Source organism: Pogona vitticeps, chromosome 4 (genome assembly GCF_051106095.1).
Source record: "Pogona vitticeps strain Pit_001003342236 chromosome 4, PviZW2.1, whole genome shotgun sequence".
NCBI classification, from domain to species: Eukaryota; Metazoa; Chordata; class Lepidosauria; order Squamata; family Agamidae; genus Pogona; species Pogona vitticeps.
Genome location: NC_135786.1, coordinates 105,526,299 through 105,670,477, shown reverse-complemented (window position 1 = coordinate 105,670,477; position 144,179 = coordinate 105,526,299).

Genomic DNA, 144,179 nt, shown 5'->3' with positions numbered 1-144,179 from the left:
AAAGTATATCTTGTCTTTGGGTTACACGTCCTCCAAGTATCTATAATATTTATTTCTTCCACCAGTTGTAAAAAGTTTCTTGAGACTGTTCCTCTCTCTTTTTTGTTAGTCTGTTTGTGTCTAGTTCTTTGTCTAAAACAGCATTAAAATAGCCTATCACACAGTAATAGTCATAGTATTTATTTATTAGTTCTAACTGCAGTTGTTTAAAAAACATTTCTTAAGTTCCATTTGACATGTAAATATTAACAATTAGTATTTTCCTTTATTCTCTTTGGATTTCCACCATTAATATCCTTCCATTGTCTGAGGCAAAAAAAAATTCTTTTGGTTCCAGTTCTTTCTTTATGTACATAGCTACATCTTTCTTCTTTTTATTTATGTCCAAAGCTACAAGCAATTTTCCTAGCCTTGAACGTTCCAGCAATTTCTGGTCTACTCTTTTCATATGGGTTTCCTGAATGCAAATTACATCAGCTTTCTGTTCCTGCAATTGTAGAAAGATCTTTTTCCATTTTAGCGGTGAGTTCAGGCCATTTATATTGACTGAAAAAAATCTTCATTTGTTTTCTAGTCATCTTGTTGTTGATTACTACCTTTCTATTTTCTTTTTGTAATGGCTCTAGTATGTCTTGGCTCAGCTACTTCCTGTTCTCCTAGCTCTGGATCTGATTCTGATTTTGATTAGTGATCTGATTTCTCTTGAGGTCTTGCTTCTGGTTTCCCCTCCTTCTTTCCTTCTCCTTGTATTTTCAGATTTTTCTCATTTTTTTCCATATAGTATTGCACTTTCATTGGTGATGTTATATTATATCTGTGTGTGTCAATTCAAAAAAAATAAACCTTCTGGTGTCAGCCATCTGTATGAAATTCCATTTTGTTGCAGTAATGATGCAAGAGTGGAATATTGCTTCCTTCTTTGTTTCATTTGCCAGGGAATTTGTTTTAAGACGTTTATTTAGTCTTCTATTATCAATTGTTTATCTTGTGAGACTCTTAAAACCTTGTCTCTAATTGATTTCTTTGTAAATCTCACATGAATTTCTCTAGGTAGCTTATTCCTTCAGCTGTATGCTGTATTCACCCTGTAAGTTGGTTCCAAAAAAAGATGGAAGTCAGTTGCTTCCATCCCTATTTCTGTAGCCAAGGCTTTACTCATAAGTATCTCTAAGTCCTCCCCTTCCTTTTCTGACACAATTTGAAATCTGAGCATCTTTGCTGCTCACTCCATCTCTAGCATTAGTAATTTGTCATCATTTTGGTTTTGATTCTTCTGTACTGCCCCTAGGGTTTCTTCAGTTTGGTTCACTCTAATCTCTGTGCTTCTCACTTTTTCCTCAAAATCTTGTGTTTTTGATTTCACTTCAGTTATGTGTTGTTTGGCTCCTAATAATTCAGTTTTCATCTAATCCACTATTTGGTTGAGATGTTCATTTATTTGTTGACCATTTCAGTCTTTTCCTTAACAATATCTCAATACTCTTAAAGGTTGAGATGTTCATTTATTTGTTGGCCATTTCAGCCTTTTCCTTAACAATATCTCAATACTCTTAGAGGTTGTGTGAGTTTTATTATACCCTTTACCAAGAAAGAAAAAGCCAAGCCTTAAATAGACCACTTACTTTTTCAAAATTTCCCTTATTTAACCCATAAACAAAACCCACAACCAACCACCTCTCCTAGGATCTTCCTCCAATCTTTACCCAGGTATTTTATTATCTGAGCTTTTAGCCCAGCAATGTAAACAACAACCATATCAAAAATGTTCCTTCTTCTCCAAAAACAAAAACAAAAACCTAGCAATGAAATTATATCTCTCCATCTCTTTTGCCAGAGTCCCATGCAATCCCGCGAAGAAAGTCCAAATTGACAACAATTATAGGAATTAAAACCTCAATATTTGCATAGTTCCATCCTAGATGCAATTTTCCATAGTCACAAACAAGATGTCAACATGCAGCTAGGAAAAATATCCAGCTGTCCCACCTCTGTATTTGTACAATCTTAATCTCAGTATGATATTCCAAAATCTCACAGGCTTCCCATGTATCAAATCCAGTATAATGTATATGTCCTGAGACTGTCACTCAGCTTTTCTCCAGAAGATGTCCATATACTCCACTATATACTCTTCCACCATAAATCCAACGAACAACTCCAGTCCTGATTTTCCAAGTTCCACAGTGTATCCTCAATTACTGTATCTTCCCAGTATCTTCTCACAGTATATAAAATAGCCCTTTACAAACGTAGCCTCTTAGGGGGAGGGGGTCTCCCTCGGCTTCTCCCCTCTCGAGGTATTTATACAGTTCCCAAGTTTTCATAGCACTATTGAAAAGTCTAGTAGCATGGCATTATTATTATTATTTTAGTATGTTTTCAGAATGCTTTTCTTATTGATAATAATTCAAGACCTGTCAGTTGTTATTTAATTCACTGGATTTTTTTTCAGGATCAGTTTTTTTCTTCTCTCACTCTCTCATTTTGGCCTTGGCCAGCCTGCATTCCAAAAATAGTTTCACTTTCGAGGCAGCAGGCTGGTAAGCTCACTCGCCGCTTTTTCCCTTCCTTTCGGCCAAATATTTTCACTCTTATGTTTCTCTTTCCACTGTCAGAGCTATTCATAGATCAAAGGCTTCTACATATCTTATTGTTGTAAATTTTTAGCGCCATATTTGTTTGTTCTCCTCTCCTCCTGGGGGGGGGGGCTGTATTCTCACAGCTCACTGCCAAAGATGGCTCCTGCATCCAATCTGTGCTCAGGTGGTTTCTTCAGAGATAAGAAATACGAGGTTGCTGCCCACCTTCCCTCACTTCCGTTGTTCACCAACTACTTCAGAGAGACTGCTCCTAGTCTCCCCTTCAATCCCTCATATTCTGAAGGACCCCCAGACTGGGCAGTTCCAGCTTTTACTGGGAGTTGTTCCCAGGAGCTGCTGGCTGCACCACAACAAGCTCTGCCTTCTGTAAAACCACTCCTTAAATGTCTCACTTACTTTGAAAGCCCTCTATGAGTTGGTTCTGACTTGACAGCATATAACAACAAAATCAAAGGCAGTGTATTTTCACCACTTTCCAATACAAAGAAGCAATCTTATTGTCCAATTGCTTAGCTATCTAAAAGATGTTATGTCACATCTTTACAACCTAACATTTTAAATTGTGTATAGTAGAATTAATGATGCCTTTAAGGGCTTTTTTTTAAAAAAAAATATTCTGTTGTTTCATGGTGTTACCGTGATCTTTTTACTATTGTGCTAAGTACCACTGTAGCGTTCTCCATTTATTAGATCTATGGTTCTTGTTGTATTATGTAATGGTTTATGAATATTCATATTGCTGAGAGGTGGAGCCAAGAGAGATGCTATAAGAGGCGGAGTCAGAGAGTCAGAGAGTAGATTAAGTAAGATGGAGTCAGTTAGATAAATGTAAGAATCAGGCAGGAGAGAAAAGCCAGACTGAGTAATAGAGTGTGTAGTTTGGGAAATTTAGATGTGATTAGCTACTGAAGATATTTATGAATCTCTGTAATCAATAAACTAAAGTTTTATTTAAAAGAACTTGAAGTTGACCTGAATCTTTCTGAAATAAATGGTGATTTAGAGATGACTTGATGGCAGCAAGTGGAAAAGAAGAGAGTGTTTTGCCTTTGTGTGCTCTGGGACGTGAAGGTCAAGCAAGGGGCACGAGGGTGGATGCCACAACCACCTTGGGGAAAAATTTGGTCACAGAAGGGTATATTAAAAATAACTAATAATTAAAAGTCCCTTTGCAGGAACAAGGCAAGGGAGTGTTAGATGCCAGTCAATAAACTTTCATCTGATAGATGACACTTGGGCCATGGAAGTAAACTCCTCTGTCTGCAAGAAGGGATGGCAGCAAAAGTAAGCCAATTTTTCCCTGAGGACTCAGTCACACAATCAACCAAATGTTCACAACTGCTGAAGCGTTATACATTATATATTAGACCTATTATGGCAATTTAAGGCCACCAGATATCTAAGCAATCAACCAATGCAAAAGTCTACTCTTGTCAGAGAAAATACATCTCCACACACTCACATCCTCCTCGAATACTCCCATACAACCATTTACACAAAATAATGTCTCTCCAGATTGAGAAAGTGGCCAATTCAGATTGGTGTTTCTAGATTTCCTGAGATGATGTGAAATTAGCATGCTGTCATGTGAAATTATTATTCCAAATTGATAAAAAGACCATAGGCAACATCTTACAAAACCATTACACAATATGAGAGGATAGGAAGCTATTTCAATGTGAATCCATGGTGACCTTGCAATGATGACATAATGATGCCATTTAAAAAAAGCAGATATAAACAGAAAGAAAGAAAAAAGTTCTCTTCACGTGTTCAGCTGAATGGAATAAAAACAATTTCTTTTATACTCTGTCACACAGTGATTTATAGAGAAGCATTATAGGGAGTGAAGAAAAGAGAATAGTTTCCCATTTTAAAGAGGATGTAAGTTTGAAATCAAGTCCTGGGAAGACAGAGGATTGTGAGTAATGGATTAACACTCCAATGTGGACAGGGATGCAGAAGCAACGTTTAAGATGAATGCAAGTTAAGGAGAAAGACTGTTCTGGAAAAGAGTGTTTCTGCTCTTTGAGCAGAAATCGCTTTCAGATGTAGCAAAAAAGAAGAAAAGAAAAAGAAACACAATTCCAGTAGATTAGATCAAGATGTAATTGGAAGGAGAGCTGTAGATATTTTCACTTCATTTTAATAGCAGTACAGAACCCCCCCACCCCACCCCACCCAAGATAGAATGGTTAGTAGCAAAGAAGTAATGCTTTAGCTAAATGTTGCTAAGCTGAAAGATCTAGTAAAGTTAAATTGGATAAGGCCAAACTTTATAAAAAATAAAAAAAAATAGCAAATCAAACAAATTCCATTCTGTTATCTATTTTCCAAAAAGAAAAATATTGCTTCTGTTTAACTTCCTTCCAATTAGTTTTCAGTTATTATTTTCCTCACCCATATAGTAGTACTTTTGCTTAATTTTCTTCTCATTCTTTACATTAACAGTTCTTTTAAAAATAGGTTGCTACATACAGTAGTTATATATCTATAAGTGAAAAAGTGGTTCTTGTGTTTGTTATAATAACCTTCTATTAATTTCAGATAATTTTATTTTTCCATCTTTCTTCTAATTATTTCCTTATGCCACCCCATTGGCATAAGAGTGCTGTCCTCTGAAGATGCTGGCCACAGAGACTGGTGAAACGTTAGGAAGAACAAGCTTCAGAACACGGCTAAAGAGCCCGGAAAACCCACAACAACCATTAGATCCCGGCTGTGAAAGCCTTTGTGAATGTTCTCAAGTTTCCTGTCTTGATTTTCCCTTTATCATATTTAACAAGTAATTATCTGGTTTTAGTTCTACTTGAATATTATGGTTCTTAGTTATTATATGATCAATTTCTTTCCAAAACTTTATTACCTTGCAACTCCACCACATGTGGTATAATGATCCCTTTTCCGATTGACATCTCCAGCACTTATTTTTATTAGATTTAGTTATTTTTGTTAATTTCTCAGGTGTCATGTACCATCTGTACAGCATCTTCATGTAGCTTTCTTTCAGATCAGTACTTGTAATTAATTTTTGGTTTTCATTCCACGCTGTATTCCAGTCATCCAATGGTAATGATCTTCCTGTATCCTGCAAATTTTAAAGGTTCTGTCAATGTTTTCAGTCAGTGCTAAGGAGAGTTGCATCAGAAAAAAAGATAAAGAATCCCATCTATCATTTTATTCCTCTCCCCTATGTCTTTTGAGCTTTGGAGAGAATGAAACAGCTACATGAAACTGGGGGGAAACTCTCACCCAAAGAAAACACTTCTCCTGCTTTCAACCTCTTCCTTCTCATTTTCTTACCTTTCTCTTTATTAGTTTAATAGCTCTCAATCATGAGTTTGAACAACTCAAAATCTATTTTCCTGGAATAGATGGGGAGCCTTTGTGTGATACTCAGTATAGAACACAAGGTGACCACCATGTGGATGCTGAGAAGACCATCACACTTTTGCAAACTATTCTTCTTACTTGTTGGTTTAAAATCTTTTAAACTTGGACTATAACTTTAAATAAATAATGAATGCCGCTAGGCATTCATTCATTTAAATTCTATACTGTGCACAAGGAACAGGACACTACCTTCAATGTTCATTGGGGTTTACTACCAGGAAAAATCTGGTATTTTCCATCTCAGACTGCCTCTGAAATTTTCCCCTAAAGAGAAATCAGAAGGGAATTAATTGAAGGGAATGAATGGTGTTTTTTTTTTGTTTTTTTTTTTGTTCTTGGGGCAAAATATCTAGGAATTTTCATGGAAAACTTTATAATCTATGATACAGCTAGGGAAATGTTTCAAAAATGGTTCTGTATACCCTTAGCCTCCCAGTTTCACTCAAAGTGTCATTAGAAGCAAATATTCAAGCTCACTTCCAGGCAAAACATTTGAGGGATTTTATGAGCAGTTGCAGTTCAAAAGGGTTTGACAAGTCTGATAACATTTTCCCACATAACTGTATATGCTCTAAGAAATAGACCAAGTCCTGGTTGAGGCTGTAGATTTTCCCTCCATTGCGAACTAGAATTTGCTTGTCTGATTTACAGTAAGTAGAATCACCATGACCATCAGCTGATAATATCTGAACGAGAAACTAGTGAGCATGAAGAGGTTTGCCCCATCAAATCAATTCTGACTAAAGTCAGCCCTTTGCAGGATTTTCTAGTTGCGGAGAACTCAGAAGTGGTTTACCATTCTCTTCTTCTGGGGCCACTCTGAGACTGGGTAGCTTGCCAAAGGCTACACAGGCTGGCCCAGTGTGAAACTGAACTCCCAACATCTGACTCCACAGCCAGGTATTCACTACACTGAACTATTCAACTAAATAATGAGCATTACAGGTATAGAGATACTGGAAAAAAATAGTTTCCAAGTGCAATTATATCCAAATTATTATGTCAGTTATATCTCAGAAGTCACATTTCTAAGTGTATTGTCAGCATCCAATATGTAGCGTGTTAGCCACAAATATTATAAATTTTCATGTGTGGCGCTTAAATTTGAGGAAAGAACACTTCTGTGTGATTTAATTAGTCAATTACAAGTTGTTCATTTCATAGTTACCTGCTTGAAACTCAATCAATAACTAACATTTTTAAAAAAAACATGTTTATGATTGTGTACTGATATCCTGGAATGCATCGAGTGTTTTGAGGTTTATTGCATTGATTATTACTGGGCACATAATGAGTCAGAGAGTAATCTGTGGGAAAGTTAATAAATGGGACTATACTAATCAACTATTAAGTCTCACATAGAGAGAGATAGAATATCACTTTGAGTTATGTCGCACAATGCCATTTCCTGTTTTATATCTTAACAACTTTGATGGATACCGTAGGAGTTATAATTGCAAGCTTTCTCCTGCCAAAGGATAAAGCTAAGCAACACTCCTGAAATGAAACAACAGGTTTTTCAGCTAAACTAGCATGGCACTGTATAATCAGCCTGTTGGGCATTTAAATAGCATTGAATACCGCAGTCAGATACATCTTGTACACATTATAAATCCATTTATGTAAGCAAAAAGCAAACAGCAGGCAACCCTATCTGCAATTCATTATTTTATTTTATTTTTCATTGCAAAATTTTAAAAAAACAAAACACAACACAACAGAGCTCGCCAGGGAATATCACAAGAAAATAATACATTTAAAACCCTGGAGGGTAAATATAAAAGTATTTAAAATATCATTTTAAGAATGTAGAAAAAGTTTACATTGACTACAAAAATGCTAATCAATTGTCAGCATCTGAAACTACAAGTGCGGAAAAGTTAACAAAACTCACCAGCATGCTGTGGAACAAATAATTGAAATTATGTTACTGGATAGACACAATTTAGAGTCCCTCTCTACCTAACTGATGCAGAATAAGATGATAGAACTCTAGGATTCACATCTTCAAACTTCAGGCAGGGAGACTGTATTTTTGAATGTTGACACATTTCTTTCTTTTTTAAAAACTGCCCGAATTTAGCAGATACATGTCTCAGGAGAAGAAGGTTCATAAGAAAGAGAGGTTTAACATGGCATTCTGTCCTGGATTTACTACATCACAAAATAGTTAAATGGTTGATGTTGCACCATCTGAAGCAGCACAATCTAAGCATACCTGTACCTCACTCTATGAAGTTGTTCAGTTCAGTTTACTAACTCTCTTTATGAACTTCATGGGAAAAGAGGAGTATTTTTGTTTGGATCTGGGTCTAAATGTGGAAATCCAGATACTGTGAGATTTGCTGGATATAATCAAAAGTCTTTTGTCTGCCCAGTCCAGAAAAATTGAGATGCATATATATAAATAATGTGTGTATCTCATTATTTCTGGGCTGGGCAGACAAACGACTTTGATTATATCTAGCAAATCTCACAGTATCTGGACTATATATATAAGGGTTAAACTAGGGCCACAACTTTATTAATTTATTAAACTTAAACTTCCCCTTTTCACAATGGGGCCTGCCATAGTGCAAAACAGGTCTGGAACCAGCGTCAATCCTAACTGACTAGTCCAGATCTTTTCCTAGTGAGTTCCTACACTGAAAGGGCAGTGTCTTACAGCACAGCACCCTCTTGGCCATCTGCATTGGTACAGTGGGCCCTCGACTTACGAACGGCCCCAGTTACGAATGTTTTGGGTTACGAACCCAATCTCAAAGAAAACAGCAGGCCCTATTTACAAATGTGTGTTCAAGTTACGAACCCAATCTCATAGAAAACAGTGGCCCCTACTTACGAACTTGTGTTCGAGTTATGAACAAAAAAAATGGTGCGGGAGGCAGGGAAAGCGCAAAATTTGAACTTTCAGTTAATCGTTGGCCAGTGAAAAGGGTGCTTATCTGCTTCCTCACTCTTCCCAGTATTTACAGAGTGGATAGAGAGACAGTCTTCAGACTGCCTGGTACTGCCTGGTAGTGGTACAGTGCTGTACGGACAGTACAGTATGGTATTCTATTTATTTATTTTTTTGATTTTTAAACTTTTTTTGGATTTTTGGATTTTTTATTTTTTTATTTTTGACATTTTTTTTTAAAGCAGAGACTGCCTGTTCTGGGTGAGTACACTATGTTTTTACTTTACTGTACAGGGTTTTTTTTGCAGCTTGTTGGTGGGAGGGCTAGGGCTAGGTGGGGGGGTTTTCTGAGCTCTGATGGGTCTTGCTGGGTAGATTTTTTCAGTTTTAAAATGTCTGCATGCTTGCTGGAATCTTTCCTTGCTCTCTCTCTGTGTGTGTGTGTGTGTGTGTGTGTGTGTGTGTGTGTGTGTGTGTGTGTGTGTGTGTGTGTGTGTGTGTGTGTGTGTGTGTGTGTGTGTGTGTGTGTGTGTGTGTGTGTGTGTGTGTGTGTGTGTGTGTGTGTGTGTGTGTGTGTGTGTGTGTGTGTGTGTGTGTGTTCTGAATCTGTCTGGTTAAAATGTGGACCCAGAGGGCATTTTTGCAATGGAGGCATGGGTCTTCCTGGGTAGATTTTAGAGTTAAAATGCCTTCTGTGTGTGGTTAAAATGTGGATCTACTGTGGACCTACTCTCTTTGTGCTGAAGAATTCTGCTGGGAAGAAAGCTTGCTTGCAAGCAGGGTAAAAATGGAGTTCAGAGCCATGTATCTCTTTGTGCTGAGGAGTTTTTTTCAAGGTGTTCTGTTGTCTGAAAGGTACTTGTTCCCTCTCTCCTTTACTGCCCCTTCCCCCCCCCAAAAAAGGTGCTTGTCTTAGCTTGTCTTGGCTGAAAATGTGCTTTTCAAGGTGTTCTGTTGAAAAGGTGTCTGTTCCCTCCTTCCCTCCCTCTTTTCTTTCCTTTTTTAAAAACCTAAGTCATCTTAAATTCAAAGGAAAAAAGAAAAAAAAGAAAAGAAATCTGCCCCTAGTGATAGGAATGGATTAAGCAGCTTTGCATTAGTTCCTATGGGAACTAATGATTTGAGTTACAAACTGCTGCTCGATTTAAGAACCAAAAACAGCCAGAATGGATTAAATGGTTTTCAGTGCATTCCTATGGGAAAATTGGCTTCGATTTATGAACTTTTCGAGTTACAAACGGACTTCTGGAATGGATTAAGTTCGTAAGTTGAGGGCCCACTGTATACCCGAAGGCTGGCCACCATCTGATCCTTGGGATCCTCAGTGCACAGCATCCCCTGTGATCCCCTGTTTTTCCCTCCCTTCAGCTAAACCTCTTTTAGTGGAATTCTGAGATAAGGGGTGCCTTGCGCCCACTGGGTGTCTCCCCTGGAAATCTCATGATCCTATCCTGCTTTGCACTACCCGCCACTGTGACCTTATTAACAGTGAGCGTCTACTATTACCAAATCCCAAGAATGCCCCTGGAAGCAAGAATGGGATGGGTGAAAAAACACCTGTACCTCAAGGCCAATGTGGGTGCAGGTCAAAAATTCCCACCTAGTCCTGAAGCAGCCAGCTACTCTCATTCTTGCCACATAGGGTTAGCCGGTGGGTTGCTTAAACAGCAGGGAAGAGGACTGTGCAGGAATGGACAGCCTTCTTAAAGGCTTGCCTTAGCTCTGCCTGCCCATCCTCTCCTGTTGCTCTCTGCTGTGTCTCAGGTGGACAGGTGGGCAAAGAAGCCCCACCCTGGCAGTGCCACACAGGAGAGACCTTCAAAGATAACAAAGAGCATTCTGGAAAGTTTTCCACTGGTCAGAGCTTGGAGGGAGCAGAAAGAGAAATCCAAAGAGAGAGGGAGATAGAGGGAGAGTTGCACATGAAGCTCAATGAACTTTTTATCCACCAGTCAGGATAAGATGCATTTCTTTTTTCAGGACCACCCCTATTCTTAGGTATACTGCGGCAGCTGGCTTAGATTAGGAATGTGCACAGCAAAATTTCTGCACTTCTTTCAATTTGGGTCGGGGTGCCTCTTTAATTTTCATCTTTTAGTTGTACCAGTTCTTTCATTTCATCTGAAAGAGAAAGCCTCCTTTAAGTTTCCCATTTGGGTTCCTACATGTGTTTTCTGGCATTGCAGAAGCCCCAAAGAACCATCAAAAACTACTTAAAAATAAAGTCAAGGTAACAGAGACTCGATCTACTCCAAAGCAGGCAATAATATCTGAAAAAGAGAAATCATCATCATCAGACTAGTTTATGTTATCAGATTCAAACAACAGTATGAGTTCTCTTCCACCCACCCAGAGCATCAGATACTCTGAGCCTGGGCAGAATAATAGGGGGAGAAAGCTCAAAAGTGAGCTACTTATATATTTCCCTGCATCATTTAAAGCACTCTCTTTACTTAATTTAATTACAGTATGCAAGCTACACATTGCCTCAATGAGCTGGGTACTCAATTTACTAACCTCAGAAGGACAAAAAGCTGAGTCAGCTATGAGTTGGCTACTTGAACCCATCAGGATCAAACTCAAGTCATGAGCTCAGTCTTCACTACAGTACTGCAATTTAACCACTGCACCATGAGGTTCGACTGAAAGAAGGCAAGGAAGCAACCAGGCAGAGTCTGGTGGCTTCGTACATAGAGACACCCAGTCATCAAAGCAACCAAAGGCAACACAAACCAACAAGAAAAAATGTCCCAAGCTATGCTCAACTGAGCACAATAAACGTTCACACAGCCTAGTGGCACACTGGCACAGTTGCAAAGTGACACCCTCTTGCCCTACCCACAGAAGCAAACAAAATAATCCCTCCCCAAAAAAGTACAGTATCTAACTATAACCTTTACAAAATAAAACACAGAAAATTAATCAAAAATGATTTTAAAAGATCAATCAATCAATCAATTACAAGATAAATCAAACAGAGAAAGCACCCTCACCCACCCCAAATTGGAAAATAAGAAACACGTACAAAAATTAAGAAAAGCAAACAGGCAAATAAAAACATACGACTGAAGTTCCACCATCAGCAACAGTATTAGAATATAGAGAAATGTATCTCCCCAACCCTTCTGTTTGTTCTTTGAGTCCAGCAGGCAGCATCAGAGAGGTCAGGGAACAGCAAAAATAATCCAAGGAAAGAAAGGATAAAAAAAAAAAAAACAAAGTTTGGAGAGAGAGAGAGAAACCAATGAAACAAGAGGGGAAAATTCAAAGAAATGGGGGGACATTAAAAAAAAAGGTTAGGAAAGGATCCAAGACCAAGGCACAGCAAACAGATGTGCAGCAAACCAAGATGGAGGGCATCAGGAACTCAATACCCTGTAATCCCACAAGGAACAACTGAAGCAAAGAGTACTCCACACTGCCTACCTTCAAACATTCTGATTGGCTGGCTGCTGACAGCCCTTGTGATGAGGTTGGACAAAATATTTCTTAAGCAGTTTGACATCCAAAGCAAAGCAAAGTGTGCTGCTTTTCTCTGCTCCATAGTGCTTAAAGCACTCTCTGGGAAGTTTAGACTTTAATTATGCAGGCTACATATTGCACGCACACACACACACACACTGCCCCCAGCAAGCAGGGTACTCAATATATTGACCTTGGGTGATCAAAGACAAAGGACAAAAGAACATCAAAAGAGGAAACACACACACAAAAAAAACTTTCATGTACCCCTCTTTCATAAACACAGATCATTCCTATTTCAGATGTTCTTTTCTGACAATCACAAAAATAATATGAATTACATGAAACAGAGCCTCTTTCGTGTTTGCTCTCTTTTGTTCAAATACAAAGAGTCCATCCCTATCTCAGAGGCTACAGATGTTGGGAATTGGCTTCAGGATGTTGGACAGAGGTGAGTGTGCCATGTAACCAGCCCTGCATTTCCTCAGCAAGGATATCATAGAGCCCACTGTCCCATGGCCAGTGCTGATGTAGGATTCAGTTATTGGTCAAATCACCTTTTGGATATGGAAGAGAGGCTATCATGTTCTTTTCCCCAGGCAGCAAAGTGATCTGAACATCTCTGTCTCTTTGTACGGCATATTCACTTTATGAACTACATGCTCCATAGCGTAGTTAATTTTTATTGAGGTCCTAAGGATGGTAGGAATTAGTGATATCCATAGGATTGTAGGCCTTTTACTATGTAAAGCACTTAGTCTTCTGATCAAACCTTGGCATTGTACCCCAAGGACAGGGTCTCAAGGCCCCAGTGGCCCATGATTTCCCCTGTGTAAAATTAGTATTTATGCACATCATGCCAAAGTATAAAATATTTATTTATTTATTTATTTATTTATTTATTTATTTATTTATTTATTTATTTATTTATTTATTGCATTTGTATGTTCCAAGATGGTATAGATCAAAAGGAAAAAAAATAAGAGTCACTTAATATATATATTTGGGACTTGAAATTATGTGGAACTAAAACAGAGGGAACAAAAGGAAATTAAAAAGGTTGAAAGTAAGCCGCCTTGGCCTCTGTTGCACAGCCTTCATCAAGCCAGTAGTGGTATTGGAAGAGAGAAGAAATAACAGGATGTTCACAATTTTTTTGTGTCATGACTGACCAAAAATTAAAGCCTCCTGTTTTACCAAATAATGTGTTTTTACAATATTTCTGTATAAGAGTGCTCTCAGAGAACCATTTTGTTTTGTAGATATTGCTGGGGAAAATCACCACCTTCGGGAAAGCAAGAACAAATAAAAAAAATGCAGATGAATATAATACCTATAACACTTCCAGCAGAGAATAAATGGAAAATGTAAATATTCCAATGGAAATGGCATTTATTGCTATGCAGCTGCAGAAGACAAAAATGGAAGCTTCATTTAAGCAGCTGTTGTATTGCCACACAATAAATTTAAGGCACAGTGCAGGACAGTCCTTTCTATTTATTTTGAATCTACACCCATCATCAACTGTGACTGTTATAAGATTTTCTACTAATACCTTATTGTTCATAGCCAGTTGCTCAGTAGGAATGAGGGTATATCCTTGGCTGAACTTGTTACGCCCAGACAACCTATCAATGCTATCTTTTGGTGGCCCAGTCCCGTAATCGAGTGTTGATTGCTCTTCTGAAATTTCCGTTTTTATGACTTAAAAAAAAGAATAACTAGAGTATTATTTTGCAGGGCATGGCTGGATTTGCATTAGGAGAACATTGTCGGCAACAAAGTTCCAAACAAATAATTAAAATAGAGTTTCATCTTTTGTGTATTCTCCAAAAGACTTAACAAACAGTAAACTTCTTGTACCATATTCTTTGTGGCACACTGTACACAGTTTATACATACTCATAAATGAATGCATAATATATGAAGAGTAAAAACAATGCAGTTCATGGAAACCAGAGCAAAACTAGCAACAAAACAAAATAAAAGACAACTGTGATCTGTAACAGGAATGGGCAATCTCCACATGTCCATCCCTGTACTTCTGAGGGGGAAGCACCCCAGTCTATGATCCCCACACCCCAAATATGTTTTATGAGAAGAATGATAGAGTTCATGGAAAAAAACCCTTTCAGCCCTTTGCTGTCCAACTTCCTTTTAAGTTGTGCAGTGGAGGGCTAGAGTAATGGAAATAACTCTCACCATGGCAGAGTTGCCCCCACACTCCCTTAAGGGATGAAGGGGGCATTCTGAGCTGATTTTTTTAAAAAAAGAACAAATTTCTATGATATAAATAAACAAAGAAATCAATATAACACCTTAGATTCAATGATACTTGGCTGTTTGTGATGAGACCCAGTCATAAGGAAAGTTGTCATTTAAGCTTTTCTTTCAGAGACAGATCCTGTGTACTAGAAGATGTTATTCACAAATCTGCCCTCAAAGTTTTCTTCAGGAAACATACTTAATAATCATAGCTGTCTACACAAACAAGTCCTACCAGGGGGTTAGAAAACCACATGTCTCACCTTAGATTTTCCACTTGCTTAAAAGGCACACATAGAGACTTCAGGCTTTCAAAAGATGATAGGATTGAGGGTAAAATTTTAGCATCAGTGAAAGAAGAGCCATTATAAAAAGGCTGCCAAAAAGAAAAGATGAAAAAAGTCCCCACCATTACTTTCTATGAGGGAGGTGACACAAATCTCATCAGCCATAACAATAGAGTGGGTACAGCTACCATATAATTTCCCTATTTAGTTTCTCTGCCAGCATGAGTGATAAACCAATTGACATCCTGTCATCCTGAACAGGTTCCTGGAAGGCATGGAACAGATGGAAGAATAGATGGAGAACAACACAGCAAACCCTCTCAGAAACACAATGCTGTTGAAATAATTTAACCTTGAACGTACCTGTGACTGAACTTCAGTTTTACCTTGAATATGTCCTTTAGCTCTTCTGAATTTCATTTTTGCCCTCAGAAATCACCCACCCACCCAAAAAAACCCAATTTTTAAAAAATTAAATGTTGATTTCTAACCATTTCTACTTTTTTATTTTTATTTTTATTTTCCTGTATTCTCTGTAGCCTCTGGAGGGTCCTGGTGCAGAAGACAGGCCCTTGAACCTGCCTAAGCTGTTCATCCCTATTATTTCTAATGGTAAGGTTAGCCCTCATATTTTAAAAAGGAAGAAGTATAAACACCTTCCGTGCACAAAAACCTGGGTTCGCTTAATAACAAGGGCCTCAAATTGGAGACCTGTGATGGACCTTTGTCCACCCTCAATCAGAAGAGGGGATGTGTTGAATGGGCAATAGACCAGCTGCCTTAAGACAAGGCAGCTTCACATTTTTATATATTCATCAATAGAATTTCTCAGTGCTCTGCTCTCAAAGGAAATTCATTATCAGCATTAGCTACTGATAAAAACTAAATAATTTGGTGCTATTTGGATTTTCTAGGTACAGGTTGTTCCACAACCATTTACCATTACTTTCTTCCAGAGGTACCCTGGTACTGTGCAGCTGGCCAAGGGCTACACAGGCTTGCTCTTCTCCCAAGGCCACAGTGGCAGATCAAACTCCTGGCCTCCGACTCTACATTCAGCTTCTCAACTCTGTGACCTATTCAGCTAAATATACTTATGATAAGTGTTTATTCTTTCTTATTGTACTTTTGTTTGAGTCGTTTTGTTCATTATATTCTTTTTCCATATCACGCAGAATCTACACGTAGCTGTACTGAACATCTACTACAATGAAGCTACTGTAGTTTTTCACCTGCTCACTTTCACCCTTTTTGGTGCTTCCATTTTTTTTATGGAGCTTTGGCTAATTAATTAAATTAATTTCCCACATCCTGCTGGAGATGAGCACTCCACTAATTTGCTTCCTTCTGCTTTGGAATAACAACTGAGAATTTGCTGTTTATCCTGGGACTGTTTGTAAGCTAAAGAATAATTAATATTATTGCAGTTGTTCTGCAAAACATGGTGGGATCAGCTTCATTACCAACTTCATAATTACACCAAAGAACCTTCATGCAGGGATGTTTTCACGGTGGGACAGTTTGCATTGTTATGGATTTATTAATTTATTCCTCATTTTATTTTCAAGGCAAAGCATTAAACCTATTGAACCATAAGCCTTAGGTGAATAGATTGCTTTCTGCTAGCAGTATTTACTGCTCAAGTAAATTAGGTGTACATAATAACCAGCTGTCGACCTCCAGATGTAATACAGCCAAGCTGTGTAAATTCTCTTCCTCTCTGACATGATGGCTTCCCTTTGTGATGAACATGGTGGGCCACTGTAAATAACATTGTACTGTGTAACCTAGTTTCAGGCCAGCTTTGTTTTTATTTTATGTTTTTTTATCATTAAATGAAAACATATTTTAGAAGCACAGGGTGACAGAAGTAAATGTGCTGATGATCTGCTTTCCAAGATTTTGCAAAAGTATTCAGCTGGAAATAAGTCATTTGAAGCACACTGAGATTTTTTTGAGGAAAGGGGTTAACACAGTAAGGAGAAATGTATCACTTTTTAATGTAAGAATTGCCTTGCAGACCAACAACTGTCTACTCTTCCATCCACTTTCAGACACCTAGATTAAAAAATATGCAATTACCTCAAATATTGAGTCAGAGCAAAAAAGCAGAAATCTTTCTCAGCTATGTTTACCGAAGATGTTCTTAACTAGAATTGCTAAGAATTGAACTCAAGTCTTTTACTTGTGAAAGATGTGCCAGACCACTGAGTTGGGGTGCCTGTCCTGTGGAAAAATAAAGGAAAAGATGAAGCCACAGGCCCTTACCATAATATTTATTCCTACTGGCACCCAAAGAGATAAGCTGCCGATGAATATCTCAGGGCTCGGTCATATTGATAATAAGAACCACTGTTGAATCCGGGTTTGCTTTTTAAAAAATCAGTTTAAAAAACCCCAGCTACACAGCACACACAGAAGCATGGATTTTTAAAATTGTTTTAATATTTTTTTTTTGCCCAGGAATCAGTTTTTTAAAAAATCAGAAGCAAGGTATTTTACTGGGCCATCAAGAGATTGTTTATTTTAACATAGATGTAAAATTATTTCATTATTCATTGGTTTGGCATATGCAAATGCCTCTGTTTGTATAAATTGCATCAGTTGCCTCATGCTGACTGCCTTCCACAGGCAGCTGCTGATTCTGCTGTGGGCTTAATTTTTTTAAAAAAAAGTTCTAAGTGGGAAAGCGATAGTCTGACATGAGAGTGGAAATTTATGATCCGGCAAAGAGAGAAAGTGAGAAAGCACTCCATCTTTCTTCACAAAGTGAAACTGACCAGAGAAATTTATAGTATCAGGAGCTTCTTTGCTTGCTAAGCAGGAAGGAAAGCTTTCTCTCTCTCTCTCTCTCTCTCTCTCTCTCGCTGACGACTCATAAATTCCAACTGTCATGGTGGACTATCACTGTCCCACTTGGGAAAAAAATATAAAAACTTAAAAACAAGTCCACAGGAGAAGCAGTGAGTGGCTGTTAGAGGCAGCCAGCATGAAGGTGGGCGGGCACAAGACCAAGAATCAAATGCAACAATTCTAAACAGATTATAACATTGAAAACATGTCTGCAGACATGCTATTTAAAGAAATGATTTCAAATCTCATGTGTAGTTTCCCAAAGTGATTTTAAACCCTTACTTTATATCTGAATAATAATTTTCAAAATGAACTTGCACAGTGGTACAAAAACCACATGACTGTAAATTGATTTAAATCAGGTTGTTGAACTTGGTAAACATCAGCAGCGTGCATTCAGCTATCATAGCTTTTTTTGTCTAATGGCTACTACCTATTGCCTAGTCCCTTTCCAAAATGATCCAAGTTAGCAATCACCCTCTGTTGCTGAACTTCAGTGTTAACTATATCCTCACCATAGTGTGATGGCAAAACTAATAGATGAGCATTTTTCCCATCATCTTAAAATGGGTCTGTCAACCTTTGAAAATATTTGGAAAGTCAGTTTTAAGAAGAGTAAATATCAAAACATGCTGAAAGTATCCATAACTGGGCAGCGGTAGGATAGTGGCCTGTGTGCCTGAGCATCCTACAACTGCTGCTCTGTTTATTAATGGCTACCATGTGCCATTGCATTTGCTCTTCATACTATCTTTTCAAACTCTGGACTAGCTTTTGATATCTCAAAAAAGTTGAAGCTCTAGGGCTTATTAAAGGCACTGACATATCAAAATGGAAACTATTGAAATTCCAGTAACTTTTCCCTTTCACTACCTTCAAGGCTAGAGTGAAGTTCTTATAGTTGTGGGGAATTTACGAGGTCTCTTCTTTCTTTGTTTTCCCCCCTGAGAAGGGGAAATCATACAAACTGGACTTCATGATATTCATTACTGAAGCAAGAGCCTGATTAACTCCTTTGCTTTCAAGTGTACATGGAGTGAGGAAAAAACACACCAGTTCTACACTATGCTCTTTCAATATTATCTCAGAAGGAGCACATGAAATAAACTCTGGAGTTACACAGTTTTTGATAACTATAATTTAGCTCTTATTCACTGTCTTCATTCTTCCAAAAATTCCATCCATTCATTTCTTACACTGGGTCATGGTATCTCCCCTCCCTGTTCTCTCACACATTCCCCCCATCCATCCTCTCTCATCACTTATACAGGGCTTCCCAAAGGTGCTTCTTATTATCTATAACTAATTCAGAGATGAACTGCCTGAATACTGAACAAGCAGAAGATGGCTCTGCATGTCATTCATATTCTTACATCATTCCACTTGTTTATATCTTAGTACCATACCAGATCATTTTCTCATTTTTAAAAAAAAAACATCATGAATGATATGCTACAATCTTGGCTTGCCTTTAGGCCTTATCACCCCAGTGCTTCAACTAGATGAACAAATATAAGTTTCTTTGGTTTTGGTACTACTTTTTAAAAAATTCCTCATTAAGTGCTAGTAGAAAGCCAAGAAAATGTATTTTTCTTGAACAGAATCTTCTACTGTAAGTGGAAGAAAGCTACTTTATGAAATTCTTTATGAAATTCCAGAAGTATTGTTGGAATTCTTTTTTCTTGCATATACTTGGATGTTTCTTCTATAAAGGAACCTCAGTTTTATTCTTTGACTTTGGGCACTTCTTCATGGCAATTCAAATCCCAGTTCCTCCCAACCTCCCTTGATGGAGGGTTTCTTTAGAAATCCAGGGTTCTTAGCAATCTGTCCCACATCAATAAGACATGAATGACATTCATGGTATAGCTTGATTAAAAACTTTTTTTCCATATAGATTCTGGCTAGTAATGTGCTTCCCTTGAAACTCACCATGAGACGATAACAAATGTTCCGATTTTTCTAAACAGATGTCACAAATATTTCGTGTTCTCCAGATAAAGAACTACTTATAAACTTGGCCACCTGAGTCCAGATGTTAATTTCCTCAAATAATTTAAAATACATGAAATGTTTTTTTTTTTTCAATTGCTTTCTTTCCTTAGAAAATTCAAGTGAATACTAATATTGGAAACTGTTTTCAGACCTCACATATTTTGAAAAGATCCTATTGTGCCATGTTTGAATCACCAGGATTGCTCTGAGGATTGCTATGTTGCTAAGATACTTAGGAAGTCTTAACATTAATTGTTCTAGTTGTGTGACAAAACCTGAATTGGCTAAGGTGGAACAGGACCTTGGTAAGAATGTTCATGGTGCTCTTCACCATGCACTCAAAGATACTAATCTTTTCTGATTATTTTTGAGTGGAAATTTAATTAAAAAAAACAGCCATCAACTCATTTTTCAATATCATTTTTAATGATACGTTGTCCATAGACATTTTATTAGAAAGGGGCTCGAATGAGGTTTTGTGTGCCAAGCTGTTGATGAGGAGCAAAACATCAACAATGAATGGAAGTGTGTGACCACTTCCTGTAATCATTTTATTGGGTAGAAAAATATGTGGTACACTAGCAGCCACTACACATACCAATAGTGTGGCCAGTTAATTGGCACCTTGTACGGAGCATCTGCCTTAGAGACAACAACATCTGTTGAATTTTTTCCTCAATTGTATTATATGGCAGTCACCCACTGCTCTGCTCAGCTGATGCTAATGTTTTACTCTTCATTTCCTGACTAGGATAGACTTAGCACTGCAGAGCAAATTATAGCAGTATTAAATTGTAGGGGTTGCCAATCAGTATGATATTAACTGCCAGTTTCCATCTTAAACTACATTATTATTATTTTTTCCAGTGAATGAATGCCTTTTTCCTAATTGAAAATGATTTTACAAAGGTGGGGTCTGGTAGTCAACAAGTTACAGAGTCGAAACTATTAGCTGAAGCTATTAACCTTTATTTCCAAAGTATTCAAACCTTAGCATTTTATGGCCATTTCAGCTGGAAACAGATAAAAAATTGGAAGCACACTATTTAGTTGTAGTGTGTGGTAAATTATTAGATTACTCTTTTTTTTGTCAAAGCTCATTTATATTTATTAAAATTACCACAGAAGATAATTTAGATTAATCTTCTAAGACAATAGAGACACATATCAACCTTTGTGAAAGTGGAATCACTTTTCACATGGAGCTCCATGTCAGTTTCAGGCATAAAAATTGTATTACCTGCCTCCTCTTCTTCCTTTGTCTGTGAGGGTTATAGAATCTGTAGCAAAAAAAAAAAAGGTACGTTTTCTGTACTATGGTTAAAAGTAATATATACTAGGTCTAATTCTACAATTTTTATTTATAAAAGGAAATATTATTTCTTTGCTTATTTTTTGCAGGGTTAAGAAAATGAAAAATGAAAAGGTCCTTGAAATGGGTATCATTCTGGTTCTGGGAATAACAATTAGTGAATTCGCAGAAACTGAAACATCAGCAGTGCTTCTTCTTTAGTTGTTAAGTCGTGTTAAGTCGTGTCTGACTCTTTGTGACCCTGTGGACTAGAGCACAGCAGGCCCTCCTGTCTTCCACTGCTTCCCGGAGTTAGGTCAAATTCATGCTGGTTGCTTCACAGACACTGTCCAGCCATCTCATCCTCTGTCGTCCCCTTCTCCTCTTGCCTTCATATTTTCCCAACATCAGGGCCTTTTCCAGGGAGTCTTCTCTTTTCATGAGATAGCCAAAGTACTGGAGCGTCAGTTTCAGGATCTGTCCTTCCAGTGAGCACTCGGGATCGATTTCCTTCAAAATGGATGTTTGTTCTCTTTTCATTCCAGGGGACTCTCAAGAGTCTCTTCCAGCACCACAATTCAAAAGCATCAATTCTTCGGCAGTCAGCCTTCTTCAGGGTCCAGTTCTCACTTCCATACATCGCTAATGGAAAAACCATAGCCTTGACTATGCGGACCTTTGACGGCAAGGTAATGTCTCTGTTTTTTAAGATGCTGTCTAGGTTTTGTCATGGCTTTCCTCCCAAGAAGCAGGTGTTTTTTTAATTTCGTGGCTGCTTTCACCATCTGCAATGATCATGGAGCTCAAGAAAGTAAAATCTGTCACTGATTCCATATCTTCCCCTTCTATTTGCCATGAGATGATGGGACCAATGGCAATGACCTTAGTTTTTTTAATGTTGACCTTCAGACCATTTTTTGCACTCTCCTCTTTCACCCTCAAGAAGTTCTTTAATTAATCTTCACTTTCGCCATCAGAGTGGTATCAGTTGCATATCGGAGGTTGTTGATATTTCTTCTGGCAATCTTAATTCCGGCTTGGGATTCCTCCAGTCCTGCCTTTCGCATAATGTATTCTGCATAAAAGTTAAATAAGCAGGGAGACAATATTAGATCTAGGCATCCTTTAGTCTCTAGAGACTATGGTATCATGGAGGACTTGGAACAGCATCTAGTGTGGCTGAGAAGGCCAATTCGAGAGTGACAATCCCTTCCACACTTAGGACAAGTACAATCTGTACCCCATCTCGGTCCCTGATTTTGCTGCTTTTGTGACTGCCTCTTTGCCTCAGCCTGCTGGGCGAGGGTCTCTTCAAATTGGGAGAGGCCGTGATGCATCACCTGCTTCCAGGCTGAACGCTCAGATGTCAGCGTTTCCCATCTGTTGACGTCTATTCCTAAGGCATTCAGATCCCACTTGCAGATCTCCTTGTATCGCAGCTGTGGTCTCCCTCTGGGGAGATTTCCCTGCACTAATTCTCCATACAGGAGATCTTTTGGAATCTGATCATCAGCCATTCTCACAACATGCCCAAGCCAATGTAGACGTCGCTGTTTCAGTAATGTATACATGCTAAAAATTTTAGCTCATTCTAGGACTACTCTGTTTGGAACTTTGTCCTACCAGGTGACAAATAAGGTGGTCAAGCACTCCCATTTTGTTAAGAACTTGCCATAGTTTGCTGTGGTCCACACAGTGAAAGGCTTTTGTGTAGTCAATGAAGCAGAAGTAGATGTTTTTCTGAAACTCTCTGGCTTTCTCCATAATCCAGCGCATGTTAGCAATTTGGTCTCTAGTTCCTCTGCCACTTCGAAATTCAGCTTGTACTTCTGGGAGTTCTTGGTCCACATACTGCTGAAGCCTACCTTGGAGGATTTTGAACATAACCTTGCTAGCGTGTGAAATGAGTGCAATTGTACAGTAGTTGGAGTATTCTTTGCCACTGCCCTTTTTTGGGATTGGGATGTAGACTGATCTTTTCCAATCCTCTGGCCACTGCTGGCATATTGAGTGTAGCACCTTAACAGCGTCATCTTTTAAGATTTTAAATAGTTCAACTGGAATACCATCACCTCCACTGGCCTTGTTGTTAGCCATGCTTTCTAAGGCCCACTTGACTTCACTCTCCAGGATGTCTGGCTCAAGGTCAGCAACCACACTATCTGGGTTGTCTGGGACTTCCAGATCTTTCTGGTATAATTCCTCTGTGTATTCTTGCCACCTCTTCTTGATGTCTTCTGCTTCTGTGAGGTCCCTACCATTTTTGTCCTTTATCATGTTCATCTTTGCATAAAATATTCCTTTAATATCACCAATTTTCTTGAACAGATCTCTGTTTTTTCCCTTTCTATTCTTTTCCTCCATATCTTTGCACTGTTCATTTAAGAAGGCCCTCTTGTCTCTCCTTGCTATTCTTTGGAAGTCTGCATTCAATTTCCTGTAACTTTCCCCATCTCCCTTGCATTTTGTTTCCCTTCTCTGCTGTTTCTAAGGCCTCGTTGGACAGCCACTTTGCTTTCTTGCATTTCCTTTTCTTCGGGATGGTTTTTGTTGCTGCCTGTAGCGTTCTCTATTTATTAGGTCTATGGTGCGTGTTATATTATGTAATGGTTTATGTTTGTTATGTAATAATGGTTCATGCATATTCATGTTGCTGAGAGGCGGAATCAAGAGAGATGCCATAAGAGGCGGAGTCAGAGAGTCAGAGAGTTAGATTAAGGTAGATTGAGTTAGTAAGAGAAATGTAAGTTTAACAGTGTAGTTTGGGAAATTCTGAGGTGTGATTAGTTACTGAAGATATTCATGAATCAATCTCTGTAATCAATAAACCAAAGTTTTATTTAAAGGAACCTGAAGTGTGGACCTGAATCTTTCTGAAGTACTGGTGATTTAGAGATCGCCTGGTTTCAGCAGTGAAAAGAAGAGAGTGTTTACCTTCATGTGCTCTGAGGCTTGAAGGTCAAGCAAAAGGGGCACGAGGGTGGACACCACACTGCCTCCTGTACAATGTCATGAGCCTCCATCCACAGTGCTTCAGGCATTTTTTTATCAGTTAACCACTTCTTGCCCAAGAGCAAAGTGTTCCCATGCTGCATGCTTCATAATACAAATGCAGATTCCAGCCCCATTTAGCACACCTTACTCAACCCATGGATGGTGTCAAATGAAATGAAATAAGTATGAAATGATACAACATGAAATGATATTTATTTTTTGCTTCATTTCATATTTCACTTTTCTTCAAAGTTGCTGAAGGCAGCACCCAACCTTGTGAGGACAGCTCCCATTTACAATTTTTGGGGCAAAATCGTCTAGTAGTCCACACAGGATTGTGAAGATAAATGTTAATTCCCAAGACCAGTCAGTGAATCAGCAACAGAGGTGTGATGGCACTTCTGTTGAAAAGAGTTTCTTTCTCTCTTGCCTCATGTTGCATGCACTACAGATACACACCCCATCCCCCCACCCTAGGCACACTTCTGCCCCCATTCTACCCTATGGGACATGGCCCCAAGCATGAGGGTAGTTTGGTCAAAATACTCAATATCACTAGCAGTTAGGGTAGGCAGCTTGCCACTGTTTTCCATATATATCTCTGATACCTCAATGATAAGATGAAGGGTTTGTGTTTTATTTTCAATACATGCAAATTAGAGAGTGGTTGGGGCAATGCAAATACAGTATCAAGTTATTGGGTTGTGGTTTCTTTCTTTAGAGGATATGCATAGATCTCCATTGTAATGCCAAACCTCCACACTTGGCCTTGGCTGCCCTGTTTTTCCAGCTGTCCTCCCCAACTACCCATGATGCAATGGACTGAGAAAATTTTCCTATTATATTGGTACAATGGTATCAAATAAAATGAAATAAAGTAAAATGAAATGGCATTTAATTTTTTGTATTCGCAAAGGCTTTCACGGCCAGGATCTAATGGTTGTTGTGGGTTTTTCAGGATCTTTGCCCGTGTTCTGAAGGTTGTTCTTCCTAACGTTTCACCAGTCTCTGTGGCCAGCATCTTCAGAGGACAGCACTGGCGAAACGTTAGAAAGAACAACCTTCAGAACACGGCCAAAGAGCCCGAAAAACCCACAACAACCATTTAATTTTTTGTTCAATTTATATTTCATTTTTCTTTTAAGTCACTGAAGGCAGCACCCAGAGTTCTCATAACACGTTTGTGAGGTAATGAAATCTCTAATTAACAACTTTAATGGTGAATTCATCTGGTAGACACAGAAACTCATTGTAAGCATGAATCCAAAACAGCCTGTTTGGCTGGGAAGGGGTAAAAAAAAAAAATTCATCCTGAGGGTCAGCAAATTGGATCCTGATTAACACGTTCAATTGTTCAATTTGACTCAGAGGTGAAGATGATTTTTGTTCTTTTTAATGATAAAGGCAGGATAAAAATATTTTAAATAAATAAAATAAATAAATTTCCTTAGTTCCAAGATAGAAGGGGCAGCGCAAAATAACATGAGATACTGCTTATATCCCATCAGAATTACAAGGGTATTTGCATTGGGAGTACGGAATCTTTTTAAACTCCCGCTCTTGTACTGCTGATGGCAAAGCATTTAGTTGGGCAAGGGCAAAAGCTCTACGCTGATTTTGTATTAAAAGTAAATAGAAATAATTAGCTCAATTGGCTTAAAAGGTAATAATGCAGAATCAATTAATTTATTGTTGGAAGTTGCACCTAAATCATGCTTCTCTCAAACTCCGTAATATGTTGTCTGAGGACTCGATTAGCTGCAGTGTTTCCCACATGAATAAGGCATTCCTCAGGGAAGCTTTATGTTTTAAGCTTGATAGGTAGAGCTTTCTTCCAAACTGACTGATAGCTGATACCTAGCCAAACCCTAGTTTAAACTTTCAGGTATTCTACCTCCAGTCACAAAGCTGCATTAGGAACCCAGCGGGGTAATTGAAGAACCGGTCTCAAAAATCTTGATTGTACTACTTCCAAGGAGGTGAAAGAGGAGTAAGGACCCAGTTGTGCACCATAAAGGAGTTAAGAGATTTGGCCTGAAACGGTCTTAAAGCAGCAGGAATATTATGCCCCTGCCCCCTATAATTGTTCCCTTATATAGCTTCTGTAGATTTTAAGTACCTAGATTTAATCTTCAACATTTGGCAACCCAGAATTCTTAACTTATTGGCAACTGTCAAGTTCCCTAAGCACAGTTATTAAAGCAATCCTTTGTGTCAAAATAGCAATCCCTGCATAAATCATAATTAAACTCTACTTAATTTTCCCCATCTGATAGAATTGTAGGGCAGGGAAATCAAAGCATAAACGTCCATTCATTATCAATTCCATGTCTTATCATTTTCTGCCTGTGTATTTTGCCAAATTCCTATTACCCTTTACACACATTTTTTGTTGATTCAAGCTCAGCAGCAGATTGATAATTAACCTATTGATGTTATAGATTCAGCTGCACATTCACCCCTGAGTAGTACATTTCCTGTTCCATCATGTCTTCTAGGGCTTCTGTATTTATCAGTTTCTAATTCAGAGAAGCATAACCAGACTGTATAAACAGACACCAGACTTCTCGTTGAAGGTGAGGACTTTTTGATATATATAAATAGGCATACCAGTTGGTCTGGGAGACAGTCCCAAACACAACTAATTTACTGTTAGACTGCCAAAACCTAATCTGAAGACCTGCCAGTGATACTCTTTGCCAAAAATAAATAGTTCATAAGCACCAATAAAGGGAAAATTTATCAAGAAACAAATATTCCATATTAAATAAAACATCCAGTTCTGAAATTTCTCTGGAGAGTCTCTTTAAATATTATTTGATATGTCTGTGGTCAAGAGTTTTACAGCTGCTACCAGCAACAGCATCCCTGGGTAGCTGCAATGTCCTTAGTTATTTGAGAGGGCCCATTACTCATGCTTGCCCTAGGACTCTTGATTTTTCTTGGCCAGACTCTCCAGATAATGCCAAGTGGTTCAAACTAGCCATTCTTTTAATTTCCAGTCACATTCCTGATCTATCGCTATGAAAAATGCTTATGTGTCATCAAGCTGGCTCTGCTTATGGAGATCCTATGAATGTGTGACCTCCAACATGTCCTATCATTTACAATTCTGCTCAGCTCTTGCAAACGCAAGCCTCTTGTTTCTTTAACGGAATCAATCTACTTCATATTATTTAGTCTTCCTCTTTTTCTGCTGCCTTAAACATTTCTTAACATTATTTTTTTTTCCTGCACACAAAGTTAAGGGGGAGATATCCCTGTGCTAAACCTTGAAGCCTTCTGAACTAGGCCTTTTCTCTAGGTGTCTGTAGGTGTGGGTCTGCCAGGTGGAACTCCTAGAATGGAGAATTATGGGATTTGTAGTTCCAAAAATCCAATTTATTTAAATCACAGCAGATAATCGGGGAATAAGATCCACAAAATGAAGGCACAATACAAAACAAATCAAGGGGAAATCAATGAATTTCAGATACACTACAATGCAATTGTGAAATGAAAAGTGGAAAGCAGAACAACCTGTATTAAAGTATCAGATGAAATTATAATTATGCACAATCAGTCACAATTAGTCCTTTATCAAACATTATATTTGTCCCTAATTTTCCACCAGCCCTTTAGTTGAAGCTTGCTATGTTCCAACTGTTTAGCAGTCTTTGGCCTAAAGCTTGAGAAAGAAATATATATATAATCATAAAATGATGAAGTTGGAAGGGGCCTATAAGACCATCATGTCCAAATTCCTGCTCAATGCAGGAATACAAATCAAAGGATATCTGCCAGGTGGTTGTCTAAATTTCTCCTGAATGTCTCCAGTGTTGGAACACTCGCCACCCTTGGGGTAACTGATTCCACTGCTGTACTGCTCTAACAGTTAGGAAGTTTTTCCTTGTATTCAACTGAAATATTGCTTACTGTAACTTGAGCCCATTGTTGTGCACCCTGGACTCTGGAATGATTGAGAAGAGATCCTGCCCCTTCTGTGTATGATAGCCTTTCAAGTACAGTGGTGCCTCGCATAGCGATGTTAATTGGTTCCAAAAAAAACATCGCTATGTGAAACCATCGCTATGCGAAACACCATTTCCCATAGGAATGCATTGGAAACCGGTTAATCCGTTCCAATTGGAACGGATTGCCATCGTTAAGCGAAAAAACCCATAGGAAACATCGCTAAGCGAAACAATGTATCCTCCATTGGAATGTATTGAAGCTGACTCAATACATTTTAATGGCTTTGCGAAGTCAATTTTTGCAATTTTAAATGTGTCATACAAGGGTCAAAAATGGCTTTAAATACTTGGATTAGCTTCTAAAACGGATGCAAAAGTTAATTTGGCTTTGATCTGACTTTTCATTAATTTATGGTGAATTTTTTCTCCCCAACTTTTGACAGCTGTCAAAATCTGACAGCTCCATTATTTCCTATGGGGGAAGAAAAAATTCACAAAAAAATTAATGAAGACTCAGCAACTGTTCTAAATTCTTGGGTTCGTTAGAGGACCCCCTAAGTTGTGTGCAAACCTGATTTGGCTTTGATCTGAACTTTCGTTAATTTTTTGTAAATTGTTTTCTCCCCCATAGGAAAGCATGGAGCTGTCAGATTTTGACAGGTCCATTGGTTCCTATGGGCCAAAAAAAAAAAATCACAAAAAATTAACGAAAAGTCAGATCAAAGCCAAATCAGGTTTGCACATGACTTAAGGGGTCCTCTAACGAATCCAAGCATTTAGAACCGTTTTTGACCCTTCTAAGACACTTTTTTAATTGAAAAAAAACATCATTAAGTGAAGCAGGGGACCTAAAATCGCATTCGTTATGCGAAGCATGGTCCCAAACTTCACTAAGCGAAAATCGCCCATAGGAAACATCGTTATGCGATGCATATTATTTTCTAAAAAACACATTGTTATGCGAATTCATCGCTAAACGAGGCAATCGTTAAGCGAGGCACCACTGTATTTGAAAAGTGTTATTGTATCTCACCTCAGTCTTCTCTTCTTAAAGTTAAACATGCCTAGTTCTTTCAGTCTTTCCTCACAGGGCTTGGTTTCCAGCCCCCTGATCATCCTTGTTGCCCTCCTCTGAACTTGTTTCAATTTGGCAGCATCCTTCTTGAAGTGTGGTGTCCAGAACTAGACACAGAACCCAAGATGAGGCCTAAACAGTGGCCTTTTTTGCTGTCTATTGAGGGAAACTAGTACATCACAGGATTTGGAGACTATACTTAGGTTAATGAATCCTAAAATAATATTTGCCCTTTTTTTGTAGCCACATAACACCATTGGCTTATATTTAGTTTCTGTTCCATGTCAATTCTAAGATCCTTCTCACCTGTAGTATTGCTGAGCCAGGTACTTCCCATCTCGTCAATGTGTGTTTAGTTTATTTTTCATAGGTGCAGTACTTTGCACTTATCCCTGATGAATTTCATTCTGTTGTTTTCAACACAGTGCTCAAGCTTATCAAATTATTTTGAGCTTTGTTTCTGCCTTCCAGGGTATTAGTTTTTCCACCCAATTTTGTGTCATCTGCAAATTTGATTAGCACTCCCTTCACCCTCTGATCCAGGTCATTAATAACAATGTTGAAGAGCACAGGGCCCAGGATTGAGCCCTGTGGTACCCCACTTGTTACTTCCACCCAGTTTGAAAAGCACCCATTAATCATCACCCTCTGAGTATGATTCTGTAACCAATGATCTCTCCGCCATGGTGCTGAGTCACCATGGTGGGGAGGCTTTGCTTTCCCACCTGGAGAGTGGCGTTGCAGTTGTATTATGCTGCTTTCTGAGGGGAGGAGGGATGGAGCCTTTAAGAAGGCATTGGTCCCTCTGGCTCAGCCTCTTTGTCGTTTTGCTAGCAAACACTGCCATCCACCCTAAAGTTAGAATGAGATTAGCTTGTTGCCTATTGGAATCAGATTGGAATTTTTGGCCTGCATCCTAGATTGGCCTTTGGATATGGGTGTGTTTTTGCCCATCCCATTCTTACCTGATGGGTGAGGTAACAAAATGCTAATTGTTATAGTTAAAGTCATTCTGGTCACAGCTGTGGGTAGTGTGAAGACAAGAGTTGGGGTGAGTTCTCAGTGAACATGTAGTGTGAGAATTATGCCATCTCTCTGTCAAATGGAGCCAGTTGGGCATCAGAAGAGAGGTGGATTTCCATAGGGGGACCTCCCGGCCAGCAGCCCACTTAGGATCACAAGACTCAGTGGGCTGAGAAGGTAGGGGTACCCTTAGCACAAAGCAACTTAATGTGTGCTGTACAGTGGACAGCACGATTCAGAAATAGGAGTTCCCCCTGCTCTATGAATGGCCCAGACATATGGGCTACTCTGGATTGAGAAGTATATCACACTACAGTCAGGCCCTCTTGTAGTTGGGGGACTAGTTTAAATAGTTAATAAAGTTGTGGCCCAGGTTTAACCCAACAACCCGTGTCTCGCCTCTTTATTTCCGGGCTGTACGTATCCACACAACAGTTGTTCTACCCAGCCCACACCTAGTTGGCTTGCTAATCAGAATATCATGGGACACTTTGTCAAAAGCCTTGCTGAAGCCAAGATATACTATGTCCACAGCATTCCCTCTGTCTATCAGGAAGGTTATCATATTAAAAAAAAATGAAATCAGATTAGTCTGGCAGGATTTGTTCTTGGCAAATCCATGTTGGCTTCTAGTTATTTCTGCATTGTTTTCTAGGTGCTTGCCTAGTGACTGTTTTAGAGTCTGTTCCAGAATTTTCCTTGGGATTGATGTCAGGTTGACTGGTCTGTAGTTTCCAGTTTCTTCTTTTTGAAGATGGAGACAATATTAGCTCTCCTCCAGTCATTTGGCACCTCACCCATTTCCCATGATTTCAAGAAAATAATGGGCTGCAGTTCTGAGAGTTCTTTGGTCAATTCCTTCAATATTCTTGAATGCAGTTCATCTGGCCCTGAGGATTTGAACTCATTCAAGGTAGTGAAGTATTCCATGATTACTTGTTTATCAGTCTCCAGCTGCAGTCCTGTCCTGTCCACTTCCACTTTACATTTGTCTGGAAGGTCATAGTCTGTCCTTTGGGATAATAGGAACTGAGCATTTCTGCCTTTCCTTTTGCTATGCACAGAATGCTTTTTTGTTGCTCTTCATATTTATAGCTAGCCACAGTTCATTTTCAGCTTTTGCCCTTCTAATGCCATCCTTGCTACTTATTTGTACTCTTCCTTTGTGGCATGACCTCCTTTCCACTTCCTATCCATGTCCTTTTTAGTTTTCAGGTCCTGTCTGAATTTTTTTTGAGGCCACAGTGGCCTTTTTTGCTGTCTCCCACCTTCTGTTGGAATTGTTTTTAGTTGTGCCTTTGGACCTTCCTTTCTTAAGAATAATGACCTGTATGGAACAGGTTCCTGAAAACTCAGGGGAATATGTCAGAGAATGGATCCAGAAAGATCCAGATGAGAAAACCTCTCAGAATCAGGAAAATTAAGGACTAAAAGCCCCAGAGTAGCCAAAAATAAAAATTGCATGAGAAAAAGTGAACTGAAAAGCATCTGCACATGAACATGAATGTGAATGTAAATGGATGGGACTCTGAGTCTTTCTAAGCAACAGTTGCTTTTTGTTCCACTGACACTCCTAATTATCCTGCATTCTGGTTGGCTTTTTTTCTTTCACCAATAACATTCAGTTCTGTGTGGATAGATGGCAAGTTGGGAGAAAAAGTGCATCCCACCACCTTTCTTTATTCCCCAAAAGTAAATTATCCCTTTGTCCTACAGCACTTGATGGGACTGTAGAATCTTATCAATGGTACACTTTGGGCCTGGAATCATTGAAAATATCTAACCTTGTAACCTGACCATACTGTTCCATTGTCTTTCAACTTGGCCAAAGCCTTGTTGCCGCCCTTTGGGACATCAGGAAACAGTCAAATATGTTGTTTATGAAACAAAACAATGATTCCCTTGATGCCATTCTATAGGTGGGTCATTCCAAAGGTCAGTAGTCCATTCTCTAGGCCATATGTCTGTAGGCCAATCCAATCAACATGTCTTTTGACCAGTGAACCTTACACCTAAATGTTGGGCATCACACAGAGGCTCCTCATCTATTCCAGTAAACTGGATTTTGATTTCTGAGGGTTGTTTCTGGGGCTCATGTGGGAAGTAGTAAATTTAAAAGGGCAAATGTGCGAGGAGGGATTATAAAGGAAGAAGAGAGTGAATTCATGACAACAATTTTGGCAGTGTGGATGAAAAAATGTTTGTATTTCCAAAAAACAAAACAAACAAACAACAACAAAACATATAGTTGATTGTTTCTATTCAAAGTTCAAACTGGGATGTGGGAGGGGGAAGAGAAAAATTGTGGATGCATTTTTTTCCTACATGTTTCCTGGCATGCAGCGAAGGGACGTGGTGGCGCTGCGGGCTAAACCGCAGAAGCCTGTGCTGCAGGGTCAGAAGACCAAGCAGTCGTAAAATCAAATCCACGCGACGGAGTGAGCGCCCGTTGCTTGTCCCAGCTCCCACCAACCTAGCGGTTCAAAAGCATGCAAATACAAGTAGATAAATAGGGACCACCTTGGTGGGAAGGTAACAGCATTCCGTGTCTAAGTCACACTGGCCATGTGACCACGGAAGATTGTCTTCAGACAAACGCTGGCTCTATGGCTTGGAAATGGGGATGAGCACCGCCCCCTAGAGTCGAACACGACTGGACAAAAATTGTCAAGGGGAACCTTTACCTTTACCTTTTCCTTTCTGGCATGCATTAAACCCAGAATAGCAATTTAGTATCAGCCTCACTGTTAAAAATCTGCTCCCTTCAACTGAAATTTAATAGAAATGGATTGTTGGGTGCACTAATAGTTAAACAAAGACTTAACCCATTTCTTTCCCATCTCTGCTTTAACCTTTATTACCAACAGAGTGGCACCAATATTGATAATCCAACATTTATAATGCAGTAATTGCCCAAATATTTAGGTGCAATCCCATTGGATAGCTCAGTGCAATTTCTTCTTGAGTAAATATGCATCAGAGTTCTGCTTACCTGGAGCATCTGAAGACAGGAATACCATCTTACTGTAAACTGCCCTATTGCTCTCAAATTTACTGTCCTTTCCTCCCCATATCTATATGCATTTGAATGGATCTTTCCCACCCTTGAGCAACACAGATTATGTTGTCTCTCATTCAAATCATTCTGTTTGCTGCCCTGGAGATCATGTGAGTAGGCGTTTGACCGACTGTACAATTCCACACCATTATTTGTAGATCTATTAAATAGCTTGAAAGGGGGAGAAGGAGCTGATAATTGGTCTCTTTCCACTGCAAACTATTGAAATTAATTTGGCTGCAGGCTGAAAGCAAAAAGCAAACTGATACATTAAAGAGGCTGGATCTATACTGCATTGTGTTAATATGCTTTAAGGGAGCCAGTCCTTCTTGCTTTTCAGTTTAGGGCTGCCAGGCCTGTTTCCTCTATTGTCTCCTCAGTCATGAATCACGCATTACTCCTAAGAATTTTCACTGATACAGCTGCTTCAGTGAAATGAGAACACAGGCTAATAAAATCACTAAACATTGATATTTTAAAAAAATCTAGACCTGATTACTTTCCAGTCAGTGTTCAACTGAAAGCTACTAGGGTTTGATCCACTGTGTTATTATGGTTGACACTTACAGTAAGGCCCAGCGCTAAGCCACATGACTGAGAAGGAAACTGCATTCAATTCCATGAGGTTTTCTCACCATCATTTTCCATAGGATTCCAGACTTCACTGACTTGTTGCATTTTACATTTGAAATGAATTCAGTTCTTCATACATATAGAGGACATTCAGAACATGAATACTGTATCAACACCCTGCATCCTACCAAAATAGATTTCCCTGAGATACATTTTTATGACTCAGAAAAGGTTTCAAATACATCCTAACAGCTTTTGATACATTTTCCAGCTGAGGTACAGAATACATGAATATTCTGTACATTTTGACGTAGAAGTCCATGTTCAAAGTGCATATTCATTGTGCTTTGGATCAATCATTCCACACATATGTGCTTAAGAAAAAAATGAATTCCACTTAAATGCTATGGTTTTGGTTTTGGTTTGTTTTTGTGTGTTTTTAAAGGAAGACTGGCTATGCCAGCAGTGACGCTGAATCCTTTTAGTGTAAATTCACTCTTAAGAGAAAATCTACGATGTATACTACACAAATCCTAGAATTACTACCACATTTATTGCAAGAGGGCCAAAGAGCTTCTGAAATCTGGAATTAGCACAATGTGTTTTCCATTACAATGACAAGTACATGGTGGAACACAAATCCCACTTGAGAGGCTAAGCTGTTGGAAAGGCTTTAGTGTCAGGCACTCATTTCAAGAAGGTTGGATTAAGCAATGAGGAAAGATGCATTATAACTAGCACATTAAAGCACACCTGCCTGTCAGGACGTTCACCTATACTGAGAATCCCCTCAGATAATGCAAAAAAAAAAAAAATCATAGTGTAAGGGGGGAAAATCCCTGGTTATATTGCTAACAGTTGTTTTATTGATAACCATTAATATGCTCCAAAAATAATTAGATAGGTAGATATAAAGAGATATGTAAAGACAGCTTTTCTAAATATTCTTATAATACACATAGAAAAAAAACTTTCTTTTAATGTTCTTTATTCAGAAACGAAATAGTGCAGTTTCTGTTTCCCAATTAAACAAACTTTGATGATTGAGTAAAAATTATACCCATCCAATTGCTTCCCAGTATAAAAGGACTACATGAGGTTGATGCTATTAGCGATTTTTTTTCAAAATTGTAGTAATAAAGTCATAAAATTCTCCTCAACTGATTTATTTTTCTATTATTTAGCAGGGCAGGTATTTGACACAATTCATGAATCTCAGATTAAGCAATGCCATAGAGGTTTATCAGCACTAATTTGTACAAAATGTACAACAACAACAACAACAAATACTGAAGCATCTTTGAGACTAAGAGATTTCTTTCAATATGAGGTATTTGAGGGTTATAATCTACTTTGTTAGATGCAAGGACTACAACTGTTAGAATACTAGTTTGCATCCACAGTGTACATTGTAATGCGGGTGACGAGAGAGTGAAATGGGATACTTACATAGTTCATGAACTTTCAAAGTGGCAGTAGCATTATGAACACAAGCAATGAACATCCAAGATGTTGATATCTCTCAGTACTCAGCATTTAACCTGATGTCTCTGAAGTACTGAACAACTGGTTAAATCAAGGCCAACTTATTATCACAAAGAAAAGTGTGCTGCTTATATACCACTCCATGATGGTTAAAGCACTCTCTGGGCAGTTTACAATTTAATTATGTAGGCCACACATTATATATAGTATAAAACAAAAACAAAATGCTTTTTTTAAGTCTCTAGATCAGGAGTGGTCTACTTCTAGATGTCCAGGAGTTATACTCACCCAAACACTGGGTGCTTCAACATGTGAAGAAACTGAGCTTTTGGGGAACATAAAATATGAAATTCAGTTTCTGAATTCTTCAATGTGTTGGTGGAGAAATGGGAACCTGACTTTGCAGGGAAGAAATTGAGTTGTAAGAAGACAAATTCATACTGTAACTTTATCTCCTGTTCCTGGATACAGCAAAGAAAGGACACTCGCCACATGTTGCTGTGGCTGTTCAAAGACAGGGCACTAATAAAGAACTGTAGTTTCCAAGCTGATCTTTTGTGTATCAAAGCAGCCTTGGAAGGGTATCTAATGCCTGTCTGGGAACTTTTGACCTGAGAGGAACGAGCCTGTTTCCTTTTCCAAGAGTTACGCAGATTTCAGAGCTGGGAGCTGGAGTGAGGCAGGAGGATGCTTTTTGTTTGTAGAATGGCTGAAGGAGATTAAAAACTATTAAGAAGTTTGTTGGTATTAGGTGTTAAAATGACCCCTTCACCTGCATAAAAGGACTTAAGAAAACTTGTATTTGTTTTTTCTTTCTTTGTTTGTTTGATCATTTGTTTTGGAGGAAGAGGTCAGTCTTTCCGGGAGGGAAAGATTGTGTTTATATGCCATTCATAAAGCTGTGCCAGGTCTAGCCATAAAGAATTCCAGAAAGCATCATAATCTCTTAGATCCTTCAGAAATCAGTTAGCTTGTAGCTAGCCCTCTACTCTCTTTTACACACTTCTCCTTCCATCTTTTCTACATTCTCTAACTCCTCCCTTCTTCTTGGCACTTCATGGCTATTTCACCAATTAGTCTCAAGTGGCAGTAACACTGCCCTCCACCCTCAATTCCCATGAAGATCCAAGTGTTTTATCTCTTCTCCAATTAGCTCGGAATATTGAGTATTTCATGGCCCCTTGGTCCAACCTTTAGCTTTTTAACTAACCACGCTGTAAAGTCTTCAGAAAAACACTCTCATAGCACTTAGAAAAACACATTCCAATGTCTCTCAAATCATCTTCACACAGAACGTGTCTGACTCCATCTTACATTTCTCTGACTACATATCCGACACTGCTTCAACTCCATCTTACGCCGCCCCTTAAATTTCAAAAATACAGTACAGGGTTACACATGAACCTGCCTTTTTGACTAAACAAAAGCTAGATTACATAGCCTAGTAATTTCACTAACTCTATGTTAAAGTTATACAATGAAATAAATGGCAGATTTTAATTATGCATTCTAACTAGCAAGCATGAGATAGAAAAGGTTCTGTCAGCAGCAACTGAATATAGAACTCTGGGGTTAAGCATTTCTAGGAATCTGGAAAATAGAAAACAGTCATGTTAGTAGTAAAACAGAATCACTCTGATTATGCTCAGGAACCATTGAATTAGGAATATACTCTGGTTATGCTCAGGAACCAGTAAATCAGAAAAAACTTCTTCAATCATCTGCCATGTCTAAAATTCCACAATCCATAGTGGACAGGCTGTCTGCAACGACATTCAGCTTCCCAGGAATGTGCTGAATCTCAAAATCCTGTGAAGTTAAATTCCAACACAACTTTTGGTTATGAGATATCATCTTTTGCAACCAGACTAATGCACGATGCTCAGTCTGCAGGATAAACCTGCATCCCCATAAATATGGTCTAAAAAGCTGAAGAGTCCATATAACAGAATAAGCCACTTTTTCATGGACAGAGTAACTTCTTTCACTGAAAAGCAACTTTTTACTGAAACAGAATAACAAATCCCATCATCCCCTTTTTGTAAAAACGCAGCTCCTAATCCCCAATGGGAAGCATCAGTTTGCAAGATAAAAGGCTTGTCAAAATCAGGTGATTTCAAAATAGAAGCAGAAACAATTTTAGCTTTCAAAGCATCAAAAGCTCTCTGACACTCTTGTGTCCAGCTCACCTTGGCAGGCGTTCTTTTCTCAGTAAACTCTGTCAAAGCTGCAGCTGTACCACTGAAATTAGGAATGAATTTTCAGTAGTAACCAACCAGGCCCAAAAAGGATTGGACCTGTTTCTTTGAAGTAGGAACAGGTTCAATCCTTTTTAGTAATAAACAGTAATAAACTCCAGCTGTTCTAATTTACTCCTAGGTATTTTGGACTTTTTGTTGTCATTGTAAAAAAAACCTTCCCCTCAAATAAAACAGCTGGAGGAGGAGCAAAACACAACAAAAATTTCCCCTGTGCTCCAGCAATTAGTTTTTACATTAAAAATGGGGGGGGGGGGAGAGGACAGGGATCCTAGGGGGTACTCATGAGCCCTTGGGAAAACTACATGCAATATAAGGGCCACGCTTTCGCCATGTAGAGATTGCCATGCCTGTTCTTGATAGAATAGAGACTAGTGTTGTTGTTGGAGGAGGGCATAGATCACATTAGATACTGTCCAAATGTAGATGACATTATTAAGAGAAGTAATAGTGCTGTTATGGTAATGCAAAGGCACAGCTGGCAACCAGGTTTGAGGCATCACTGCCCTAAATCTACTCTGGCAGGATTACTATAACTCTCAGTGAAACCAACAAAAACATCAGGTGCTCATTTACTTGCTCAGTTTCCAATGTGATATGTGCCAACAATGCCTTTTGGCATTCCACATTTTGTAGCATACACAAGTCAGGGCTCAATGCTTGACCAGCTCCAGGAACTTGTGGGTATTCAAATGTTGAAATTTAGCTCTCATCAGCTGCAACCAGCCTGAGAACTGGTGAAGCATGATGGGAACTGCAGTACAACAACAGCTGAAGGACCACAAATTCCTCATTCTAACCTAGGCTATGGTCTAAGATCAACCAGGAGTCATACAATGGAACTGGGTATTACAACTTGGGAATGTGTTGATCTACCCAGAACCTCATTAATCGAGTTCACGGATGTAGCCCACAAAATAAGGTATTTTTGTAAAAAGACAGCAGCTTTGCAACACCTTCCTTACTGGTATTAGTAAAGGTAGTAAAGAACAATATACAAAGAATGCTCACATGCACCTTTAGCAAGATGATGGATAGTCTCCAAAGTCCAGGTGACTTTGTTATTCCATGGAATGATGAAATTCTCCAACATGGCACACACTCCTTGCCATGGGCTGAAGAGAAAAGATCTTTCTATCAAACATTTTAAATAGCAAGTATCTTACTAATTTGGTTAATAGGGAGGGAAAGCACACTGTTTCTTGAAAATGCTACTGCCATTCTTCCAGTGCCTGGGCAAAAGATATCACAATATTATAAATCTCTTGGAATTAGATTATATAGAAAAGCAAATGCCTGCTTACTTGTATCCTTCGAAAAACACATCATGTTTATGTCATATTTATGACTGGCACATGGACAGTGGTCACAGTTTACATTATCTTTTCACTAAGGTCTTCTGATATGAATCCTGTTACACTTGAGTTGAGAGACCAAGTTAGAAATCAGGACTGAAGAGCAGGTAAGGACCAAAACTCTAAACAGGATTTTGGGGAAAGCAGGTCCTGATGAATATGAGGAACATGTTGCCAAGTCAAATATCAACTAGAAAAGGAAATCGTTTTCTACTTTGTCTGATCTTAGAGGTCCAAGGAGCCTATGAGGGTGCAGCCAGTCCTGGTCCTGAGTACAGATGCTACAACTTGTAGTTTAGTGACTTATGTCACAGGACAGTCATGCACCGATACCAAAGGCCAGCAGCTTCAGTCCTAGCAACTCCTGATATGCTCTACTTGTTGAATCATTTCACAGTTCATTAAACACACATGCACACACACACATGTACACACAACATTATGCTGACTACACAGGCCTAAATCCAGTTTTCTTTGGATTTTATTTTCCCCATGGTAGCACAACTGAAGAAATGGCAGCAATGAATCAAGGCTAATTAATGAGGTGCTGGTCATGCTGGTACCTGACCAAGACCTCATTAATTAGCCTCAATTAACCTTTGGCACTCATGATTGTTCTCACATACAGACAAAATACATTATTTTGGATATTTACTTCTGTTTACTTGAGTTCATTTCAGTGGAGTCCTCATTAGAAATCATGTAATAACAGAAAACTGCCTGGCAATACAGAGTAACAACATGCAAACACCAGAGGCCATGCAGAAGCAAGCATGAGTCACTGAGATAAGGAACAGCTTTCACATTTAATTTTCCCCTCTTCTAGCTGCAGGTAAGAAAAATACAGTCTTCATACAATGTCCGTGCTATCCGTACAATAAGAACATTGCAGTTTCATTCACACCCATTTCATCCTAAGTCCCAGCATCTGGCCCAGTTCTTTTGCTTTCATTACTCTGTTGTCGTAGAACTCATCCTGTAGATAATAACATGTGTGAGCTCTTCAATCTCTTCCAATTCACAAGGGCAGTTATACTGAAGGCAAGGCCTATTCACAAATCTTTCTTTCAGGATATCAGAAGTAAAATTTCTACTCTAGACTGATAAGAGATGTGAAGAGAAAGAAGCAGAAGACAGGTTGACATCTACAAATTGGGGAGGAAGGGAAGGGTGGAATGTAGGCTCCTTCCTTTTTTCATGGTTCAATTTGTCTGGTTTGTTTATCTTTGAAGACAAATAGGGAGAGTTATTTTAACAGGATTTCAAATTACCCCATCTGCTAAATGTATGTTCCTGCTAAGAGCATGTGTCCTTTTCCAACATCCCTCTGAAAAAAGTTTTGCCCCTACTATGCAACAACTGGCTGCCCGCGGGAATTGTCCCAGTTCCTTTTTATGGGCATTGATGCTGACAGCTCTTACTGCAGAGTGTTTAACACCAATAAAATAGGGATGATGTGATGACAAAGTAATTCATTATATTTCCCTGGGGAAAGGAAAATGTCAGATTCTCCCACTTCCCTGGGGTGGCTGGGGGTTGCAAAACGCTGCCTGAGACATACATTAGCATTTCCTTTTATTCCTTTGTTCTTCACTTTATAGATATTGATGGAACGGTAATTAGAAGTCAGGGAAAAAGAGTGCACCGGTTGGATCAAGCGATTTTCCTTTGGTTAATGGCTTCATTTGGAATGTCGAGCCCCGGTATGACAGCACGTTTGAACCCCTTTTGAACTTTTACCATAGCAGAAAATTGAAATAACAATGCTCTATAAATAATTTAAACACCACATTAATTTAATTAACCCACATGAGGCTCTGTGGATGGCGGCTTCGATGTGCTGAAGCAACAGCAAGAGAGAGAGAGATCTTGCCACAAAGGTAGTATTTCAGGAAGCCCATATTCCTGGCAGGATGTTGCAGTCTGTTACCATGATTAAGATACTTCATACACTGCCAAGTGCAGCCTAACTATTCATGAAAATCAAACTTCAGCTTATATTCATTGTATTCCCCCTGAGAATGGCAAGATTCTAACAAAGGGACTGGGCTTAAGGTGCACTGCTAATGTCTACAGCATGCTTTCAATGCCAAAAATATTAATAAATTCAGTAGCACATTCATTCAGCCCTTCCAGACAGCTTATTTAAATGTCCCATCCATCCTCTTTTATGAACAGTTCTTCCATTATCGCACCTATTGACTACATTGGGAGAACCACATATGTAAGCATGCTAAGTAAATAAGTGCTGTCTAGGGATGTAAAGAGTACTTGCTAAACTCTTCACTCTTGTCAATTTAAGGCAATCTCAATTTCCAAAAAAAAACTCAGTGAGGCATTCTCAAGCCCTGTGAGACTCCTGACCTCAAGATTGACTTTTTTTTCTCCTCAGTGTCTTCCTAACTTACACCAGCTATCTCTTTGCAAGACCTGAGTCCTTTTTGTTCAAGAAGCAAAGCACATATAGATACCTGGCCATATAGATAATGGGCTATTGAATTTAAAAGAAATACAAACAAGCTTTTAACCCTTAGAAGATTACCAAATACAGCAACATCTGTCATCACATGGCACAAGTTGCATTACTTGCACTGGTGCATGCTTTGCATTAAAGTACTGTTTGTATACATTTTTATTCCTTGTACTGACATGGCACTGTGACGGACAGCCCACACGTCACTCCTGTCAGTCATTTTAGAGCTCCAGTGCAGGAGCCTATGACAGGACAGGAAGGGCAGAGTCAAGGGAACTGGGAGTGCCAGAGAGGCAGTTAGGGTGGCACAGAGAGGCAGTTAGGAAAAAGATGGTGAAGCGTTTAGACAGAGAGAAGACTGTGAAATGTTTAGACTAGATATTGGACAGTTGGTTAGTTAGAGAATATTAAAGAGTTAAAAAGAATTAGAAGTATATTGACTGTCAGAAAATACTGAGATCTTGATTAAAGTAAATGAGTACAAGCAAGCTTATAAGTAATCAAACCCACATTTAATGAATGAATTCGCAATAGAACATCCATGATTTTCCTTCTGTGACTCATTTATCCTTAAATACAGTATTTTTCGCACCATAAGAGGCACTTTTTTCCCACAAAACAGGGGGGTGGAAAGTCTGTGCGTCTTATGGAGCGAAGAAAACAGATTATATTTTCCTGTTTTCTTCTCCTAAAAATTGGTGCGCCTTATGGAAAGGTGCGTCTTATGGAGCGAAAAATACGGTAAACCTTGTTTTATTTGGCAGCAAGAGTGTGAAACTCATAATTGATATAGTGAGGATAATATCTTCTGGTGGCAGCAAAAAAGGAGAAAAGAATAAGTCATGTCCAAAAGTGAGCTTGTGTGAGAGGCAAAACATACAGGGGTCACTGGGGGTATGCGACAAAACACATATGTCTTCTAAGAGAGGGAAAAACTTTACTGTGGAGGGGGCTGCTGATGTGCAAAGTTTACCTCAGGAAGAAGAAACCTCAGGGGGAGAAACTGGGTTAACCTCACAAGAATTTGAAAGATGGTGGTTGAAGCAGGAGTTTAAATTAAAAGAATTAGAAATAAGGACTAGGGCTGAAGCTGAAGCCAGACAGTTAGAAATAAGGACTATGGCTGAGGCTGAAGCCAGACCAAAGAAGTTAGAAATGAGAGAAAAAATGCTTATGGAACAAGAAAAGAGACAAATAGAGTACCAATTAGAAATGAATAAACTAGATCTGGCATCTCTAAACAGTAACAACTATAATAATTCAGTGGTTGAGAGGATCTCAAAAGTGGTCATTAAGAAATTCCTTCAATTTAGAAAGGTTGATTGCTCCGAAGCATTCTTAATCCTGTTTGAGAGAGCATGCTGGGATTATAAAGTAAGAGAATCAGAGAAAATGGTTATTTTGAGAATGCAAATAAGTGGGGAACTTGCTCAGATCTATTCCCAAATGGCCCAAGATCAAGCAAGAGAATATGAGGCTTTTAGAAAACTGGTTTTCATGAGATTTGAAATCAATGCTGAACACCTCAGGAGAAAGTTTAGAGCATTGACAACGAAACCTCAGGAATCGTATTCCCAGTTAGGAGACAATCTAGGCAGATAACTGGAAAAATGGTTAGAACAAGCTAATGTTGAATCTCTAGAGGATATGAAAAATATTATAGGGCTAAAACAATTCTATTCGGTTCTGCCTGGAGAACTAAGGTATTTAGTCAGAAATAAACAACCTAAAACAGTTCAGGAAGCAGGTGAGGTGGCTGATTATATTTCAGAAATCAAAAACCCGAAATTTTCTGAGGTAAAATTTGGTGGTAGAAGCTGGGAGGACAGAAAGAAAGAGACCAGGGATTACCCCAGAAACAAACAAGTGACTGGAAGCCATTTTGGGGACAAACCCCCAGAGCAAAATCAACAGAAGTATAAAAGCAGTGAAGGGAAGGGGGGACAAGCCCCCTTTCTTTGAACAAAGGGCCCCAAAATGTGTCATGGCTGTGGAGAAAAGGGGCACTTCATTTCTCAATGTCAGGCATCAAAGAATAAAGATGTTAGTCTACAGACAGTAGGGGGAAGTGTGCCCAAGAAAGTGTACTGTATACAACCGCAGTGGGAGAACACTGAGACAGTTAAAAATGGCACAGTGACTGCTAGAGCAGAAAGCCAGGAAAAACAGCCGCCTTTAGCCAATGTTGTGCAATGTTATTTTATTGAAAGCAATATGGAGCTGCTCTGTTGCTCTGGGGAAACTATTTATATAAATAATATTAAGAATCTAGCTTTGCGAGACTCATGCTCTCAAGGAACTCTATGTCATTCTGATATTGTCCCTCAGGGAGATATCTTGGAAAATGAACAAATAAACATAAAAGGGATAGGAACTGAGTTAATTACTCTGCCCATAGCTAGAGTACACATGAAATATCAAGGGTGGAATGGAATGTGGAAGGTAGCCATCACAGATCAAATTCCTACCCCTTGTCTGATTGGGTTAGATTTATCTGAGCATGTTAAGAGTGTTTTAATAACTACTCATTCCCAGTTAGAAAAAATAGAAACATCTGAAGAAAAATGTGAGATCTCTGATGAAGAAATAGGAGAAAACGAAGCAAATGAACTAACTGAGGTAGTGGATATAAGGAATCCTCATGAAAACAGTTTTAAACAAATACAAAGACAGGATTCTACATTACAAAAATGATTTAAGGTGGCCAGAGAAGGACAAATAACCCCTGAGTCCCCTGAAAGTTTCTTTGTGGACAGAGATCTGTTATATAGGGAGGTCCTGTTAAATCCAAAGAGGGGAGGGGAAAGCATCCACAGACAACTGGTCATCTCTTTTAAGTACAGGGAAAAGATTATAGAAAAGGGACACACAGACATCTTTGCAGCACACTTGGGAATCACACGCACAAAGCAGAGGATAGCACAAAAATTTTACTGGCCTGAGATGGGGAAGCAAATTAGATCATATTGACAAAGCTATGACATAGGTCAGAGGCAGGGTACTGGCAATGACAAGATTAAAGCTAAATTGAACCCTTTACCAAATATATCAACCCCATTTATACACATAGGCCTGGACATTGTGGAACCATTACCTAAAGTAACTAGAAGGGGATGTCACTCACTTCCAGATTAATGAATAGGTTGCGGCAACTTTGTGGCATAGCTCATATTACATCATCCCGATACCATACTCAGACAAATGGATTTGGGGAGAAATTTAATGGGACCCTAATGTGAATGTTCAGAGCTTATACAGCAGAAAACCCCAATGACTGGGATCATAAGATACAACCCTGGGTATATGCATGCCGATATGTATCCTAGGAAAGCACTGAGTTCAGTCCTTTCAAACTGCCATTTGGATGGAAAGTGCAGGGACCCTTGGATTTACGCAGACCAAATTGGGAGAAACAATAGGGAGAATACCCAGAGACAGTGATCCACTACATAGATAATTTAAAGAATTCCTTGCAACAGTCTCTGAAGTTACCCACAGAAAACATGCAGAGCCTGCAAGGGAAGCCAAAGATAGGGTATGGTAAAGAGGCCAGAGAAAGATCGTTCAGTCCGGGAGAGGAAGTCCTGAGGCTGAAGTCTATAAAAGGAAATAAGATGTTAATAAACTGGGCTGGTCCTTTTAGAATAAAATCCAAGGTGAAGGAAGTAAATTGCATAATTCAGGAGGAAGGAGAGGAAGATCGAAGAATGGTCCATGTAAACTGGATCATGTTTAGAGAATTCACAAGAGTATACATAAATGAGACAAGGAAATATTGTCTCACGTGGACAGATCACCTATACCATAATGAAAAAGTGCTGCTAAGAATACATGAGGCTGGAGTAACAGTGGAGACTAGCAAAGGTCTGCTGGGTAACTCCAAGTTAAAGGACTTAGGCCATATTGATGGGGGAGGCATAATCAAACCCCTAACATCGAAGATTAAAGAAATCAGTAGAGAGGCAGTTAGGAAAAAGATGGTGAAGCGTTTAGACAGTTAGAGAGAAGACTGTGAGGTGTTTAGACTAGATATTGGACAGTTGGTTAGTTAGAGAATATTAAAGAGTTAAAAAGAATTAGAAGTACATTGACTGTCAGAAAATATATTGAGATCTTGATTAAACTAAATGAGTACAAGCAAGCTTATAAGTAATCAAATCAACATTTAATGAATGAATGATAATAGAAAATCCATGATTTTCCTTCTGTGATTCACTTATTTATTCTTAAATAAACCTTGTTTTATTTGGCAGCAAGAGTGTGAGATATAGTGAGGATAATATTCTCTGGTGGCAGCGAAAAAGGGGGAAATAACAAGTCGTGTCCAAAGGTGAACTCGTGTGAGAGGCAAAACATACAGGGGTCACTGGGAGTACGTGGCAGGCACCTTTTTCTTTTGCCCATCCCATATTCTGCAACAATAAACAACAGCTCAGTCTTGCAGTATCCTTTCTCATTGGGGGCACATCTATCTGATTCTCAGAAATAGTTATCAGCACCACTAAAACTGACTCTAAATTAAAATCCAGAACATATGTGGAAATGCCACATCAGCCTGAGCCTAAAGGACTTTTGGAGAAGTTTAATGTGTGTCAGAAAGATTGGTGAAATGTCTCCTGGAAGACGTAATTAAACATCTCTAGAGGGTACCCAGATTTTGTCAAAAGCAACATTTGCATAGGGATGGGAGGACTCCATCATTTCTTTCCTTCCAAATGTGAACTGTTTAATTTCAAGATACATAATTTGCACACTTTTTAAAATTTTTCAGCACGAATTGAAACATGAGGATGTGCAGTGGTGTAAGGTGTAGTAGCAGATGGCCACTCCATCAGCTAGCAATAGGATTTCAGTCAATATATCCAAATAATGTTACAGGTGAATAGAGTGTCACACTAGCAAGCATTCTTTCAGCAAGAAGTATGGTTACTGTCCTACCCCTCTCTCATACACACCCGTTGTCTTGTCACGTGACAGTTTAGGTAACAATCTATTTAAATAACCACAGGAATAAACATGATTTTTAAATTCTTCACTTATTTCCTGTCTTCCTCTGTCACTGCCACTAACTTTGAGTTGCCTCGTGTGTGTGTATTTGCCCCTTCATGCATCAGGTTATTCACCACAATTCTCACTTGTGCAAACCCCCAGGTCTTTTACTAAAAACTGCCCTCCATCCAATCTCTCTACTCCCAAACGGCTAAAAAAAGAGCAACTAACCAACCTTCCACTTGCCTAATTTCTTCCAGCCCATCAGAAACATTCCAACCAACATCCCATGCTTCCCACTAACCATCTCCCATCTCATACTTGCCAAAACCAATGGATTTTAAAACAAACACTCCAGTTAAACATAATAGGCATCACAGTTACCTCTTTCCTTTCATGCAATAAGAGAAATCCATACAGTGGATTTAGTTATAGAGTTATCAGATCTTTGTCACACAGGGGAAGATGGCATATTAGAGGTATGTGAATACCATCTGCTTCAAGTAGGTCCAAATTATTTATCTTATAAACCACAATTTGCTTTGAGCTGGTTTGCAGCCCAACCACTTCGATTTGTATTCAGATATTCTGAAGTATTTGCATTTGTCCAAACAGTGGAAGATGAAAATGAGGGGAATAAAGGGGAGCAAACAGGAAGCCAGTGCAGATGTGCCAGAATTGGGGATGCAAGGTCATACCTCCACACTCTCGACATAAGTCTAGCTGCCAAATTTTGCACTTGCTGTAGCTTCCCTATTATATTCAAAGGCAGCCCCACATAGAGAGAATTCCAATACTCAGTCCTAGAGACTACCAACACATGGACCAGTGTGGTCAAGGATTTTCTGTTCAGGGATTTTCTGTCCAGGAAGGGCCGCAATTATGCAATCTGCCAGAGATGGAAAAAGGCAGACCTGGCCACAGCTGATATTTGCTTTTCCATGGAGACCGCCGGGTGTAGAAGTACCCCTAAGTCACTGACCTGGTCCTTTATGAGGAGTGTGACCCCCTCCACATCAGGCAAAATACCTCCTAGTTGGGCAGACCCCCCTCCCAATCGCATGCTTTCTGTTTTGTCTGGATTCAATGTCAATCTGTCAGCCCTTTGTCCAGTCCATAATTCATCTGCTTTGTCTCGCATCACTTCAGAAATTGACATATACCTGCAATGCATTTCAGAATTCAACAACCAACTAACTTAAAGCAAAAGGATATATTATTGCCATGACATCCATAGAACGTACAAAGAGCAGGCTTGACTCTTCACGTTCTTCATACTATTGTCATGACATACCATTTCTTTTCTGTCTTTTCTGTTCCCGCTGCTGCTGTTTTTCTTTAGGTGCTTTGTTCTTTGCCTTCCTACTGTTCTTAAACATGTCTGAAGCTGAGGTGTGCTTTAAAATAACTTCTTGTCTCAAGCCAGGGAGTCACACCAACCTGGCATAATGATGACAGAATTGACACTTCAACATGTCATTGTCTACCTGTAGCACACTGAATTACCAAAAATTAGTTGCTGCCAGCAATGATTTCTGTTTGGAGGATTTTTTTTCTTTCACATAACCTCTTAGAACTCAAGAGATGCTTGACATTCTAACATCCATACCAGTCTCTGTGATGTTCTGATTTCTTCATAATCATAGGTGTATTCCCCTTTCTTCTCTTGTTCCCTAACCCACCATTAAGTTTTTAGCCTGGATCTTCCCAAATATGGGTGAAGTATACAATGAAAGAGTAAAGTTAACAGGATTTAAAAGCTATGAAAGCCATCCTTCTTGTTGTTGTAGTTCCTCTTCTCCTGGAGGTGGACATCTTCATGGCTTTGTACATAATAGCATATGTAGGACAAAACATCTGGCCAAGATCTCGGAAGAAGAAACATAAAGGAGATTGTAATTTGGTTATTATGTTCACAAAATCAACTTGTTACTGGGAGGTTTGTCCATGTTTTATCTGTAGCAATTTATTTGAGAAGAAAATTTCTAAATGATACTGCTGTTTCCTGCCAGGGAGATGTTGATTTTTAAAGTGATCGCTTATGTAAATTTTAATAGTATGAATACTCTGTAGTCCTGTAGCTGTATTTTTATGTTTGAAATGATATTAACACAATACACAAATAAAATTGTTGCTTACTACAGGCAGCTTCAGTTTGTAATGTTGTTCAAGCTCTTAAAAAGTAATTTTCCAGGATCCGCTGGAAGCAAAGGTAAAGATGGTGCCTCTACAATAACCATTCTTTCTACAGAACCTGAACAGAGCAGCAGTTGAATTCAATTCGATTTATTGTCATTAAACGTCTATACACCATATGCACATACAACAAAATTCACAAAGAACACTCAGAGACCAGACCAAAACCACACACACACTCTCATAACAATCCCTAAACCGCAGAACCCTGCCTAAATCTCATAGTATCCACTCAACATATAACAGACCAAGTAATAGTAATAATCTTGTTCAATCCCAATGATTGGGCAGCCTCCTCCATCTCGTCTGGCAGGCACAGGCTATCTTGGAACATACAACTCCATACTTCAATGGAGGTTAATAACTGGAAGCTAGAAACCTGCCACCATGGCCTTGTCCACATCTTCCATTATCTCCCATCAGACACAGCAAATTCACTCTGTCTAATCTGGCTAGGGATGGACCACATTATACAGGACATTCTGCCCCTAGGTAATGTATAAGGTATATTATGGGCAGGATATATTCTATAGGATATATTAAAGGCTTTACTCAGTGATCATCCTCATAAAATACAGAACAATTCTACTCAAATACCTATTTAAAACAATCTCAACAAAGCACAATAAAATGTGTTCACTAAAAATACTTTTCAGGGAGGAGAAATTTTCTATGGGTCTTAAGAGAGGTATGCAATCCTCCTTTGATGGGTGGGGAGCCTATAAAATGCAGTATATTTGTTATAATTTGTTATCTCCAGAGTTATCAATTAAAGCAAGTGACAAAGCAAAAGGACCTGTGGTTGAAATGCTCCTCCTGGGAGCCAAACTTACTCCAGTGGCGAACTGACTGTTAAATAAATGATGCACTTAAAAGTTAACCTTTCTTTTAAATTAAAAGACTAGTTTCTATTTAATGCACCATGATTTATTTATGGCTTCCTGAAGCCCCTAACGTCATTGTAACTCACTAAAGGCTGCTAAGGTAATGCATCTAACGGTGCTATTGCTTTTATTAGAGACAATGCAAAACATGTCTTAAGGTCAGAAGCATCCTTGGTTTTCAATCGTCCAGCAAATGGCCACTTCTGCAATGGCCATCAAAATTCTATCGCGGAGTTTTTGTTACAGGAAAAACCTAGATGAATCAAAGGGAAATGCCCAAATTTGATAGTATTAATGGCATGTTCAAGAAAGGTTCAATCGTGCCTTGTTTTCCCATTGTGTGACACCTCTTGGACAGGAAGAGATGGTAATCAAAACCCTTCCATTCTGTGGGAGAACCACATTCTCCCTCTCAATGGGAAAATGGAATTAGTCAGCCCTAAAATGCCTTATTCTGAGGGATCCTCAGAGGAAAGTATTGTGGATGGTGTACCATGGCAGACAGCCTGTACCATTATAATATTTCAAGATGTTCTTTTATGGCAGATTCACTACCCACAATGCTTGGTTGCAATGAAGGACCAATCTCACAGAATGTCCTTCTGCCCCACCAGCATCTCATATATTAGGATGCTATGGGCGGACATCCTGAGGGAGACCCAGAAATTAACAACACAAAACTGGGCCTTCTCTCTGTTGGCTGCATTGTTACAGAACTCTCTCCTGATAGAAGTGTGACTGGCCCTCCCCTCCTTGGCTTCAGAAAACAACTCAAAACATGGCTGTCCACGCATGGTTTTCAGAGCCTTACCCCTGAGTGATTTAGTTTTGATCACCTATATACCGTTAATTTTGGGAGAACTGTCACTGTTTTACACAAAGGTGTAAGAAATGGTGGCAAAAAAGAGACAGTTATCCCAAAATTTACAGAATATAAGTGATCAAAATTAAATAAATCAGGGGTAAGGCTTTGAAAGCCTTATACACACATACGCACCCCCCCTCTTTTTTGAATTAGTTTTTTTATTACTGTTGTTTTATTAAATGTTTACATTATGTTGTTGTAAACTACCCAGAGTAGTAGTGTAGCCGCTAGATGGGAGGGGAAGAATAACAGTTTTAAAAATAATAAATTTGGACCATTTTTGTGAAGTCAGTTCCCACAGTCTGTCTACCCCAAGTCTGATTCTCATTGGGTGGACAGTCAGGGAAGCAATAGGGGAGTGGCAGTTGGACAGTGGGATGCTTCTCATGACACTTAGGCTGTGTGAGAGAGACACATACCTGCACAAAACATACATGATAATTGTTTCTTGGTACTGCAATCTTCCCAAACTGATATACTGCAGTGATTTCTGGCATGTGAGATTAAGATGTGAATCTACATACATAGTCTGTGATTATGATTGTGATTTCCACATGCATATACTTTGTAGCTGAATGTCTGTAAATTTTATTTGCACTCAAAATATTATTTATTTATTTAAAAACCCTTCAATATACAGTCATAAAAGCAAAAAATGCTGTTTTCTTGGTATTCAGTTTTCATATTTTTGAATTATAATCTCTTACTAAATTGCCAGTTTGTGTGAAATAGTGTTCAATCCATAAATTATTTCATTGTTGCTAAGGGCCAAATAACATATTAAGTGAATGTACAGTTCCTATAATTACAGTGTGTGCTTCAAAGCACAATCAGATTTGCCAATAAAGCTTGTGTTCACTTTTAATTGATTAGTCACAAAATTGAAACAGAAGAGAAAGAGAAATTGCAAAATGCAGAGTCAAGCTTGTACTATGACATTCAAATATCTTTTATCACTGTAAGAAACTCTGCCTCTAATAATGCACTGACTTTATCTGTTTTGAATAATTGGCAATTCCTTTTGGTTAGCAGAGAATCACGTACAAACAACAACTGCACAGAGAAAGCATAAAAGAATAGCTCAAGTCTCGGCTTTCACAGCAACTAGCACTTTATATGTTACAAAGGACTAACAGTTGCCTGATTTAAGCTGTCTTCCCAAACCACAGTGTTAACGGTGGCCACACCAAGAGAAGCCAGAAATATGACAATGAGAAATCAAGCCTTCTTGGTGGTGGCCTTTACTCTGTGAAATAAACTTCCATCTGAGTTGTGCCAGGCTCCATCCCTTCTGCCTCTTAGAAAATCATTAAAGACAGAACTTTATAATCCAGCTTTTGAAAACATATCCCCTGCTGTTGTGAACTTGTAATTTTTAAATATAGGGTATTTTTTTTAAGTTGGGTCTGTATTTTTATTGTTTGGGGCTGTATGTGGATAGGGTTTTGGGTTTGCCACCCAGAATAGTGGGTGTCATTAAATGGGATGGTATACAAGTTAAATAAATGAACAAATAAATAACTATCACTCTGGAAGTATTTTAAATAGAAAAATGCATCTTTACTTACAGTTGCAACCAGTAGTTATGAACAAAAGATTAAAAGGAAAGTTACGGTCTCCACACACTGGAGAAACTGCCTCCATGACTGTATTATCAAAAGAACCAGGAGCGGAGAAAGCAAACTGAAGCTAGGAGGACAAACGGAAAGAGAGGAAAGGTGGAAGCTTGGGGCTTGCCTCAAATGACAGAATGGGGGGGGGGAGCGAATTCTGCTAATTGGTTGGTGGTAAGAAAGAGGTAGTCACATTACCTTGTGAAAGCTCCCTCCCACTAATATTCAGTGTTAATCGCATGCAAGGTTGTTATTATCCCAACAATATTATCCATTGTTATCAGCCATAGCACTGGTTTCACAGGGCTATGTGAAAGAGACATCAGCTTTCTGATACATATGTCCCTGGAGAACACTAATTAACATTCAAATTGTTAAGTTATAGAATAGCACAACTAATCTGAATCTATTTATTTAGTTATTAGTTGTATGTGTAAGAAACATAAAAGAGACTATTTGGACATTGTGCAAGTACTGTAAAATAAAACTCTAACAGAATAAAACAGAATAATAAAACAGAAAGAAGTTCTAAACAACAAGCAAATCTAATGCAAAATGACAAAGGAACACAAATAGAAAAAGAGGCAAAGATAAAAACCCATTGTGAAAGAATACAATACAAATCCAAATATGCAATTAAATATATTTTAAAAAAATTAATAAAAGGTACTAAAATCAGTCAAGAAATTAAAAAAATAGAATTCTCAGCATGTAATAGGTATTAAAACATCAAAGATTTTAAAGATTTTAAGAACAAAGCAGACTGAGACTAAATACGGAAGGAATCCTAATTGTGGAGTAACCTGATCTGAGGCTACAACATATCCAAAAGTGCTGGTGAGTTTTCACCTGCAGGGCACAACCATGGAGGGACTGATTTGCTGTTCCAACCCATGTTCTCTTCAAAAGATGGAACAAAATTCCTTCTGTTGAAGTGAGTGGGAGGGTAGTAAATGAGATCAGACTGGTCTAATCCCATGATTTCTCTGTTAAGGCGTTGTTTCCCTACTTCAGAGTTTTGATATGGCAGGGAAGAGCTATTTTGAAAAACAAAAACATGGTGGTTGGGATGGACCATGAGGAAAGTATTACATTGCATCTCTTTACTTAGGTCACTAAGCAGTTACTATTTAGACTCATTTTCATCATGTGATCTCCCTCATCCCAAAGTATTTTTCATCAACAGAGAGATACAGATTTTATCTTTAGAAGACCCATATTATACATTTTTAAAAAGAGGGGTTTGGGTTGTTGTTTTGGAAGATGCCTACAGAACTTGTTTTTTATTTGTGTGAGTAGTGGTTACCTGATGAAAAATGGAGTCAGCTTCTGGGATTTTCCCTTGCTCTGTGTCATTCTGTGAATGGTAGTTAGCACAAGAGGGTATCCTGTAGACCATCTTGACTGCTGTTGCTGGTATTGTAAACATTTAGGCTGTCCTTTCATATGTAAAGCCTGCCATCCTTTTTCATGCTGGCAGTGTGGGCACAATATTAGATAGTAATATCAAGCCATTTTGTGGTATTTTGAGCCATGGATACAGAAACACAATAAACCACGTTCATAAACCAGAGGATTTTTTTGGGGGGGGGGGATTGGATTATGTCTAGAATCCAATAGCTATTTACACATGTATAAGTGAAATGCATAAGTTATGTCTCTAATTAATGAAGTGCTTGTTGAATTTCTTGGTATATGTTAATTGGCAGCAATTGCTTTCTATCTTGTTTCATGTCAGGAAAAATGAATGAATGAAAGCTCCCAGGATAGCTTCAAATAGAGTTGGAAAATGGGGTTGATCAGCTCTGCTATTTTTCATCTCCATATGTTGTGAGTGTGTTATTTCTGAAGACACAAGCCCAGTTTAAAAACTACATTTTTTTCTTTATATGATATATTCTAGATCATTCATTTTCTGGACAGCATATTTGGAGACATACAAAGATTAACCTACATAATTTTTAGAGAACCCTTTAAAACTAAAAAAAAAAAAAAAAACTGAACTTCCAGTCCAAGATCTATTGCATCCTATTGATAAAACATTTTTAAAAGAGTATATGTATTCATTGTGTCATGACATTTAATTAGAATTTATAATTCCTATTCCATATTGGAACCTTTGAATTATGACAAATGCTAAAAGTATCATTTTTTTCACAAAAAAAAATTTAATTATAAAAAAATTAAAAATCTGCCTTAAATTTAAAAAACAGTGTCATTTGTGAAATCTGATTTTTAACTTTTTCAGGAAAAAATGACTGGTGTGTATCTGTTCAGAATTAGTTTTTAAGAGCTACAACAAACACTTTTGAGAGACATTTATCTTTCATCAACTTTCTCTATCTTCACAAAAAGCTTCTTTTCTACCTTTCAGTTTTTGTTCGATATCCATTAAAGTTACTGAAAATTGTCCATAGACAAATAACAATTTGTGCTTACATTTGACAGTATCAATTGTGCAAAGGGCTAGGTTCTGTATTTTGCTATTTCTTGAAGGATTTTTAAACAGGAAGAAATAATAGAAAATAAATAGTATCTTAGTCATTTTCTCTTGTCAGATAATTTTGTGGTGCATATTCTTGTCTTTTCTAACAATTCATTTTTAGATAAAGTACACAAAAAAGAAATCAAAGAATATGTCTTTGCCTAACCTGCATGCAACCCTATAAGCTTAGAAATTAGAAAAAAGTCATCTGATTGAAACTGCCCAGATAATTGAATAAGATGACATGCAATTCCAAGATAAGAAGGTAGCCCAAACTGAAAACAACAGGAACACTTTTGAAACCAATAACAGTTTGACTGATGGCTCTTTTTCATAAGACAGATTTCTTTTCCTTCCAGATATTAGGAAAAATATCTATGCCAATGAAAATTCCAGAAAAATCAAAGACTCTAAACTCAGATGAGTGTTATTTACATTTTCAATAACCCTATAGCCATGAAACCCAAGAATATGTTATTGTCTATTCACATCACACATTGGCAGTAAGTAAACTTTTTGTTAAGTAGAAGGTGCAGTATGCCCAATAAATTTTCTCCTTTCCCTCATTTGCAGAAGCACCAGTTACAGAGTCAACATTGCTCTAGACAGTGAGCAGTCCCTCATTTATGACCATGCTAACTTTTATGATGATGATGATGATGATGATGATGATGATGATGATGATGATGATGATGATGATGATGATGATGTCAGATTGCTTCCAAGAAGAGCTTTACTATTCATTTTTTTCTTCTGGTGAGGGGGAGTCTGCCCGAGACCATACAGGCTGGCTCTTTTCCTGCATGTCACAGAGGGGAACTCCCAACCCCTAGTGCTCCAGGTCACTGGGCTGTCTAATCAGCTCTGCTGGCTAAGGTAGATTAAAATTTTAGTCTAGTGATATCAGGAAGATTACAAGCTGTCCGTCTCTTCTCTAGAGGGGTGATGTTGTGCCAGAGGCTCAAACGAGATGTGCTGGAGAGCTGGATCTTATTTCCATCCACCACTAAGCTTTCTACTTAAATATAGAGACTGCAGGTGTTCAAATCAGGACATTCTGAAATTAGAATCTGCCTGGTCATCAGAACCAGTGCCATCTGGCAATTTCTTTTCAGCTCCTGCTTCTGTCTTGCTTATAGCTACCCAAAGAATATGCTGACAAAATTTGGTGTTCCTATAAGAATATGACTTTTTACTTATTTTCCTTCCAGAAGGCTGTACTTCTGTCCTCCTAGATCTATATGAAGGGGAAACACACAGCATTGTTCCCTTCACCATTGAGTTGTTACAATTGTTACAGCAACTGCCAATTTTCAGTGCCAGTGGTACAGTCCTGGTGTTAGGGAGTGATCCAGTGCAGTCTCTCATCTCCTGGAAGTTGCCCACTTAGGGTTAGATGATATCTCTATATCATCTGCCTGCCATTTTTCTTCAGTGCAGTTATTCCTCTTCCTTACAGGTAAGAACTTGGTATCATTGCTGGAACTGAGAAGATGTAGTAAACCTGAATAACTCACAACAATGTCATCTTCCTAGGAGCTTTATACTCTGTATCTCAGTAATGCTTTGAACAGCCTTCTGAAATAACATTTGTGTTATTTTCTCCATCAGTAGTGAGGGAAAACAGGTAAAGATGAGAGAATAGTGGTTTGCCTAAGGTCACTCACTAAATACATAAGAGAATTGGGATGTATACTGAGTTCCTAATTGACAGGTGAGTCTTAGTTATTTCTGGAGGGAAGACAAAGGGAAATCTGTTCTATAGAACTACATGGAGTTTCTTCACTCCATAGGTTTATAATGAAAGTGTTATCGATAAAGTCATTTAAAAATGCTCTTGCATTCACATCTCAGACTCAGACCATCTTTACTCTAAGGTTTGCAAAGTACCAATGTGCAACATTGTTGTATCTCTTCTTTGTTTTAATTTTTCTCATATTGTACTGAAATATAAGCCCCATTCTTCCCACAATCACATGGCATGAGAACTCCCTTGTGTAAATAATTGTAAACGTGAGTAAAACGTGTTGGGTAAATGGGCCTATGGACATTCATGTACACTTAGTTTTCTTTTCTGCATGAGGTGCATATGTGCATCTGGTTTTCTTGGAATGTTGTTGATATGTGGCATCAAGTCACAACTGACTTATAGTGACCTTAATAGCCAAGTGAGGATTTGAACCTTGGTCTCCAGAATCCTTGTCTATTACTCTATCCGTTACACCACACTTGGTGCCCAGTGGTGTGATGGACAGAGTAATGGACACTGGAGACCTTGTTCAGTTCCCATATTTAAGGAGTAAAACTATTTGGGTTCATATAAATCAGTTCTAACATGATGACGCAAAACTCACTTTCTTGGGTAGTCCACCAAATCCTTAGAAATAGCAGGAAGATCACTAGAACTACTTGCCCACTCAAGCCCGGAATAAAGACGCCAGACAACAGTATTGGAGATAAAATACGGGCCACACTTTATTTTAAAGATTTCAATTTAATCATCAATTGGATCAACAAAAAGGGGCCTGCAGTAGTGCGGAAATGGTAACAGGTAGGGGTAACCAATACCCCTTGCTTAACCATTGGGCGAGTCCCTGGCCCTGGATTCCCGCTGTCTCACAGACAGCAGGAACCCGGCGTGCCGCTATTAAACACCCCCAGACCTCAAGCCATCTTTATTTGATGACTGTTGGTCCGGAGGTGGCCCAGCGCATCCTTCCCGAACCGGCCCTGTAATCGCACAATCTGCAGAACTGGGAGGTCCGATGCACTGTTAGCTTACCTGAATTACAAATGGGACACACCAAAACACCTGTTTTTCCGCACTACTCACCAGTGTGACCATAATAAACCCAAATTGCCAACAACCCCTCTCCAGTGTGGGATAGGCGAAAAATCTCTCCATCCAGCAGCCAGTCAGGATGAAGGTCAAAAATTCCTATCTGGCCCCATAATGGCGACCAAAGAATCACACTAGAAATAGGGCGTTCGGGTAGGGTGCCCGAAAAGGAAAGCGAGCGAACAGCAGGAAGCACTTTCTTATGTACCTGCACTTCCCGCCCATTCTGCAAGGAAAAAACTTTTGAAAGCCCATCTGGCGCCCTTCAGTCTGGCGGGCAAAAATCAGCATGCCAAATCCAGGCCGTTATCAACGGCCATCAGGCGGCTGCAACCTTTCTTTTCATTTGACACCAGGGAGATGTGAGAAACCATGAGCAACTTAGCTTACACTTTCACAACATAAAATAAATAAGTTTTAAAAGTGACTTCAGTTGCTGTCCAGCTATTGTTTTTAAGATACCCAGTGAAACATGTGCACATACAGTGATACATATCCCCTCAGAGGATATTTGTTAGTAAGCTATTCTCATTTTGTTCATTTCCTTGGATTGACTGTGCAAAGTAAACAGCAGCCTTCCCATGACATTCTGTAATTTACCTCAGGTTATCCCAAACTAAAGGTTTTTCCTATATGCCTGCAATTACAAAACTTCTGGTCATTCACTCTCATCAGTTCTGTATGCTATTTTTAGAGGGAGTGAAGTAAAGATCAAAGGAGGGACACTCAGTTCTACATCAAAGGATGTCATTCTGAAGAAAGTTTGTTCTTCCAACTACAATCTATTCCAGAAGCATGTGTAGAAAAGTCACTTAAGCTGCACACAGCAATTATTTTTTTACCTGAAGCAACATGGGGAAAAGTGCAAAGGCTTGCACTTGTATTTTAACTAGACCAACTGTCAAAACTCAGAATACTAGTTCACTGTATAGGAAACAAGGTTACAATTAAATTGCAATGTCATCGAAGTTCGTATAGCCCCATGTTTCTCTGCAGATGGCATTGGAATGGAATTTAATCTCACTTTTTATTGGAACTCTCCAACATTTGAAAGTTCCACATAAACATGATGGAAAGAACTCGCTGTTTGGAAACTTTAATGCAGGACAATCCAAAGGTGACTGATTCATATATCCAATTAGCAATGTTAAGTGCTTATTTAACAGAGAATTACACTGTATTATTGAAGTTGGCTTGCCACATATTTTCTTATTTTTGAGAGGCTTCTCCTGAGTAATACCTAAACAGCAAGCATTAATATCTACAGAAAATTTGCCAGGAAGGGGGCAAATCTATTTGGTGATGTTGTTATGCTCTTTCAAGTTGAAACTGAATTGTAGTGACCCTAATACAGCTTTCTAGGTAAATAAGATAACTAAGTAGGAATTATACCAGTTCCACTTACCCAGGGAGCTTCCATGGCTGAATGGGCAGGGATATTATTCTTGAGCTCCTGTGTTCTGGTCCATACAGCGCCACAGGCCACAGGCTGTCTTAAACCCCCCCCACACACACACACACCCAAAAAAACCAATGAACTGACAAACCAATTAGTGGTTTGTCAGAAAATTCTGGGGAAATTTGTGAGTCATGATGAGCCACCATTTTGGTAATTCCTCACCATCTCTAGATGCAACCATACTGAAATTTCCTTTTCTACGCAACATTTAAAGGTACAAGAGTTCAATCTTTTTTCATGTGGCCACCCTATCAATAAGTATGGTTTCTGAGATCACTCTAAACCTCTTATTGACTGGATGTGTATGTGTGTGTGTGCACATGCACATGTGTTAGGGTAGAAAATAATTCTGTTGTGCTTGACTGTTTCAAAGAACATTACCTCTTTTGCATCTCCAGAGACTTGTTGCAAGAATCTTGCCTTGAGAAACTGCACATTTATGAGGTTTACAATGTGCTCTGAAGGTGCTCTGAGCAACAACAAAAAATGTATACAAATTTTAAAAAAGATGCAGAACCTATGGTGGTCCTAAGAAATATGTGCTGTGAAACAACAGCAGTCCTTTACTCTGAAATTTCATCCCTGTGTATTATATCATCAGAAAGACTCCAAGAAAATAACAGAATCAGTGTTCAATGTCACATCAGTGTTTCAATACATTTCAAGATAAGACCAAACTGAGTAATGGAAATACCATGTGTGCTATGTGTCCAGCCAAAATTCCCAATGCATGTCAATAAATTATTAACAGAGGTAGGAAACAATACTTAAATGTCAGTCATTCTTATAAACTTTCTTCTAATCCCTTAATTTCACATATAAAGGCTTTCCTAAACTCTGAGTAAATTGCTTCCAGTGCTTGGCAACACAGGCTTAGGTTGAGGTAATAAACATATTCTAGGACTGTATTGCTTTGGAGGGAAGAGCTTGATTTGATGTGTAGGAGCGTGAAGCATTCATGAAAAAAGGTCTCCAGTATCATGTTCAGAAAATAAGTCCAAAACCTTGCAAAACCCTACATTGGAAGAGAAATAGACTTCACAAGTCCCAAATTCTGATTCAACTTGCCTTGGAATTTAAACCAGGAAAAAAATGGAAGCTTTGGTGGCTGGCAACAACTTTAGTATGTATGGACAGGAGTGAAATCTCTCATGGCTGAGCAAAGCCTCTGTCAAGCCAGGGATTGTCTGGGGTTGAACATGGGCTCTCTGGGGTCAAGCTGACTTGGCAGCCAGAGATGGCACAGGCTGAACTTTGAGAGCACATGGATTCCCATAGCGCAAGCATCCAGTCCGACCTTGAGCTCCTATGTACATGGTTCCTTCATAAGGGATAATCTCACCCTCCATTCTCATGCTGGAACACCTTAATTTTTCTGAATGTGACACAATAACATCATTTTGCGAGAGGGAATGGAAGCTTTCCCACTGCACGAGATACAGAACAGCATTATCACTCCATTACATCCAACTGTAGGACATTTAAAAGGATGACTGAGGATTAGGTCATCTCTGCAGGCCTCATATTGGCTTGCATAAGACAAGTGATGTAAGCTTTTCTTCAGGTTTTCAGTATACTTGTTTGGCCTGCTTTGAGAAACCTTTCACCATATCCAGGTCTACCTCAGGAGAATATGGGTGAACTCACCTGGCTTTAGAAGGAAAAAGTCTGATTTTGAACATTTGAACTTATGGCATATTATTTGAGTTTAGCATTATCCCTTATATTTTCCATATGGAAGGAAGATTTGATTTTTGTTTTTGTTTTTAAGGAAAAGCCATCATTCATACAAACTCCTATCTGAAATATGAAGTAGTCCAAGTGCCAGTTCATCACTGCATAGAGAATTGGGCCATGACATATAGGTGTCTGAGAAGGAACATTTTTGAGGCGTTCTTTCTGGAAGAATTCTTCTTTTGCTTATTCCACCTGTTGTTGTGGCCTTTTGTCCAATACTAAATCCAGCACAATCTTGTTCCTTAGGCAATGCAACTGAAGGGTTCTGAGGAAAGCCAAACAAATTTGCAAAACTCTTGGAGAGATTTCCCACAGACTCTTAGAGCACAGTTGATGTTGCTGAGGTAGAGAAGTGTAGTGCTTTTGTTTATCATGTAACTGTCAGTGAGCCTGATGGTTGCCCCAGGGTCTGAATGGAAATAACCACATGCACACAACCTGGTTTTGGTTTACAATTGCCCATTATTGCTCACAGCTGCTCAGAGCCCATGGCACTAGCATAGTGGATAGATCCTCATCAGCCACCCCACCTGGTGTCTGATGCAGACCAGAGAGACAGACTCAGGGTTAAGCATGTGGATGTAGGCCATTGAGTGGCCCTGCCTGCCCCCATAGAATAGGGAGCATATAACAGCCCCTGAGCTGGCTGTGCTCTTGATCTCCCTGTTCCCTGCCCGATAAAGGGGGTTCGGTTGGAGGGAGCATGCCGCTCCCATGTGAAGCAAAGCACACCTTCCAAGCCCAAAAGACAGGCTGAGAGATCACAAGGACACAAACTACTAACACAGTATTTACTTCTCTAGCTGGGGCTGGATAAATTAATATTCCAACTTCCATTTCTACCACATTTCTTTAATCATCCGTTCCTTCTTTACAAATATGAAGAAACTGGTCAATCTTGATGAACACGGATGGGGAAAAATGAATTGAAAGAAAAAATAAACCTTCCTCCTTCTAATCAGTGATTGGTAACCTCAGAATGACAGCTGAGGATCAACAATATAGTGTGATTATAAATTCAGATTATATAGAGCTGAATGAAATTAACAAAGGAGCATTTTATTTCAGTAAGTTTTTGCTGATGTTACAGGAGAAGCCTGAATGTAAAGTTATTTCTGTTTGAAAGGAGGGGGAAAAAGGGTGGGGGAAGATTTTAAAAAAGCGAAAGGTGGAAGAGGATGTAGCTCATCTTTGTTGGTTATTCTGCATGTCAAATCAGGAACACTCTAAGGTACTCTGAAGAAAATAAATGCCCCACATTTCATTTCTTTATTTCTCATGACTCATCATTCTTTTAAGTACAACTGGCATGTCTGAATTATTTAGTACTCAGCATTACAGATGGCTCTGATTTATTTTAGATGCCATTAATGACTTAATAAAGATTTAAAGATTCATGGCCTCATGTTTTATTTAGTATATTTTTGTTGGCACAGGATATTAGACAGAAGTGGTACACGTCTCCCTTGTCAGCATAAGAAGCAGAAAGAACACTTTTAAAAAGTACAGGTGTTTTGAAAAAATACAAACATGATGCTGTAGTTGGCTCACCAACTTGAATTCCCCCCCCAAAAAAAACATTCAAGACACTTACAAAATTTGGAGATAAATGTCTATATATAGAAATGTCTTTATTTATTCATTTGCTACTTTTCTGTCCTGTCTTTGTACCAAAGAAATCTAGAAACTCATGACCCTTCTGCAAGCAACTCTGTGAGGCAGGCCCCCAGTTATCCACGGGCAATTGGGGGACTGAACTATCTTCTCAGTTCTAGTTCAATATTTGGCTATCATCACTTCCTGAAAATACTCATAAAATTACTTCATTTGCTCTGTTCTGTACATGCAAAAGAAGGTCAAAGTCATTATCACTGCTTGAGAGTACAGTGATAATATTGTGTGACATAAGAAATCAACATTCTACAATTCTAAAAATGGGGGCAGCACAAACAAAAAATGTATAATTTTGAAACTGGACTTCAGATCAACACCAAATGTGGCTCAGATGTACCAGAGAGGCTACTCTTGCTCTGTCCCAAATTTAGGGAAGTCTGGGCAAAGAATTTTCAAGTTATGATTTTTAAAAGTAAAACTGTTGTCTCATAATGTAGAAACAAGCAGCCTTAAATATCCCTAGATTTATAACAGATCAAATAAATTTAAAATATCCATTTTGCTTATCTTGAAAGAAATTGGTTGGCCCCACCCATGTTTTTAAATTTGGAAGGTATCAGGGCCTGAAATCTTGATCCCCAGGCCTTTCAAAAGTGGGAAACTGACTTAAAAAGCCAGGGAATTTGTTTCTTTAAAAAAACCCTCCAATTTATGAATGTGGGATATTGTGCTTCTTTACTCACAATTCAAAAAGCCAGGAAATGGCTGAATATTGCCACTCATTTGGTTCTGTCCATGTCCGGAACCCCACACGTGCAGGGCAGGGCCCCTGTCCATCGCAGGCAGAGAATTACAGGGAACATTGGCAGCAGTTAAGATGTTCTACAAGATACCTTTTTGTGCTACCTATCAGTCACGCTTGTCAAAAAACAGTCCTGCCAACTGCTTTCTGTTTGGGTGAGAAGTAGTTAATGAGTCGGCTTCTCGGATTTTCCCCTGCTTGCTGTCACTTTATGAATGGTAGTGAACACGGGAGGGTATCCTGTAGCAGGCACCTTAACTGTGAGATTCTGGATGTGGTAGTACAAAAGTGAGTCACAAGCTGGCAACCATAAACTGGAGCTGGTATGATGTACAGTTTACTGTTGTCTTTTGGGAACCTGGACACAAACTTCAGATGCTTCCTCTGGCAGGAATTGATTGGATAACTTTAGGGAAATAATTTTCTCTTCCTTGACTACTCCACAGGATTGTCTCAGAGGAAACAACACTCTTTAGAAAAAAGGTGAGAGATGAAATGTCACTTTGAAGTTAAATGGCAGCAGAGTTCATGACTTACAAAAATAACATGAAAACCTTTAGTAGAAATAGAATTAATAATATGTCACATTCTGCAATGAGCAGATAAGAGTCCTGATAAAAAGAAGATAATGGTTCAGTGAAGAACAGATTGTTCATTTAAAGCACACCTGGTCCATGTTATGCTGAAACTCACAGGGTCAGTGCCCGAATTAAAATCATGCATACTTCTTTCCAACAAAATTGTTCCATGTATAGACGTCCAGAATGGTGCATCCAGCAAAGTCCACTGTCTCCTAATGAGAACGGAATAGAAGACAAGATGCAAAGGAGATATGCAAGGAAAGATCCTTCCTTAGGAAAATTCTACTCTCAGAAGCTTGACTACCCTCCAAGGATGCCAATGGATATCTTGTTGAAAAATCAAGAGTTTAACCATTTTTAAAAAACAATCTCCTTGATATCGCATGAAGAGTTGAATTTTCTTTTGTCTTTTCCTAATCTCTCAGGTGTTCTTAAAATTAGAGATTTGCATAGTCTTCTCTCTCTCTCTCTCTCTCTGTCTCTCTCTCTAACACACACACACACACACACACACACACACACACACACACACACACACACACACACACACACACACACACACACACACACACACACACACACACACACACACAGCTCCGTTAGCTAGAATCCTATATCCACTTACTCTGAGTTAGGGCTACTTCACTCAGCAGCTTAAGTCTCTGCTTGCTGAGTGTTGTTGTTGTTGTTGTTGTTGTTGTTGTTGTTGTTATCTTTCAGATTTTCTTCCACATTAGAACTTCTTATATCTTTCATTGTTTGAATTTGCACATCTTGATTCATTCTTTGAATACAGACTGAGAAGAATGGTCAGCCACATGCAATAGGAGCAGTTATTCACAACATAAAGGAGATTATGTTGTATTCTCAAGGGCTTTCACGGCTGGGTTCTGATGGTTGTAGGTATTTCTAACTCCTGTCCTCTGAAGATGCCGGCCACAGAGACTGGCGAAACATTAGGAAGAAAAACCTCCAGAACACGGCCAAACAGCCTGAAAAACCTACAACCAGATTATGTTGTGTTTGTCTGCCCTATTTAGGAGTGAGATTTTCCAACAAAAGAGGTCATCAGCACTAATTCAGTACTAACAGGTTGCTAACAGAGCTAATCATACAAAAACATGGGCTTTGGATGAATCAATCTCTGTATTTAGATTTCTCCCACATTTGCATTTTTGTAGTTTCAAGTTCTTTTCATCCTGTTCATGAAATAATTTGTGAACTGTGAAAAAAACTCTTTACCCTTCCTTAGCTCTGGTAGGCTTTATCACAAATTGGATAGGTCTACAGTCCTTTGGCCATGGGAGCTGCATTTGCCATGCTCAGTTGCTACATGTGCACACCTCAAAGGGAAAATGAAACTGGAAGTTTTGCCTTGAGTTGCTAATTGTTTATATGCAGGGAGTATTAACAGAGCATTCCAATACACAATATGTCACCTGCTATCTGAACAGATAATCCAGCAAGAGCAAAAATGTGTGACTCTGATGATGTCAGGAGGAGAGGGGGAAGCAAATTGCTTAGTCAGCCCTTTAAAGAAATGGGAGATAAAACAGAAAATAATGCTTGGGGAGGCATTTCTAACCACCCATCCCCCACAAGTCATTTGAATACTGCTCAACTCAAGAAAACTTGCCTAGCATGAATAACAGTCATAACATGAAACCTTTGAACTCCAATATATTATTGTAACGGAACCCAAAGTATGATGTCATTCCTGCATGTCAATCAGGGGATGGAGCAGGAGGGGCGGAGTCATAATGACAGCTGGAACAGCTGGGTGAGACAGTTAGGGGTTGGAATCAGAGAGAGAGAGAGGTTCAGGCAGAGTTAGGGACCAGAAGTTATTAAGAGAGTGCTAGGATTTAGGAATAGCAAAAAGGGTCAAGGAAGGGAATTGAAAGAATTAAAATATAGTGAACAAGCAGGAATGAATGCCTAAGTATAACAAGAGAAATATTGACATGATCTGATATACGTTAACACCTGATTTATTATACATGAACATATGAAACAGTTATATTTGATTCTCCTTATGATTTGTTCAATAATAAAAGAATATTTATTCAAAACCCTTGATTCCTGAAATTGTATGACCTTTTGGGGTGACAGCTCCTGAGTGTGTGGGATTTGATTTGGTATTAGTATAATACCTGGTGGCAGTGAAAAGGGCGTATTTACCTTTGTGGAGCCCAGAGGTATAAAGGGCACAAAGGGGAATCACCACAATTATTTTTCTGACTTTACACAATGATGGTGCAAAATCTGATAAAGATAAATTATCAATTTATCATTGAGAGCTAGCTGACTACTTGAATTTTTATTGGTCCTGTAAAGGTATCACCTGCTCCTACATCTGCTGACAGTGTAGCTCATGATTTATGTGATTAGTGCGATACAACCCAAATGCATTGCAAAGTTTAAAATCATAGAGAATAGTCACAGATGACACAATTACACATAATAACTACAGTAATTCAAAACCTAAAAAGTTTCAATATACAGTGGTGCCTCGACTTATGAATGTCCTGACATACGACCATTTTAAGTTACAACCAGCTCCAGCTGCAAAATTTTGCTTCGACTTGCAATCAGAGCTTCAAGTTACAACTAGAAAAAAGGTGAGGAAAAAAGGCAGGGAATTCAAATGTACTAACCGTAGCAAGGTTATGCTCGAAATCCTCCAAGGTAGGCTTCAGCAGTATGTGGACCGAGAACTCCCAGAAGTACAAGCTGGATTCCGAAGGGGCAGAGGAACCAGAGACCAAATTGCAAACATGCGCTGGATTATAGAGAAAGCCAGAGAGTTCCAGAAAAACATCTACTTCTGCTTCATTGACTATGCAAAAGCCTTTGACTGTGTATACCACAGCAAACTATGGCATGTTCTTAAAGAAATGGGAGTGCCTGACCACCTTGTCTATCTCATGAGAAACCTATATGTGGGACAGGAAGCAACAGTTAGAACTGGATATAGAACAACTGATTTGTTCAAAATTGGGAAAGGAGTACGACAAGGCTGTATATTGTCCCCCGGCTTATTTAATTTATATGCAGAATACATCATGCGGAAGGCTGGACTGGAGGAATCCCAAGCCGGAATTAAGATTGCCAGAAGAAATATCAACAACCTCCAATATGCAGATGATACCACTCTGATGGCAGAAAGTGAGGAGGAATTAAAGGACCTTGTAATGAGGGTGAAAGAGGAAAGTGCAAAAAAGCAGTCTGAAACTCAACATCAAAAAAACTAAGATCATGGCCACTGGGCCCATCACCTCCTCGGAAACTGAAGTGGAAGATATGGAGGCAGTGACAGATTTTACTTTCTTGGGCTCCATGATCACTGCAGATGGAGACAGCAGCCCCGAAATTAAAAGATGCCTGCTTCTTGGGAGGAAAGTGATGACAAACCTCAAAAGCATCTTAAAAAGCAGAGACATCACCTTGCCAACAAAAGTCCAAATAGTCAAAGCTATGGTTTTTCCTGTAGTGATGTGTGGAAGTGAGAGCTGGACCATAAAGAACGCTGACTGCCGAAGAATTGATGCTTTTGAACTGTGGTGCTGGAGGAGGATCTTGAGAGTCCCCTGGACTGCAAGGAGAACAAACCTATCAATTCTAAAGGAAATCAAACTTGAGTGCTCACTGGAAGGACAGATCCTGAAGCTGACGCTCCAATACTTTGGCCATCTCATGAGAAGAGAAGAATCCTTGGAAAAGACCTTGATGTTAGGAAAGTGTGAAGGCAAGAGGAGAAGTGGACGACAGAGGATGAGATGCTTGGACAGTGTCATTGAAGCAACCAATATGAATTTGACACAGCTCCGGGAGGCAGTGGAAGATAGGAGGGCCTGGCATGCTCCGGTGCTTGGGGTCACAAAGAGTTGGACACGACTGAACAACTAAATGACGGCAAACCATTGTTCAGCAAAGAGGCTGCTTCTTTGTAGCTGTTTCGCCCCAAGGGTTAGAGTGTGTGTGTCGGAGGAGGCTTCGGACTACCTGGTGCTTCTGAGTGAATAGATACAGGGTTTTGCAGGGTGGGTTTGGGCTGGGGGGGTTATGTTTCTGTGCTGCTATTTTTGTGTTTTGGTGTGTGTGTTTTTTCAGCCCTAGCGCCTTCCAATGGGGCTTCCTGTGTTGTTGTTGTTTTGGGGTGATCTTTTTTCAGCCCTTGCACATTCTGATGAGGCTTGCTCTGTTTGTGTTTGTTTGGCAATGTGCTGTGTTGTTGGGTTTTTTTTGTGATTTTTCTCCCAGAACCAGTGTGTTCTGATGGGATGTGCTGTGTTGTGGTGTTTTGTGTGTGTGTGTGTGTGTGTGTGTGTGTGTGTGTGTGTGTGTGTGTGTGTGTGTGAGAGAGAGAGAGAGAGATTTTTTCCCACCCCAGTGCATTCCAATGGGGCTTGCTGTGTTGCTGTTTTTGTGTGTGTTTGTGGGATTTTTTTTGCCCCAGTGCATTCCAATTGGGCTTGCTCTGTTTGTTGTGTTTTTTGTTTGTGTGTGTGATTTTTTTCCTGTCCCCAGCACATTCCGATGGGGTTGCTGTGTTGTTGTCGGGGTTTTTTTGTGATATTTTCCCCGTCCCCAGCGCGTTCTGATGGAGCTTGCTGTGTTGTGTTTTTTTTTGTGTGTGTGCTTTTTTTTCCGGCTCCGACGCGTTCCATTTATTTTTGTTTTGTTTTGTTTTGGTTTTTGTGATCCCCCCCCCCGGCTCCAATACATTCCAATGGGGCTTGCAATGTTGTTGTTTGTGATCCCCCCCCAGCTGGAATGGATTAATGGGGTGTCAATCCATTCCTATGGAAAATGGTGCTTCGATTTACTACCATTTCTACTTACGACCGTTATTCCGGAACAGATTAAGTTCGTAAGTCAATGCACCACTGTATAACATTCCAATTTCCCAATTTCCCTTTCATTCACCATTTTTATAGATTCGGCTCACTCATTTTAAACACAAGTATTTACTGTGTATGGTTTTTTTCATTACTCAAATGGAATTATAAAAAATAAACATTAATCTGTGTCAAGTTTGGTTAATTTAAGAATATCAACAGGAACAGCATTTCTAATCAAACATCATGGAACTTGTTTGCTTCAGAGGAACAAGCTTCCTTCAGCAGCTACCCTTTTTTGAAGATCATACATCCCTTATTAAAATTAAAACAAAGGGGACAAAGCGCATAACCATTTCATATGTGTAACATTGCTTGAGCTTCTAAATAATTTTATTTAAAGGGAATTTCAGGTGAAACTTGCGGCCCTAATCAAAACTACTCTGGATTATTCTTCACATATGCTTCAAGCAGTTCCTCAGGTAATGGGCAAGAACCTTCTGGGTTGTCTTATCATTAGTTCATCATCCCTTTCTCAAGATAACTCCCTTTTCTCAGAGAACTTTTGGGAAAAAACTATAAGTTTTCCAAGAGAACTCAGAATGACCAAAATTGGACAGCCCCAGAAGGTTGACTTGCAAGAGGTGAAGGGATTCAGCAGGACCATACTCTATATGATTCAGATGTTTGGGGATTCTTCCAAAAATGCTCATTGGCTCTTTCCTGCCCCAGATCATTAAGTAAAGGAGCCGCTTTCAAAGTCTGTAGTAGCATTTTGAGAACCCATGCTCAATGTCCAAACGTACCCAGGATTAAAGACAAGGTGTCTGACATTGTTAAAGCTCTTCATACTAGCCTTCCCTGCTTCCTTTTCTAAGAGAAATTTTAGAAAAGCGGGACTGATAGTAGAAAGAACTAATACCTGGTAGTGAACAATTATAAATTGGAGCCATACTTCCAGATGATTTAGCTCATAAAGGCTTGCTCTCTTCACAGCTGGCACTATAACTACTTCTATTCTAAATGCTGTTCTCATCAATAGTGACACTTAAGAAAGAAGCACCAGTTTCTTCTTAAATAAAATGTTGATGTTGGTTCTCAAACAAATTCACATCATTTAATTTACTCATCTAGTGTCTCACTCCGATGTTATTAAAATAGCAAGGTTTGGCATTATTTTAAATTGGGCTTCAATTCTGCCATTCAGATCTTAACACTGACCTGCTGGAATGGGACATTAGAGTGCCTCAGAGTCATACATTATTTCAGAATTCACAAAGAACTAGACCTATAATGTATGCAGGCATCCCACAAAAATGACACCAGAGTTATAGACAATGGAACAAGTCTTATTTTACACACACACACACACACACACACACACACACACACACACACACACACACACACACACACACACACACATGGATCTATTGCTTTTTGCCACAGTATTAGGATCCCTTTTTGGAACAAAAGAACCCCATTAAGTTTTTCAGCAGAAATATCATTCTCTGGTTGTTAATAAATTGACCTCATTGAGGGCACAGGGATTCTTGCTAAGTTCAGGAAAAATAAGGTATATATGCTTATTTGAAATCCTAGTCCTGACCATATTGCTAATCCTCAATATGTAAACATATTAATGGAGTCAGAACTTACTCAATGGAAATGCTTTTATCCTGTTGGATGTGTGTTAACATAACACTGCACAGTCACCTTTTCATGCACATGTACATGTACACCTGTATCACAATGCCATCAATGTTGCTATTCAGCTACAGGGATAGTTTGTGAAACCAGCCAGGAGGTGGCTAAGCTAAACTTCATGGGGTGATTTGGTCACAAGCTGCCTATGCTCACCTGTAAGAATTCTATGTGCATGGACTTTTTGAGATATTTCATCTTAACAACTTCATTTGTTACTGTTTTGAATATGGTTCTGTGCTCCTGCACATCCCTAGCACCACCATCTTAGCAGTACATCCTTAGCAAATGATTTGATTTGAATCTAATTTTAATCTGATTTTTAAAACTTTCCTCCCTAAAGGGTCTGCATCAATTTTTAAGGTAGCAGCAAATGCAGACGTGGTATTAATTAAACATGGGCAAAAGGAATGCCAGCTTTGAAGTGACTTTAGTCATCTCTTATATGAATAGCTTTTTCATTATTATTGTTTTTGTGAGTGCTGTATATTCATTATTACTATGTTGTGTAGATGCCAGTGCAGAACGATAGTAAGGTGATATCACAATTATGGCTGGGATAGAGATGTCCACTCAGCCACACAACCCAGACTTTCCTGGTGTGGGTAAGCTCCAGGGGTCAATGTACTGATGTGTGGGGGAGAATTTCCTTCATGATCACCTCTCAGCACTCTGAGTCACCTGACTCTTCAATGCTCCAGGGAGTTACCAAAACAATCACAAAGTTGCAAACTTTGACTTTCACTCCAATTCTGCCAGGTTGGAACACTAAAATATCCAAAATATAATGGGATCCAGTAAGTGGTCAAGATAAGGCCCTTCCTTAATACCAGCACACCCCCTTCAAAGGCAACTGATCTGCTCATTTTCCAATTTCTTGACAGGTGATAAACCTCGTTGAAATATTGGCTAATTGCTCTAGATATCATCATCATCCTCTAGCAGTCATCATTTATATAACCAAATGGTAGAAAATAATAGTTTTAGAAAAATAAGAAGGAATGTACTCAGAAAAGATAAGGACTTTTTAAAAATGTACAATGTCATAGAGTTTGTCATTATATGAGAAACCTATCTTCTTAAGGGAAAGTTTTTAATGATTGGGATTTGTGAAGGAATTGATTTCACTGTTTGTGTAGCTCCTTGTTCTTTGTGGCTCCTGAGTTATTGCTCTCTATAATTGATGTCTTTCCCTCGACTTTCCTTCCCTCCCTTTCCTTTCAACTGTCAAACCCCAGCAGAACTTTCTTCTCCTTCCTCTCTTAGTGGATATCCTCAAAGGTTCTCCTTTCTTTTTGCTTCAGGTCCTCTCCTAATGGGAAAGCAGAGCTACACAAAAAGAAAAAAGAATCTTTGAGGGCAATCTATCAGAGAGGAATCAGAAGAAAGTTCTGGATGACATTTGACAGCTGAAAGAAGCAGGGGCGGGGAGGCATCAATTCTGAGAAAGTAATAATAACCAAGGCTCTGGATAAGAAGGGGTTACATTTTCAGAATGGCAAACTTTTCAATTTTGTGTTCATCCTCGTTTCTCTGCAAATAAAAAATAAACATTTAAGTACAAAATTTTTCTCATTTGGTTCCTATCATCTCAAATTTCCCAAGAACTAAAATCATAACAATCTGATCAAAAAAGGGTGGTAAAAGAATAAGAGATTTATTGGGTTTGTATTTTGATCTGACCTTCTCTGATATTACCCTTAGAACAGGTTGTAGTCACAAACACAATTTGTACTTATAAATGTGTACAAGCTTGTGAGGTTATTCTTTTTAAAAGCAAGTTTTGAAACTCATCCTTTGGGTGAGGGGGGATTACCATTGTAACAATGCACATTACCAACCCTTCAATAAGTGTAGCTTTTCAGGAAGACCACAGTCATGAACACAATAAGCCTTACTTTTGAGTAGACATATACCTTGTTCTCAGAGGGAAGCCAATATTTCTGGGGGAAAGGAACTAAAATCACCCAACTCCCACCCATCCCTCCAGGTTACAGGATCAACTCTGCAAAATGTTCTGCCCAGAAAAAGGGCAAAATAAATTATGCCAGAAACATGACTGATGTGATTTCAATGGGAGAGTCCACAAGGAGCTCAGACATAACTCTTAGGAGAGTCTCATCTCGTTCACATGGGCTGCACCCATGTCTGCAGCCTTCAACCTGCACTGCTCAGATACAGCAGCAAATCCTCAGTCATTTTTCTTACTCTCAGGAGGTTTCCCATGAACATTGCAACCATCAGTGCTGCTTCCTAGGCCTTTTTTCACTATAAGGTAACAGAAGTGGAGATAAGTTAAAGTTACAACTATTTTTAACAGTCAGTGAATGGTTTAAGCTGCTACTCTTCCACCTACCCACCCTAAATCAGTTTAGCTAAATTTAGCTAAATCAGTTTATTTCTGTTTCTCTCAATATTTGAGGAGCATAATGTTCTGTTCTCAGATTCTGAACATTGGCATTCCAGGATTCTGTTGCTCTTTGATGAGATTGCACAGAAAACCTTGAAACAAATTATTATGTAACTACATAAAAACATTTACATGTGTATTCAAACAAAGATGTAATCCTGACATGTGTCATGCTCAGATGACAAATGAGACAATGCAAGAACATTGTTGTTCTCCGTGAAAGGATGAGATTTTTTTTTCCTGAAATGTGGAGTGATTTTGTGCGGCTTTGAAAATGATTTTTTTCCATTGTATTTCCATAAATCTGCAAAATTTTAAACTGTGATAATGGTTCCGCTGTTGTATCGACTACTGTCAATACTATTGGGTGGATCCCCTTGTGTTTGATGTGTGTGTTAGTGTATGTGTACATGTACATGTACATGTGCATGTGCTTAGTTTCATAAAGTGAAGAGACACTAGTCTTGCTTTGAGTTTTTTTCTTCAAGCCAACTGTGGGAAACACGAGGGGGAAAGATAAAGTACGTCTTAGTCTTACATTAAATGTGACATCTTTTGTGGGGGTTTGGGGAATTCTCAACAGGCTGACTTGCCAGCTTGAGACAGCCTGTCTTCTCTGAAATCATTTTGTCTTGGTGAAATTCCTCCACATTCCTAAGCCAATGACATATTTTTTTTCATTTAACATCTTTTTTTGGTGCCATGTTTAACGAGAATGAAATCCATGAGGGTAAAACAATGTAGGTAACCGTGTGAAAAGACTGAACAGAAAATTCTTATGCTTTATAAAAATGGCAGTAGGATGACTATTTCATCCATATTTGCAAATACTGTTTGCATTTGTTGCAGCCCATCACACACAAATGAACTGCCACTGACACCATGTGGCTCCTGTTAATCTAAACCATGTATTTTTATTATGATATCCCAGACAATAGAATGTCCACAACGTCAGATGCAGCTATTCAGTGTAATATGTAGTGAAAGTAAAAGATGGTATCAATAGAAATTTTAATTTCCTGTCTTTAAATTATAGAACCTGGTCTTATTATATTGGTGTAATGTGGAACTTTGCTCCAAGATTACTGATTAAGATTATTGCATTTTATCACCACACACTGGATATTAGTCAGGTAAGAAATAGATTTATCATACCATATTGATGATCTTGTTTTTCTTGTTTGGATCATCAAGCATCCTTCTAATGAAACTTTCAGGTAAGGTGACACACAATCTTTTTTTTAGATGGGGCTTGTGTGGGTTCAAGATAGGAATAAACTAGCCTTCAATTATTATTAATTTTTCTAGATATAATATGATATTTTCTAAGACTGCTGTTGTAACTACACATATTATTGACCTACTGGTACAGGATTTTTGTTCAAGTTATTGACTAAAATCTTGTTTGTGGAGCTGTAGTGTGTAATGGTGACACCCCCCCCAAGTCACAAGGGTCCCATAAACTCCCCTTTGTTGTGGTGAAGCTGACGTGGGCCACAGGATGTGAGAAAGTCTTTAATTTCTGAAAATTGTTGCTAATGGGGTTACTTTGGCGGCACATTTTTTTGGGAAATTAAAGGCTCCCCACCCACTCTGCAGCTCCCAACAGCTTTTCCACAATGAAGGGAATTCAGTGGGAGCCTTGGGACCTGGTTTGCATGGTTTGATTTGATTTTGATAATCCTACTGCCGAATCTGTTTTTTACCTTTTGTTTTTATTATGTTTATTATCCATTTATGATGATTGTTAGCCAGCTTGAGCAGTGATAAGTAGCAGAAATGGGGGGTTGGAATGTAAATAGTAATGATAACAACAAAGGCAATAAAAGCAAAAATGGTTAATATTATCAGAAGTAATTGTATCTTTATGAACGGTACTGAAGGGAGTCTACCTTTTTTTCAAGAGTTTTCTTTTTATTTTATTTTCTCTTCTTTTCTTTATTTGTATCAGAGCATTGCACAATTTGAAATTATGGGTATATATGAAAAATTGTTTGTCACTTGCCATCCTAAAAAGGACAATTGAGTGAATTTACTCCTCAGCAAGTTTACAGTGCAACACTTCTGAAAGTGAAGGGTTGGCTGGCTGCATGGTCAGGAGATAACCAAGTGTACTCACTATGCTTTTCCACCCTTCAGGGAGCCTTCTTATATTCCCCCCACTGAGCTCACTGCATCTGGTTTTTATTTCTTCACTTCTCTTTCCATGTTCCTTTACCCGTAGCTTAATCTCTCCTTTCTCTAGACACAAGAATAAGTATTGATGGGAAAACTGACTCTTCTTTCCTTCAGACTCTTTTGACAATAGGCAAGACAAAAATTAAGACATATGACCTTATACCCTTTAATGTAGAATTAATTAGAGAGTAACCTCTGGGAAAGGAATCAAGAGTCTTAAGCATGCTTAACTGTAAACTGCTCTATCCAAAGGTCTTTAAATAATGGGCTCTCCTAACTATAAGTCATGGCCAATGATACAAACTGAGAAAGATCTTTCTTTTCCAAGGTGCAGTCTCGTGAATCTTCCATTTATAGAGGGACCCACAAGAAGAGACCAGCACGCACAATTTCCAGTCAGTTTCTGCTACAAGTAAAACTTTAGTTATGGCAGCTGAACAATGTGTTTGATTCAGGTTAACCACCACATAAATTAACGGTTGATGACCTGTTATTCAGCTCTGCCTGTCATTGTCTCTGAATAAACAGACTGTTTCCTTTTTCACTTTCATAGTTCACACACATAGACAAAGCCATGTGCACTTTGAAATTGAAAAATGATGCCTTTAACGCAAGGCAATCTGCTCCAGATGATGACATCATTCCTGTTATGCAGGCAGAACCTGACCAACAGGATTTCATCCAATGGCTTCTATGTATCATGGGTTGAATGAATCTCCCTCCATTAAGACTCAGTAGTTATACCCACATTAGTCTCATTAGCTGCCGAGCTAAACTCTGTTTGTTTAATCAAGCATTTGAGACTTAGTGAGGTCATGGGGCAAGTTATTTATTTGTTAGCTTTACGATGATCTCTGAATCCCCCCCTCTCCCAGTTCTGAATCTTTTGATTGTATTAGTTTGAGTTTAAGCTGTTTGTATTGATTGTACCCTGCTCTGAGATTTCCAGATATATGTATGGTCATCTACACTTAAATTTTAAGAAATGCAAAATTCATTTAAAATACCATGTTTATGCATGCAGCTTCCTGTGTGTTTACACATACAAAGGGGCTTGGTTGATTTAAAGCACACCAAAGGTAAGCTGAACCATTCATGTTCTCATACTGTTTCTTGCTCAAATCTTTTGTTGTTAGCATTTTGTTTGTCTGTTTGTTGTGAGTATCTGTGATTGACAAAAATTCCTGTCAGGAGAAAAAAAAGCTTTTTGGTATGTTTTCTTAAGCGAAAGTGGGGCAAACAGGATGAAACTTGCAAGGTTCAGAAAACACTATTCATTTAACTGTATGCAAAGAAAATCACTCTCTAGGGCCCTGTAAAACAGAAGCATCGCCAACTGCTCTTTTGCATCTGGTTTGGAGACCACAGAGTGTTGTATTTTAGGAGTATTACAGACTTTGCTTTTTGTCATTGAGTTTTAAATAATTCTCATCCATTCCCAATGGAATGGGGGAAAATTATTTATACTGCACTGGGAATGGGAATGGTATGGGTGCTTTTCACAACCAGTTTCTTCTTGTAATGGTTGTGATGCAGAATCACAACCACACCCCCCAGTGAGCTTCCACAATCGAGTAGGGATTCAGACTGAAGCCTCCTGAGTACTAGTCCATTGTTCTATCCATTAAACCACACTGGGTATCCCCATTGTGTCATAGTATTTGCAGAGAGAAAGAGAGAGAGAGAGAGAGCACCAGACAGAAGCATGCTTGAGATATACTACACCTCAATTGTGTAAGAAGGAATGAATGTTGTCTCTTCTTTTTTTCTTCTTCTTCACTGGATCCACCCCCTGCTTGCCAAAATTCTTGAATGATAGCATTCTATAAAGGAGTTAATATATATAGAAACACAAAGGCTGGGATATCAAGAATCAGTCTCCTAGACCATCCTAGATTAAGATGGGGAAAATCTGCCAGCTCCACTTTTTTCACATTTTTTTTTTTAAATTCTCAATTGCTTTTCTTCCAAATATGGAGAAATTTGTATATTTTGATCAATTATTCAAAAAAACAAAAGTCAAATTAACCTAGACTAATTCTCTAGATTGCAGCCTGACACCTCAAATCCAGACTAATCAGTCTGAGGACAGCAATGTAAACATCAAGCTTCTGTTGGAAGTGCAGCCGCTGTAGCAGCATCTGAAATTATTCTTCCCTCCATTAGCCAAAAGGTTACCAAACCGTAATTAAAAACAACATAAACAAATAGCCTTATGAAACTCTTCCTCCAGATGTCCAATTAGTAAGCATCATCCTCCTTAATTAACATTGGTAATTGCACTCAGATTGGAAGACTGGCTTCATTTTTGTCCTTTAGGCAAGGCTGAAACTTGGCTACTGCCTAATTAACTGTCCTCTGGGATCTATTAGTCCTACTCTGTTTGTAGAAATGAACCATCAAATACCACTGAGACAAGTAGCTAGCCATCAGTTGAGTAGCTGCCATTTGGACAACTCAAATTAATGCATATTGCTCAGGGAAGTCAATGATCTATTTGGGCTTCTTCAGCACATTATCAAGTATGATCCAAATCCAGAAACTATGCCTCCTACTTCTGTAGAGATTAGAATGTTAATGCTAAAATCTTTGCACTTGTGAAGTATACATAGAGATAAGACACTTATAGTGGTTGGGGTATTCTAAAAAGCCTGGTTACAACTAAGGGTGCATTAGGATTATTGGCATGGTTAGAATTATTAGCATCCTCTTTTACTGTAGGCATATATATGTGTGTTTTTATTCTATTATAACCTTCACTGCAAATTAGTGCTAATGGTTACCTTTATGTTTTGCTTTATATGTACAATCAATTAAGGCTAGATCCCTAATACCCACTTACTAGAGTAACTTTCAATGAATTTAGTGGGGTTGTACTTTAAATGCATTGCAAGTTCAACCACTAGTAGTCATGTGAACAAAGCAGAACCTTCATGCTGAGACACATATTTGATTGGATGGTGGGGTTAAGAAGAGGAGATAAGACAAAGTTACTTTTCAATAGCAGTATAACTAGTAGGAATGGAAGATAACAAATAGTGCTAGCCTCATCTGATATTTAATTTTCTTGATCATTCTTAGGCATTTTATAAGCATTATGATGTGACAGCTAGTATGCTAGCTTCCCTCTCTAATCACTCAACTGCACTACCCTTTTTTATCCTGGAGTGGGTGAGACCAGGAGAGTCAAATGTGATGACAGCTAGGGAACCTATCTGGCCCTGGTGCCTCCCAACACTCCAATCTACTCCAACTGCAGTGATTTCAAGGAGTTCCAACAATCCACAGGATTAGGTGTTTATGCCAATCCTGCAAGGTGAAACTGCCAACATACTAACAAGGATATCAAGACTCTCAATAGCTGGTTCAGGCAAGACCTGGTTTTAGCATTAACAACCCTCTTAACCAAAACCCCAAATAATTGGAGGGAGTGGTTGTTGTGGGTTTTTCAGGCTGTCTGTTTTCTGGTTCAGAGTTCTAATTCCTGTCCTCTGAGGATGCCAGCCACAGAGACTGGTGAAAGGTTAGGAAGAAAAACCTCCAGAACACAGCCAAACAACCCAGAAAAACCTACAACATCCATCAGATCCCAGCTGTGAAAACCTCCAAAAATAAATTGGAGGGAGATTTTTAGTATTTTATTAAAGATAGGGAAACCTATAAAAAGGCAACATTTTCAAAAAGGTTTCAAAAAACTTCAGCCAAAAAGACAATTGGAGACAAAAGCTGGTGCAATCAAGAGAACACATGAGAAAATAACAAAGCTAATCCAATCTATGTAATGCTCACACTTTACTGTAGAGTAAGCATACATGGAGTGCACTCTTCCGGGCACAGAATAGCAGGAGAGCAACTGAGCATAGCATCTCCTAAGAGGTAAACTAAGTCAACAAACATAACATCTGAACCCCCTTTTATACATTAAGCTTCACATTCTGAACTCTTCCAGATGGTCTGCCAATCAGGCTTCAAATTCCCTCAGATGTTCACAAAGACAATGGCACTTTCTGCCTTCTCCCTTTTCACAGCTGAAGTCATTTTCCAATTAGTACAGTACCAGAGAATAAGCCAAATTAGCCTTGAAGTCTTCAGTCAGAAAAGATAAACTGCAGGTTTTACTCCCTTCTTCTTATTGGCAGACAGTGTCCTTCCCTCTCGCAGCCAGCTATTCCCAGGCACTGACATAAACGCCTGAATTTTCCAGAAGAGTCCCATGTTCCATGTTCCCCAATTTCTGTTTCTTAACATATGAAAGAAAATTTGCATTCTTATATAAAATCTAAGGTATTCCTCTGAAAAAGAAAGAAAGAAAAAAAGATGAAAAAGCACCATAAAAGTAACAAGTAATATAAAAAGTAAATTATTTTTCCTTGCAATGTAAGAGTGCCAAGTCCTTTGTGAACGGAAATAACTTCTGAAGCTCTGTGTTTGACAGGGATTCCCTCCCCCACTCCAAATAGCTAGGATTAGATAATATTTAGAATATTTGTTTGTTTGTTTGTAAAACCTGTCGTTCTGTGTGGATGGTACTGGAGGCCAGTTGATTCCCCCCATGCCCATTGAACAGTCCCTCCAGTTGCATGATAGTTTCATTTCTATAGATTTCAAACATTTGTAAGTGAACAGACAAATCTGAGACTTAGGTCAGCCACTCTGCCACTAACAAGCATCAAGTTTCAAGACAGTATTGAACTAGAACCAAGCGAAATATGAGTGCAGCTAGCCAAGGGAATTTGGGTCATGTTAAAAAGGCTCTTATCTTCAGTGCAATCTCTTTTATTTCATACTTGAGCAATCCTTCGATTCACATGAGATATGTTTCTTCTCCTATGAGAAGTCTCCAAACAGCACTTCGGATTGTTCCAGTTCTTCCCCTTTTGATTACTGATGCTTCTTTCCCCACCCTTTGTTGCAGTTATCATTCGGTGGATCACAATGACTTTCCTTTTTTAAAAAAATAAGTGGCATAGCACTACACAGTAATACATCAACCTAATATGGATACTCCCTTATATCTGAAATATGTGTCACTTAAGGAGAATATTTTTCCGAGAAGAAGAAAATAGAGGACAAGATATCATCCTACTGTCACAATCCATTATAGTACATAGTGTGTCAGAACAAAACAGGAGATCTGGGTTCAAAACCCTGCTCAGTCATAGAAATGTACTGGGGTGTGTGTGGCATTGGTGAAATCATTCCCTAAACACTGCACATACAGTACCTTGGAAACCATACTGGGGTTGCCATAAGTTGGAATCAACTTGACAGCACACAGTACGTAAGACACAAATTAGTTGTTCACCTCATACTAGAGAGACCCTTCATCTGATCCAACTTTCCACAACCTTTTGCTGTCCTGATGTCCCCAAACACTGTACAAGTAGTTATTATTTCATGTACGAAATAAACAAATGTCTGTATGTAAGCACTTCACTACAATATTTTCTTTGGTCATTGGATGACCTATTTTTTGGTTTCTTTGTTAGACTTTTACTAGTAGTGGAACACACCCATGGATTGTGTACTTATATACAGACAGTATAACTCTAGTGTTTTGCTACAACTTATTTCATTCCTTTCCCAGCTGTACAGAGATTTATGTTGTGATGAGGAACGCTGGTTAGACAGCTATATTTAATTATGGATTGTTGGATATTCCGGTGAGAAAGGGACTTGCTTAAAGTACCATTATGCTAATTGAGTTCTCTGTGACTTGAGGGACTTGCTATATATGGAACAGACTTCGAAACACATCTTTGACTTCCTTGATGAAATATAGATGAAGAAAACTACTTTGTGCAAGCTGTCTCCTTTCATAAATATGAACAAGTTTGCATGAATGCAATGGGAGCATTCAAAGAACTCTTGAGTATCTTTACTGTAGAAAAGGTTGAATTACAAAAGCACACAGCTGCTTCAGAGAAAACTTGCAGAGAGAGGGCACTGAATTTAATCAGAAAATTTATTCCACACTTTAATGTCTCTGTATGTGTGTTTGTGTGTGAGTGATATATTAGAGGTAGTTCACACATATGTGGCCGTCACTTGATAAGTTCACCACAAACCTCCTTACGTCACTAGGCTGCCATAGAAACAACATCCTGAGTAATTCTTTATAGAAACACTGGATGTCAAATACTTTGTCACCTAAGCCTGCAATAATCTTCCACAAAAAAAGAGGATATTGCCCCCTGCACAGCTGAAGAGGCAGGGCAAAGGAGCTTTGTGTAGGAATGTACAGGCATCTGCATGCAAGCTGGTGTATGGATAGACAAAGATTATATATGTCCATCTTTCTGGATGTGACACTTCTTGAGTTTCAGCTCAGCATCCACCCACTCAAATTTGGAGATTCAGTGTTGGAGAAACTAGTTGCCTGCTGGAACCAATAACTTTATTTATTCATTCATTCATTGGCTTGCAGAGATGTACCTACCTCCAATGACGCTGAATGGGAATGAGGGAAGATTAAAATCTGCTTTCGCATTAGAATCAAATAAAGATCATAATATGGTTCATTATACATTACAATCTCTATTTAATTCTAATGTGTAATTGAATTGGTATCAATTATTGAAAATCCCATGAATTAATGCCTTCCAGAAGATTCTGTCATTAACAGCCCTGCCCCTATCTTGCAGACTAAAGATTGTGGCTTCAAGGTAAAAGTTACTTCCTTAGATTTGTTCATAAATAAGTGGCTTTTATGTCTTAGTTTCTTTCTGTTCTACGTGGTGGTCAGGTCATGAGGAGGAGGAAGAGGCACTGAATTGTTTCTTCATCTTTGTAAGGCAGGGATCTTGCACCAGTACCCTATTTGCTTTCCATTAGAAGAGTTACATAAAGACTCATTACACCATAGCATGATTCATGCACCAGCAGCGACATTTCCTGGAGCCTGGCAGCAGCAACATTTCCTAGAAACTGGCTAAGTGTCACATTGAGCCTATGCTCTAGGACATGTTGTTACATTTCTAGCAACCTCACATTATTCTGCAAATGGAAGAAATGGAAAGGAAGGAAGAAGCTGAGGAGTTATGCACCCCAGCCGTCCCTGCTTATTTGAAAAAGGGGTTTAGAAACCAGATTATGCCCCCCCAACCTGGCCATTTCACATAAATAAGGAAAGTAAAGGTGATCTGAGGGATTTGTTACTAAGCAGCAACCCTCCCTTTCGGTCCCAAAGAATAACTCACATCAGAACAAAGTGTTCCTTGGAAGCCTAAAAAGAAACACCCGAGCACCTGCTACAATCCTTAGCAGAAGGCAGAGCTTCATGTAGTGCCAAAAGTAATTACATGTAACAATGTTGCCTGTAGCTAATCACAGCCAAACTCTGAGAAAGGCAGGATAGAAAAATGAATAATAATTGATAATGTCACTGAGGCTGATTGATAGAATTAGTACTTAGGATGCAGTTATAATCAAAATATAGTTACATTGCCATGTTTCAAAAATATCAAATAAGCGGAGCATTTTTTCCACTAGGGCAATGCCAAAGAGTCCCTAAGGCTACACTGTAGAGTAAGTGTCTGTAAGACAATTTTCAAAACCCAGTGAAGCATTTATCTAGAAGACTGTGCATGCATTTGAATTATGCATTTGTTCAGCAAGTTGCCACAGCAATGTTTTCACTCCAAATGCTCGACAGTGAAAAACTCAATTTCCTTGTCGTCTCCTTGTTAGTAGATATGGACAGAAAATGCTGTGTGTGTAGGTGTGTGAACTAGAGCAGATACAGAAACATGAACCAGCTTCAGCAATGTTCAGACAATGGCTATGAGACTCCAGTGTTATGAATTATGCAGGGGATAACAGCAGTACTTCCAGCATTTCCTTTTGTAGAAGAATAGAGGTGTGCAGTTTCTGTACATATACACCCCAGTTTAAGCAAATTATAATGTCATTGCAAGAAAGGCTGAAGTCAAAAGATAACAGGAACTTGCAAAATAATTTTTTTTAGTTTTTATTTATCTAAAACATAAACATAAACATAAAATACACAAATCAAAATACAATATAACTGTGTTCCCCACCACCATAGATGAGACCTCTTGCTATAATCTTCTTCCTCCATTTATATTCTTCCTCTTCTTTTATTGTTCTCTTCTCCAGAACTGCATTGATTCTTGATTTGGAGCTTGATTTGATACATATTCCAAGAATCTGCCCCATATTTCATAAAAACTATTCTTTTTCAACTCTCCTTTCTTAACCTTTAAGTTACAAGTTAATTTATCATTTAGAGCTATATTCCATATTTCACCATACCATTCATCCATTTGAAATTCAGATTTTGATTTCCATTGCCTAGCTATTATTAATCTCACTGCTGTTAATAAATTAGTTAACAATTCTTTAATCATCATATTCCACATTCTCAAATATGGATAACAAAGCAATCCCAGGATTCAATTAGAATTTTTTTTTTAAAAAAAAAAGCTTCTCAAAATTCCACTGAAGCATTTTGCAGATCAAATTTTCCCAGTGGCCCTTAATTTTCTCCCACCAATGTAGAATTCAGTGTTAATATAACATCCTAGCTATCTGAGCACGGAGATCCATGTATTTAAACTCCCATAGCTACTTCCCTGGGGGAGGGGAGCCAGTTCAGAAAATTGCCATTTTTAGCAAAGAAGTTGTATGAATATTGGTATAACTTAATATTTTCTTTTTCCCTTTTCTGTATCTTTCCACATCAGCTTTTTTCCAAGGTAGTTCATCTCATTTTGCATGTGCAGAGTCATAATAAATCTTTTAGATCTTATCGACAAAATGTTATTTAAAAACACAGAAATAAAATATATGTGAAATATATGTTTAAGGAAATATTTTTAAATAAACTTTTTGCTCTAAAAATTTGCTTCTATAGTTTTTTTAAGTGGAAAGCATTGTATTGCTACACAAACTAGAGTAGACACATTGGATTGGAATGCACCTAAGTGCTGACTTACCATTCAGCAGTTGATTCAGTGGGCCTGTGTTCAGTTGGGATTAGCAACAGGGCCAGTGTATTTTACATATTGTGTTTGTTTGTTTGTTTGTTTGTTTGTTTGTTTGTTTGTTTGTTTGTTTGTTTGTTTGTTTGTTTGTTTATTTATTTATTTACTTACTTGCTTGCTTGCTTGCTTACTTACTTACTTACTTACTTACTTACTTACTTACTTACTTATTTTACCCTGCTTTTTTCTTTAAAAGGACCCAAAGCAGTTTACAACATTAAAAGGACAATATTTGCAACATTGCACAATTAAATTCTGGTTTGCACATTAACTGACAAGGTGGTCAGGCAGTCAATCTGCATCAAGTAGATTGTCTTGTGTTTTCAAGTATCTCCAGGAGCCATTTGGACTAAGAATGCAATGACTGTTTACTAGGTTTTGTGTTGGGTGGGGACTGGTCAATGTACAAAGGATTCTTGACACATTGATAAAACATTGACAACTCCTGTAAGCTTTCTTTTCCTCTTGCACAAGATGAAAGTACCAGCACTTTATTTTTGTCAGCCTCAGGATTAACAAATAAATTTGCATTTTCCACAAATAATTTTGTACTTTCTGCAAAAAATTGCATTTTGCATGCACTTGTGCAGAATACCATTTGGTGCATAGAAAACACTTCCACAAAGCTTTCACAAAATAGTCCTCAAATACAAAGGAAGGAAGGAAGGAAGGAAGGAAGGAAGGAAGGAAGGAAGGAAGGAAGGAAGGAAGGAAGGAAGGAAGGAAGGAAGGAAGGAAGGAAGGAAGGAAGGAAGGAACCAACCAACCAACCAACCAACCAACCAACCAACCAACCAACCAACCAACCAACCAACCAACCAACCAACCAACCAAATAAATAAATAAATAAATAAATAAATAAATAAATAAATAAATAAATAAATAAATAAATAAACACAAACAAACAAACAAACAAACAAACAAACAAACAAACAAACAAACAAAATCAGTTTGTGGCCATCTCCAAACTGATTACGCTTTGTACAAATGTTTGTTGTGTTTACGGTCTTCTGGAAGGGTAGGGGCTTTTCTCAGAGATCTTCTCACAGGGGTGGGAGGATGAGAGCTTTGTTCCCAATGCCTGAGACACTCATTGTTGCCCACAAAAACAAAATAAGTGAAGCTTTGCATCCCTAGCCTGAACTGAAGTGACTGGAAGTTGTACTCTCAGTTGTGCTTGAGAATGGATTAGAAGTCAATGTACAGAATCTTCAAGGTTGGTGTTATAAGCTGTGATTGGTTTACAGCTACCAAATATACATTGCCAAATTGTGAAAAATAAGAGTTTCTAAAGAGTCTCCAAATTCACTTCCATGTCACAACAATCTAATCTGAAAATTAAAAGGGGAATTGTCATAGAGTCAAGATGTTTTCCGAGCTGAGCAGTGATGGGTACAACAGTAGCAAAAAAGCCATTTTAAAAAAAATCAGTGTGTATAATGAGTGGAATGAATTTGAGAAGCAGAACTCTTCAATGTTCTTGAATGTGTTTTTCTGCTTAAAAACATAATGGACACTTCTTGCACATGTTGTTTAAAAAAACAAGAAACCTTTCATTATTTTGACACTGAAAACTGACAGCACAGTCGAATATTCAGTGGTACAGCACTAGCGACAGGATGGAGTCCTCACTTGGTTGGGGAGAAGGTCCAGTGTAGTCCCCTAACTCATGGAGATTAGCACACTGCTGTTGTACTTTTTACTGAAGGGGCAATTACATTTTGACATCCCTCCTTCTCAGTCTGTAGTAGAATATTCTGAATCTTATAAATAAATACATTAAAACGTTTTGATCGGCACATTTTGAATTGCACACCACAATAATCAATATAAAAGTTTAGCACAAAAAGGGTATTTGAACCGAAATCTCTGCAGTCTCCCAAACTGCTGACTGTCTCATTCTTCTGTCTAGATGCTGGTATAATTTATGGCTTTTAAGCATCATTAGTCAACTTTTTGATTTTGCAGGGCTTCCAGTAGTTTCTTCAGGTATGGCAAGTTTAATGATGCCTTCGTTATAATTGTGTTGCACTGAATGTCAATTACTACTTGATCAATATATATTTTTTTTTTGCTTCAGTCATCTATTTTAGTCTGGCTGTTTGTTGAGGTTTACTTCTGAGGGACATTTTACTTTGATATCTATTTACAATTCAATAAGGGTGTGTTTATTTGCTTTTCTTCTTCTTCTTAAGTTACATCACCACATTCCAGATAGAAACCAAGTTGAGACTCCCTGTCCAGTTTACAGTGAAGCTCAACAAGTACCAAAAGGACGCTGTGCATACATATCCCTTCCCATATCCAGTTTTGGGTTATGTACATCTTGAAGCTACTCCATAAAACACTTCAGGATGAGAAGTTTAGGTATGGATAACCTAGTTTCTTCCTTGTAGAGCACAGAGTGCAATTTCTGTATCTCTGATATGATTCCAAGATTCTGCCTGATTCAAGCAGATTGATATAGTGCCTTCTTTTTCAATAAAAGAGAGAGCACTGGGAGAGTAAAAGTGGAAGTCCTTTTTGCTAATGTGAATGACGTTTTATGAACAGAAAAGTTGCTTCCATAATAGTATTGTCAACATCAGCTTGCATGGAGTAAGAATACTCAGGAAAATATACCATTTGATTCCCTGGGAACACTACACGATACATCTCACCATCTTGGACTCTTCTGTATCTGCAGATGGACTTCTGAATAATTGACGATAAAGATGTAAATGTTCATTGTGCACAAGGACAAGGAACTGCAACTCATTCTTACCAATGAGTAGAGAGAGGAATCTGTGGATTCTCTCAATAGCATTCTTGCCTTGGCAAGAACAACTCCTTGTGTTTTAAAAAACCTCAATTTTGGCAAAAATTACCTATTTTGCCCCCAAATTCACAATTCACACAACAAAGCACCCAGAATTAAGATTCCCACTGCTTTATCTGCTAAACTGAAATATTTCCATCTTATTTTAAAGATCAGTCTTGCACACAGTATGAGTGTGTGCTTCCCCCCCCCCGACACTAATTTTGTATAAATTACAGAGATCTTAAGGGGAGAAGAAAATTAAAGGTGTTTTTCTCACTCTTGACTAGAGGTGAAGACTCTGTCCTGGATTTAGAAGTGTGTATTTTTGTATCTCATCATGCTGAGACAACCTCTAATGCAGAAAACAGAGAATTTAGTGAATATTCCTTTCATCTTTAATCCAAGATTGCAGCACCAATGGCATGGGCCCTCTAATGAGTACACTGAGCAGCAAATATAATTATCCACAACTGAATGCATATATCACCTGAGGTGTAAACTTTTGGCTGTAATTCATGGCATACAAAATTGTGAGTTCAAAAATGTTGACACGTGACACATATGAGAAACTCAAACTCAACTTGCAGTAGATAATAAACAGAAATTAAGGGAAGATGGCAAGAATAATAAAGGTTTTAATAGGGCTAATGCTGTTCTACTTTTAAAGTAACCATCTTTGGCTCCAATTCTACTGGGGACATACATATGTGTAAGTGAAATTGCAAACACTGTGGTGGCAAATTGCTCCTAATTAACAAAATGCTGGTTGTCTTCCTGTTTGTCTGCCCAGATGCACAATAGGCATACCACCAGGAACATGGTTGGCACCTTATTAATAAAAAGAAATTGATTGCTGTCCCTTTTACAATTTCCAACTTCCTTCAAAGTTTGATCTTTTCTTTCTTTCTTTCTTTGAAAGACTCTACACATTTAAAATAAGTGCTAAACAAATGAACTAGCTGTTTTGTTGCTTGTTGTTTCAGCTTCTTTTTCTATGTTAAGATCTGACTAAACTGTTGATTCTGCAGTGGGGTGTTGATTCATGTTAGCACCAGCTGTAAGCGCTTTTATGTGACTTGATTCAATTTGTCATTGGGTCTGGAAGATGCATGCTGTAATGCAACCTTTACTAAAAGTTCCATAAGTCACAGATGAGAGCATACAGAGGGGTGAGGGGGTGGTGAGAATTAGCCACTGCTTATGCAGTGCCTCATCTGTAAGCAACCAGGCAGAGGGAAACAGAAAGTGGCATCTGGAGCATATTTAAAGTCAATCAAGCTAAATGCAAGTGAGCAACTCTGTGGAGAGGGTGAGCCAGAAAGTGGATGGCCTCAAGCTCAGGAAGCAAATGACATGGAAGTGAAGGGAAAGGTCAGAGAAAGAACTTAATATTTAGGGCTGTAAATTGTTCCTTTGCCTTGAACAACAACTTTATCTGGAAAAAAAGACACTTGAAGATGCCTACAGATCAAATTTCTTTTAATGACACAAAACAAGATCTGATTAAACAGCTGGCCCCTACATTTGTCTGAAATCTACAGATGGTTACACAGTGGTTCCCAAGTATCCTAGGGTGGAGCAGTAGCTTCTTCAGACCAGCCAGCAAGTCTGACCTGAAAGCTTCACAGGGTTCAGAAACTATCATTAACCATTATCGCCTGAATGTGTATTGCCTAGAGACATGCTTGGTGTATGTGACTGCCTGGTCTGCCTAAAGCTCCTCATGTGTCTAGTGCTGAGTGCTTGTGCATAGACTGAATATCTACTCTGTGACACTCAAGTTTAAGAAAAAGCAAAAAAAAATCAGTTCATGGGGGGAAATCATTGGGATTGATTGTTGGTAGAAATCAGTCAATGGACATTTATATGGATCCACTCTCTTTGGTTTCCTTTCAGTTCCTGCATTCAGTTCAATGTAGTGATGTTTATCTTAATGTCCTGACCCATGTGTGTCTTCATTGACTCAATTATCTCTGCTTTCCTGAGATAGACCATTGTGACTATCTTTAAAAATAGGACTACGACCAAACTACATAACAGACATCCAAAGGAATCCAGAGTGAAATGTCTAATTTTAATTCCCCAATTATACTCCCAAGCCTGGTATTGTTAATAGGTAGATTTATTTATTTATTTATTTGTTTGTTTGTTTGTTTGTTTGTTTGTTGTATACCCTGCCTATCTAGTCATTTCGACCACTCTAGGTGGCTTACAACATAAAGGATAACAAGTTCAAGAAAAATTTATAACAATTAATTAATTAAAAGATTTGACTGTTTAGTGAACTGAATGGGTGTACCCATAGGTGACATCAGCTAAGATTTTATGTGTGTCCATCAGTTTTTATATTTTGCAAGAGTTTATTAATTATTGAATTTGTTTTCTTTATCAAATTTATATACAACTTAGTCCATAAGAAATATCTGAGTGCTGAGTCATACTGCTCCAACAGAATATATGTAGACAGAAGCATTAGAAACCAGACCTAAAGACAAAGCAAGTGGACATTAATAACCAGGTACAGCCCATAACATCCTATTACCTATTAGGGGACCACATGTATCACTTTCTCTCCCTCCTGACACTTCTCCCTCTTCCCTTTAGTGCCTCATTTAGTGGTTCCTTTCTTGATGGCACAAATGGTCTCCCTGGCCACCCAATCCACTCTGCTGCACTCTTTGATTCCCTCAAAGTAAGGAATTGAAAAACAGCAGGCACAGCATTAGGCACAAGCAGCCACTCTGCTTCTTCTAATTATTAAAAGTCCATACAATAAGACAGGAGCTCTCCTAGCCGTATGCAGATTGCACAAAAGCCATTCAAAGATATGTGAGCATTATTCTCAAGATCTGAAAATTTATTTCAGGTCAGAAAAAACATGGCAGTGTCCTGATCTTGTGCATGAGAACTGAGTGTTTGTTTACACAAACTCTTTTGGAGTAGGCTGCTGCCAGCTAAATACAGTCAGAGGCCAGGTAGGGGTCTGGTATGCCATTTGGTGGAATCCTTACAACCCAATGGAATACTGGACTGCCAGCCACCCTTTTTTGGTTCATCTCCTTTCGCTGTCAATTTGCCGTATCATGAAATGGCTTAAGAAGAGAGTCACTGCCAAATTAAACACCAGTGGCCAGTGGTGGATTTGTCTGCAGGAAGGTACTCAATAGGAGACACTTTAAAGAGAAAAAAATGCCTCAAAAAGAAGATGTATGACTCACCACTCAGACATACATAAGTTTATCATTCATTTTTATTATTTAATAAGTGATGCAGTGCATCTGCACAACCCTAATAGGGTCTATTTTTTTTAAAAAAAGCTTCCTCTGCCCCTTCTCAGAGAAGCAGAGGAACTGTTTAATTTTCCAATATTCTGAAGTGGCTCTCTTCTTAAATTGCTTCACCGTATGGCAGACTGACAGCCAAAGAAGCCTTGACAGCTTAAGGCTCACTTTGATTCATTTACATAGAAAACATGCACTAGAAACAAACCAAAAGGGGAGTAATCCTATACATACTGAAACAGTAGAAGCTCCAGACAGGGGACCAGAAAGGTTCAGGTAGGAATTCTCTGGGGATGGGCTTGTTTGCTCCAACAATTACATCATGTAATCACTAAAAAAGAGAGAGAATCAACCAGCAAACCAAACAGTGGGCTAAATGCTCATCTGATCACACCCTGAGACAAGCAAGGATTTAAAGTCCTAATTCTTTTTGCTCTGTCTCTTACTGCTTTTATGTCCATAAAACCCCAAATTTAAACCACATATATAGTATGCTGCTAAGTAAGTTTGCTAAACTTTATTTATTGCGATGGTTGTTGTAGGTTATTTGGGCTGTTTGGCTGTGTTCTGGCAGTTTTTCTTCCTAACGTTTTGCCAATCTCTGTGGGCAGCATCTACAGAGGACAGGAGTTAGAACTCTGTCTGTGTACTCGTGTAGTATGCGGGATAGTTGAGTATTTGTAGCTGTGGAATCAGCTTTTTGTCCTTTTCAAGAGATTATGGTGATCAGGGTGTTTTTTGTTATGGGTGTATTGTTGTGATAAGGGGGGAGATGATCTGTCACTGTGATTGATGAGTGTTGTTAGCTAGTCTTTTGTGTGCAGTGATCACCAGTCCTTGTGACTGGGTACAGTTCATTGACCTTTTTGCAGGCTATATTTATCAGTGCTGGGAGCCAGGCTTTGTTGAATTTTAGACTTTATTCTTTTTTCTTATTAAAGCTTTGCTGATGTTTGTGAATTTCAATGGCTTCCTTGTGTAGTGTAACATAATGATTGCTGGTGTTGTCCAGTACTTCTGTATTTTGAAATAGCATTCCATGTCCAGCTTGTTTCAGGGCATGTTCAGCTATTGCCAATTTTTAGAGTTGTTTTAGTCTGCACTTTCTTTCATGTTCTTTGATTTTGGTGTGAATGCTGCGTTTTGTGGTTCCAATATATACCTGGCCACGACTGCAAGGTATCCGGTATACTCCTGCAATGGTGAGGGGTCCCTTTTGTCCTTTGCTGACTGTAATATTTGTTGCATTTTTGTGATGGGCTTAGCAAGATAAATCTTTGTTAAAGTGCAGGAAAAAGACTAGTAAACCATCCAGTTTACCTTACCAGGCAAGAATTCTAGGACAGCTATTTTGTGCTATTGTAGTACAACATCAGTTTTCTGAGCAGTGACAATCTACTGGGAAAGACCCACCTGATTGACTCTGATTGTTTTTCCTATATTTCTACAGTAGCTTAGGACAGGAATTCTTAGAAGTGACACAGATATATTCATTTCTCAGATGTATGTGCATATTATGTGCATGTGGAAACTGAGACGCTCTTAACAAGAAGTTAGGGAAGCTTTGGCCTACCAGGTACTTTGGATGATAGTTCCCATAATCCCATGCCACTAATCATCTCACCCAGGCACCAAAGAGTCCCCATACTGTTGTGATGTTTAAAGTCCCAGAATCAAACTCATACCTGAAAAAATAAAATACTGAGACAGATTCAGAAATCTTTCTCTGTGTCTGTGACCTCATATGAACTGCTATTTTGGTTTGAGAGCTGCAATCCCACACCTTTTATGAACATAAAAAATGTTGTTTGTTTTGAAGTGAAAATAGGTTTTGAGAGCTCAGCATATTGTTTTTATTCTGGTTCTAAACCATTCATGCAACCCCAGTTAGCAGGATATCAGCCACTAACTGAAAGTGCTTTCTCTACAAAAATGCAGTTAAGAAAAATAAAAGCTTTCAATGTTTTCTCTTTACTTTTCTTCTTTATTTGTTTCCCAGAGGGAGGTTGCTCTGTCAACATTTTTTTCTATTATGCATCTTTTCCTGACTGTGAAGGCTTGGCATCATCTTTGAGCTTCCCCTGCATGTGGCTTACCCTCAGGCTTTCTTTCTCCCTCTCATTTTTTAAAAGTATTTTGTGGATGGTGTGCATATGTGTATGAGACAGTAAAGAGATGTGAGTGGATTCTAGTGTTTATGAAAGCAGACATAGATACACTTATCTCACATTGGAAAAGAGAACCATAGAGTTATGGAACTGTGGATTTGAAAAGTCATGTAATCCAACCACATATTGATGAAGGGAATCCATAAATCCTACATCCCTGACAGACAGTTGGCCTTCCTATGTCTGCTTAAAAATGTCTTCTGAGGTGGTCAATTCCACTGCTCTTATATTAGGATGTGTTTTTTTCCCCCTCTAATACCTTGTCAAATTCTCCTTTATTATAATTTAAATCATTCATTTCATACTGTCCAGAATCACAGAAAATGAACTTATCTCATGTTACAGTAGCCCCTTGTTGTTGGAAGAATAAATTATGAGTATCTAGTTCTTTGTAAGCAGCTACTTCCAAGTTCTATTCACTATTATACTTCACACTAGCAATCGTTCTGTACTATAAACATCCTCTTATTGTCTATTAGTCTAATGACTTGGTAGTCTTTAGTATTGACTCCACCTGACTGCACTGGAGTTTAGTCTATCAGTTAAAATCACATTACTAAACGAAGACAGTCTGTAAACATCATTAACTGAGTGAACAATATTCACCATGATGTTAGAAATGAGGCAGCGCTTTTGCCCAGTTGTTTGTATTCAAAAGGCTCACAAAATAATAGCATGAAATATGCTTATAGTTAGTAATAAAATGTATATTGTGGTCAATAGTTCCAAGCAGTTTTAGGTTTCTCTGATAATTTCTGCAAAACTCTGTAAAATTCTTCCATGTTGATTGTGCTTCCTTTAACATCCATGAGTTATCTTGCAAAATCATGACCTTCCACAAAAATGCTACGTAGCCCCTTGTTCTTATAGTCAGGCAATCTAGGTACTGCGTCATTGCACAAGCACAGCCCACACAGGCCAGATCTGAGTATGGGGGGGGCGGTCATCAGCAGAAGCCAGGAGAAGACACTTCCCCTTTACATTGCTGCCTCAAGTATACCTTCCAAGCTTGCCTGGGGGTGGGAACCTAATATATCTGAACCAGGTTTTGAATTGCTGGAGAGACTTGCTGGGAGAGGAGATAAAAGCTATATCACACTAACAGTCCATATGAAGTATGATGCTTGATTGGGGCCATGAAATACACAGCAACTAGAAGTCATCTACATGTGATAAAAGACTGGATTCCATGATCTGGAGAAGCCTGCTTGCATAGATATTTGCCTACTTCACATATTCACATGAATGCATGGATCATGGAGGCCCCAGTGGCAATGCATTATCATAGCTTCAGCTGACAGGACTAAGGTGAACCTAAGAGAATGAAGCTTTTTAACTCACAATTTTTTGTAAGATGGTTGATGAAGAGGAAATTCACATCTGTGGCTGTGTATTCTATGTCTGTAAACATGTACCATGGAAAACTTGATGCTAGGTTGCCCAATGCCCTTGATTTTGCTCCTTGCTCAGCAAAAATAATCTCATGTATTTATTAATTGTACTGTGGTCCTTCATACATGAATAAAGAAGGATTAGGATGAAATTAAAATTTCCCCTAGTAATAATTTGCCCCTTCACCCAAGTAAAATATGTAAAGGTGATTCTCCTCTCAATCTAATCTACAGATGGTTAGTAAACTATAGCTCTATTCACTTGTGCTGAAAGCACATATAATAAAGGGAGTGTGAGCAAGAGTCTGAGGGAGGCGGGGTGGCTTTATTTGTGTAGATTCTTCACATACACCAAAAAAAATCAGGGTTCTAGCTCCCAGAAACAAGAGGTATAATAGCCTCCACCACTCCAGACTGTTGCTTTTGGTTAGCAAAAACAATGACAAAGGGACGGGCAGGATCCCATCATCACATATGGTCTCCACATGTGTTCAGCGCTACTGAACAGGACTAATATGTTTTTCATATATTTTAAAGCTCATTGCTTGCTGGCTGCTCTATTCAGTAATAGCACGCAGGTGCAACAGGTAATGATAACACAAAAGGAATTACACCATGCTCTTGAGTGGAGTTTTGTATTCAGCTGCCAGTTGTCAAAGGCAAGCATGCAGAGAAATCAAATTATTTTTCAAATGAGAAATCAAAGGAATGTGAGGACCAGCCTTAGTTCAGCCATCCTTTAAAGTTTCTCCTTCAGAACCTACTTCTGACAAGACTAGCTGCCATGGCTGCTTCCCTTCAGCAACTATAGGTAAAGGGTAGTCTTGGTCATTTCGACTATCATTTTTAGCAGGTTTCTGATCTTTCAAGAACAGCTTAAACAACCCAGAGCATAATCAATCCCACCTTCAGTTTCTGCTGCCAATCACCCTTCTTTCGATTAAAACCCAGATATTTTCCATTAGCAGAAAGGCAAAGAATATGAGCTCCAATTTCCTGTCTGAGGCATCAGGAAAGGAAATGTAAAGCAATCCAGGCAAGGTGAAAGTATTGGTGTGCATATGAAACATTATTCAAGGGGAGGTCATTGCATCCAGCAGTCTGTTCTACAAGAACATTTTAAAGGCTCATTACATATAGATTTTGCATTTTGAATACTTGCCACTGCAGCAAGCTTTCAAGAAAACTGACAATCATATTAAGCAGAGCATCTGTATGCAACAGTGCTCTACATTCAACATTGGAAACTCCTTGGAAAAGAAGACACCAAGATGCAAGGGGAAATCATAGGTTTGTCTAATCTTTAGCTGTGGCCAGTATCCTGTTCAATAGGTACACACAGAGCTGTAGAGGTTGCTGCAGTAGTTGAACAAGATGTCAGATTTGTACGACCAAAAAGACAACCAATGCCTCATCAGATCGCTCTGGCAGCTTCCATGGTTCAAGCTCCACTCGTGTAAATCTTAATTTATTTATTTATTTATTTATTATTTATTGATTTATTTGATTTATATCCCGCCCATCTGGTCTGGTCAATTATTAGATAATTAGAATACTGGCCACTAAGAAGAATTGTAGGACCACTTATCAGCCCAAAGGTTTTTAAGAAAGGCTACGTAATACATTAGAGATACTGGATGATCCAAAATGGATAGGAACTGGGTGCTGGCATATAATTCTGCAATGTGAATGCCCAGACCAGCTTCAGTAATAAATACATGCTCAGGTATATATGTCTGACATGTTCACATGCTTGCCATTAACTCCTCACATTCTTGATTAAACTGTGAATTACACCTGAGGGGATTTTCCTTAAACATTTTGACACTGCTACATTGTATTTCATGTGCCAATGGAGGGCCAGTAAACAGGGCCAGTCCGAGGATAGCTATAGTGGTACTGTTCCCTCAGAGAAGTGCCCATAGTAGCTTACAAATTGCCCACCGCTTTTAAACAACAATATATTAAAACCAATGTGCTTATCATTTCTCCAAGTCTAGACAAATGGAACAGTATCCTAGTATTTTACTGTTTTATTAGGTATGTATAAGCTAACTATATAATCAACCAGGTCTGAGACTCGAGGAAAGTATACCACTTTAGGGCTGCCTGTCTCAGTTACCAAAAATACCTTGGACAAGCATGTGACACAGCCACACATCCATTAAATCTGTCACTGTCTCTTCTTTTTTATAATGGCAAGTGGCACAAAAAGCTGAAGGACTGCTGTTCCACTTCACTAGAGGTATGAGTGGTCCCACCTCTTCATTCTTTTGCATTAAGCAGGCGATAGTGGTGCCACTGCATTCCCTAGGCTGGTATTGTAGCATGCCGGCAGCTTTTTCCAAGACTAATGAAGCTTGAGTGTACTCAGAACAGCCCAAATGGAAGTCCCAGGACTACATTTACAACACTTATGCAATGCAAATTGTTAACAAAGAGGATTTGGTTTGGGTTTATCAGCAACCCTTTTGCTGCACAGGGACTGCACTTGAGCAATTCTCTTTGCTGGAGAGGAAGAAAAATTGCTGTTTCTAAATGTGTTTGTCAGACGTGAGGGGGAAAAAACACATTAAAATATCAGAAAGCAACAAAGAGTCTTGGGCATCCTAGAGTATGTGAGGCATTTGCAGAAGTTCCTCTCTATACCCAGTACAAAAGGATAAGAAGTTAATCCATAGGGAGTAGAAACTAGTGCGACCGAGTGTTGTCATAGCAGCTCAAATGAAATCATTTAAATTCCTGAAATTGTGTGGGATGTTTAAATACACTGCAAGATCAGAAGAAGTGAGTACTAGATTCAAGAGTCTTGCTGGGAATCTTGTGTGTGGGGGGGAATCTTGTGTGCGGGACTGGAGTAAGCACGGCTCATATTAATCCACTCTACACCCTCAGAGACCTGGCAGTCCAGTTTCTATACATTTTAAACTATGATAGACAGGGATGTAAAGAATACTTACTAAATTCTTTGTTCTCATCAATTTAGGGTTTGTCAACATGAGACTCCTTGACAAAGAATTTGCAACCCCTGCAAGATTCCTTGCCTCCAGTGCAAGGTGATACACGAATTATGCCCTCCCATTAAGGTTTTTTGCAATTTCTGCAAAATGCCTTTGCAACGGTCTTCACAAAACTGTGGTCATTCTAAACAGTAGAGTAGGCACACACACAAGCTCCACAGAAGGACTGGCTAGGTATAAACAATCCATCTTATGGTTCCAGTTTTTAAGACAATGCAGCAAGAAAGCAGCTATTGTCCTTTTGCAAAATTCAAAGAAAGTTTGCCTTTGATCTTTTATTTATAATACCCTCCATAACACAGAGAGATTTGTTTACTGAAGGTTTGATATACAAAACAAAACAAAAATCACATCATCTTAGTTTTGTGAAAAAAACCCTCTTCTACTTAACACAAGACCTCTCTTATTAAGGTTTTCTGAAAAGGATGAAATTAGTAAGCTATTGGGTACCTAGATATTATTTTCTGTTGGTTACCAAGCTATTATTCAGCTTCCATAGAACTATGGTGTTTCAGCCTTTTTGAAACATTTGTGAGTGGGATGCTTATCAATCAACCTCTTTCAATGCCACTGTTTCCTGCCAAGCCCTGTACTCTGCTATCCTGAGAGCAGCATATTTTATGTTGCTCATACTAATGTGAGCAGTTGGCCTCTACAAGGATTTGGGTTATAAGAGTTTACACTGACTCCAACTTGTCCTTGAAAATGCGTACTTCCCCTTACAAAGATTTACCTGTTTTGAAAAATAAATAATTAGATGGCCACTTTCAATACGCTTCTTACTGTTTCTTCACTGGTACATGTCTAATGATTTATGGGATTTGCTAGAGCTTTGCTACTTCAAATCACAGGTGGGCAACTGTGGCCTTCAGCTACCGTCACACAGCAATCACCATTATCCCTCATTGTTGGTAATGATAGGCAGGATTGATAGGAGTTGTGATCCAGCGACATCTGAAAGGGCACAGTCTCCCAAGCTTTTTGAAATAACCCAATGTTGTGTTTAGTTTAGACAAAGCCATGTGAGTCACAGAATGCTTCACTGTGAGTGCGCAAAGGTTTGTGTGCATAGAATGGAGAGCCAGCACTGTTGGCTTTGATAGTCAAGATCAGATCAGAGAATGGATATGAACAGTAGAGGCACCATGGCTCTAGAATCCTTTCATGTAAACAACACAATTGCCACTAACAAATACAAAGGTGCAGTTATTCCCCAGCAGCAAGTATATAAGAGGATCTCTGGTTTGGCCTGAGAGCAGGGGTCCCCTGAACAGTAAACAATGAAGAGCACAGAATTAGGGTCTCATCTTTTCTATCTGCAGGATGTCTCCATTGGAGTCATTCACTAGAATGACTGCCAGCCAGGAAGTTAACAACCCTCACAACCAGAGCTCGGAAATAATGACAAAAATTCTATTGTGCAATTATGCAAGTGCAACTGAAGAATGTGGAAACAGTGGTTGTGCTATAGCCAAGACTCCAAATCACTTCTGCTGGCTCATTGTACAATCACATGACTGATTACACAATTCCATAGCACAGTTCCTTGTTGCCAAATGTAAGGGCCAACATCTTTTCATCAGTATAACTTTACCTTATGCCAGCATGAACAGGATCCTGGCTATTGTGATCATTTTAATGCACTGGTGTTACATTCACTTTTTCACAGCTGGACAACCCAGAATTCCATCAATAAATGTACTTTTATGAAAATTACATTTAAAAAGTAGTGCTAATGATGACAATTCTGGTTGTGAACATTGCCATTTAATGTGTATATTATTATTTGTTTCAGACTCTTCTTCATAAAAAAGGCTTGGGAGTTACAGTTCTATACAGAGTTAATGTCTCATTCACCACTTCCACAGGGACTTCCATAGTGCATCACTATGAAAAACACTGGTGAAAAATATATTGGAAAAAAATTAGAAAGTCAGAGAAAAAGAATGAATGGGAAGTTCTAAACATCTCCTGTGGAGGCACAATGACCCATTTCCTAACACATGAATCCTTTCCCCGCACAGTCATCACAACCAATAATAATAATAATAATAATAATAATAATAATAATAATAATAATAATAATAATAATAATAATAATAATAATAATAATAATAATAATAATAATTTATTGTCATTGTAAGTATATACACATACAATGAAATTCACAGACAACAACTACTCCTTCCAGATTCTGATGGATATTTTGATTTCAGAATACTGATTGACATTTAAAGAAGAGCTCATTTGGTAAAATAATTTGGGATGTGAATGGTTCTGCTTCAGGCAATTCATCCATACTGCCTTTTCCAGTTTGAGTCAGAGCTAGTGTTTGCATCTCCTGGCAAATAGAAGGCGAAGATATGGAGGCAGTGACAGATTTTACCTTCTTAGGCTCCATGATCACTGCAGATGGTGACAGCAACCACGAAATTAAAAGACACCTGCTTCTTGGGAGGAAAGCAATGACAAACCTAGACAGCATCTTAAAAAGCAGAGACATCACCTTGCTGACAAAGGTCCGCATCATCAAAGCTATGGTTTTTCCAGTATGGAAGTTAGAGCTGGACCATAAAGAAAGCTGACCGATGAAGAATTGATGCTTTTGAAGTGTGGTGCTGGAGGAGGCTCCTGACAGTCCCCTGGACTGCAAGGAGAACAAACCGATCCATTTTGAAGGAAAACAACCCTGAGTGCTCACTGGAAGGACAGATCCTGAAACTGAGGCTCCAATACTTTGGCCATCTCATGAGAAGAGAAGACTCCCTGGAAAAGCCCCTGATGTTGGGAAAGTGTGATGGCAAGAGGAGAAGGGGACAACGGAGAACAAGATGGTTGGACAGTGTCATCGAAGCTACCAACATGAATTTGACCAGACTCTGGGAGGCAGTGGAAGATAGGAGGGCCTGGCATGCTCTGGTCCATGGGGTCATGAAGAGTCGGACACAACTTAATGACTAAACAACAACAACAACAAGTGTTTGCATCAAATTGGTTAAGATGATAAAAGGATTTTTTAACAGTGACTAGTATTCTGAAACTAAAATAGTACTGAGGGTAAGAAGTAATAGTTTTCAGCTCTGGTGACTGTGCTAGGAATGGAGCATGTATTTAAAAACTGGTTCTTGTGGCCTGAAATATGACCAAACAGAAATAACAGAGATTTTTTTAACCACTTATTTTTTTTCTACTTTCTGTAATAGTTTCTATGGTGGTGTGATATAGAGTTTTTGGCTTGTTAGACATGTTAGAGCGAATAAACATTACATGATGAATTTGTTGCCTGAGTTTGTAAAGTGCAAAACCAGCAAAAGCAATTTTTAAAGCAGCAAAAAGTGCTCTTCAAGGAACCTATGGCAAATGTGCCATCAGGGCTCAATAGCAAAAGAACTATGTAAACTCTACTGCTTCTTTTAGAAAAGGGGCATGCTTTCAATTCAGAATTTGTTTGGAAAATGAAGCAAAGGGATGAAGAAGAGTATTAATTTGGTAGAGATTGCAATTTGTATCACTTTCATTTTCAGTCCATTGGATATTTTTCTTCTTTTCTTATAGGCAGCTGCATATCTCATTTTGCATTACACTTTAGAAATCTGTCTAAACTGTAGTGCATATAAGCATGAATGTGCCATGGATGTATTGTCTCCTGTGTGTTGTGTGAATGAGATAGGTCACATTAGCATTAGAAGTAGAATCTAAGCCCTCCACTTCCCCTTTTGTAGTTTTATTTCTTTATGACTGCTGATGGCTTTTATTTTTGCAGCACTTTGCCTTTTTATTTTTTTTCCCCAGCATGCATGCCTGAGTTTCAGATGGATGGCAAATATGATTGAATAATAGTTTATGACACCGAGCTCCACCCTTTATCTCAGGTCACAGCCCTTTATTTCCCCATTTTGTGTTTTTTCACTGTTTGGACAATATAAATATATACAAATATTTTGAAATATCCACGTACGAATCAAATCAGTCAGGTTTCAAATTGACCCCAAGGAAATCAGTTGTGATTTGTAAGACAAATAATATAGATCAAATCAAAGCAGATGGTATTTGCCCACCCCATCTGAGAACTAATGATTTAAGTACTGAAATAATTCTATTACCTCAACAAGTTAAACATTTCCACTTTTTAACATTAACAGCAATCAACTAATTTTCCAATTTCTCACACTTAGCACTAGTGAATGCATGTCCAGACCCAACATTCCAAGCTGCATTCTCAGCAGCAGTAAGCACTTGATTTGATACTCCCTATGTTTTGGACTTTTACTCCTCAAAGCCTTGTGTTTGATGAAAATCCCTATCATGAAAAGTTTAAAAGGAAGAGAGAGAAATAAAAAAAGCCCTCACATACCCCCAAAGCCTCTGAGATTTGGGGGAGCAGGAGGAGGGAAACAACCTCCCACATCTTTGCAGCAGAGGTGTTTTTGTTATTCCAAATCAGCCTGAAGTCTACTGAAAGGTAGGAAGCCCTCTATTCGTTCCAGAACTGTGCTGTTCTGACCCCCAACACAAGACAAGGTGTTCACATGTATGAGGGGTGGAGGTCCAGATTTCTTTTTTCTCTTCCTTACTCTGAATCACTCACAACAGATTTCTTAATCTTTCTGTATGTGATTTTTTAAAAACACATACACAAAGACACACACAAAGACACAAAGACGCAGTCATGAGTTTTTATTGCTTTTGTTTTTCTCTCTAATGATTCAAGTTAGAATTCAGCAAACAATCATGTGTATACTGATAGCAATTATGTCTTTGAAGACTGGATTAGGTATGCCTGTTACACATATTTTACAGGGCTTGTTAACCTTCATTTTTTGCAGCCGAGCCTGAAATTGCTATCTTGTACCCAATTTTCAAGGAAACCATCGTGAAAGGGGTGGCAAATTGACATTTCAAGAATTTGTTGCTCTTTTTCTCCCTTTCAATTCTTCGTCTACCTATATTTTATTTTCTGGAGCATTTTCTCTAAGGATTAAAGGCCACTGTTTTTATGAGGTAGTTCACCATACCATGACCTGCTGCACTCGAGGTGTGCTGGAGTATAAGTGCTATGTTCTCCAGACAGAAGCGACAGTGGTAGGAATGATGGGAAACATCACTGAAAATATTTGTTAGGCGCCCTATTGAGGAAGGCTTTTGTATTCTGCTGGGTAGTGATTCCAACCTTGTGTGTCATATATCACAAATTTCCTGGTATTTTGTGCTGGGAAGATAACATTATATACTCCAGAAGATCACAATAGGAGGAAGTTCTTTAATGCAATTTCAAACACAGTACCAGTAAGTAAAGATATAGACAATTCTGCTGAACAGTGTCATATTTTAGTGGTCACCTGCAACTCTGGCTTTTTAAAGGTAGTGATAAATTTAAAAATACTGCCTTCCCTGATGCAGAGGTTGTTTTGAACACAGAGGAGGAATGAGAACATATTTCATAAATGTAAGTGCCAGTGCTTCCAAAAATATCGAGGTCCACACTTGTGTGTGTAAGAGACAGTGTGTGTTATGTGCCATCAAGAGTGAGTGGGTCAACTTACAGTGACCCTAATAGGATTTTCAATATGAATCATCTCACTTAAGGAACTCCCCACTGAGTTTCCATGATTGAACAGAGATTCGAACACAGCTCTCCTAAGTCGTAGTCTGTCACTCTGTCCACTGCACCACACTGACATCCTCAGTTAGACTTTAAAGTACTTGTTCTCCACCTTTCCACAAACAGTTCCCTCTCACGGAGAGAAAAAAAATCTCTATACTGTACAGTATATGGTCAACATGTGAGATCTTTATGTTGGAGAAGTATGGCATCAGTTTTAATATTGGATTTTCAGTGCCAGCCACATCCCACCAGAGCATGGCCCTTCTTATTTATCAGTATTCACAATGACACAACGCTGTTTATGTAACGGGTCAAACTTTATGTGCTCTCAGAAGTCACAAACACAGCCTTGAGGTTTCCTCTTCCTTAATTAGGTCATCACAGGTAAGCACTAAGTGCAAGTCAGTGTCTTCTTCTCATGCCTTCTTTCTCCTCGCCTTTCAGCTCCCCTTGTGCCTGCCCCAGATTTGGGCTGTCAATCTTGACAGCTAAAGATTCTTCCTCCTCCCACCTCTCACACCACATGCTGCCTGTTTTTCCAAGGCTTCTGACTTGAGCTTCTTCATTTGCAAAGGTGAGCTAGGGCACTGGTTCTTAACCTTGGGTTACTCAGGAGTTTTGGACTGCAACTCCCAGAAGCCTTCACCACCAGCTGTCCTGACTGGGGTTTCTGGAAGTTGCAGTTCAAAAGCATCCGAGTAACAAAGGTTAAGAACCACTGAGCTAGGGTATCTGAGCCTTATAGTTAGTTTCCCAAAATGGAGACATTTGGTCCTATTTGTTTTGGACCACCCTGGTCCCTTAGGCTAGTTTCATAATAGCTGGTGACACAGCATAGGACCACTTCATTAGCACAGACTCACTTCTGTATGCCTTAGGCTGAGGACACTCCAATCCACTACCTTTTCAGCCCTTCTGGCCCCCACCTGTAAATGCAACTCAGTTTATGTTGATACAACCCTGGGCATCCTTCAGCCCCATCTGAGTCTCCTGAAACTTCAAATCTCTCATTTCCTTCTCCTGGCCTTCCTAGCTTCCTTAATTTATTCCCTGGTTGACAGGCAATCTGGAGGTAGTTTGGCACTTGCCATGACATTGAGCTGCAAGCACCACCATGTTTCTATGCCCTGCCCAAATCTCCTCATTGTCATCTATCACAAGCACAGGAAGCAGCTACCCCTCCACTTCTTCAAGTATTAACTATGGCCATTGTACAGTTTGCATTGACAACAGGAAGTGGCAGGAGGCTTGCCTAGGAGGTGAGGCTATCAGCTGGTTGAAGTGGACATAATGCCATTCCCAGTTTTGCTGTTTTATTTTTTGTTTCCTTTTCTTTCCTTTTTTTTGGTTCTAAAGAAAAAGCAAATTTGATAATGCAGGAGAAATACAGTGAGAAATGCCTTTCTTTGCCTTATAGGTATAACAATGGCTGTACAGTAATAGGAGTGCAGAAAAGAAAATATGAAACTCTAAATTTCCTTTTCCATATGCTACGTTTATGGTTCAGCATTCTGGTATTTCCATAATTTCAAAACACATTGAGGGAATGAGGTGGCATTAGTACATTGATGGCCTCAATCTCTCTCTCCCTCTTTTCCACCCAAATCAGCTGTGACTGTCATTTCTGTCAAAATTAGATGAAGCTATTGTTGCAGAGGAGCTTGAAGGTCAAGCAGTACTTTACAGATATATAACATTAGAAGGGAGGGTTCTGTATGATTCTCACAGCAGAAGCCTTCTGTATCTCCTGTAATTTGCAAATTAGTTTACTTTGTTTTGTAATTGGGCATTAAGGAAAAAAGCAAGCCATGCTTGTGGGCTATGTAAAGGTCTGCTAGAATCATGTCTCTGGAATACTAATGTAATTTCAGCTTCTAACAAAGGGCTGTCTATAACGTATAGGTCTACCTGTTTTCTGTTCACATGTATGGTGCACTATGGATTTACTGGATGTTGCTTTGATAACTTAGCTCAGAACTGTGTTTTTTGTTCCCTGATGATTAGGGCTGAGTAACAGACAAAAAATATGGTTAAAGATTTGAAGTGTCATGAAGGAGTAAAAGGCACCCATTATAGACATCCCTGTTTGGATATAATTGGAGTATTTCCTTATGACAAAAAAAAAGTCAAGCAACAGCCAGCTAACTAACAAACTGACTGAAAAACTGCCTAATCCTGATGCATAGATAGACAAAGTACCAGTTCAGCTGGACCAAAATTATCCTAGGAGAAGGTTGAATTCCTTTTGCCTTGAATATTTTGCTGTGCTCCCTTGAATAGCAAGATATAACGTAGAACAAAGACCACCTGTGGACTTTCTCAACAGTCATCATAGGAGACATTTGTCCCATCCTGGCCCCCGTGTCCAGTCTCTTTGTGCAATTTATCTGAAATCTTCTAACTATCTGATCATCGCTGTTTGTTTCTGCTTCGGCATCTTTTACACTGCTGTGCCTGCGCCTCAGCTCAGAAGTTCCTGTTGTGCTTTCCCACTGACCTGCTTTATTAGTGCATTTTGCCCAAAAAAGACCTTTTTACAACTAGAGAGAACACAATACCAAACTCGATAAAATACCTATTGAGCGCTAGAGCTAGGTTCAATGCAAGTGGGAGCACGTTTTAATATACGAAACCAACAAAGCAATCTATTGTCACTGTACCAGTTCTTAGCTCTGAGTCCGTGAGAAATGGTCAAGAAGTGAGATCAAGGTATTGGAAAGTGGTTACCTCTCAGTCTCAGGTAAGTGTGTGAAATCACTGAATTCTGCGAGGAAACTTTGAGAAGAAGCACCATTCTTAAGGCTTTCTGTCCAAACCTATTTTCAAGCAAAAATTGGGTGATTTCCAGGGTTGCTTAGAATAGCATACAGTCTGCTGTTTTCCCTGTCATCAGTGAATGTCAAGGGATCAAGTATGTAAAATTTGAATACATCAGGCATTTGGCTGTTTCTGGATAACCTCAAAAGTGGCTAAAGCAGCTGAAGTCTTATAAAACTTATTCTCTGGACAGCTTCTATGGAAAGCCAACAGGCAGCTTCCTGGTATCTCATTTTAGTAAATGCCACCACTTCCCACTCCTCCATCCATCCAAGATGGATGGAGTCCCCTGTGTGTTCAACAGATGGGACAACTTACGGTAGTGCCCCGCTTGATGATTATCCTGCATGATGACAAATCCGCTTTACGATGAGTTTTTTGCGATCGCTATTGCGATCGCAAAATTATAATTCCTATGGGGTTTTCCGCTTTACGAAAATCGGTTCCCTGTTTTGGAAACTGATTTTTCACTTAACGATGGTTTTGAAACAGCTGATCGGCGGGTCACAAAATGGCCACCCACTGTGCAAAATGGCTCCCCACTGTGTTTAGGACTGATTGCTCATTTTACAGGCACCGGAAATGGCCGTCCTATGGAGGATCTTCGCTGAACAATGAGGTATTTCCCCCATTAGAATGCATTAACCATTTTTAATGCATTCTAATGGGTTTTTTTTTACTTTCGCGTTACAATGATTTCACTGTACAGCAATTTTGCTGGAATGCATTATTGTTGTCAAGCGGGGCACCACTGTATGTTGTGCGGTCTGCCCTCTTCCCTGGATCTGGGGAAATACATTAAACAAGAGAAAACCCCAAAAGGACTCAAAACCTTGTAGCTTGTTTCTCCCTTCCTTAACTGGGGAATTCTGCTATGTGAACCAAGCAGAAAGGCAGTAGACAGGCTGGGTGGTTTTAAAGAAGGAATTAAAACATTATTAAATCTTGAAGAAGATGCACTACATGTACATAATAAAAACTTCCGCAAGTTAGAAAAATCATAGAGAGAGGTCCAAAAATGATAGAGGGAAGAAGGAAATACATGTAGGCATTTTGAATAATAGTTACAAGCCTCTCACAGCATCTAGTTGTTTCTCACCCCCATTTTCCTGGAATCAACTAAAGAAAGGCAAGAAAAACAAAGGAAATTCTTGCTGGTGATTTATAAATCCCTCCGTCAACATAATTGGCTTATGTCTGTGAGTCTTCAGTAGCATCACTAATCATATCACAACCTACCTTTCTATGGGGCTTCACCCTCACCATCCTTTCCAGATGTATATATTGCAAGACTATAACATAAACATAGGAATTTTGACATATTATTTCCAAATATATGGATAATTTTGTTGTCATGACAAGGCTAATGTTCCAGTTTTATTTTTCTTCAATGGGGGACTTAAGTTGTAAAACATGGAATCACTCTGTGCTCACAGCAATATTCTGATTTTTGTGATGATGTAGGAAGAAAAAGCCTTTGGACTGTCCTTCTGGCATGTACTGTGAATATCACACCAACTCCTGCTGTATCATTTGTTCCTAAATCTCTATATTTTTACTCCCATCGTCCAACATTTTGTCAATATAAGAGCAATCCTGATCATAATTTCCCCCTTCTTGTAATTATCTCCCTCTGCACTTTCCCTGTTATTATAGATGTCCTAATTTAAGTAACTAGACTGGCTAATTAGTTTGTCCCCCTCAAAAAAGCTCAGAGGGAACAAGAATTAGAATTGTGAGTAGAGAAGTAGAGATGGACACAAACTGCTGATTTGATAGATGTCTAAACAGGTGGTTTGTTGTCCCACCGCTCCATTGGGCACCCATTCAGAAGCAGTGGCCCAGCTTCCCTGCCCTGTCTCCTCCAAGCGCTGCCTCTGAGTGGATGACCACTAGAGAGAGTGGGGCACTGAACCTGTCCAGTCATCTGCTGAACCATCACAAACCATTTAGTAGAGGCTAAACATATGCTTTTGCTGGAGTCTTCTGTTAATTTGGCACATAGGTGCAAAGGTAGGGAGATGTGGGTAAAGGAAAGATGTTGAAGAAACATGAGGGAAGAGAATGACTGAGCCACTTCTGAGGCATGCTTCGGCAGGATCGGTCTCCTTTGCCTCCTTCCTCGGAGGTTGCGAGGCCTTACAGTCTCGCACGAACAACTGGGTGGGAGAGGGGGGGAAATAGGTTACTTAAGGGCTGTTTCCCCCTCTCCTCTTCCTCGTCCTTCGCTGGCAACAGACAAGGACAGAGTTTGGCTGCTCGTTTGCCTGTCAACTAAATAGTGCAGTTGCGAGGCTTGTATGGCTCAACGATTGGGAAAAGGGGGGGTAGCATTGGCTCCCTCCCACGATTTGTTTGGCGATCCCCTCAGCTTCCCATTTTGTGCCCTGAATCATTCCTGTTATAATTTACTTTCAAGTAATCGCCAGATCAAATGTAGCAGCACTAGGACATGCGGGCGCAACAACTTGGGCCGGGTGGGCCATGGCTCCACATGCTCAGCTTCCCTCATTTTAGATTTAAGGTGGTAAAAAGGGCATTATTTAGCAAACATTAAAGGATTAAGTCAAATAATAATAATAGCAATAAAGGACTCAGGACACTACCTGCAGATTGGGTTTTCCAGCTGGATAGAGAGGAGGGGATTAGGTTGAGGTTTGACTTAGCTGTCCAGCACTATGCTCCCCCCCCCCAGGAGGAGAAAGTAAGGAGCGCATTTGGCAGTGCCTGGGTTTTGCAGTCAAGCCATCTGCTCGTTTGTTAAGCTGAGTGTGCTGCTGTTGTTGGGTCCTTGCTTTATTTCGTTTTAAATTGTGTTTTATTGACAGTGTCCATTTTAATAGTGCTCATTATACAATATTAATAAACAAATAAATTACATAAATAAGCTCTGACTTACTTATTCAAAGAATTAATTACAAATATAATAGGGATTATCATTGCCCAATATGGTGGATTGCAAAGGATAACTTATAATTAAATAAATACATAATCAAGTAAATATTTAATTATACTTAAATAAAAATATTATCAAGTAGATAATTAACTAGAATAATTAAACAAACAAATAAATAAATAAATAAATAAATAAATAAATAATAAACTAATAATTATTATAAATAGGTACTTAGCTTGATATTATAAATATATACACATACTATTTACATTAGCAATATTACAGCATACATATAATACAGCAAAGGAAGGCTGTTATAGCCTTTTGTACAGTAGTTCACAGTTGGGTGTTCCCATTCTGCACCACCTGGTGTGGTAACGTGTAATCACGTGGATTGCTGCCTGAATGGGCATCTATGGCTGCTAATGTCTGGATTTGCTGTTCTAGAGGCAGAACAACAGACTGCAGGGATGCCCAGAAGGGAAGCAGATGGGGCGGCAGTAACACCATGACAGTAGTGCACTGATGAAGGAGGAGTGACCCTGACTCCATAACTGGTATCTGTGGAAAGGGATCCAGGTCTGAGTATCAGAGAAGGTGAGCAACAAGTCCCTCAGGTGTCACCACTTCAGTCTTCCTTGGAAAAGGAGTCTTGACCCATCTGGCAGCAACCAGCACAGAGGCAATGGCGGTGAGCAGGCATGAGGTGATGGAAAAGTTAAGTCCGGACCACCAGTACAGAATGGAGGATTCAGTCACGATGATGCTTTTGTCAGGTGAGTTGTGTGCTGCACTGGACACTCCTCCACTGATGCCCACTTGACCTTGGACTAGCAGTGGGCAGATTAACTCCCACTTCTATTTAGCATATGATACATAGAATTTTAGGGCTCCAAAATTGGCCTAATACGAGTGCAGTTTGGCAGCTGGGCTGCACCACCTTCACAAGTCACATTTCTAGCCCTGTTAAATTCAACGGCTGGTGTGGGTTTTTTTGGCCTTACCCATCAGTACCAGGTTCGGGCTATAACACTATACCATTACAAGCTTGACTGTTTAGTGACCACGTGATGCCTAGGGTGATCATCTCAACCCGGCAACCAAAGAAAAAATCTGAAAAGGTAGGTATGTAGAATTACAGTATTTGACCTGACCATGAATGTAGAGAAAGGATTTGAATGAGGAAGATGAGGGAGACAAAGAGAGGTGCAGGTGGCATAGACCAGACTGGACATGGAAAATTGGTTACCTGGGTTCTTAATTACACTGGGGTTGTAGCGAAGACCCAGCCTGGGTGGTCCCAATCGCTACTCCAGTATTTAGATCTGATCTATAGGGCGCAGCTGCACTTCGCTGGACGGGTTTGGTTATTTATGATGCAGTGTTTCGCATGAGGAGCATGATTCACCCTACTTTGCATTGGGATGAGCTCCTGTGGGGCCTCTGGCTGCATTCTATGACACCAGCCAGGCCCAATTTGAGTGACAGGTTCAATAGTGGACATCTTATTCAAAAGGCTGCCTGGAATCAGAATCCCTGTATAGGAGCGGGGCAGGTGCTAGGATTATAACACCAAGGGTGCTTGCACTAGGAAAGCATGCTGTTTCAGGCACAAATGTTTAGAGTGGGGTGGGCAGCACCCAAGAGCTATGTGTTTCCAGGTCAGTGCTCAAAGACAGGACAATGGCCCCGGAGCTGGTAGACACCCAAGGGTGGTGGTGGGTAACCATGGAAAAGGGCCCTAGCCCAATTAGGGTCCCAGTGTTAGATGCATGGCTAAGTGATTATCCCAGTAGAGAAGATGCTGGTGGCTTTTTAAAAGGCTTTAGGTCATCTCTCCTAAACAGATTATATTTTGTGGTGAAAGGAACACATGAAGGGGAAGATTTATACTAGAAATCTTCCAATTCATGGCGGGTAAGCTCGTGCTGCCTCTGGCCACTGTGAAGATGGAGGAACTAGCCACATCCCTGGCATTTTTAGGCATAATTAGATGCTGTACAGGAGATATCTAGGTTGACAGACAGCAAATTAGTTGGCCTTAAAGCCAGGATAGCCTTGATTTGCAAAGACGTAAAGTGTCCCTAAGGGAGTTATAGGAGACCATTGGCCATTGATATTTTGCTTGCAGAGTTGTGGCACCTTTGTGTTTCATCACACCTTTCTGCATAGGCTTTGCAAAACAATGAAAGGCTCCACTGCCCCCTTTCATAGGGCACGAATTACCCAGTGCATGTATGGAGCCAGTTTTTTACTTGATTTTATTGGGATATTCTTTTGGAGAGGGGATGTATTACTTAAGGCCAAATGTCAGGTTCAAATGGATGCAGTAGGTTCCTTAGGTTGAGGAATTTATTTTAAGGGCAGGTGGTGCACCAGTAAATGGCCGCAGGAATTTTTTTGTCAGTAGCTGGTGCCTTGTGCTTTGGATGCATGAATGGGCAAATTCTTTGGATGTGTGAATGGGCAAATTCTGTTGTGCAGTTTTGGTGCAACAATCAGGCCTTAGTTTATATAATAATTAACCTCAGATTGCATTCTGAACATGTTTCGGCGTTTGTACGTGTATTCCCTTTGCGTGCTCTGAAATTTAAGACATTAGTTCAGGTTAGGCACATTCCAGATATAGTCAACGGTTTAGCAGATGTTTCATCACACCAATAGTCGAGCAGTTCAGGGAGTTAGATCCAGGAGCCAATGAGTTCCAGGAGATTCTTCCCCCAGGGGTCTGGAAAATTGGTGTGATAATGCAGAAAGGGCAATAGGTTTGGCCCTGGCATGGAGGACGCGGACTGGGTACTCAGCATTGAGTACAGAGTTTCAGGAGTTCAGGAACCTAGTAGGATTGGAGACAACGTGGCCTGCCCCAGTGGCACACAGTTAGCAATTCCTGCTCTATCTACATAGGAAGGGAATAGTGCCAGTATATATACATGGCAGGAATTTGCACCTGCCTTCCATGCTAGGGCTCATGGGTATCAAGATAACACATCAGTCTATTGCATAAGGAAGGTAATTGAAGGTTGGTCCAAGGAGAGAGGTAGGGTTAAGACACGAGAGCACCCATATCACCAGCACTTCTGGAAAACATTGGTTACCAGCGGGATGTCCTTTGTAGAGATGATTATGAGGTAGTTTTACTCAAGGCGGCATCCTGTTAACCTTGTTTCAGTGCCTTCAGGATTAGTGAAGTGGTCGGTACTGGAGAAGGAGATATGGCCAAAGTAGCCCTACAAGGGTAGGTTGTTAGGGTAGTGGATGGGACAGTCCAGATTCACATTCGCCGATTCAAGACCGATCAGTGAGGTAGGGGAGTCCACATCACATTAACATGTTGCCATGTGAAAGAACTTTGCCTGGTAAAAGCGATAAAGGCGTATCTGAAGATTGGGGACTTGCGCAGGAATATTTCTTTGTGCATTGGGATAGCTCCTGATTAATGAAGTACCAGTTTTGGAAACCGACTGACACGGCACTGCACAAGGTCAGAGTTCAGGGATTGAAATCTGGTACACACTCTTTTAGAATAGATGCGGCATCTACTGCAGCGGTCCTAAGCTACCCTCCAGAAGATATAAAACGGATTGGGCGGTGGGTTTTTCCCACTTATCGCAGCTATATCGGAACACTTCCTGGTTTCTGTTTATCATTGCAGGTTCAGTCACAATGGCAAGGCATAAGCAGATCATGATGACTGGCCACAGTTATGTTTTCTGGGCAGCACTTATATGCTTACACATCCCCGTGGGGGGACAATCTGGATCATGGGGCTTGAGCACGTATCAAATGGAGAGGGCTCCATAGAATGCAGTGGGGGCCAGCATTGCCAAGTGGCTGCTTTTGGTCAACATCCCCCAGATGTGTGGGTAATACACTGGGCGGTAATGATCTGGCCATGCATGGAAAAGGCTTTGATCCATGATGTAATATGTGACCCCACATGGTTGAGGGCAACTACCCTGCAATCAGCACTGTATGGATGTTGATCATCCCTCTGCTGGCATGGAAGGATGTGAGACATTTCGGCCCGCTGACACTGCACAAAGGAGTGTTAGCAGGGTAGTTTGCAGAGCTGATTGCGGCAGCCTTGGATTGGTGATTGGTCACCAGAGGATCCGCATAGATAGGCCTGAGTTTTTTCAGTCAGATGGCGTACATCTATCCCAATGAAGTTCAGATGTCTTCTTTGAAGATATCGGGGGGGCTGCTCTTTTGGAGCTTGGTGAGCTCGACGGTGGGCATGGGACTTAGCATGGCTAGTCCCTATGTGGTGACGGGTAGTGCGGATAAAACAGTTTTTTTGGTGAGTCCCATAGCAATCTCAGGTAAGGTACAGCTCATCTGAACTCCCAGCATTGCAGATCGTGTGATTACAGTGCTTGGGGGGGGGGAGATGTGCTGGGGCTACGCCCGGACCAACAGTCAACAAGGAGAGGGTGACATGAGGTCTGGGGGTGGTCAAACTTGGGCCAGCCGGGTTTCTTGCTGTCTTCACAGTTGCGAAAACTTGGGCCAGGGACTTGCCCATTTGTTTGTTAAAGGGTCTATTCAGACATCTGTGTTTAAACCTCATTCCGCACTAAGGCAACTGATTATTTCAGCAAAGTGTGGTCCATGTTTAACCCATAATTCTGGTCTCACATCATTATTCCAGGGTAAGGAGGCAAAGGGAAGTGGATGAGACTTCAAATATTTAACTTGATTTTCCTAGTTTTATATAGAAATAAATAATATGTCCCACTTTACCTATTCTCAGAGTTAAAAATAACTTATTTGAATCTCCATTTTTATAACTTATGGCCTGCTTCAGATTGTGTATTTCTGTTGTTGTTGTTGTTGTTGTTGTTGTTGTTGTTGTTGTTGTTGTTGTTGTTGTTGTTGTTGTTGTTGTTGTTGTTGTTGTTGTTGTTGTTTTTCACTCATATTACTGTGTCAAAAAAGCACCTGAGTCTATAGGGGCTTTTTTGTCCTTAACTTTCATAAAATCCAGTTGTCTATGATTTTGTTTCCAAAATGACTTTGGAATTGGAATTCCAGTTATTAAAATGAAGTTAACAGTGGCTGATGAAGCTTACACACTCCATCTATAGGAAATAATGTTTTTTAAATGGCATTATTGCTTCATACTCCAATTTTGAAAGCTTTCTAAACAGCACATGTGGTGAATGCTGGCAGACCCTTATATTTGTCATTCTCAATGTAATTGTCCATAAATTGGTTAGTGAGGTGGGAGGGGGAAAGGATATTCCAAACTCAGCATATCCCCCTTTTAGTTATCGCTCGTTTAAAGAACGCTGTATGGGAGTCGGTTAAGTAAACATGCGGTAATTGCCTGATTGCTTTCTACAGTTCTGTTTATGCCTCAGAGTAATACCAGCCACTAATCTTGTTATCAGAGCAAACGAGCAAGCGAAACAAGATTACATCCATTGTCTTGCTCCAACTCGGAAGCAGGATATCTGCAGGAAATGTCTCTGGGAGCCAGAGATGAATGGGGAAAAATGTACTGCACTGTTTTATAAAATCCATGGTTAATTTGTCTTTTCAAAGAAATAGAATGTTACAGGCACTTGGATATTTCTGAGTATGACTGTTTGTTTCACTTGAGCTGCCTCTTGAAAAAGATGGATAGATCTGACATTGTTTTAAAGTGCTAGAAATTGCTTGCAAATGCATGACTAGCTAAGCAGAGTGGCTTTTTTAATAGAAATATGGGACCAGATTCTCACTGCAGACACTTTTAATGGCGAAAACTTTCAGAACATCATTGGTGGTTGGAATCATTCCAGATTTATGTTCACTCCCCCTGCTTCTTTATTTTGATTTTAATATATCCAGAATCTGCCTTTGTTCCATGTATCATACATTCTGAGCCTTGAATGGCATTTTGCCTTCTAAAAGGCAAAACGAGAGCGGAGCTAAAAGGTAAATTTGTGTTTGTCAGATGGGTTTGGAGTTTTATGCAAGTATGTTCAGTAGCAAGTCTCACCGAGTTCAATAGGATTTGCTTCTAGGTATGTAAGTATCAGATTATAGTCATACATGTTGGTATCTATTGCCTTTTATCACAGCATCAAACACATCTTCTTGGATTTATTGTTGGGTGGCTGAGGTGACACATTCCTATGATCCGAACCCTCGCTTGTTTCCATACAAGGAACTATAAAATTACTGATCTGGCCCTGTGAGATGGTGAGAGATTTTTTTTATGCCCTCCTCAAGAGAAGGCAAGTGAGAAGAGCTTCTTGTGCAAAGTGACCAAATTTTGTCCAAATAATACCAATCCCCCACACACACATACACACTTCACAGCAAATATCACAAAAATTGATAAAGTGATTATGGTTGCTGCTGTGTTGGATGGACTTTTTTCCTGATACCTGATACCCATGATGAGAACAAGGAAAGTGTGTGTTTGTGTGCGCGCGTATGCGCACAAGCACAAACAAAGCAAATTTGCTCAACTAATGGCCAAAATCCTGTTGGGGTTTTACATGCATGCAAGTGGCATCAGTGAAGTGGCCATGATTAATTACAGCTGTTTAGTGAGGAGTCTGCTGCTGCTTTTTAATCCTGGACATGTGAAAAGGAGCATGACCTGGGAGTCAACCAGAACTCAACTGGCACTTCTTCAATTAGCCATCACAAAATGTATTATTCCTCTTGCACGTGTAATGCTTTTCCATTCTGTGTGATTATTTGCATACCATCGATGAATCTTGCAAACACAATTTCACAAAACGAATCTCTTCTTATTTGCATTTATATAGCAGAGAACACAAGTAATTATAACAACAGCAAAATGCTATGATTTGTGCAACCAAGTCCTTGACAACAGCTCAGTTGGACAGTTTTCAGGTGGTAGAAATTAACAGATGTGTCAGAACAACTTGGAGCATATTACAATACCAAACCTGCTATGACTCAAATATGTGCCTATCATCTGAGGAACAAGCAGGTATCTCAAAAACTTGAATGGTATCCAACTGTACCATTGTTTTGCTTCCAAATTCCCAGATGTTACTTTTGGCTGTATGCTGACGTATAAGAAACACTGCCAAAATACAAAGGAAAAGGTCTCCTCAAAGACCCACATGCTTTAAAATCTGTTGGGAACCAGCTGGCACACACAGCCACAAATACTAAGAATCCAGCCTTGGCCCTATGCTTTTCTGCAGGCAAATATATGTGGTATAGTTCAGCCCATGCAACACAGGCAGATGTAGCACAAAGTAAAAGCTGTAGGACAGTGGTCAGGAAACAGGGGTAAATTACCCCAAATGGGGTAAAAATGAAAATCCTGGGGGTAATGAGGATGAGCAGAGCCCCAATATTGATGCTTTCATATCCAAGATGAAGCAATATCATTTCTCCAAAACCTGAAGTTTTCAAGCAAGTTGAAGCTTTCAAAGTAATTTTGAATAGATTCAATAAGATTTCGAATTCAAATAATGTATGATTTCCTTCCTTTCGAATCAAGGGGGTAATATCGGCGTATATAAATTTGGGGGGGGGGGTAAAAGGTAAAAAAGTTCTCTGATCCCTGCTGTAGGATCATTACAGGATGCCTGAAGCCAAGCCATATTGATTAAATCAATTGCCTAGCAGGCACTCCAGTTAATGACATATAGAAATGTATCAGCTAATAATGAAAAAAAATCAAAGCATCTACATTGAATGCACAGACTACTTTTTGGCTACCATCCCGCTCCTCCTAAACTAAATCTTTTTCTGATCATCTGTGAATCTTGAAAAAACATCAGGAAATATCAGGGCTATAATGTAGAAAGAAAGAAGTACCCATCTCTTAAAATGGATTAAACTCTGGGAAAATTTAGCTCACAGTCACACAGAGAACTGGGTTTTTAGGAAGTCACTTAAAAGACTACAGTGGAGTTGGCTGAGCCAAGGTAAACCTAAGAAAATGGGTTTTCACATCAACACAGTTCTTCTAGAGTGCAGAGAAGAGTAGGAATCTTCACACCTCCATCAGTATACACTGTGTCTCTAAGAATGTACTGTGGAAGATTTAATGCTGGCTGCCTCACATGCTCACATGTTGCCCATTATTTGGATAAAAATATCTGACATATTTATTAATTATACCATGGTGCTCTGACATAAAGAAAAGAAAACCACAATTAACCATTCCAACTTCCACAACTGTGTAAATATCCAATAGGATTCTGTCTATTGAGCATTTTAAAATATCTAGTGTGTATCAGTGAATATATATCCTGTAGTATGGAGGGAAAGTTGATATTTTGCAGATAGTCCATGTTGGTAAGCTGATGCAGAGGAAGCAGAATCACAGGGTAGAATCCTGCTGCACTATGCTACCATGTAATGCTGATCATGCAAGCAGTTCAAGTTACTGTGACAGCTGTCCATTGCACACCCCATTGTCCCCATTTATGCAATTGATTGTGTAACATGGCATGGAACAGAGAAGTGGGAAACCATGAAGAATGCTTATGAAGTTGCTCTCAAATGCATTGCTTTTCACAATACAATTTTGGGTACAGTTTGTCACCAGTGGAAGCATTGTTTTGTTATTGCTGAGAAGGCAAAAAGAGGAGAGGTTGCCTTGGAGAGGGCTACATTTTCTATCTTGTTTCCATGTACTCAACAACTTTATTTCTCAAGAGCTTTTGTCATCACCACTGACACAGGGACGTCTGGTAATAAATAAGGAGTGACTGATGGGATACATAACATCTCTCCCTGATGTAATAGTGGCATTGGGCCATCTCAGTGCTGCACACTTTGGCTTTTCATGCCAAGAACATGATATTCTGTTTTAGAACTGGAGAAAATTTATTGCAGTTCAATAACTTCTTAGTAGGATTAACACAATACTGTATGTTGTATATGAATTGTGAAGCTACAAAAAGAGAGTCCAGAATAGAGATGGGCATGAATTTAAAAACTGAATCACCAAATTCATTCAAAAATCACAATTTTTTTTATTTATATTTGTATGAATCAATGCTCCCAATTAATACAAATCAATGAATTTTTAGGATTTTTCGTTCCCTGATTTGTTTGGCTATAAAACAGCCCCACAGGCACATAGAGTCACCAAAATTGCAGGGAAGCTTCCTTGACTGTCCTCTACAATCCCTTCAGCTTTGGTGAAGATTGAGTTTCCCCAAGCTAGCTGCTAAAGGACACTTTCCTGGTGTGTGGGGGGGGAATCCAATTTCTGGGTGTGTAACTTTGACGTCTAAAACCCAAACTTGGACATCTGAAATCCAATCTTCACCAATCTTGCAGGACTTATAGGGAAGACTCAGAGAAAGCTTCCATGAATTTGGTGTCTCTTAATGCTTAGGGAGTCATTTTATAGGGTTTTAAATTAAAAAAATAAATTGACAAATTGATTCATCAATTCATCAGAAAAAAAAATAAATTCATAATTCAAGATTTGTAGACTTTGATGAATAATGAATCAAAATGGATCACTATTTTTCTGATTTGTGCCCATCTCTAGTCTAGAAACTTTAAGTAGGACAAAATACTACCATCAAGTTGTTGTCTAGGGTATCGCCACTAGATTATGTCAACTACCCATAGCTGCTCAATCTGAAGTAGCAGTAGGAAGCAAGTATCTAACTATCTGTTTTTCATCTGTGAAGATTCTCACTCATCGAGGTGTTGTTATCTGGAAGTTGAAACATGACAACGGGACTTCTTTCTTGTTAGGTCGCTACTAGAGATGGGGATGAATATAAAAATGGATCATTTTTTTCAACAAATATAGCTGATTCGTCAAATATTTGTTGATCCATATTCATAAAAATATAAATCTAGATGAATATGGCTGGATGAATCTTTTGTCAGTTTTATTCGTCAATCCGTCAATTTGTTAATATTCGTAGCCTTTTTGGGGGTCTCTCTGAGCTTGCTGGTGCCAATGAGAAGCTTTGGTGAATCAGGACAGAGATCGTGGATTGGCATATCCAGCAGCCAATAGTGCTGCCAAAAGGTGCCAAGAGGCTGGATATAAGCTTTTTGCCTCCAGGCGTTGCACACCTCTGTTCATGCTCTCCGGAGTGAGAACAGTTGCTGCTGGCTTGCTGTTGCTCTGGTGGTTTGGTTTCAGTTTTGTGGCAGCAAAGCAAATGAACACGTCGCTTATATTTTTCTTTTTAAAAAATTATCATTAATCATCAACAGCAACTGTATTGGGGATTTGGGAAGGGATTTTCAGGTAGCTTAGGCTACTTTTTTCAACTTTTTTTCCAGGAAGCTTGTGTCGTGTCGTCTTCAGGCAACTGGAGACTTGCATCTGAGGTGCAGTGGGTGAGGGGAATTTGTTGGTGTGACATGTGTGTGTGTGTTTGTGTGTGCGCGTGTTTAGCTTGGCAGGACTACATTATCCAATCAGTTTTCAAAAGTTTAGTTTGGGACTTGGGAGGCTTGCATCTCAGGCACAGTGGGTGGTGGTGGGTGTAGCTGGATCAATCGTTTTTTCTCCATTCCCCTAAAACAAAACTGGTGTGACATGTGTGTGTGTGTGTGTGTGTGTGTGTGTGTGTGTGTGTGTGTGTGTGTGTGTGTGCGCGCAAGCGCGCGCGCGTGTGTGTGTGTGTCTCTGACTGAGACTTAGCTGGCAGGGCTTTTCTTTTTAGATTTTCTTTGGCTTTTAATTCAGCCACAGTGGGTCGGGGGGTATTTTTACTATATACATTATACTGACAGGGGGGGTGTTTAGGTAGGGAGGTCACATTTTAGTGTGGCACTGAGGCACATGGCAGCAGCAAAGTGGTGTGTCTTGCCCCATCGGGCACTGAGGAAGCTAGAAGCAGGAAAACAAGCTCTTTTGGCCCCATCGGACACTGAGGTAGTTGGCAGCAGCAAAGTGGTGTGTGTTGCCCCATCAGGCACTGAGGTAGTTGGTAGCCAGAAAGCAGGCTTTTGAGCTCCATTGGGGCACTGAGGCAAAAGGCAGCAGAACAGACTCTGGTCTTCTTCAGCAACATCAGATTTGCCTGCAAAGGAAAGGTTTTTGCCCCCAGGAGGCAACTGAGGTTGCAACTTCCAACAGCATCAGCAGCACCATCAGATGAACAAGGTTGGTGCTACTAACAGCGGTTAATCCACGGGGCTGCAGGGCTGTCGGAAACAGATCAGCTCTGCAATCTGAAGCGAGGTGCTGGGGCGATGGGGTGACAAAGATGCTCGTTTAGGACTAGAAAGCTGGGAATTGCAACTTGGCTGTTAAGACCATCCAGATATGATAGAGATAGCCATCAGAGGTTTTGGGGGGCTTAGACAGGCCAGCCCCCTTGACACAGGTTGAAGACAAGCTCTGCAGTCTGATGCCAGGCGATGGGGCAATGGGATGATGCCTGGACAGGATTTGGGTGGGGCAGAGCCTGGCCTAGGAGACTCACCTGTCCACCAATGTCTAACTAGACTTGCTGACAACCTTCAAAGAAACAAAGTTACTAATTTAGAACTAGAAACCTAGGGATTGCAACTTGGCTGCTGAGACTGCCCAGATATGATATAGCCTTTGGAGGGTTTTTTTGGGGGGGAGGGGTTAGACAGGCTGGCTCTCTTGGCACAGGTTGAAATACCACATGAGCTCTGCAGTTTGAAGCCGGGTGATGGGGTGACAAAGATGCTCATTTAGAACTAGAAAGCTGGCGATTGCAACTTGGCTGCTGAGATCTCCCGGATATGAAAAAGATAGCCTTCTGAGGCTTTGGGGGGCGAGACAGGCCAGCCCTCTTGCCACGTTCAGGATACCAGGCTTGATGAGATGTCTGAGGCAGGCATGCTGGTCTGGTTTAACTCATGCCAAGAGGGCCAGCTGGGCTCTGCCCACCCAAAGCCTGTCTGCGTGTCACCCCATCATCTGCCCTCTGGGCCAATGTGATCCGGCAGGCAGGCAGGCAGGCAGGCAGGCAGGCAGGCAAGGAAGGAAGGAAGGCAGGCAGGCAGGCAGGCAGGCAGACGTTAATATAAACTCGGCAGGAAGAAGACGATAGGACTAAGCTTGGCCCTCTGGGCTGACGTGACCCAGCGGGCAGGCAGGCACAACTTGGTTGGAACTTGGCCCGAGGAGTTGACTGGAATTGGCAGCTGGACTTCGGACTGAGGGGCAGGTTTATAGGCAGGCAGGTAAGTAGGCAGGTTTTTTTTCACTAGGACTAGAGGATGGGCAGGTGGGCAGGCAGACAGGCAGGCGGGTGGGCAGACGGGCACAGGCAAGCAGGCAGTGTGTTAAGGGAGAGACTGTCATTGGAACCCGACCTCTTTGGGTTCAGTGAGGGGAAGCCCAACAAGGGAAGGTTCACCTTGATGAACAACAATCTCTCTACAGTAACGGGATGCAAATGTGAGTGGCATGGTCAGAGTATGTCTCCAAGATGGGAAAACACACGCTTGCTCTGGACACTCGTGGGGGGAAATGGAAAGGGGGTCTATGGCCACATTGGACAACTCCGGCCATATGACTAGTTTCCTAGACCAGTCATGGAGGGGATCTGACTGGTGGGGCTGAGGGGGCTCAGCCAGATATTTCCACACCATTATCTCTGCCAAATCCTCCTCAGCTGGCTGTCTTTCCTCTGAGGTAAGGTCACCACAGAGCTCCAGTAATGGTGGTGGTGAATGGAGCCTTCACCAGGTGAAGTCCTTCCCTGTGGTTTAAGCAAACCACTCTGCCCCTCGTGGCCTGAGGTTCACATCACCCCATGCAAGCATTGTGCCCCCAACACCCTGTGGACCTCAGTGGAGAGCTCCATTCTCCACTTCTCAAGGTCTGAGGTGCGTGCTGCCAAGCCTCCTTGGATTCAAGGATCACACAGGCAGGCCATGTGGTAAGCTCTGTCACTGTAGACAGGATGGAGTTGCTTCTGCATGCCTGCCTGCAACATCTTCACCAAAGCCCTGGTCCATGGAAGGAGGGAGGATCCTGGTGCCACAGCAGTCGATCGATCAAGGGCATGAATCAGGAGGATGACCTGCCCCAGGCTTGCCATATAACAAGCTGTCTGTGGTTTCCAGGAAGGGCTTGAGCACCTCCATCATCTGGGTGAGGGCCAGCCAATCTGTGGGACTAATGCCCACCTCTCTCCCCCTAGGCAGAATGGGCATGGAGAACATGATGTCCTCCAAAACAGCCTTCTGCTCCAAAAGCCGGGACAGGTGGGCAGGTCTGTCAGGAGAACATGGGTTTCCTGACCCAACTCCTCCTGCCTCTCATGCAGCCGGCAAGCTGCGGCCCCATGGATTAACCGCTGTTAGTAGCACCAACCTTGTTCATCTGATGGTGCTGCTGGTGCTTTTGGAAGTTGCAACCTCAGTTGCCTCCTGGGGGCAAAAACCTTTCCTTTGCAGGCAAATCTGATGTTGCTGAAGAAGACCAGAGTCTGTTCTGCTGCCTTTTCCCTCAGTGCCCCGATGGGGCCCAAAAGCCCACTTTCCAGCTACCAACTACCTCAGTGCCTGATGGGGCAACACACACCACTTTGCTGCTGCCAACTACCTCAGTGCCCGATGGGGCCAAAAGAGCTTGTTTTCCTGCTAACTTCCTCAGTGCCTAACAGAGCCAAAAAGGCCTGCTGTGCTGCCAAATGCCTCCTTTCCTCCAGTCCTCCTGAGGGCAAACTCTAGTTCACTGGCAAATGTAATGTTGTGCTGAGCTGAAGACAAACTCGATGACTCATGCATGCCTCTGCCAAAGGGACCTCCCATTCTGCTGGGGCCAAATATAACTCCCTCAATGCCATGGCCTTTTGTGCCCTTTGGTAAATTCTCCTGGGTGGACCCAATTTGTGGGTGATTAACTTGAAGTTCCAATATCTTCACCAAACTTGGCAGGCGTGTTGGGGAAAGATATAGGAAGCTCCATTGTGATTCTGGATACCCTAAGTACCTGGGGGGGAGCTTTCCTGGGGGTGTCCTCTTTGTGACTATGTAACTTGGGGATCCATGATCCAATGTTCACCAAACTTTCAGGATTTGTAGGAAAGCATCTGAGGAAGCTCCTTTGCAAATTTGGTATCTCTAGGTCATGAGGTGCCAGTGTTACAGCCATTTAACCTGTTGATTCCTCAAAGAATATCCATATATTTGTATCCATTGATCCATTAACCTTGATGAATAACAGATCAAAACAAATCACCATTTTTTTATTTGTCCCCATCTCTAGTCGCTACTCATCCAAGCCGCTTCTTCAGTCATGTGTTTTTCTGTTTATCAAATTGTCAATTCTGGCCTAGTGTTAGTCATAGAATTAAGAGAATGGCTGGTTATTTTTTTCAGGTATGTAGGGGCATACCATTGAAATGACTACCATTTTGTTTTCAGGGTTTTTGTTTTTTGTTTCTGCTGTATTTTCAAACAATTCTCCTCTAGCCTTATCCTTATACATTTCAAGCTTAAAGCGAGACCATCCCTCAGTACCAGTTCTATTACAGTATTTTATGTTTCAGTGATGAGGGAGGAATGCTGAATGTACAGTGGCCTGTGAAATAGCGGAAGTCTATGTTGCAAAACAAAAGAAAATACAATGAAAAATACATTTTGCCCCATGGAGACGCTACGTTGCAGGATCCACATAAAATCCAAATAAAGCATGCAGTCAAAGCTGCAAATCTATGTTTTGGGAGAATTTTCCATTGGACTCAGTGGACGTTATTTCTGAGTAGACATGGGTAAGATTGTGCCGTAAGGTATGTTTGTTGTAGTAGGTCATTCTGCCTGAAAGATCTTATCCTCCACATGCTCATACAGGGAGAAAGTTGCAGCCTCTTGCCGCACATATTCATTCATGTGGAATGCACTGTGGACTGAAAATCTTATTGTCAGCATTTTTGGCAGAGAGAGCCAGATGACAGTCTTCTGAATCAAAATTAGCCATTATATCTGATTCAGCAATATATATATGTTTTATGTCAAGGATAAACTAACCAAGCATTTGGGGGGGGGGTACCTTTCACAAAGCCAGCAACGATTTCAGATGTTAAGGATCTGTACAGATATAACGAATGTAGATAAATATTCACTAATAAAGAAAATTATTAGCATTATTTTCCCATTTGGATTTTCAATGATTTCACCAATGTCTAAAATAACTGTTGGCAATGTAATTGTGGAAGAACTAGAACAGAGACCTTTGGAGTAGTGTGGGTGGCATATAAATTAAATAAATACACAAACAAACCTAAATGAATGGCAACAACAATAATTATGAATTTCTGTGAGAGTTATGATATGTCCATCTATTTGAGAATGTTTCATAGTCCCTACTGAGATAATTGAGAAGTTATATTTATGTCCACATGATTTAAACAGAACTTGTTGAACTTCAGTACTGCAAAGAAAAGGAAGTAATTCCATAGTCTTTTTCAAAACTTAGAAGAGTCTCTATGGGTGTGATAGCTCAAGAGGGTGGCAACTGTTGGGCCTTTGCCAAAGGCTGAAGACTGGAAGACCTCTAAGCAAAAAGTGCTTGCATTTTCACTTTGCTCCCTAAGAGGAATCTCAATTTACATTTCCTGTCTTTTAAGGTTTGCTGGTAAAACTGAGAGTGCCATTCTGGAGTTTTCTCCAACTGCTGCAGAAGAAAAGTGAATGTACGAAATATTCCTTAGATCTGGACATGTAGGAAATATAGAAGGTAGTCTCATCAAGTGACCATCAAGTATGACCATCAAGTATGACCATCAAGTATGACTAGCACTAAAGGCTAGTCTTGTTTCCAAAATTCTGGAGTGATTGGAATATGTTCCAGCAGAGTTTATCCTGATATAATACTAACTGACACCTTTGGATACAAATATGGGGGTGGGGGGTGACTAGCAGCAAATATTTCCTCTCAGCCTATGCGTCTTGTATAAGAGCTCAGTTTCTTCAGTGCTGTGTAGCTTTGGGTCTCTGATTGTCTTGATAGCTAAGTAAAGTTTGGCAGACCTTCCATTTTGACTCAGAAACTCCAGCCAACAGGAACTCTGAGTGCAAGCCAAGTGCTGTTCCATTGACCTGGAGCCATTTCATTGCAGAGGCAGGCCTGCTGTCACTCACACCCTGGGGAACAGATTTTCAGCATTTCCTCTTCTGACATCTGGAATATCATGACATCCCATAGCATCCCGAGAGCCGATATTTAGGAGATTAGAGGCAAAGAAAAGGAGCAGGTGGGGAAGTTTCTCTACAAATCTATTTTTATGTACTAAAAAGCAACAAGATGATCAAATTAAAAGAATGCTATGATGTCTGTTATCTTGGAAGAAGAAGAAAAGGGGCATTTTCATGCTCAACAGGATTGTGAAAATTCAAAACAAATGCTATGCTTATATTAATTAATCTTTTAGAGGATACTAGCCAGAATCCTATTGATGTGCACATAAGGTTTGCATAACTTGCAGTAGCTAAGTGTGGATAATTGACAACACATTGGGGCACTCCTTGACCATGTGTCTGGTCATGTACCCAACAGTGCAACTTAGATCCTCCTCAATCCTCATCAATTAGCCACAGCAAGCTAAATAAAATGTATGCAAATGACAGCCTCTAATTTGAGGCTCCTAGGAAATCTGGGATAATCTCTGGCAGAGGATCAGACACCGATGAGCCAGCTGTGATACAACACATTTTATTGAGAAAAAGCAAAATATGCAAACACAGAAAAAGTAAGAAGGCCCCAAAAATACATTGGGAAGGTACATATATGCTGCTTACAAATAGGGAGTCATAAAACCCCAAAGCCGTGATTGGGACTATTCTGCAACAAGTTTGGATCCTTGCCCTAATCGGTGTTCTGGCTGTGATCCGGTGACCTACTGGTTCTTGACAGGGAATGCAAAAAGAGATGGAGGGCCCCTCTTTTTGTCCTTCTAATTTCCAGACATCCTGGCACCCTAGATGTATATTCCTTATTATTTATTTGTTGCTGTTGCTCTTCCTGAGGATTGAGGATCTGTTGTGCTGTAAATGGGCCTCTTCACACCTCCCCTGTAACATCCTGTACCATTCCAATGTGTTTGGAGGTCATGTAGGCCTTATTGTGTTTCTGGGAGTCAAGGTCAACTAAAGTTTGCTACATTTGGCATGATGAATCTTATTTCTCTATGTTTGCTACATTACTATATGTTGCTATATATTTCATTACTTTTTCTTATTCAACACCCGCTTGCTATCACTCCCCCCTCCCTATTTAAATGCTTCCAACTCAAATTGAGAAGGATTTAAACCAGAAAAAGAATATGGTGGGGATGACATAAGATAATGACCAGTGGCTGGAGTGGGACATAAAGTATAACACAGAGGTACAAAACAGGTACAAGAACATAAAAGCAAGATAAGAATAACTAGAATAATAGCTAGAATCAATGCATTGTACACCCAGGAGAGGTGACCAGTCCCAATTTTGTGAGTTCAAATCACCAACAGTCTGTTCCCGATCTGCTCTGTGGCACTGTACAAGATCTACCAAATCATCATGATCAAGTCCCAGGCCTTTGAAGGATTCATGGAAAACACCGCAAGTCTGGTTAATGTAAACACAGAGGCCACCATGATGGAGAAGCATCATGCCAAGAGTAGACATTGGGATGAATAAAAAAATGAATTGCAATATTCGTTAAAAATCACTGATTTGTTAAAATCATCATCCTTTTATATTTGTCTGTTCCAGAGACCCCGATGAATATGAAGGGACAAATGTTGCCCTGTTTTTATTCCTTCTCTTCCTATGGCCTTTCCTTTCTGCCTATGGGCAGCTGATCAGCGGGCCGATAGGCAGCCACCCAGCCCCACAGCCACCCCACAGCCTACCCCCCACCCCTTCCTCTCCTTACCTTAGCACTGCCACCATCCACTACTGCCCAGTGTTGCCATCAACCATCGCCATTGCTGCTGCAGTCTCCAGCTGCCTCTACATCCACAGCTTGCAGAAAAGGACACTGGCTGCCCTTTGCAAAGATAGCAGCTGTGGCTTCATTTAGGGTAGGGAAGCTACAGCCTCCATCTTTGCAATGGCCATGGCTGCAGAGGCCAGCTGCAGACGGCAGTTGTAGCAGTCCTCTGGTGGTGGTGGCAGTCTGCTGGCAGCAGCCCTGTGGCAGCGGTCTGGCGGCAGTGGTCTACCGGCGGCAGCAGCGGTCCAGCAGTGGCACTCCGGCAGCGGTGGTCTGGCAGCAGTGGCAACAGTGGTCCAGTGATGGTGGTCTGGTGGTGATGGCAGTGTGGCAGCGGCCACCAAGTTAGGGAGGTGACAGGGGCAGGGGGCAGGCTGCAGGGGTGGGGGTTCAGCTTTGTTTTTTAGACAGCCTCTAGCTGTCTAAAACTTGTGCTTCATCGGTTCATGGGGGAGCTTGGGCTTCATGATTCGTCAGCTTTGATGGATCACGAAGCAGGAGGACTTGCCAAAATGGGGAGTCGTCCCCATCTCTAGTCATGAGTCAAACAATGTTGGAGTACCAGATCCTTAAAAGACACAATTTCAGCTTATAGCCAGGATTCTATGTCTGTGGTAACATTAACCAGTTCTTCCAGTGCAACAGAAGCATTAAAGACAAAAGAGACAAGGGAATAGATGTCCCTATAATTCTCTGCTACCCCATAGGCTGGGAAAATACTGCATCCAACCTGGTTGCCACTAGACCATTGCCATTTATCTGGAACTTCTCACAGTATGGAAAAATTAGGTGGAGAATCTAATGACAGATACAGTCCTGGGGTGAATCCTAGGGGAGGAAAGAACCTTGAAGGTTGTTTCAAATGCTGGGAGGAGGACCTGGGGATCAGGGGGATAGCTGGGCAAAGCTCATCCAAGAGACAGTATGAGGTTAGAGGGGAAAGGGGAAATTGAGGAGTTCATGTAAACCCATCCGTCTGTGCATCAGGAAAGCACACACTGGCAATTCAACCACTTACTCACTCTGTCAAGGATAATTTCCTAACCTGGCAGAACAAAGTTTGTATTAATGAGCATCCATGATTGTACAGGTGTGCAAGAATGCTGAGTAATGCTGAATCACAGATGCAATGATTATTTATTATTATTATTATTTATTATTTATTTAATTTATATGCCGCCCACACTACCCAAAGGTCTCTGGGCGGCTTACAGCATTTAAAATACAATAAAGATATGTACAATTAAAATACAATTAAAATATATATAAAATTGCCATCAGACCCACAGTTAATATTATTTCAGTTAAAAGCCTTCTGGAACAGGAAGGTTTTGACCTGGCGCCGAAATGTCATCAGTGTCGGCGCCAGACGAATCTCAGTCGGGAGGGCATTCCATAGTCTGGGGGCAGCTGCCGAAAAGGCCCTTTGTCTGCAAGCCATCCCTCTTACCTCCTTGAGGGATGGCTCTTTCAAAAGGGCCCCCTGGCTAGATCTTAACTGCCGGGTAGGCTCATATGGAAGGAGGCGGTCCTTCAGGTATCCAGGGCCCAAGCCGTTTAGGGTTTTATATGTCAAAACAAGCACTTTGAATTGGGCCCGGGCAGCAACTGGTAGCCAATGTAACTTGTACAGAATCGGCTTGATATGTTCCCTGGCGGCCACACCACTCACCAGCCGCGCCGCTCGATTCTGAACCAGTTGCAGTCGCCGGACCGTCTTCAAAGGCAGCCCCACGTAAAGCGCATTGCAGTAATCTATACGGGATGTTACCAGTGCATGTGTAACTGTCATGAGACTCCGCTCGTCCAGGTAGGGCCGTAGCTGGTATAATTTCCGCAGCTGAAGGAAGGCGCCCCTGGCCACCGAGTCCACCTGGGCTTCCAGTGTTAGACTGGGGTCCAGGAGCACCCCCAAGCTGCGGACCCTGTCCCTTAGGGGGAGTGTAACCCCATTCAGGGCAGGGAGATGGCCCTCCAGCCTGTCTGGTGAAGCACCCACTAACAGCACTTCCGTCTTGTCTGGATTGAGTTTCAATTTATTGACCCTCATCCAGTCCATTATCAGGTCCAGACACGAGTTCAGCACAGAAACCGCCTCACCTGGATTGGTGGAAAACAAGAGGTAGAGCTGAGTGTCGTCAGCATATTGCTGACTCCTCAGCCCAAACCTCCTGATGACCTCTCCCAGCGGTTTCATGTAGATGTTAAACAGCATGGGGGACAGTATCGAGCCCTGAGGAACCCCATGACATGAATGCCATGGGGCAGAGCAACTGTCCCCCAGCACCACCCTCTGGACACGGTCAGCCAGGAAGGAGCGGAACCACCATAAAACAGTGCCCCCAACTCCCAACCCAGCCAGCCTATCCAGAAGGACACCATGGTCGATGGTGTCGAAAGCCGCTGAGAGGTCCAGGAGTATCAACAGGGTTACACTCCCCCTGTCTCTCTCCCGGCAAAGGTCATCATACAGGGCGACCAAGGCAGTCTCTGTACCAAAACCCGGCCTGAAACCCGATTGAAATGGATCCAGAAAATCCGTTTCATCCAGCAGCACCTGGAGTTGCCCAGTCACAACCCGCTCCAACACTTTGCCCAAATAAGGGAGGTTCGCTACTGGTCGGTAGTTAGCCACCAGCCTTGGGTCCAGGTTTGGCTTTTTAAGGAGTGGTCGAATTACCACCTCTTTCAAGGTGGTAGGGACCACTCCCTCTCTCAAAGAGGCATTCACGGCCTCCTGGACCCAGGTGCGAACCCCCCTGGCTGATCTTCTAATTAGCCAGGATGGGCAAGGGTCGAGCGGAGTTGTGGTAGAACGGACAGATCCAAGCACCCTGTCCACATCCTCAGGTCTCAACAATTGAAACTCATCCATTAATACCTGACCAAAGCACGGTGCGCTGGACACATCCTCTGATTCTGCATAACTGTGGAGTCCAACCCACTGCGAATCTGAGCGATTTTTTCCTCAAAATGGATGGCAAACTCATCACAGCGAGCTGATGAGCAGTCCAGGACCTCCACCGGATTTCCCGGTTGAAGAAGATCCTGGACCACCTGAAACAGCTCGGCTGGGCGACATTCTGAGGAAGCAATACGGCTGGAGAAATATTGCCGTTTCGCCAGCCGTATTGCCACGAGATAGGCCCGATAATGGGCTCTAAGTCGTGTTCGGTCGGACTCCCAGTGGGATTTCCTCCACCTGCGCTCCAGCCGTCTCCCCTCTCGCTTCATCGCCCGCAGTTCAGAAGTATACCAAGGGGCTGTCTGGGCTCGGCGAGCAGGGAGAGGGCGCTTAGGCGCAATCGTGTCAACAGCCCGGGTCATCTCCTTATTCCATAGGGTGACCTGAGCTTCGACAGGAGCGCCGACCATATCAGACGGATAATCCCCCAGAGCATTCAGGAATCCATCTGGATCCATTAGTCTCCGAGGGCGGATCATCTTAATAGATCCCCCACCCTTGCAGAGGGAAGAAGAAGCTAATAGACTAAACTTGACCAGGAAGTGGTCTGACCATGACAATGGGGTCACAACCAACCCCTCCACATCCAAACCACCATCTTCCAGTCCCGTTGAGAAAACCAGGTCCAGGGTATGGCCCTTCTCATGCGTTGGGCTGATGACACATTGAGACAGCCCCATGGTTGTCATGGTGGCCATGAAGTCCTGAGCTGCCCCAGTCAAGGGAGCCTCGGCGTGAATGTTGAGATCCCCCAGCACCAACAGCATGGGAGTCCTCAACACCAGGTCCGAGACTACCTCCATCAGCTCAGGCAGGGAGACTGTTGGTACGCAGCAGGGTGGGCGGTACACCAACAGAATCCCTAACCTGTCTCGCGAGCCCAACACACAATACAGGCCCTCGAGACCTCCTCTCAAAGGGATAGGAAGCCTGGTCAAGGAGATAGAACTCCTATAGACTATAGCAACTCCCCCTCCCCGACCCTCCGAGCGACCTTGGTGCTGGACCGAGTACCCAGGCGGACACAGCTGGGAGAGGGGAACACCACCCTCCTCTCCCACCCAGGACTCAGTAATGCACGCCAGGTCAGCCCCCTCATCCAGAATTACATCATGGATGAGGGCAGTTTTATTTTGTACTGACCTGGCGTTCATCAACAGCACAGTGTGGCTCGAGGGTTTGCTGATATGGTCACCTGATACCATCTGGTTGGGAGTAGGACTAGAAGAGGGGATAGATGTAAGATATCTAACCTCTCTTCTCCTATGCGGGCATGTTCTACCCCCACCGCCATTCCTTCCCCTACCCAGCACCACCTCAATGGCTGCCCCCTCCAACGCCCTCCCCCCTTCCTGTTCCATTAGATCCGCTGTGGGTCTCTTCTCAATTGATGGCAATTAAAAACAATTTAAAAAACATTTAAAACATATATAAAATAAAACATTTCTAAAGCCCCTTCTCTCCCCCCCACCAAGTCATGTGGCTCATGTTGAGAGGAATGAGGCAGCCTGGAGCAGCAGGACCTGGTCCTGCAGACACAGAGGGGGCTGAGCAGCTCTTCTGGAAAAGAGGGCTGGCATCCAGCAGGGGCCCAACCACAGTCCACTGCCTCTCACCCAGTGGCTGTGGCCGGCCGATGGTCCCTGGCTTCCTCCTCACGCAGGCACGCTGGTCTGGTCAGGTCCCAGAAGCAGCTCTGGCTAAGAGCTCTCTCTCTCCCTAGGCCAGGTGGCTGGTGTTCAAAGGGAATGAGGCAGCCTGGAGCAGCAGGACCTGGTCCTGCAGACACAGAGGGAGCCGAGCAGCTCCTCTGGAAAAGAGGGCTGGCATCCAGCAGGGGCCCAACCACAGTCCACTGCCTCTCACCCAGTGGCTAATATGCTAATATGTATAAGTATATATATGTGAAACTGAGCTGATGATGTGTCTCCACCAGTGATCCATTGCTTGATGTCATGCTGACAGTTGGAATTGCTGTATATATTGCAAATATACTTTGGTGTCGGGAGAAGCTGCCTGTGTACGTGTGAGTTATTTGTTCTGCCTGGACTGGACAAGACTGTGCCAGAGACGTCAGCTCTATGCACTAACATGCTCCCAAAGTACCTTTGGAGTTGTTAAAACACAAGGGCGCTGCTGGGGTTAGTCCATGGAGGACAAAAAGGCAAGCCATACAGTTTCCAGTGTTGAACAGTTGTACAGATCTATTATACCAGTCATCTATTCTTATGCAATACCTACTCGCTATCACAAATACCAGTAGGATTCTGGCCACTGTTACGTTTCCTCTCTCCTCTGTATGATGCTGGTGGTAAATGATGCATACGTATATTTCAATAGTCTGGTTCAGATTTCATAGGGATATAGAGATATACAATTGCTCACCACTAGTCAACAACTGAAGCATCTGAATGCCAGCTGAGAATAAAAATAGAAATGGAGGTCTTCTTCATGTCTCACTCAACTTCCCTGGTGCCGAATCCTTTACAGATCCAAATCACTTCACAATTCACCTGAGGCAGTATTTTTCTGGGAATCTCCTCTTACTGATCAATAATGTTTCTTGCTTTTATTTGTTTGTTCTCCTCTATCTGACCTATTGCAGACTGACACAGCTTGTGGTTCACCAAGTCAGACACAGCACACCAACCATGATCTCTCCTCCCAAAAGCTTGACAACTGGCCTGTTTGGTAGTGGGTTGGTATTCCAAAGATGTTAGCCCCACATTGGAAGTTTGACACCCCCCCTCCAGTCCACCAGATGTGATTGTAGTTATTGTGCTGGGTAAGCAATTCTGTAGGCCAGTGGTTCCCAACCTTATTAAGCCTAAAACCTTGCCCCTTCTTACAAACCGTATTGAATTCATCAGGACTAGAGATGGAGATGAATATAAAAATGGATCTGCTTTTTCAACGAAAATAGTCTATTCATTAAATATTCATCCCTTCATATTTGTGGGTTCCAGACACCCCCATGAATATGAAGAGATGAATATTTACCCATTTTTATTGTCCTTTGTATTACCAAAAAACCCCACATTCTGCAGGCAGCCACCCCCACCCCCACAGCCACACACATACAGAGCCTGCTCCCCAACCCCCTTCCACTCCCTACCTTAGCCCTCCCCACCCCCACCGACACCCCCTTCCTATTAAAAACAAAACACCATTCTGCCTACCAGCTGCTGATCAGCTGATCAGCGGATGATAGGCAGCCCCCCCCACAGCCACTCACCCCCACAGCCTACCCCCACCCCCTTCCTCTCCCTACCTTAGCTCTCCACCACCCCACCAACAACCCTTCCTATTTTTTAAAAAAGAAAAACACCATTCTGCCTACCAGCCGTAGATCAGCTCATCAGCTACCAATAGACAGTCACCCTCCCCAAAGCCAATCACCTCCACAGCTTACCCCCATACCCTTCCTTTTCTTACCTTAACCCCCAGCGACACCCCTTTACCTTAATCACCGCTGCTGAAGTCTTTATCTGGCCTCCCAGCCCTGTAAAAAGAGAGACTGGCTGCCCTTTGCAAAGATGGCGGCTGTGGCTTCATTTGTGTTAGGGAAGCTGCAGCTGCCATCTTTGCAAAGGGCAGCCTGGATTCCCTTAAGGCAGCCTAAGGGAATCCAGGCTGTCCTTTGCAAAGACAGTGTTTTTTGAATAACGCCCCCATGAATTTACAAATAACTTCGTTATTCATTGCTTCATGGGGGCAACTTTGTGCTTTGTGAGTTGCTAAAATGGTGAGTCATGCCCATCTCTAGTCAGGACCTGCTTTTGTGTGGACGTATACAAAATTTCATCCATTGTGCAGCACCATGAGAAATGGGTATATATAAGTGTATATAAACACATATATGTGCCTGAAAGTACAGAGGGAACCTTCTGTACTTTCCATACAATCAAGATTCTGATTAAGGGATTGAAATCCTGCATACTTTTGAGAACACCATCTGTGGCCCACCAGTCTGAAAGGGCTGCATGCATTATAGCAGCATATTAGTTAAAATGAATTTTGTTCTCTGTTTGGACAGACTTTAATCCCACTGGGTGGCACTGGAAGTGTCTCTCTAAGTTCTTAGGAAGCTTGTTTGCTGCTGGAGCAATTTCGTATCCCCCCCTTCAGTTCAAATAAACTTAGTGCATGTGCTGTGATTCTTGTTCTCACTTTGAAATGTTTTACAACCACCATTAGTATAGCAGCCAGCTGTCACAAAGAATGTCGATATTTCTTCTTCAGAAGGATCATATTCTACAGTCTCTAAATTTGTGGCTTTATTGATTGCCTGTCATTTCTATTGAGTGAAAATCCACTTCAGTACACTGGGACAAACAGGCAACAACAAGAAGGCTGGGAAAATGGCCATCCCAACAGCAATGTACAGAATAAAACTCTTATTTGAATTCCACATTTAAAAAAAAAAAAAAAGCATTCCTATGTATGTCTACTCAAAAGTATGTTTTGCTGAGTGTAGTAAGACTCATTTCCAAGTAAGTTTGTATATAAGAGTGCAGCCTAAGACATATACTGTAGATGTTTAAAGTTGTGACCTGAAGTGATATTTTTTAAAAAGGGAAACAAATATAAGGGTTTATTTATTTATTTATTTATTTATTTATTTATTTATTTATTTATTTATTTATTTATTTATACCCCGCCTATCTGGTCGGTGAGGAAGGTCCAAATGCTCAGGGGCGCGCACGCACGCACGCATGCACACACACACATACACACACACACACACACACACACACACACACACACACACACACACACACACACACACACACACACACACACAACATTATAGCGCTCCATCGAGCCTTCTGGTGATAAGTAACTCCCTCTTGTGTGTGGACAGTAATTGTTTTTTTAGTTAACAGCTAGCATTAAAAGAATAAACAAGTGGGATCTTTCAGCAACATGTTCATGTGTGGAGGGTTCCTGTTTCTGATTCCAGACAAGCTATGGTACCCCCCTACATGATTTATTCTTCCTCCATGGTTAGTTGTTGTCCTCTGCCAACTGAGCACCTTTTCTTATTGGAGTTGGAGGGATGCTTTCTCCAAGGATTACTCCCCCACTCCAAACACTTTATGCAGTTTAAATCTTGGCATTGGTCCACAGTTATGAATGTCTCCCACTTGGGCTTCTATGGATCTGTTTTGGCTCTCTTTCGACCACGGCTTCTGGAACTGAGATAATCCAGGGTCAAAAATTCCAGTGATCAACATGACTGCTTACAGTCTTTCTTTTGGGAGATTAAAAAATCAAAAATAAGTTGTGATATGTTTGATTAATGTGAGTCAATTTTTAAGGGAGCAATTCTTGTTTGCCTTACGAACCTGATCCCACTAGTAAAAAAAAAAACCACTTTCAATTGGTTAGCATGTTTTACATCAATTTAAATGCGTAAATTTGCATGACGTATGTGCACATAGAGGGGAGCAAGTTTTTCCGCTCTTCCACCAGAGGTCCATTTATTTTAAGGTAGATGTGTTATGAATTTACCTGCCCAAAGTGTGTTCTTCTGTCAAGGAAAATTGTTTCCCATTTCTATTTGTGGGGAGGGAAGGGAATGAGGGGCAGAGAGGAGGAGGAGGGTAGAGAGTAGGAGAAGAAGGAAGAAGTGATTTCATAGTTTCATATTCTTTCTACCATCAAATCATAGATCCCATCTGTGCCCACAGCTATCAATCCAAAGCAAGCCTGGGACTGGTGTTTTTGTGGTTTAGGGTGATCCTACATATAATGTTTTTGTACCACTACAGAGCAGCCAGAGGAGATGGACAGATGTTGTGGTTGCTCCCACCTCCTATTCAAGGCACTGAAGATGCTGAGAGCCCAGGAAAAATTCATCTCAGGGATACTATAAATATCACTGTTGTGTAGGAAGAAAGGAAGAAGAGGTAACTTAATTGTACCAACTAGAGATGGGATATTTGTATTAGTCTGCTGGGGCTGGGCCCATTTGACCCTCCCCCCAGCGGTTGAGCAGGGAGACTCCTTGCCAGAGTAGTCGGCAGTGGAGAGAGGTGGGGAAACCCCAGGCAGGCTACTTCCACAATTGGCATGATGTAAATGAGGATGTGTTGTTTACTTTGTCTGTGTGGACCGCAGCAAACTATGGCAGGTTCTTAAAGAAATGGGAGTGCCAGACCACCTTATCTGTCTCCTGAGACGTCTATATGTAGGACAGGAAGCAACAGTTAAAACTGGATATGGAACAACTGATTCACAATTGGGAAAGAAGTACAACAAGGCTGTATATTGTCTCCCTGCTTATTTAACTTATATGCAGAATACATCATGCAAAAGGCCGGACTGGAGGAATCCCAAACTGGAATTAAGATTGCCAGAAGAAATATCAACAACCTCAGATATGCAGATGATACCACTGTGATGGCAGAAAGTGAGGAGGAATTAAAGAACCTCTTAATGAGGGTGAAAGAGGAGAGTGCAAAAAATGGTCTGAAGCTCAACATCAAAAAACCTAAGATCATGGCCACTGGTCCCATCACCTCCTGGGAAACAGAAGGGGAAGACATGGAGGTAGTGACAAATTTTACTTTCTTGGGCTCTGTGATTACTGCAGATGGTGACAGCAGCCACAGATTTGGGAGGAAAGTGATGACAAACTAAGACACCATCTTAAAAAGCAGAGACATCACCTTGCTGGCAAAGTTCCGCATAGTGAAAACTATGGTTTTTCCAGTATGGAAGTTAGAGCTGGACCACAAAGAAAGCTGACCGCTGAAGAATTGGTGCTTTTGAATTGTGGTGCTGGAGGAGACTCTTGAAAGTCCCATGGACTGCAAGGAGAACAAACCTATCCATTCTGAAGGAAATCAACCTTGAATGTTCACTGGAAGGACAGACCCTGAAGCTGAGGCTTCAATACTTTGGCTATCTCATGAGAAGAGAAATCTCTCTGGAAAAGCCCCTGATGTTGGGAAAGAGTGAAGGCAAGAGGAGAAGGAGACGACAGAGGACAAGATGGTTGGACAGTGTCATCGAAGCTACCAACAAGAATTTGAGCAGACTCTGGGAGTCAGTGAAAGACAGGAGCCCCTGGCATTCTGTGATCCATGGGGCCACAAAGAGTTGAACACAACTTAACGACTAGACAACAAACAACAACAAATGAGGGATGTCGTATGTGCCATGCCGCAAGCAGTAAATGGATGGCCCAGCTCTGGAGAGGGAGGCCCAGCCACCTGTGGTGAGGTTATTCATATTCAACTTCCCTGGGAGACAAATATGTAAGAATATCCTATCTCTAGTACCAACTGCAATTCAGTTAAAACAGATAATTCATGCTTTGCACAGTCATGATAAGGGTTGTGATCCAATACACACTTATGTGGGAGTTCCCTCCATGGAACTCAGTTGCAATTACTAAAAGCTGCATTATTCATCTTCTGCTTCTATATGACTGCACTATTATTCTTTATTATATTGTTTGGAAAGATTTTACATTTCAGGTAGGAAGAATAAACTGCTTCTGCAAAGTATAACATCGGTTTTGTAACCATGGGTTGCATGCACACAAAACAAAACAAAACAATTTGGTTTCAGAAAGTAGAACTTAAAGACAATATCTGTATTTAAATTTTATTTCATTTCTTCAGAATTTAAAGGTATTTCCTTCGCATTTTATTTTCTAAGAGGTTTTTTTTTAAGAAAATACATGGACATTCCTGCATTCTATGAATACATTTCATCTAGTGTGTATGCTTTGTATACATCTAGCAGACACAGGCATTTCTCCTCTTAGGAAAAAAAAATGTTTGTGGGCACTTTCTCCACTGTCCACAATTTTCATCATTTGCAGTTTAAAACATACAATGACCTTACTCCTGTTCAGTTTCTTCTTCCAATGGCAATGCAGACAGCATTTTAAAACATCCACACTGTGTTATGTTTCTCCACAATGCACCATTTTGTTGTTGTTGTTTAGTCGTTTAGTCGTGTCCGACTCTTCGTGACCCCATGAACCAGAGCACACCAGGCCCTCCTGTCTTCCACTGTCTCCCGGAGTTTGGTCAGATTCATGTTTGTAGCTCTGATGACACTGTCCAACCATCTCATCCTCTGTCGTCCCCTTCTCCTCTTTCCTTCACACATTCCCAACATCAGGGTCTTTTCCAGGGAGTCTTCTCTTCTCATGAGATGGCCAAAGTATTGGAGCCAATGCACCATTAGCCTTGATAATGTGTGAATTTGCAAGGTGAGGGACATTTCTTCTCTGACTGAGTCTTGACAGCTGTGAAAATGCCTCTTTTGTGTCAAGACCATCAGATCTTGCAAATCCATTTTCCATTCCTAGTAGAAAAACGGTCATGAAAGAAAATGCAAAGTTTCCACACAAAACATGTTCATGCATCAAGGATAACATATGTGCCAAAATGTCTCTCTCTCTCTCTCTCTTTCTCTCTCTGGATCTGTGTGTGCAGTTAGTATAGATCCTAGCCAACATTTTTTGTTGATTAGGAAAAAAAAAATCTCTTGATTAAAATTTTAAGCCATCTGCTACAAGACTGTTCCATGCAGAAATGTCAGCAGAAACTGCAGGGCTAACTCCCGTATTTCTGGAAGTGCTGATTTTTGGCTTGCTTATGGGATAAGCAATGTGTTCAGCATTAAAGTGGTCAAGGTGTGTCATCCTCTGCAGACAGCAAAAGCCTTTTTTTCCATTTCCTTTTCCTTTTTTTTTTGCTTCCTCTCTTCTGAAATAATATGAAAACCATTAAAGCATTAAATTAAATGTTCATATTTTCATCACAGTTTACAATCTCAGATTAAGCAGCTACAACACTAATACAACTGGGAGGAAGTCTAAATGATCCCCAAGGAAGTTCATATCAAGTTGTTTGCATTATCACATCTATCACACTATTTCTGCATCATAGGCAACATCATATTGCCTATCTAGAGTGACTCTTCTCGTTTTTATATTCCAGATCACAAAAACTGACAGGGCACCCCTACCATGAGGCAAAGTACCGTATTTTTCGCTCCATAAGACGCACCTTTCCATAAGACGCACCAATTTTTTTAGGAGAAGAAAACAGGAAAATATAATCTGTTTTCTTCGCTCCATAAGATGCACAGACTTTCCACCCCCCTGTTTTGTGGGGGAAAAGTGTGTCTTATGGTGCGAAAAATATGGTAAGTCAATCATCCCTGACAAATCATGTAAGGAGTAGCGACAGGCATGTAATGAACTATGAAATGGGGGGGGGAGAAACCTGGGCTGGTTCATGGCTCTGTTCATAAAACCAGTTTTGCCAAAACAAAGTGCTTTTTTTTCACTCAGTGCTTCATTTTGCTTCAGTAAAACAGATGCCCGCCTGCCGGCTTCCCACTGACCCCGCTGCCTCCCTGCCTTCTCTTGCTGCCTCCTCCACCACCCCCACTGCCACTGCCACCACCTTCAGATACAGCGACCAGGCTTCTTTCCAAGAGCTGGGCCTGCAGTCTCTGTGCATGTGTGTGCCTATCAGCTGGAAGGGCAGCTGGTTACTGCCTTCTGTGCATGCACCCCCCCTCCCGGCTTATCGGGCAATCAGTTGGGGGTCAGGTAGCTGTGCACAGGCAGCAACCTGGCTCCTGGAAGATGGTGTTGTCATGCTGCCACAGCTGCTGCCATGCCACTTCTGCTGTTGTCATAATCACACTGCCGCAGCAAAAAAACTCCTGGAGGAGACAGTTGAGTTCTGTATGGCCTGCCTTTTCTCTGCAGGTATGTACATCCTGACTTGCTCATCCTCACTTCTCAGGACAAGAAACTATAACATTCCTATCCTTACAGGGAGGAAGGCATGATATTTCTTATGGGTCTCAATATAGTTCTCACATTAGCAAGAATGATATTTTGTGGAAAATTGTCCATTTCCCCCCACAAAATGCCTCCCGTTTGCACAAAACCACGCAGTTCAGCAAACTGAGCAAATTGTGCAAATTGCTGCAGACTAGGATGACTGCCATTTTGTTTAACAATTTGAAGAACCAGATGGTTCTTTCCATCTTTCTTGGCCATCAACCAGTCTTTCTGTGCTTACAGTGTGGTATGACTATGAATATGTTTGCTTCTCAAAGGAAAGGACACCAGAGATATTTTACACAAATTACAGGAACTCTTAGAAAAGAAAAAAATAGCTCTTTATCTAACTTCTGCTGAAGGTCAGGAATCTTAGAAGGCTTTAAAATACCTTGTTGAGGTGTCTGAGCAGGTCAAGGCAGCCTAGATCACTATGAATAAAGAATTTAGTGAACATCATTTCCATTCCCCCCCCACACACACACACATCCCACAGGCTGATTTGGATTGTTGATACATTATCCCATTGCTTTGCTAAAGAAATATAAAATTGGCAGCCCAATTTTGTACATTGAATTTGGAGGTCTGAAGAAGACAGAAACATGAAGAAATCTTGCCCTTGTCATGAGTCTTGTAGGAAACATTTAACACAGCAAGACAGTCTATCAAGAATACCCAATCTCAATGTGAGATCTTGCCCCTAGAGTCAAGATCTAGACATCAAGCACATTTTTCTTGGCTCTTCCTTCCATTTGTACAAAAATACAATTAAACAGTACTAGCATCTTTTCCTTTCATGAAGCTTAGCATGCAAGTACACACAGAAAACAGAAATGGATTGGCTGAGTAATGCCAAAGATATAAACAACCCATCCAGTTCTACTGCTTTCATTTAGTCTATGCAAAAAAGCAACAGTTGATGCATTTTTAAAGTTTCAAAAATGCTGAAAATGTCTCCAATACTGTCAAAATGTTGAAGTTTTGACATTATGAGAAGTCTTCTCACATTGCCTCATTTACTGTGTGAGCACGAAATAAGGTAGCATTTACAGTGCAGGTCTCAGGTAGCAAAATGTCACGAGCCATTCCTCAGTCCTGATTACTCTTGCTGGTAGTGATTTTTTACCATTTCATCTTATGCTAGAAGTAGATCTAGGGAATAGGAAGGGATGCAAAGAACAGATAGGAACAGTGTTGAGAAGACAGGTTTTTGGCATTGCCCTTTTAAGACGGAATTTAAGAGGAGGAAACCCATTGCCCATTAAAGTCTCTCCCTTCCTGGTGACTTCCTTAGGAAGCTGCTGGGGGTCTTTTTTCCTGGTGTCTTGAGAAAAGAAGGATAAAAATTAAACAGAGCACTCAGCTCTGCAATGGCTACTGCCCTGACCAAAAGACCTTCTGTTGCGCCTGCATCATTCAATCTATGAATGCTGTTTACATTTCCCTATTTAGAGCAACAGAGTCTTCACAGAACAATAGGGACCTAACACCCCATTGCTGGTAGAGTGGCGGTCCCTCAGGATGTGTAACTGAACTATGTACCTAGTTTCACACTCTGATTTTTGAGGGTAGAATCCTGAGTTCTGGATTGCTTTCTTTACCCCTCTCTTCCACTTGTATTGTTTTCAGTGGTTGAAAAATACTGGGGCTCCAGTCTTATTTGCTTCAATGAATCAATGTGGTAAAACAATACCCATCACAATGGGTCAGGTTTGTGTGTGGGGAGATTGGTTTTGTTCTAATACCAGTGGATTCAATTGAAATATAAAGGTAATATTAAACAAGTAAATCAGTGAAACAGTCAAAGTGCCAGCAAAACACTGTCTTCATCTGTCAGCCATGATGCAGTAAAGCTTCTAGTTGTCCAAACAAACATAAACTAAAATCATAATTTACAATTAGGGCTGGCATGGCTGATGAAATCCAAGGCGAGTTATCTTTTAAGCAGTCACAATTCTACCGCTCTTTGACATTTAATCAAGTACAAAATAAGTTTATTGCTCCATACCTTCCCATGAAAGACTGCCCCTTAATCAACTGGAAAAGCAGTCACTGGAGGTAGAGAGAAATGAAGAATACCATGGATGTTTCTCGGCAATAAACATTGGGAAAGGTTTTTTTTTTTAAAAAAAATATTGTTTTAGTCAAAGATATCAAGGAAGCTGGGAAACACATTGAGACCAATACTGCCAATGAACATATTCCACTCAGTGCTGTGAGATTTTTTTTTCATATATGTAGGTTTATTGCCAAACTTAGAAATCAAACTAAATCATTTGCAGAGGAACGTTGAGGTTAATTGGAAAACTTTGTGAGGGAAGGCAAAACTAATTTACATAAAGGTAAATCTAGACATTGCAAGGCAAATTTGTAATAAACAGCCTTTCCTTAAAGTATATGTGTGAGTCTATGATTAGGAGTTGGGCAACAATAGTATGACGAGCTGCTTATATAACATTTTAAAGTTCTATAGGGCTATTTGCTTACTTAGACAAGCATTTATGAACCTTGCAAACACAATTTCACAAAATAAGTGTTTTCTTATTCACAGTTATATAACAGACCCTATGAGCAATTATAACAATAACAAAATCCTACAATATGTGCACTCCAGTCCTAGACAACAGCACCAATACAGAAGTTGTTTGTAGAACTGCAAAGTTCAAGTGTCCCTTTGAATGTAAATCCAGATAAAATCAAAGACATCTTCCTCAACTAGGTTGGATGTCCAATATATAAAAGGAACAATTCCACATGCAGAATCATCAAAACTCTAAACCAAATTGGCAAAGGTCTCAGCAGTCCAGGGGCAACAGTAAATCTGGCCTCTTCAGTTCTCCCACATTTTCTGATTCAAAATCTGCCCTGCATTTTCTTAGTCTCACCCCTTTTGACCGAACCAATAATTCAGAGAGGTTACACTTATCCATTTTCTCTGAAGGCAAGATCTCTTTTCGGCAGCTTTTAGTGGAATGGTGATACATTTTGAGCCTTATTAACATCATCATGGCAGCCTATGCAGCCACACAGCACCCAGATATCGAACCAAAGATGCAAAGCTAAATATTGGAATTTATTTGTAAAAACCCCTTTATGTGAAGAGAGTTCACTGCCGTGCATTCTCTGGAGTCAATGCAATTCATAAATGAAACAAATATATATTGTTTTCAAATTAAATTGTAGAAATTGACATTTTCTCTGAAGGGCTTCCATGCCCACTCAAGCTCCAAAATGGTGGAAAACTGCAGCTGTTGAGGACTTTTGTTTATTTAAGCTACATGTAGGCTATCCACTGCTGTGATTAGTTCTTGCCTTAGAACTACTGTATCTATGACAGCCTGGTGGACTGAGTTCTAGTCACTGAAACAAGCAAAACCAATCCATGCAAAGGAAGCTACAAATTCATGGAATAGGTACATGGCTTGCAATGAATGCTATCCAGACCGAGTTTCAGTGAAAATGACAGACATTTTATAGTACTATTGCAATGAGAGCAAAACATGTGCCAGGCCCTTCATTCAGGGGAAAGCAACAAATAGAAAATTGACCATTATTTTTCTAATTATGCCATTCAAATGGGCAAAATGATCAATAGAATCTGATTCCTCTAATGTCTATGAGGCCAAAGGTATGGTTAAAAACTGATTCTTAGTCTTCAATTTTAAACTTCTATAAAGAATATGCGTCAGTGGTACCCTTTCAAACTTCAAATCAGCTTTAACCATAGTCAAACTGAAGTTTCCTACATGGTGAAATTTCTAATGAGTCTGTTGTTCCATTTTCTTACAAGAGGTCACAGAAGCTATAGTTCCCCACTCATGATTTCTTATTTTAATAGTGGAGGGAGGCACTAAAGGAACTGGTATGCCCAATGATTCTGATTCTAAAGGAGAAACCACCGTTTCGGGATGTTTAAAAAAAACTCCCTTTATTTCAGTTTAAAATACCCAACACATTTTGGCCTAGATTTTATGGCATTCTTCAGGAACTGTATGAAGTGAAAACAAAAGAGGGAAACAAAAGAGTGGGACAACATATTGTCATTTTTACATTTATACATTGCAGTACATACAACAATCTAAGTCTCACAAGGAGGATAATCACCCAGACTACTATTCCATTTAATCAACCAATGTAGCCGTGTTTTATACAAACCATAGATTTTGTTTTAGATCTTTTATTCAGTCTGTACACAGCTCCACCAGATTAGTTATGACACAAAGCGCGCGTGGGGGGGGGAATCCCCTATTTATGGATCTTATCTTTCACATGTTCAGGGTGACTCTAATTAATCCACAGACTTCTGCCCAATTGAAGAGTCTATGAAAAAGTCATGTCACTAAAAAAAAGGGAGAAAAATCTATTTCATTTAAATTTTTGTAGGCCCGTGTTTATTTATTTATTTATTGTACAGTATTTATATCCCACCTATCTAGTCAATTACGACCACTCTAGGCGGCTGTTCCCAGTCTCAGGATACATAATCTATAGACTAGAATTGTAAATCCTTTCCTCTGCCCTTGTAACAAGTTCTATATAGGAAAAACTTCAAGGGCTCTTAAAATGCATAAAGAGGAGCACCAGACAACATAAAAGAGCAGGGACCCCTCTGGTCAATATTTGCATGGAAATACAACCATGCAGGATGTACAGTTCTGGGCTATAATAATAATAATAATTTATTGTCATTGTAAGTATATACACATACAACGAAATTCACAGACACCCAGAGACCAGACACATGCACACACATAAAATTCCCAAACACTCCCCACCCACTAAAAGTCCCCCACTAAAAATACAAACATCTACACCGCAGGCCAAGTTACACAGTCCAACTAATTATTCACTATTGGTGGTCTTTAAGCTCATTATTAATTGCAATTATAGCTCTGGGATAAAAACTATTGAGAAAACGTGTGGTCCGAGTCTTAATTGTTCTATATCTTCTGCCAGATGGTAACAGTTCAAAAAAGTTATAAGCAGGATGGGAAGAGTCTCTCAGGATGCTATGTGATTTCCTTAGACAGCGGGATGTGAAGATGTCATCCAGGGTTGGTAGCTGGAGCCCGATGATATTCTGGGCAATTTTAATGGTTCTCTGTAGAGCTTTTTTGTCCGCTACAGAGCTACTCCCAAACCATGCCAGAATGCCATAGGTTAGGACACTCTCAATGGTGCTACGATAGTATGACAGAAGCAAATGCTGAGATAAATTTAACTTGCCGAGCATTCTCAGGAAATACAGCCTCTTCTGTGCCTTCTTCATTAGCATGTTGGCATTTATAGTCCATGAGAGGTCCTCTGAGATGTAAGTACCCAGAAATTTAAAACTACCAACTCTCTCCACTTCCTCACCGTTTATGTACAGTGGTAAATGTACATATCTCTTCCTCCTAAAATCAATTATGAGTTCTTTAGTTTTTTTGATGTTAAGTGTGAGATGATTTTCTTTACACCAAAGTATCAACCTTTGTACTTCCTTTCTATAAGCAGACTCATTGTTCTTATTTATGAGCCCCACCACTGTCGTATCATCCGCAAATTTAATAATTGCATTGGTGTTATACAGTGGGGTGCAATCATGTGTGTACAGGGAATAGAGGAAGGGACTTAGCACGCAGCCCTGGGGAGCTCCTGTACTTAGTACCAGGGTAGAAGAATGGTGAGATCCCATCCTTACTGACTGTGGCCTATCTGTCAGAAAATCCTTTATCCACATGCAGATCTCCTGAGGTAATCCCAGGTTGATCATTTTAAAAAACAACCTATTTGGTAGAATGGTATTAAAAGCAGAGCTATAATCCACAAACAACAGCCTCGCATAAGTTCCCTGATGTTCTAAGTGGCTCAATACAGTATGGAGTACAATGGACACAGCATCATCAGTAGATCTATTTTTCCTGTATGCAAATTGCCATGGGTCCAAAGAAGGTGGAAGACTAGCCTTAATGTAATCCAGCACCAATCTCTCAAAACATTTCATAACAACAGATGTTAAAGCTACTGGTCTGTAATCATTGAGAGATACCACAGCTGA